Here is a 144179-nt window from a genome sequence, read left to right on the forward strand (position 1 = left end):
ATCCCCCTGCACCGTAATCCTCAGCCCCAGCCCTGAGCCGCCCCTGCAGCATGAACCTTTCATCCTCAGCCCCAACCCTCTGCACCCTGATCCTCTGCCCCAGCCCTGAGCCCCCCTGCAGCATGAACCCCTCATCCTCAGTCCCACAGCCCACACCCCCTCTGCCCTACCCCTGAGCCCCCTCCTGCATCATGAACCCCTCAGCATCAGCCAGAGCCCTCATCCCCCTGCACCCTAATCCTCAGCCCCAGCCCTGAGCCCCCTCCTGCATCATGAATCCCTCATCCTCAGCCCCATAGCCCTCACCCCTGCACTCCCTCCTATCCCCAAACTCCCTCCCAGAGGGTGCACCCCCTCCCCCTTCCCACACGCCCCTTCCCACCCCCAAACTCCCTCCCAGAGCCTGCACCTCTCACCCCTTCCTATGCCCCCACCCCTAGCCCAGAGCCTACAGCCAAACTCCATCCCAAAGCCTGCACCCCTCACCCCCTCCTGCACACCCACCCCTTGTCCCAGCCCAGAGCCTGCACCCAGCACTCAAACTCCGTCCCAAAGCCTGCACCCTGCACCCCTCCTGCACCCTAATTCCCAGCCCAGGATCTGCACCTCAGACCTCCCCCCCCAAACCCCATCCCAGAGCCTTAGGCAGGTGGGGGTGGAGTTTGCGGGGGCGGAGTTGGGCGGGCGGGTTCTGGGCACCACCAAAATTTCTACAAACTTGCCACCCATGGGCTGCAGGGATTGTTCCAGTGGATCCAAATTGCTCATGTGGCTTGCAGGGTCAGGCCCAGAATCTGGACTATCCAAGGGTATTTGTTCTGTTTCCTAAGGGTTAAAGCGAATTTGACAGTGGTTCTGCTACCGTACTATGCCTTCTTTGCACAGTAGTCTAAATGGCCAGAGGAAAGAACAAACGATAAATAATAGGCAACTACAGGATCATGTACTTCCACAATCAAAAATAATACAAAGTTCTATGAACCTCCTGCCAAATTAAAATTTCTACTTTTATAAAATAATGAGGTGGATAAAAAAAAATGTGTGGAGTCCCTAGTATATCTCTCCTATTTAATGTTTAGTATCTTATATCCAGAGCAAACATAATTGACTAAAAATAGTTGATGGATGTAGACACAGGAAAAGGAGGGCATTCATGAGGAGGATTCGAGCAGTTACAGGATGACATTCAGGAAAGGAATGGTTACGCTGAATAAAATGGAAAACATTCTGACATGGAGATCTCTTACTCATGAAATATTCTCCTAAGGGAAGTGGCAGAAGCTGCATTGCATTTGATTCCTTCACATACCGCACAGTCAACCTATGGAACGTATTATATTGCCTGGGCTTATACACAGGGCTTGCTAACTATAGAAACTTCGAACTATAGAATGTAAGAATGTTTAACTTATTTGTGTGTACGTTTACCTGCTTTAACCTTATAAATATCTCTCATTTCTCTTTCTCAGCCAATAAATGTTTAGCTAGTTTACTATAGGAATGGCTAGAAGCATTGTCTTTGGCTTGAGATCTACAGTGCAAGGGGGTAAGTGACTGGTCCTTTGGGACTGGGAGTAACCTGAATATTATTGTGGTTTTTGGTGTAACCTTAGGACCATCCACCACAAAGGCAACACAGGTCCGCGTACCCAAAGAGGGCTGTCTGTGACTGCATGCTGAGGCTGTCATGCTGCCTAAGGAGTTCACACTTGATGCTGGGTTGGTGAAACCAAAGCAGAGCTTGGCACAACCAATTTGGGGTTTGTGCCCTGCTGCTTCATGGTCTGCCCTGAGATTGGGACGCGTGCCGTGAGCCTCCCTGGACGGGCGGACAGGAGCCAGGCCAAGAACAGCCAAAGGTTCCCGCCAGCGACAAAGGATGCTAAGGGGGGATCGCCACCCGGAGCAGGGCATTGGGAAAGTCAAGGAAAGCGGGTCGGGAACCAGCCTAGGAGACACCTAGGGAAGAGGGAGACCCACCAGAACCCCATTACAGCTGGTGTCCAGGCCAGCCTCTGCCATGGCCCCACCCACCCCCCGCCTGGGGCAGGCCTGGGGCCGTCCAGGCTGTGGGGCCCCTGATGCTGCCCAGCCTCATGGCTGCCCTGGACAGCTGTCACTGAGGTGGGTTCCATTGCAGGCAGCACCTTAGCCACCCCCTGCCCGCCGCGCCATTGGAACAGGCACCGAAAGGGCCACCCCTCATTTGGGGCCCTCCCCCCACACTTCCGGAATCGGAGGCGGAACGTACCAAGCCTCCTCACTCGCCCGCCCCCGCGAGCTGAGTCGCTGTGGAACCGGCCGCGGCGGCGTTCGGGAAGGAGGGGCGTGGCCAGGCCGCCGGGCGGGGGGGGGCAGTCACGTGGGAAGATGGACCCGGTGCTGTACGTGTTGGCCGCAGCGCTGCTCGCCGCCCTCATCGTCTTTGCCAGCCGGTTCCGGGGCCAGGCGCAGGCAGGTAAGGGGGGGGGAGTTCTCCCCCCGGTCCGCCCCTCGGGGGGGCCTGTCCTCACCTCGGCCTGGCTCTCAGCGCGCGGGGGCGGGGCAAGCTTGTTACCTGGGGGGGCTGAGAGGAGCTGGGAGCCGCCCCGCCACATGCCTGGGGGCAGCCAGACCCCTGGGGGAACAGGGGCCCGTGGGGGGGCAGACAGGAGGGAGCAGCCAGACCCCTGGGGGAACAGGGGCCCGTGGGGGGGCAGACAGGAGGGAGCAGCCAGGCCCCTGAGGGGAACAGGTGCCTGTGGGGGAGGATGGGGGGCCTGCCCCCGCTGGGGGCAGTTAGACCCCTGGGGGGAACAGGGGCCCGTGGGGGGGCAGACAGGAGGGAGCAGCCAGACCCCTGAGAGGAACAGGTGCCTGTGGGGGAGGATGAGGTGCCTGCCCCACCTGGGGGCAGCCAGACCCGCTGGCTCACTGATTGGGGGTGGGGGAACCGGGGGTGGTAGAGACCTGGGGCATTAGAGGGGAAGTTGAGGCAGGCCAGCGGTCAGGTCTCCATGAGGACGATGTAGTGTGGTGTTTCCACAGCCTGCTGCGCTGTGACACTGTTGTGGGGGTGCGTTGCCTGGCACCTGCTTTATATCAACCACGGTGATCAGTGAAACGTGACTTTTTTTAATTTTGCGGGGACAGCATTAGTGCTTCACTTCTTCGCTCTCCATTTTATTAGCATCTTTGGTATTGCAATAGCAACTGCAGGCCGTGCTTGGGAATCAGGGCCCTGGTGCTGTACACATGCACAGAACGAAGCCGGTTCCTGCCTCGAAGAGGTTATAGTCATAGTAACTGCTGACTGTTTTCTGCAACAATATGCAAAGAAAAAAATCCTGGCTGGTCTTCTGCTATCAGGCTGAATGTATTGATTGAAATTGACTCTTGAGGGCATTTCTGCTGCCCCATCTGTTAGGAATATAACTTTTCCCATGGCAGACACATTTACTGATCAGTTTCCTCAAATACCCTGCTTTAGCTGTTGATCATACTGGATGCTCCAGATCCTGAAGAAAGCAGAATCTGTTTTCCCCCGGTGAAGCACTTGGGCCCCAATGGTGAAATGCTCTTTGAGGGGATTCCTCATGCCCTGGACTGTGAGATTTGGTTATATGTGGAGTAGGGCGATTCCTCAGACTGTGTTAGAAAGCAGTTCTCACCCCAGGTCCTCTCCTAGGAGATCTTGTGAACACAACTTAGAAAGTCTATAAAGAGGGCAGAGTTCAAAGCCTTAAGTCTGGTTTACATTAGAAAATTAGGGTTGGCCAAACTGACTCAATCAGGGATGTGAAAAATCCTCCTCTGAGTGGTGTAGTAGAGCCAACTAGTGTAGCAACATTAGGTGGACAGAATTCTTCCATCGTTCTAGCTACCACCTCTCAGGGATGGGGGTTACCTACTCCGATGGGAGAAATGCTCCCATCAGCATAGGCAGTGTCTACAGTGAAGGGTTGTAATGGCACAGCTGTGCCACTGTAGCACTGCAAACATAGACAGGCCCTTAAGGTTTAAACACACACACACAGAGCTTTTGGCCTTGTCTATAGCAGGAAGTTTTCACAAAAATTTCCCACTTTTGCTACCGCCAGGTCAACTTGATTGGTGATAGCATCAGGGAAGATGATATGCTGGTAGCTAGCAGTGTTTTAGGCACCGTGTTATGCAGCCCTGCTCTGAGAAGGGGTTTGGTGACACAGCGCCTTAAAATGGTGTTGGCTGCCTGTGGATGCAATAGTGTATAACTGCTGCTGCAGTTTCCTTGCAGCCCAAATGTCATTAGCAAAAGCCAAATGGAGCCATAAACTGTCCAGATCATAATTAAGAAACCTCTCCCTTCACTTTTAAAATGCACTGAAGACTCAAGTTGAGGTCTGTGCTAGAGACTTTTGCCGGGATAATAATGTTAGTTAAGGTGTGTAAGTGACATTTTTCTGTCAACAAAAGCACTAGTATAGAGGTAGTTACACCAGCATAAAAGTGCTTTGGCTGGTATAGCTTATGTCACTTGCCAAACTAGTATAAGCTATTCCAGCAAAAGCACTTTTTTGCTGGCATAAACTCTATCCACAACAGAAGGGTTTGCTGGTATGGCCGTACCTTTTCTAGTGTAGACCTGGCCTTAGCGTTTCTTCCACAGCAGCTCAGGACCTTGCTGATACCTAAGGCAGAGCAGGCAGCTGCCTTGTCCCTACCTTAGATGTTGACACATTGGTAACTTTTGTGGGAGAAATACCACTTCCTGAACTCAAGACTTACAAGCCAGGGTGAAGCAAGAACTGTGTTTTGTCTCAGTTTTTGGTGGGGGGAGAGGAAGAAGGAACAACTTCCTTACATTGAAGCCCAAGCATCTATTTATTAATGATCTGGGATCCCAAATAGCCTTTCTTTAAAATTCATTTTGTTTCAAATCAGTTTATATTCAGAATGTTTTAATTGTGTTGAAGCTTTTTTTAGTGATGTTTTGTGACACCACCTGACTTGTCTTTGTCCTCAAACAGAAATGTTTTATTATTTAACTATTTATATTGATTCTGTAGCCTCAAAGCACTTTACAGAATTGCAAACCTTGGGCTTGATCCTGGCGTCCTTGCACACCAAAAGGTGGTTTTCAAAACCACTGGGACTCCCATGCATTTGATGGCAGGATGCAGTCTTCCACAGGGGTCACTTCACTGCACTCTCTTCTCCGGTAGAAGGCAGCAGCTGTTACAATTATGTTAGTAATTCTACATCCTGCTCTGAAAGGTGCTTTAGGCCAGGCATCTTCAGCATGGGGGCTTGCAAATAGGTTTAGGGGGTTGTGATAACCTCACAAGGGGAGTTCTGTATGTCTGAATAGAGGTCCCCAAACTTCTCTGATGTGATGAGAGGTCACAGTAAGGAAGAGGTTGAGAACTGCTGTTTTAGACAAGTGTGTAGTGAGAACAGGTGCTCAGTGTCACAGTTTCAAGGTAACTGCATCGATATTTCTTACTCTGTGGGTGCCCTTTGTGCGCTTAAAGGTTTCCAGCACCCAGCCATCACCTCTCATGGATGGAGATCTGTCTCTCACTTCCTTGTGAGCAGGGGTTTTACTGCTGCACAGCTCCCTGATCTACACTGTACTAACCCCAGCAAGCCAATCTGCCATCACCTCTGCTTTGCTTTCTCTCCAGGGTATTGCCTGCATTCACAAGTTACCACACAGCTCTTTCTAAGCAAGCATGTTTATTCATAAGTAAGGCTAAGGCTTAGTCATGCGCATTTTTAGTAAAAGTCATGGACAGGTCACGGACAATAAACACAAATTCTTGGCCCTGTGACGTGTCTATGACTTGTACTATATACCCCTGACTAAATCTTTGGTGTTCTGGGGGGCTCTGGGGGTGCAGCTGCTACTCTGGAGGAGGGGCTCTGAGGCACCCACGGTGCTGGGGGTGGGTGGGGGTGGCTCCGGGCTGCCCACTGCTGCTCAGGGTGGGGACTCTGGGATGCCCACTGATTCTGGGGGGAGGCTCTGGAGCACGCGCTGGTGCTCGGGAGAGGGAGGATGGCACAGGACCACCGCTGCTGGCAGAGGACGGCCCCAGGATGGCTGCGCTGCTGCTGGTGAGAGGCGGCTCAGGACTGTCGTGTTACGAAAGGGGGGGGGCAGTGCGGCTGCCCGAGATGCTCAGGTGACCCCGGGGTCAACCACACCTGCCAGCTGCAGAAGTCACGGAATCCCAGAAAGTCATGGAATCAGTGACCTCTATGAGAGACTCTCGGCCTTATTCATAAGGGAAAAACGTTACAGTGACTGTATATAAAAACTATAAAAGAACCTACATACATGCTCGAAAGGTCACTCCCACCCCACACCCCTGCTCCAACATAGATGATGTCAAGTCCTTCAAATCCCACAAATGGGTTTTCCCTGTGGTTACAAGTTCTCATCAATCTTTAGATCAGGCACCAGATTGAAGGCCCTGTCAGTTTAAGATCAGGCTGTTTATCTAGATGTTCGGTTTGTTTTTTTCTTTTCAGTGGTCTCTGAAGAATCCAGTTTAAAGCAGACTATGCACTTTCCCAGGAGGTGGTACCTCTCGGGAGGTGTTATAACCTGAATGATTTGCCTACTCACCCCTTTCTGTTCACACTTCCCGCAAGAGCTGTGATAACCCTCCTCCCATGGAATGTGTACAGCCCCTAGCCCAGAACGATCCATGCACTTAATGCAATATGGTCTCCCAAAGACTTTGCAGAAAGCTGCCCATCTGTCACAGTCAGGACCTTGACTTTGTGTCTCCTTGAAAGAGCAGTGCCTGCAGCAGCACAGTTTTATCCTGCTGGGACACTAGTGCAGTCCCACTGAGAATAAAGAGTGCTGCCTATTTATGAAAACCAGAAATTACCCTATATCACTTTCTAATGTTTGGAAAATTGAAGCTTGGGAGTAGGGGACCAAAGATCTCTTCTGGACTATATCATTCTATCCATCAGAGATGACAGACCGCGAGAAGCATCCTGCGGATTTGCAGGATTTTTTTTTAAAAGGCATGAAAATTATGGGATATGGATGGCATTATAGGATGACGACAGTTTCATGATGGGAACTTGTCTCGTAGCTTCCAGAATTCCCTACGTGACTCATTTCTACCCCACAACACATTGGGCAAGTCTCCCAAAAGGCTTTGCACTGGAGAATGGCTTATGGCACGCTGGGATACCTATCTACCCATGATACACCACACCTGGCATTGACACACACACTCCTGGTGAGTACACACAGTGCCAGCACAAGGAGCCAAGTATGCGCATGAATGAGCAATTTACTATCTGCGGCGACTCTATGCTGACATAACTGGTGTTAGACGATGTGTAGTGCACACATGGCCTTGTTCTGTATGCCAAGACTGCTATGCAGTGTCGTACACGACATTGGTAAAACTGTGTGTGCAACGTATGTATGGCTTTTTTTAATGGTACGCCTTCGGCCATGCTCATTTGTGCTACTAGCTCCTTGGATGTCACAAGCTGAATAAGTTTGTGGATAGCGGAGAGAGGGTCTTGCAGGAAGTGGTGTGGGAATGGCTTATTTGAAACGTATTCGTAAGGCGGTTGCTACAGTAGTGCTTATCTCTATGCAAATATATAAATAAAAGCAGTTGATGGTGCTTTTTCGTCTGAGTCAGTACAAAGCTAGTGACCCAGGATACCAGTAGCGCAGTGTTGCAAAATTGTCACAAAAATCTGCCAGCCCAGGCACAATGTTGACATGCTGACTTACCATGCTATTAAAGATGATGATGTTATATGAGGAGAGACCATATTTTACATGCTGATCAAAAAAATAAAAATTCTTTGCTGTGGGCAAGTAACATTGTGTAAAGTTGTGTTAGGGAGCACTCTTGGAGGTATCTTATTTGAAATTAGATGTAAAACTGCCACTATAAGCGTTTTGGGACATGAAAGAACCGGTGGCACTCTGGGAATGGGCGCCAGGGAATGGATCACTTGATGATTCCGTTCTGTTCATTCCTTCTGTGGAACGGGCATTGGCCACTGTCAGAAGACAGGATACTGGGCTAGATGGACTTTAGTCCTACCCAGTATGGCCATTCTTATGTTGAATAACATTAGAACCCCAATGCCTTTGCTAAATTCCAGTTTGGAAAACTGTTCTGCTTTCACTGGGTGGTTTGTATTCTTCTTTCCGCGTTTAGCTTCGTATAGTGTTGCTTTGCATGTTATTTGCTGTGGAGCCAGGTGAAGTGAACACTTCTGGTTTTAAATGGCTTTAGGCTCTTTCCGGGTTTCTTGTCTTGCCCCATTCCGCTGGTGGGTTTCAAAATCCCAAATGAAGCTGATCTTGCCGCCCACACATAGGGAAATCCAGTTTCCTGCTGAACCGAGGTGTCTGCTGGATGTGGAAACACTGAGTCATAAAACTGGAAAAATTGGATAAAATTAAACATGCACAACCACGGTATCTCAGTTTTCCTGTTCTGCTTTTTCATTTCTTTGTTTGGTGTTGTCCTTTAATTGAGGCAGGTTGTAATGTATTATTATATTTTGCTCAGGGTTTATAGTGTGCTCTGTTCTGAACAAAGCTGGGATTGAGAAGTCCCCATCTAAATAGACAAGCAATACGGGTCAGTGATTCTGGGCATTAGTTTCCAGCTTTTGGGGGTTTTTTTAAATATACTAAATACTGCTTTTTTTGCTGGATTAACACTGATAGATTTGGGGACTAGCCATGTGATTTGAGTCAAAGTGATGCGGTCACTCGGTTCACACATTTGTCCTTGTGAGGGCTGAGAGACGGGTTTGAAATGAACACACACTTTATACATAGATTTATTTCTCATGAAATGTGTAACGGTCCCTGCTTCTCAGGAATTGTGTTCTGGGTATTTTTTTTTTTTTTATTACACAAAATAAATGAGCACTAGAATTTCCCAACTGATGCGCTATGTGGGGATGTCTTTAAAATTTGACAGGCATGTTGAATCCGTTTAGATTAAAGGATACCAAGCCTTGAAGGGTGAAATGTTTTTTAAGAGGCTAAGAAATACCATATATGTGTTTAGTATAGGGCCTCCATATGCACTGTATCCCAAAACACTTCTCGGAGTTTTTTATAATAGCTACAAAGTGCCATAATAAATATGTGTGGTATACCGTATCTCATTGAATTATTTTATAGCTCTCAGAAGCATGCTAGGCATGTCACAGAAGATAAGACACATTCCCTACCCTAATGAGCTTACTCTCAAAATTTTAGACATGATACAATAAACGAGGGTGCCAAACAGAAGGCGATGAATGGGTGAAAAGGAAGAGGGTTACTATCTGAACATATGGTAGTGACTTCCTCAAGGATTTTGTAGTGAATATTATTCTCCTATGGTGGCACCACAATAGAAGTGAGTTTTTAGTATGGGTTTTACAGAGGGGGGTGTAGTAACATGGCAGAGCAGTGTGTGGAGGGCACTCTGAGCTCAATCCTGCAAGCTGCTGGCCACACTGACCCCAAGCCAACCAAGAACTTATGCACATGCTTAATTTAAGCATGTGAGTGGTCCCCTCACGTGCTTAAAGTTAAGACTTCAGTGAGACCATTCTCATGCCAAAGTGAACCATGTTCTTAAGTGCTTTGCTGGCTCAGGTCCAGAGTGCTCCATGCCTTTCAGGATTGAGTCCGCCATACGTAGGTGGCAGCATGTAGAAAGACATGGAAACACTTAGGGACAAGTGGATGAAGCAGGTCATGAAGGGTGGCATTGCTGGAGCAGCAGAGGGGGTGGGATGGGATGAGATGTGTGTCTGGATGTGTAGGTGGGGTGAAATTATGTAGGTGACAGAAGTATAAATTTGATGCTGTGAATGCTTGACAAATCAGCCAACAGGCCAATAGTCAGGGGACAGGAAGGTTGTGGGGAGACTGGAGAAAGCTGCATCACTCTGTTACAGACTCTTCATCTGTGATTTGTAACCTTTATGAGTAGATAGGTGAACTCAAGCGTGGTTGTATGTATCCTTGAAATATGATATAGGTAGCTTGTACCTCTTGCTAATTTTGATCCACCAGCACCCACTTCCATACTTGTCTATTCTGAGGATCACAGAATCATAGAATATCAGGGTTGGAAGGGACCTCAGGAGGTCATCTAGTCCAACCCCCTGCTCAAAGCAGGACCAGTTCCCAACGAAATCATCCCAGCCAGGGCTTTGTCAAGCCTGACCTTAAAAACCTCTGAGGAAGGAGATTCCACCACCTCCCTAGGTAACACATTCACCGCCCTCCTAGTGAAAAAGTTTTTCCTAATATCCAACCTAAACCTCCCCTGCTGCAACTTGAAACCATTACTCCTTGTTCTGTCATCTGGTACCACTGAGAACAGTTTAGATCCATCCTCTTTGGAACCCCCTTTCAGGTAGTTGAAAGCAGCTATCAGATCCCCCCTCGTTCTTCTCTTCTGCAGACTAAACAGTGCCAGTTCCCTCAGCCTCTCTTCATAAGTCATGTGCTCCAGCCCCCTAATCATTTTTGTTGCCCTCCACTGGACTCTTTCCAATTTTTCCACATCCTTCTTGTAATGTGAGGCCCAGAACTGGCCACAGTACTCCAGATGAGGCCTCACCAATGCCAAATAGAGGGGAATGGTCATGTCCCTCGATCTGCTGGCCATGCCCCTGCTTATACAGCCACAAATGCCATTAGCCTCCTCGGCAATAAGGGCACACTGTCGACTCATATCCAGCTTCTTGTCCACTGTAACCCCTATGTCCTTTTCTGCAGAACTGCTTCCTAGCCATTCGGTCCCTAGTCTGTAACAGTGAATGAGATTCTTCCGTCCTAAGTGCAGGATTCTGCACTTGTCCTTGTTGAATTTCATCAGGTTTCTTTTGGCCCAAACCTCTGATTTGTCTAGGTCCCTCTGTATCCTGTCCCTACCCTCAAGCGTATCTACCACTCCTCTCAGGTTAGTGTCATCTGCAAACTTGTTGAGAGTGCAGTCCACACCTTCCTCCAGATCATTAATGAAGATATTGAACAAAAATGGTCCCAGGACCGACCTTTGGGGTGCTCCACTTGAAACCGGCTGCCAGCTAGGCATGGAGCCCTTGATCACTACCCGTTGAGCCCAACGATCTAGCCAACTTTCTCTCCACCTTACAGTCCATTCATCCAGCCCATACTACTTTAACTTACTAGCAAGAATATTGTGGGAGGCCGTATCTCAAGCTTTGCTAAAGTCAAGGAATAACAAATCCGCTGCTTTCCCGTCATCCACAGACCCAGTTATCTCCTCCTAGAAGGCACTTAGGTTAGTCAGGCGTGACTTGCCCTTGGTGAATCCATGCTGACTGTTCCTGATCACTTTCCTCTCCTCTAAGTGTTTCAGAATTGATTCCTTGAGGACCTGCTCCATGATTTTTCAAGGGACTGAGGTGAGGCTGACTGACCTGTAGTTCCCCAGATCCTCCTCCTTCCCTTTTTTTAAAGATGAGCACTGCATTAGCCTTTTCCCAGTCATCCGGGACCTCCCCCGATCACCATAAGTTTTCAGAGATAATGGCCAGTGGCTCCTCAATCACATCTGCCAATTCTTGTAGCACCCTCGGATGAAGTGAATCTGGCCCCATGGACTTATGCTCGTCCACTTTTTCTAAATAGTCCCGAACCACTTCTTTCTCCACAGAGGGCTGGTCACCTCCTCCCCATACTGTGCTGCCCAGTGCAGCAATCTGGGAGCTGACCTTCTCTGTGAAGACAGAGGCAAGAAGAGCATTGAGTACATTAGCTTTTTCCATATCCTCTGTCATAGGTTGCCTGCCTCGTTCAGTAAGGGGCCCACACTTTCCTTGGCTTTTTTCTTGTTGCTAACATACCTGAAGAAACCCTTCTTGTTGTTCTTAACATCTCTTGCTAGCTGCAACTCCAAGTGTGATTTGCCTTTCCTGATTTCACTCCTGTTCACCTGAGCAATATTTTTATACTCCTCCCTGGTCATTTGTCCAATCTTCCACTTTTGTAAGCTACTTTTTTGCATTTAAGATCAGCAAGGATTTCACTGTTAAGCCAAGCTGGTCGCCTGACATATTTACTATTCTGTCTATGCATCGGGATGGTTTTTTCCTGCAACCTCAATAAGATTCTTTAAAATACAGCCAGCTCTCCTGGACTCCTTTCCCCCTCATGTTATTCTCCCAGGGGATCCTGCCCATCAGTTCCCTGAGGGAGTCAAAGTCTGCTTTTCTGAAGTCCAGGGTCCGTATTCTGCTGCTCTCCTTTCTTCCTTGTGTCAGGATCCTGAACTCGACCATCTCATGGTCACTGCCTCCCAGGTTCCCATCCACTTTTGCTTCCCCTACTAATTCTTCCTGGTTTGTGAGCAGCAGGTCTAGTAATTTCTGCTAGTTGCCGGAAGAAAGCCTCGTCCAACTCATCCCCCTGGTCTGGTGGTCTATAGCAGACTCCCACCACAACATCACCCTTGTTGCTCACACTTCTAAACTTTAATTCAGAGATTCTCAGGTGTTTCTGCAGTTTCATACCAGAGCTCTGAGCAGTCATACTGCTCTTACATACAATGCAACTCCCCCACCTTTTCTGCCCTGTCTGTCCTTCCTGAACAGTTTATATCCATCCATGACTGTACTCCAGTCATGTGAGTTATCCCACCAAGTCTCTGTTGTTCAAATCACATCACAGTTCCTTGACTGTGCCAGGACTTCCAATTTTCCCTACTTATTTCCCAGGCTTCTTGCATTTGTGTATAGGTACTTCATATAACTTGCTGATTTTCCTGCTTTCTCAGTCTGAGACAGGATTCCTCCCCTCTTGCACTCTCCTGCTCGTGCTTCCTCCCAGTATCCCATTTCCTCTCTTACCTCAGGGCTTTGGTCTCCTTCCCCTGGTGAGTTTAAAGCTCTCCTCACTAGGTTAGCCAGCCTGCTTGCAAAGATGCTGTTCCCTCTCTTCGTTAGGTGGAACCCGTCTCTGCCTAGCACTCCTCTTTCTTGGAACACCATCCCATGGTCGAAGATTCCAAAGCCTTCTCTCCGACACCACCTGCGTAGCCATTCGTTGACTTCCACAATTCGACGGTCTCTACCCAGGTCTTTTCCCTGCACAGGGAGGATGAACGAGAACACCACTTGCACCTCAAACTCCTTTATTCTTCTTCCCAGAGCCACGTAGTCTGCAGTGATCCACTCAAGGGCATTCTTGGCAGTATCATTGGTGCCCACGTGGAGAAGCAGGAAGGGGTAGCGATCCAAGGGCTTGATGAGTCTTGGCAGTCTCTCCATCACATCGTGAATCCTAGCTCCTGGCAAGCAGCAGACCTCTCCGTTTTCTCAGTCGAGGTGGCAGATAGATGACTCAGTCCCCCTGAGGAAGGAGTTCCTGACCACCACCATCCACCTCCTTCTCTTGGGCGCGGTGGTTGTGGAACTCCCATCCTTAAGACAGTGCATCTCACATCTTCCAATCGGTGGAGTCTCCTTCTGCTCCCTTCCCGTAGATGCATCTAGTCCACTCTCTGCATTAGTACCTGCGGAGAGAACATGAAAATGGTTGCTCACCTGTATCTCCATTGCTGATACATGGACTCCCCTCTTTCTTCTTCTGGAGGTCACATGCTGCCAAATTTCTTCACCGTCCCTCTGTCCCCTCTGCTCAGCCTGCTCCGATTCTTCAAAGCGTTGTGCCCGTAGAAGCATATCCTGACGTCTCTCCAGGAAATCTTCATTTTCTCTTATGCAACGCAGGGTCGATACTTGTTTCTCCAGAACTCGAACCTTCTCTTCCAATATAGAGACCAGCTTGCACTTTGTACCAACAAATTCGCTTCTGTCCTGTGGAAGAAACACAAACATGGCACAACCTGTGCAGGTTACAACAGCTTAACGCTCACCTTCCATAATTTCTTCCTTCTAAGAGCTTCCCTAGCTGATGCAGCAACTCGCAGAAGCCCGCAAGATGAAACTGCACTGAAGTCAGCATGGGAAAATGAGGCAACACTGCATGCACAGATTGTGATCTGTAGTTCTTATTTGTCAACAAGAGTTTTCCAAGTGTATCAGAAGTGAAAAATACACACGTTTGCAGGTTTTAACAGGCCAGATGACGTCAGGTCTGAATAGCTGAAGTGCAAAAACAACCAAAAAGACCTGAATCATCTGAGAAGAAGAAAAACACTTTTGGGTCCCACATTCTGCTTATCAGATGCGAGGAGAAAATACTATATATTTTTTTAAAAATCATTTATAGGGCTGAAAAATGGAAATTCAGCACAAAGTGTCCTTTTTGGGGGGGTAAATTCCAAGAGCCATGGGCCCATGATAGAATGACAGAGCCACCTCATCTAGAGCTAGTTCATGGTCACAACAGTATTTGAAGTGCCTGTCCATAGACACTACTTATGCCATCTTCCACTCTATTAACAGTAGTGCCTAGAGACCACAATCAACATTGGAGGGGCATTGTGTTAGGCACCCCCTCACTCACAAGGAGACTGTCCCTGCCCCTAAGAGACTAGCGTCTAAATAAACAAGACAGATAAGAATCATCCCTGTTTTACTGTTGGGGTACTGAGACCCAGAAGGCCAGTTTTTTAAAGGCACTTAGGGCCCTGGTCCTCCAAGGTATTCTGACTCCTAACTTGCACTGATTTCATTTGATTTCAATGGACCTTAGGTGCCTAAATACCTAAAGGTGCAGAGAGGTGTTTGGTGGGAGCAATGGGAGCCTTAGGTGCTTTTGAAAATTCCGCTGGGCACCCAAGTGCCTTTAAAAATCAAACCCAGCAAGTTTAAGGGTGGGGTTTTCCAAATGCTCGGTGTTTGCCTACCTCCTGCATAGATTAATCATGTTGATTTAGATATAATTTGCCTATTGTTGTTTCTGATCCTTTTCTCCCTACCTCTGCCTGATTGTCAGATCCTTGGGCCACCCTTCTTGACTGTCGGGGAAGAGCCAGCATGTAGTAGGTGCTACCATACAGAAACATCATCATTATAAGGGGGCAGCGGGAAGGAATGGCATTCTCTCTGTGTGAAAGATACCTGATCTAAACATTGCAAACCATTCCACCTGCTAGTGTATCTCTAATTGCCGGCCAGCTAGCTCCTTTCACTCTTGCGATGGGATGACTGCAACAGATCAATATTAAACCTCTGATTTAAAATGTTCCCCTTTTTTCAGCTGACGAGGAACACCGGCGAAATGTGGCAGCCGTGGTGGCGAGGCCTCAGCCTCACACTGATGAGCGGGGAGAAGGGATGCCCAGACGCCGAAGGAACATGGGCAGCAGGATGCTGGCCCAGAGGAGAGCACAACAGGCAGAAGATGGGATGGAAGGTAACTTCTGATTCAGCTCCGCTTTTAAAAATGGATCGGGCTAGCAAATGATCTTGGTTTGGGTTAAGTATGAGGTAAGGGTCCCAGAATGTCCTGTCCAGCTGTACAGACTGGAGACCACATAGCCCGAAACTGACCTGACTTAGTGTCTTAATAATCTGAAGGTAAATTTACACACAGCTTCCTTCAGTGTGTTAGATCTAGGGTGACCAGACGTCCCAATATTTGGGTGGTCATCCTGCATCCCTACCGATCTTGGGTCGGGACGCAATTTGTCCTGATATTTCGCTCCACCGGCAGCACTGGGTTTTTTTGCTCTGCTGGCAGGCCCACCGCACCCCAATGTCCTGATATTTTCTTCTTCTCATCTGGTCACCTAATATCACTAGAGATCATTTGCCCATCACTGAAATGCAGCTGCTTGTGATGGATTGTGGCAGCCGTTCTGTGCCAGCAATGCAACGCTGTTTCTGGGAGGAGGATGAAGAATACTGGGTTTTTTTTCCCCCCTCAGTTTGAAACTACAAGGGGAAATCAACAGAAAGGCAGAACATAGGTAACCAGGTTAGAATGTGACCACTTTCACGGGGGCTAACAGCTCGACCCTATGAAAAGTGCAAAGAAATCTTAGGGTACAGACAGAATTGGTACCTTGCTGTTTATACCCTGCCTCAGCAGCAGAAAGCATTGGTTTAGTGCTGTCTTAGGGGAAAGAACACCACCTACTAAATCACCAATTCCACTTCCTGCAGCATCTGGGTTCTCCTTGGTGGGCTCAGATCCAAATACTGATCAGAGCAGACCCTGCTAACTTGAGATTGTGTCAGATTGGAACACTGTGAGGTGTGGTTGTAGGTCAGTGTGGACACAGAGTCCTGTAATTTTGTTTTGCATCTTGAGTTAGTAACCACGTTATCTTGGTGTGGTTATGGTCAGGAAAGTACCTATAAGTAACATCTTTTTATTCCCTGTAAATGCTGTTTGCTGACTTTTCTAGCCAAACTACCTTTTTGTCACTCATACCCATTAGCTCTGCAGAGCCAGTACAGCTGTGAGTGAACGAGTTGGATGCTTCTCCGGCTTGCAACATGAACAGCATTGTTTGCTGAGTTATGAACCAAAAGGACACTACTGGTGTCGAAGCAGCAAAGAATCCTGTGGCACCTTATAGACTAACAGACGTTTTGGAGCATGAGCTTTCGTGGGTGAATACCCACTTCCTCAGATGCATGTAATGGAAATATCCAGGGGCAGGTATATATATGTGTGCTAGCAAGCAAGCTAGAGATAACGAGGTCAGTTCAATCAGGGAGGATGAGGCCCTGTTCTAGCAGTTGAGGTGTGAAAACCAAGAGAGGAGAAACTGGTTCTGTAATTGGCAAGCCATTCACAGTCTTTGTTCAATCCTGAGCTGGTGGTGTCAAATTTGCAGATGAACTGAAGCTCAGCAGTTTCTCTTTGAAGTCTGGTCCTGAAGTTTTTTTGCTGCAGGATGGGCACCTTAAGGTCTGCTATAGTGTGGCCAGGGAGGTTGAAGTGCTCTCCTACAGGTTTTTGTATATTGCCATTCCTAATGTCTGATTTGTGTCCATTTATCCTTTTCCGTAAAGACTGTCCAGTTTGGCCAATGTACATAGCAGAGGGGCATTGCTGGCATATAATGGCGTATATTACATTGGTGGATGTGCAGGTGAATGAACCAGTGATGGTGTGGCTGATCTGGTTAGGTCCTGTGATGGTGTCGCTGGTGTAGATATGTGGGCAGAGTTGGCATCGAGGTTTGTTGCATGGATTGGTTCCTGAGCTAGAGTTATTATGGTGTGGTGTGCAGTTACTGGTGAGAATATGTTTCAGGTTGGCAGGTTGTCTGTGGGCAAGGATTGGCCTGCCACCCAAGGCCTGTGAAAGTGTGGGATCATTGTCCAGGATGGGTTGTAGATCCTTGATGATGCGTTGGAGGGGTTTTAGCTGGGGGCTGTATGTGATGGCCAGTGGAGTCCTGTTGGTTTCTCTCTTGGGTTTGTCTTGCAGTAGGAGGCTTCTGGGTACACGTCTGGCTCTGTTGATCTGTTTCCTTATTTCCTCATGCGGGTATTGTAGTTTTGAGAATGCTTGGTGGAGATTTTGTAGGTGTTGGTCTCTGTCTGAGGGGTTAGAGCAGATGCGGTTGTACCTCAGTGCTTGGCTGTAGACAATGGATCGTGTGATGTGCCCGGAATGGAAGCTGGAGGCATGAAGGTAGGCATAGCGGTCGGTGGGTTTTCGATATAGCGTGGTGTTAATGTGACCATCACTTATTTGCACCGTGGTGTCAAGAAAGTGGACCTCCCGTGTAGATTGGCCAGACTAACACGACTACCCTCTGATACTTGACACCATGCAAGGCACTGCATTTAGCCGTATGGAATGGAAATCCATCAACCTCATGAAGAAACTTGCACAAATACAGACAGATATCATCTTCCTTTCCAAATGCAAACGGATGGACATCATACCAAATGGACTAAAGGTAAAAAATCCACTGCTATCTACATACTACACAGACCACAGTGAGAGATTATGTCATACTCTATCAAAAAAAACTGAGGAACCACCTGATCAGCATCCTATACAGCAAACAGGAAAACATCAAAAAAGAGCTCTCCAACCTGGAGACTCTCATTAATAACCAAACTTCTATACAAACGGACTTCACTAGAATAAGACAGGAGATCTACATTACTCACTTCACCTCTCTTCAAAGGAAAAAGGACTGTAAGCTGTCTAAACTCCTACCTGCCACATGGGGCCACAACAGTGGTACCCCTAACCCACCCAGCAATATCGTCAATCTATCCAACTACACACTCAGCCCAGAAGAAAAGTCTGTCCTATCTCGGGGACTCTCTTTCTGCCCTGCCACACCCACCAACATGATACAGTTCTGTGGCGATCTGGAAGCCTACTTTCGCCGTCTCCGACTCAAAGAATACTTCCAGGACAACACTGAACAGTGCACTGATACACGGGTGCCCTCCCACCAACAGCACAAGAAAAAGAACTCCACATGGACTCCTCCTGAGGGTCGCAATGACAGCCTGGACCTATACATTGAATGCTTCCGCCGGCGTGCACAGGCAGAAATCGTGGAACAACAACATCGCTTGCCTCACAACCTAAGTCGTGCAGAACGCAATGCCATCCACAGCCTCAGAAACCACCCTGACATTATCATCAAAGAGGCTGATAAAGGAGGTGCCGTTGTCGTCATGAACAGGTCTGACTATCAAAAGGAGGCAGCCAGACAACTCTCCAATACCAAATTCTACAGGCCACTTCCCTCAGATCCCACTGAGGAATACACTAAGAAACTACAGCATCTACGCAGGACACTCCCTACACTAACACCAGAAGAAATCAACATACCCCTAGAGCCCCGACCAGGGTTATTCTATCTACTACCCAAGATCCACAAACCCGGAAATCCTGGACGCCCCATCATCTCGGGCATTGGCACTCTCACTGAAGGACTGTCTGGATATATGGACTCTCTACTCAGACCCTATGCCACCAGCACTCCCAGCTATCTCCGCGACACCACTGATTTCCTGAGGAAACTACAATGCATTGGTGACCTCCCAGAAAACACCATCCTAGCCACCATGGATGTAGAGGCTCTCTACACAAACATCCCACACACAGATGGAATACAAGCTGTCAGGAACACTATCCCTGATGATGCCACAGCACAACTGGCTGCTGAGCTCTGTGCCTTTATACTTACACACAACTATTTCAAATTTGATGACAATATATATCTCCAGATCAGTGGCACTGCTATGGGCACCCGCATGGCCCCACAATATGCCAATATCTTCATGGCCGACCTGGAACAACGCTTCCTCAGCTCTCGTCCACTCACGCCCCCTCTCTATCTACACTACATTGATGACATCTTCATCATCTGGACCCATGGGAAGGAGACTCTGGAAAAATTCCACCATGATTTCAACAGCTTCCACCCCACCATCAACCTCAGCCTGGACCAATCTACACGGGAGGTCCACTTTCTTGACACCACGGTGCAAATAAGTGATGGTCACATTAACACCACGCTATATCGAAAACCCACCGACCGCTATGCCTACCTTCATGCCTCCAGCTTCCATTCCGGGCACATCACACGATCCATTGTCTACAGCCAAGCACTGAGGTACAACCGCATCTGCTCTAACCCCTCAGACAGAGACCAACACCTACAAAATCTCCACCAAGCATTCTCAAAACTACAATACCCGCATGAGGAAATAAGGAAACAGATCAACAGAGCCAGACGTGTACCCAGAAGCCTCCTACTGCAAGACAAACCCAAGAGAGAAACCAACAGGACTCCACTGGCCATCACATACAGCCCCCAGCTAAAACCCCTCCAACGCATCATCAAGGATCTACAACCCATCCTGGACAATGATCCCACACTTTCACAGGCCTTGGGTGGCAGGCGAGTCCTTGCCCACAGACAGCCTGCCAACCTGAAACATATTCTCACCAGTAACTGCACACCACACCATAATAACTCTAGCCCAGGAACCAATCCATGCAACAAACCTCGATGCCAACTCTGCCCACATATCTACACCAGCGACACCATCACAGGACCTAACCAGATCAGCCACACCATCACTGGTTCATTCACCTGCACATCCACCAATGTAATATACGCCATCATATGCCAGCAATGCCCCTCTGCTATGTACATCGGCCAAACTGGACAGTCTCTATGGAAAAGGATAAATGGACACAAATCAGACATTAGGAATGGCAATATACAAAAACCTGTAGGAGAGCACTTCAACCTCCCTGGCCACACTATAGCAGACCTTAAGGTGGCCATCCTGCAGCAAAAAAACTTCAGGACCAGACTTCAAAGAGAAACTGCTGAGCTTCAGTTCATCTGCAAATTTGACACCACCAGCTCAGGATTGAACAAAGACTGTGAATGGCTTGCCAATTACAGAACCAGTTTCTCCTCTCTTGGTTTTCACACCTCAACTGCTAGAACAGGGCCTCATCCTCCCTGATTGAACTGACCTCGTTATCTCTAGCTTGCTTGCTAGCACACATATATATACCTGCCCCTGGATATTTCCATTACATGCATCTGAGGAAGTGGGTATTCACCCACGAAAGCTCATGCTCCAAAACGTCTGTTAGTCTATAAGGTGCCACAGGATTCTTTGCTGCTTTTACAGATCCAGACTCACACGGCTACCCTCTGATACTGGTGTCAAGGAAGCTTGACTCTCCAATCCTAGGTTGAGTTTGTAGGGCTCCCATCCAAGTGCTGGTCAGAGTAGACCCCACTTTGCTTGAGATTGCAGCACTGAATGATACAGTATCATACTGGGAGGAAAGGGAATCTTATCATTGATAAAGAGAGCATGTTTGATCAGCAGTCAGTGAGAGAGAACATGGCACGGTATGATGCATTGTCTTGGAGAGAATCACACTTTACCAGCTTTTATTTTCCTGCTGTTTTTAGTAGATGTTTGCATTTGCTTTGGCAGGTAAATGTGCCATCTAAGCGAATTATATTTAGCTGTGTCACACATGGGAGATTGACAGGGTCTAAACTTTGCTGTTTCTTTTGATGTGCTGGCACACTTGAAAGACAGTGAAATCTAAAAGTCTTTTGATGTCTGAAGCCTGGGCCACTCAGACTTCATCCTGAGGAACCAAATGTGAAGATATCAAAGCACAGCTGCTTATGTTAGTTTGTACTTTAGCAGTGGAAGAATACTTGTCATCAGCCCATATAAATTCGTTTGTCTCAGTGCACATCAAAGGCAAGTGACTTAGCCCTTATATAAAGTTCTCTTTGTATTGACATCTGTTTGCTTGTTTCTACCATCTATCATATTAAGAAAAGTCCTTTTTTTTTCTTCCCTGAGTGTCCCTTCTCTCATCTCTGTTTTGTGCTGCTGGTGCACTCTCTTGAGTACCTGAGCATTGCTAATGCCTCATAGGGTACGTCCACACTACCCGCCGGACTGGCGGGTAGCGATCAATCTATCGGGGATCGATTTATCACGTCTCATCTAGAAACGATAAATCGATCCCCGAACGCGCTTCCCCGTCTACTCCGGAACTGCACCAGAGCAAGAGGCAGAAGCAGAGTCAACAGGCGAACCGCGACCGTCGATCCCGCGCCGTGAGGATGGGAGGTAAGTCGATCCAAGATATGTCGACTTCAGCTACGCTATTCTCGTAGCTGAAGTTGCGTATCTTAGAGACACCCACCACCAACCAGTGTAGACCAGGCCATAGAGGGAGCACAGGCAACAGAAATCATATAGTGGCTGGACTTGCAACCGCTTTTTGTGGACTTGCCGCTGTCTTCTGCGGGCTGCCTTTAGATCAGTTGCAGGGCTGTAGGCATCTAGGATTTCAGTTGATGTGTGCTTAAAAATAAGCTGCTCCTCTGTTTCTTTTCTGGTTTAGGCTTGTATTATGGATCAGATGCTTTGGTCCGGCTGGGCTGAGCTTTGGGCACAGAGCACCTTTTCAGTTGACTGGTCCTGGGGCTGGTTCGGGGCCGGCCTGGTTCCTGACACAGGCTAAAGCAGACCTGAAACTAATTACACCAGCTGCCAAAGTTCCCTTTCTCCACAAGTACTCCCTTATATTGAGAGCTGAGAACACATTGACATAGGAATCTCTGCAGTCACCAGAGGATCCTCCTATGCAGGATGATACTTTTGGGGACGATATCTGGTTTGTCCTAGGAGACTGGTACGAAGTAACCCTAGGAGACCTGAGATTTGGGCCTTGTGTAATTTTTGTTCAGACACTGGATGTAGGTCGTGAAGATTTTTTCCATCTTACAATTAAATTTCCTTGCTAGAATAAGACCCCTTCAAGGGAAGAAGGGTGACCCTGTACTTTTGCTGACTCCACCGAGTTGCTATATCACTTCAAGACTGAAGTCTTCTCCTGTAGACTAAGGGAAAAGATTAATTCAGAAGATTAAATCATCTGGTCTGACCTCCTGTACAACACAGGCTATGGAACTTCCCTGAAACAGCTCTTGTTTGAACTACAGAATTCTATCTTTTTCTTTCTTTTTTCTTTTTTTCTGGAGAGATAATCTTAATTTAAAAATTGACAATGATGGAGAGTCCACCATGACCCTTGGTAAATGCTTCCAATGATTGATTACCTTCACTGTTAAAAATATGCACCTTATTTCTAGGGTAGCTTCACCAGCCATTGGATCTTGTTATATCTTTCTCTTCTAGATGGGAAGAGTTCATTATCTAATATCTGTTCCCCAGATTGGTACTTATAGACTGTAATTAAGTCACCCCGTAACCTTCTGTTTGTTAAGCAAAAGAGATTGGGCTCCCTGGAGTCTCACTATAAGGCATGTTTTCTAATAATTTAATTATTCTTGTGGCTCTTCTCTGAATGTTCTCCAATTTATCGTATAGTGCTAGGAACAGGATTCCTGGTGCTAGCTTCTAGTTGTCATTGCTTGATTCTTGTGTCCAGCCTGTTCAATTTGTATTTTAATCTCGATGGGTGCTTATAACAAGCTATTGAAATAAGTTAGATGAAGGCTTAATTTTATTTACCGGACCTGATATCTAGATTTTGAGGGTATGCGGGGGAGGAATAGTTAATAGAAAGAGAGATGGAAAATGATTATTTGGGGGGGGAGGGGGGTTTGTAAAATACCGACCCTTAGCAAGTAGAACTAAATCAAGTTGAAATCTCTTTTTGTGGCTGCTTCTTCCTGCAGTTGGGGTGGGGCAGGACGTCTGAATAACTAGCAGATTGGCACAGAAAATAGGGCTGAAACGCCTCACGCCAACGGTTTCCCCACATAGGTTTGGACCCCAGTGTGTAGGCAGGCTCCTTATACAAAGGTTCTGTGTGGGCTGTGGCCAGTCATGCAGGCAGGCCTGTTAGCCAAGTGTCCCACGCGGGCTCCACCTGCTGAGTAAAATTGTCAGTGGTTAGTTGACTGCTTAAAGAAGGTCATCTCTTCTGAGAGTAACCATGTCTATTAATAACCTGCTCGGATCAAAATGGTGGGACAGACTTTTGATAGAGTGATTCTCAAAATGAGTGAGCCCAGGGAGCTAATTGCTAACCTCCTTATTTCTAAACTGGCTTAGAAAATAGTCTTGGACTGGCAGGTGCTGACCCTCCAGACTACGGTGGTGGTGCTGCTGCTATTAATACTAGTTGCATAGATCTGCATGGTGCTGGACAAACAGATGACTAAGCTCGAGCTCTGGGGGGGCTTTCAGTCTAAGTTGGGCATAACACAGCAAGATGGGCAACTGCTGGGGACCTTCCTGGGGCTGGCATTACACCAGTGAAGATAATGAATAAACTTACGGTTAGGTACTGAATGCCCTGTTTCTGTTTGAAACACTAATAAGTTGGGGGCACGGTAGAGTAGAGACGAAAGATGGCCCAGTGGTTAGGGCACTAGCTTAGGGCTTGGGAGACCTGGATTCAATTCCATGCTCCACCACAGACCTCCTGTGTGAATTTGGGCCAGTCACTGAGCCTTTCTGTGCCTCAGAAAGAACAAAACAGGAATTTCAAGTAAGAATGTGAGTTTGCAAGGCTCAGGATTTGCATGTGAGAGTGAGTTTGCATGGCTCAGGAATGGCATTAGCTGAAACCAGCCTTGAAATCTCTTTTTAGTTGATTCAGGTGGAGGTGGCCTTTGCTGGTGCTGACTTTCACCGATTCACCAAAGCTCATATCTCTGGTGAAGTCTGATTGTTTTTAGAGTTTAATGGTTTTGCTGAAAGCTTTTATTCAGACATCAGATTGAGTGGCCGCCCTGTACTCAAGCTGGGTCTGCAAGCCCAGAGTTGTGGCTTGTTGCCGCTAAAATGCTCAGTAATGAAGTAGTTAACTTTCTGGGCACTTTAATTGTCTTTGGCAAGTTCAGAAAAGTATCTAACCTCCTATGGGTTTACTCAGACCTTCTAAAGCCTTGATTCCTAGTAAAATGACCAAAATCCCCCAAGAATGCACATAAAACCATATAGCACCTTGCACGATGGGGCTGGGCCCTCTGAGTGTTATGGCAAGATAATTCTTATTGTTTATGCCACAGGATCCTCTGCTTATCTGGTGAATAATCGCTGCTGTTTATTAATTGTAAGACAGTCACCTCAAATGAGATCAGAGCCCCATTGTGCTAGATGCTGTACGAACGTGTAGTGAAAGACGCTCCCTTCCTCAAAGAGGCGATAATCTAAACAGACAAGCCAGACAAGGGTGGGAGGGAAAACAGGCACAAAGAGGTGAAATGACTTTTCCAGGGTTCACAGCAGGCCAGTGGCAGAGGTCTCCTGACTCTCACTCCAGTGCCCTAGCCCAAAACCATGGAAAACATCAGCATTTGGGGAGATATAGGTTCACCTTTCTGTGCTACTGTTTCTTTGTCTGTCTGCAGACTCAGGAAGACAAAACTCAGTTTGCATTGGGTCACATCTGGAAAGTTATCCTTATGCCTCTCTACCTGTAATCAAATCTGCAGAAACCAGTAGAGCCCCCAGAGAAATGCTAGCACAGCAAAGTGTGCCACTGAGCACCAGGACAATGTAGCTTTTAAAATATAAGGAAATAAAAATCCCAATTTAAACATAGCAGATTAAAATGTAGTAGTTGACATGCAGTTCCTTTACTTACCTCCTGCGACCTAGAGCTCAGCATGGTATGCTTCCTCCAGAAAGTATCACATGCCTAATGCTTACTGGACGGTTTAGCTGCTTAGTTGTCAACTGCTGTGTGAAGAACACAGAAACTGCAATTTGGGCCCTTACAGGGTTTTGGTTTTTGTTTTAAAATCAATTTGCCTTTTAAAATGCACAGGACTGATTTGTGTAGCATTTAAATCTGCAGCTGTTAATAATTTTGACATGTGAAAAAGTGCCGACATAAAATTCATCTTAATAATGCTGTGCTTTGAATTTATTTTAAATCCTATTATTGTTTTGTAATGCTCCTTAAATAGTGGATCCTATGTACACCTTTATGGGATTACTGAATTTATTCTAAGGCAGTAAATTGGTAAATTGTGCACTATTTTAATTGGAAGGTCAACCTGCAGTGACTCGCTGATCATTTTAAAATCAAGATTGGATCTTTTTCTAAAAGATCTGCACTAGGAATTATTTTGGGGTGGTTCTCTGCCCTGTGTAATGCGGGAAGTCAGACTAGATGTCCACTGACAATGGTCCCTTCTGGCCTAGGAATCTATCAGTCTGCCTGACTACTAACTAATAAGTACTTCTCACAACAGTGCCATGCATCCATGGATACCTGCCTACATTGTGAGGCATCATTAAAATTTATAGAACAAATAAGGTGACCAGATAGCAAGTGTGAAAAATCGGAACAGGGGGTAGAGGGTAATAGGAGCCTATATAAGACAAAGCCCCAAATATCGGGACTGTCCCGATTTTTATAGGGACAGTCCCATCACCCTACTCACAAACTGCTGTGAGACAGGAACTGTTAGAGTTCTATTAATGGATGTCGTCATTGGACTGCGCTTCTAGTTTAAGCAAAATAAAACACTATAAAACCTCTTAGGTGCACAATTAAACTTTGTACTGTGCTTTCCATGACTACCATATTCTTCATTAGAAAAGCACTTGTAAATAGTACACGTTTTTGACCTGAATTTGTCATCAGGCTGCATTTTTATAGTAATTTAGATTTTCTTTACATCAGTAAATAAAGTGACGTGGTTTAGCACTGGCCATCTTTGCCCTTGAGACATTTCAAGCCCAGACATGAGCAAAGGAGGTATGATTTCTCAGTTATATCATATGTGCTTGTTCAGAAAAGAAATTTCAAGTGTTTCAACCCCCTTCTCAAAGGAGCCTATGGCCTTTACGTACTGCACTTGGCTTTCATTCAGCGTAGGCTGGTTTTGTGGCTGCAGATTAATAGGCCAGCATCTTGTTTGAGTCCTAAAATGACTCGCTGATAAATCTTTTCACTTAAAAAAAAGAAGTTGCTTGCATGACTGTCATGTTAGTCATCTTATTGCCCATTCTTTTCCATATGGTGGACTGAGTTGTTCCCGTCAGTGGCCATGTGTAACAAAGATTCCGATGTAATCAGGGTTGGATGGATTTCTGAAGGCAATATCTTAGTTGCTTCATGTGTTCGTTATCATTTGTATTGCAGTCATTTCTGGGAGCTCCAGTCGTGGATCAGGGTCCCATTGTGCTATCACTTTACAAATATATAACAAAAAGATGGCCCCCTACCTGAAGAGTTGATAGTCAAAGTAGTTAGAAATGAAGCTGTGAGGCTGGATTCTGCTTCAGGATTCACCAATATAAAACAGTTTACTCCAGTGAAATTACCATTTACATTAGTGAAACAGAGCAGAATTTGGTCCCTAGTCTACAAACCCAGAGCCTAACAGCAAAAAACAGTTGTTAGAGGAATACAAAGAAGTGCTGCTGATTCTCACTAAGTGCATCTGAATGCTGATGACTATATTACTAAAAGTTTTATTTGAAGAAGGGGCATATCTACAGTGTGTGTAGATTAAATGCACAAAAAAAAAATGCACAACCCCAAACCAAAAATGATCAAGAAACATTCTTAAAATTTTGCCTGTACATCTGGGGAAGTTCAAAAATGTGTGACTCCCACATCAGCAATAACCTCTGTCCCCGTTGCGCACAAACACCTTTGTCTGTTGCTGTTAGGGTGACCAGATGTCCCGATTTTATAGGGACAGTCCCAATATTTTGGGCTTTGTCTTATATTGGTGCCAATTACCCCCACCCCCACCCCTTGTCCCGATTTTTCACCCTTGCTGTCTGGTCCCCCTAGTTGCTGTACATGCCTGAATAGGTGCAGCGTGACTAGGCTATAATGTTGTGGTTGTAATAGCTGTGTGTGAAATCTCAAACGCGATGCTGCATTGAACATCTATTCTACCACTTTAATAATGAAAGCTGTAACTCAGCAAAGCACTTCAGCATGTACTTAAGTCCTGTTAAGCACAGACTGGGGGACGTTGTTAATTTGAAGCGCTTTGCTGAATCATGCACCCTATAAAAATGTCTAAAGAGAGACGTGGTGCATTTCTAGCAACTGCACATTCAAAGAAATATGCTGATGTCTTGAGGAAGTGGGTCTTGTGGGATTCCATCAGACACTTCATGCTGGGGGGAGGAAAATGCTAATGGTCAGAGGTCAGGGACTTATTTTTGTCTCAATCCCCGACAAGTGTTTAAACAGCATCTTCTCTGTCATACATCCCTAAACAACTAACATTAACAAAGAAAGCATACTCACAATTAACAATTTTTTGTATACTTTACCTCAATACTACTATCCCTCTAGACTCCAAATGAGCATTTCAATTAGACTTCTTAACCAGGATTAAAATTTACTCTCTTGCTAGCCTGAGAGCCAAACACGGGTACAAATATCCCATATGCAGGCAAGCCCTGAGGAGCCAGTAAGAAATTTAGATCTGATGACACTAGGCAAGCCTTTTAGAGCAGGGACTGTGTTTTCTTATTTGCTTTTGGAAAGCACCAGCCATGCATGTGGTGACTCGTAGAGAGTTGTGAATTAGAAGGGTGTAATTCCATCCAGGGCGTCTGGTGTTGCGTCGCTGACTTTGATATTGCCATGTGACCCAAAGCCAAATTATTTTCACACTTTGCAACAGCTTCTGAAATGTTACTATGTAAAATGTGAGTGGGCCTTGTGCTTTCTGTGCATGCGTGGGGGAAGGTGGGGGAACCCTTCTGAACATCTGGTTAATATGATTTCACTCTTACTGAAACCTGGGCTGAGAAGTCTGCCTCCCGTTTATTTCCTTCCAGAGCGAACAGGGGTATAGTTTGAGAACAATTTACAGATAACAAATGGAGTAGAAAGCAACAGAGTCCTGTGGCACCTTATAGACTAACAGATATATTGGAGCATGAGCTTTCGTGGCTGAATACCCGCTTCGTCAGACACACGTGATCTAGGAGAGAAGGCGTCTACTTTCAGTAGCCTATCTATAGTAGTATGTATTTCAGTTTGTGAAACTGGCTGTCTGATATGCCACGGGATACACATTCAAAACCAAATCCTATCAAAGGAGAAGGGTACCCTATCCCTCAGCCATCCAAACGTCCCCTCTGGCAAATGCCTGAGGAAATCTGGGCCTTGCCCCATGCCCTAAAGGCTAGCAGACTTCGGCTCTGTCAGACCAGGAAGTAAATTCCATGGGGGGAAAAGGGTCCATCATTGAGAACACACTGCAATCAAAACCTTTCACATTTCAGTGTAGGGACTGTCATAATATTGCCAATTCAAAGTATTCAAAAATCTTGAGTTGGACCCCAAAAGTTATGATTATATATAAAATTCCATTTTTTTTTTAAGATGGAAGTGTTCTGGTTTTTGAGCCATCAGGAAGCACTTGGGTCACATTTTGGGAAGCAGTTTTTCCCCTGCAACTATGTAGGCTAGAAACTTTCAAAAATGAAAACTGAGATGACTCTGGGAACTTGGGCTTTTGTTTAAAAAAAAAAATAAAACATTAAAGCAAATATTGCAAGACTGGAAGCAAAATTACAAGAGTTGACAGCACTCTAGCTCAAGCAGCCCAGCTGAACTCAGAGTTTTGTAGATCAGAGTCAACACCTTGAATGATCACACCATGGATGTGCATAATACTTCACATATAAGTAGGGTCATGAGGTCCCTCTCACAAGGATCTTGCCGTCCAGGACTCCAGTCCTGCAGTTGATTTGGGCATGTGGCCTTTTATGCCATGCAGAATCCCAGTGAATCTCTCTTTGAGCGTAGGGAGTTAGTCTGCTCTGCTAGTGTTACAGGATCGAGGCCAAAGTTAGGCAGGTGAGTGAGTAATAAGACCAAACATGTGGCATGTGAAGAAACAAGGGGACGCAATATATTTTGGGGAGGGAGTATGCTTTTCCGAAGACTGCTGCTCATTGGTCGCTTGATCAGCATATGTTTAGGTGTGCAAAAATGCGTATACATTTGCCCATCTATCTTGCACATTAAATTTTCGTGTTCCACAATTGCAGAAATTGGACTTGCAAATTGTCAGTTGTGTTTTAGTGGGCCATTTGCAGTTGCTGTGACTGTGCATGCAGGCTATTAAAGATCAAGCCGCGATAAGCATTGTACTTCTTGGAGGGGTTTATATTTTTTCTTTAAAGGGCAGATATGAGGGATGGTAGGCAGCATCACAGTGTAGATGACTGGTGGATAAAAAACCTCTAAATGCCATCTTTAAAATTTACATAATTGTTGCACTAGGCTTGAAGGTAACAGGAAACCAGAATCCCTGCAGCTGGGTGTTAAATTGTAAAAGTAATTTGTGTGTGAAACGTGACTTTGTTCATATGTAATGAAATTTAGTTTAACAGTGGAAAGCAGGAAATGTGGATGATAAACAGCCTTTCTTCACAGGATCCAGTAAAGTTTACCTCTGACTTCACCATACGTATGCCTGCCTTGTAAATCTATTGTGTGGTTTGGCAGGCTCTTGTGAATGTCTTTTCCTCCCCACTTTTTATGGGATCTCGTCAGACCTTTGGCTGTCTTCTCATCTGCAGCTCATCTCTCTCCAGAAGCAAGGAATCCAGCTTCCCAAGAGCTCTAAATGTTCTTTGTCCCTTTCTTATGCAATGTTGCAGAGGAAGATGATGGAGATGAGGCTGCAGAATTTCAATTGTCTGGAAAAATCGGAGCAAAGAAACAGAGGAAACTAGAAGAAAAACAAGCCAGAAAAGCCCAGAGAGAGGTGAGTGTTTTCTGCCATGTTTAGAGCACAAAGCAAAGGGCAGGTGATAGCTGACATAGAGGAGGCAGGAGTTGTTCTTTGGTCACAGAAGCTGAGAGTTTTATCAAAAAAAAATACCCGCTTTGTCTCAGAAGCCCAGCCTCCTCCCCTCCTTCCCACTCCCCTGTCATCTGGAGTTCTGACAGTTGTGATTGCACGTTTTGCATTGGCCCGTTGACAACAATGACCATTTTCACTCGTTTCAGTTGCACGTCCTCTTACGTGTGCACCCCGGCCCAAATTATATTAGTTTCGCTGTGCAGAATTTTCTGTGCCCCAAGCATACTGCAAAGTATATTGAAATGTATGAAGACCCTCTCCAGGGTGCCCGTCCCTGCAGCACCACACAAGGAACCTTGCGGGCTGGCACGCTGTTTCCAACCCCCCCACTCTCACAAAAGGGAGCATAGGGCTCTGTAGAGCAGTTATGGAATGTCTGTGCAGTGCTCCATGCTCACCCGTAGAGGGAGGGTTCCCCTTCCTCCACCAACCAGTGCGCTGGTTCTCCATGCACAGCCTTGTCCACTTGTTCCTTGGGGATTGGGTGAGAATTTGGTGACATAGGCAAGCTGTGTCCTTGCAAAGCCCATTGACGTGTATAGGAGCTGAGCATTCAGTCCTTAGGCCAGAATTCAGCAGAGAGCAAACAAAAAACCTAGAAACCAGACATCTCTTTGCTGTGATTATTCGTCTGTTTCCTAAATTCTAGCCGGGGTGGGTTGGGTCACAGAAACCCCCTTGGGATCTGCCACCTATGTGCTGGGACTACCTCGGAGCCCGTTTTCCCTGTCAGCTTAGGACTTTGGTACCTTGCCCTGTATGAGCCAGACACGCTTGCCTGCTGCAAACACAGATCCAAGTCTGAACCACATGCCCCACAAGCTGCAGGCTTAACTGAAAACTGCTTAAGAAATGCTTCTGTCTCCAGCACTCAGATACCCAGCTCCCAATGGGGTCCAAACCCCAAGGAAATCCGTTTTACCCTGTATAAAGCTTATACAGGGTAAACTCATAAATTGTTCACCCTCTAACAGTAATAGAGAGAGAGATGCACAGCTGTTTGCCCCACCCCTGGTATTAATACTTACTCTGGGTTAATTAGTAAAAAGTGGTTTTTATTTAATATAAAAAGTAGGATTTAGGTGGTTCCGAATAAACATCCCATGCACTGCTATAGACTAGGGACCAAGTGGCTTCAGAGAAGGACCTAGAGGTTACAGGGGAGAGAAACTGGATATGAGTCGACAGTGTGCCCTTGTTGCCAAGAAGGCTAATGGCATTTGGGGCTGTATAAGTAGGGGCATTGCCAGGAGATCGAGGGGCATGATCAGTCCCCTCTATTCGACATTGGTGAGGCCTCATCTGGAGTACTGTGTCCAGTTTTGGGCCCCACAGTACAAGAAGGATGTGGAAAAATTGGAAAGAGTCCAGCGGAGGGCAACAAAAATGATTAGGGGGCTGGAGCACATGACTTTTGAGGAGAGGCTGAAGTAACTGGCATTGTTTAGTCTGCAGAAGAGAAGAATGAGGGAGGGATTCGATAGCTGCTTGGAACTACCTGAAAGAGAGTTCCAAAGAGGATGAATGTAGACTGTTCTCAGTGGTACCAGATGACAGAACAAGGAGTAATGGTCTCAAGTTACAGTAGGGGATGTTATGTTGGATATTAGGAAAACCTTTTTCACTAGGAGGGTGATGAAGCACTGGAATGGGTTACTTAGGGAGGTGGTGGAATCTCCTTCCTTGGAGGTTTTAAAGGTCAGGCTTGACGAAGCCCTGGTTGGTTTGATTTAGTTGAGAATTGATCCTGCTTTGAGCAGGGGGTTGGACTAGATGAGGTCCTGAGGTCCCTTCCAATCTTGATATTCTATGATTCTAAACAGAACAAAGTAAATTACCAAGCGAAATAAAACAGAAACATGCAATCTAAGCCTAATACAGTAAGAAACTAAATGCAGGTAAATCTCACTCTCAGACATGTTCCAATAAGCTTCTTTTGCAGACTAGCCTTCCTCCTAGTCTGGGTCCAGCAATCACTCACACCTCCATAGTTACTGTCCTTTGTTCCAGTTTCTTTCAGGCATCTCTTTGGGGTAGAGAGGCTCTCTCCTGAGCCAGCTGAAGATCAGATGAAGGGGTTCCCCAGGGGCATATATAGTGTTTCTTGTGGGTGGAGACCCCTCTCTCCCACTATGTAGAATCACAGCTAAAAGATGGAGTTTTGGAGTCACATAGGCAAGTCACATGTCTATACATGACTCAGTTCTCTACAGGAAGTTCTCAGGAAAGCTCAGATGTGGATTGACGTCTGTCAAGGTCCATTGTTAGCCAAGTACTTCCATTTACTTGAATAACCTCTTCATGCTATCAGAGGGGTAGCCGTGTTAGTCTGGATCTGTAAAAGCAGCAAAGAGTCCTGTGGCACCTTATAGACTAACAGACGTTTTGGAGCATGAGCTTTCGTGGGTGAATACTCACTTCGTCAGATGAATCGGACCCACTTCACACTGTGTTGACCAAATCTGCCTTAGGTGCTTTCTACAGCAGACACTTCAAATACAAGCATAGAGCCAATGCTCATAACTTCAGATATAAAAACGATACATGCATGCGAATAGGATGAATACATGCAAAAGAACATAACCTTTGCAAAGAGATGTTACATGGCATCTCCAGCATAAAACATATTCCAGTTATGTCATGCTCAGTGGTTGAGCATTGGCCTGCTAAACCCAGGGTTGTGAGTTCAATCCTTGAAGGGACGACTTGGGGATCTGGGGTAAAAATCAGTACTTGGTCCTGCTAGTGAAGGCAGGGGGCTGGACTTGATGACCTTTCAAGGTCCCTTCCAGTTTTAGGAGATAGGCATATCTCCAATTATTTATTTTATTTATTTTTATAAGCATATTTCTGTAAAGCATTATGGGGTGCAACATCACACTAGTTCTGCATATTAAATTACCAGTTGAAACACTCTGGATTTTTCAGTTACACTTGTTTAACTGCTGTAAGTCCAGGGGTAACTAATCAGCAACAGCAAACCCTCCTAAAGCACATTAGTATATGACTCAAGTTTTTATACGTTAATTTCTTTTTCCTGTTCTACTTTACTGGCCTGCAATCTCTGTAACCTGGAGTATGGTTTGCAAAAACTTTATGTAACTGCAACAGACTTTTGCGTAACAGAAAAGGCGCTCGCCACAGTACAGAGTGAACAAAGTCATAATAAGAGAATTAAACAAGTCTGAGCTGAAATTGACCTCTGCACAGGATCAACACAAAGGCACTCAAATCCCGCATAAGCCCTTCTTTAAGAAATGAAGTGGTGCCCAGATTTTACACACAGGGATTAAATTTACCTCAGCTTGCTGTGGTGATATGTGCTATAGATAGTATTTGCTACGATATATGCTGTGTGATATATGTGTAGTCTTTCATTACAATCCTGTCTTCTCTTGTTCATAACTTTAACCATTTTTGGTTTTTATTTTCCAAGCTTAATCTTTTATGGAAAGTTTGAGCAAAATCAACTAAGTTACTTTGGAGTTAGATCAGTGGTTTTCAACCTGTGGTCCACAGACCCCAGGGGGCCCACAGACTAAGATTTCCAAAGGAGTCTGCACCTCCATTTGAATGTTTAGGGGTCCACAGAAAAGAAGTAGAAAACCACTGAGTTAAATAAAGGGTGCGTGAGGGCAGAGGAGAGATCCTTTGTTCCATTTTCAAACAAGCTGATTTTCTTTCTCTCTTTTTTCCATGCAGATAACTCAAAACACCTGACAGTTAAGTTGAAACATTCCAGGTGGCACATTGTCAGTGAGGATGAGTCTCCTAGCTATTTAATTTAAAAAACACAAATTAGATCAAGTATTTTCTGCAAAGGGGAGAAAGGGGAAAGAAGAAATCAGTATCAAGATATTTTAAGCAGTAGTCTAAATCATCCATTTTGAATTATTTTTTTCTCCTGGGAACAATTTGTGTGTATTAGATATAGTGGCTAGTTATTTTGAGGGGGTATGGCAGGGATTCTTGTGTTTTAACTTAAATTTAATCTTTCTAATAGTAAGATTTTCATTCTTTATCTAGGAGAGCAATTTTTCCATTTTTAACTGTAAAAATGTGCTTTCATTGTATGAATCCTTTAAAGGATGCCATTCAGATTAATAAGAACAAAATTCAAAGTACATTATAAAACATAAACATTTTACATTTGCAGTTTGGTTTTTTTAGATTTAAAGTGAAAAGTCAATGGTTTTATCACAGTATTCAATAGCAAAACTACAAAAACAAGCTAATACATGCATTCAGTGGAAGTGAAAACTTTGATAAGAAACTGATATTTTAAATTTCCATAGGGATCGTTTATAAACTGAGTGGAAATACTAACATTCGAAACAAATGGAAAACCCAGATGATGACAAACTAGAATAGCTTCTCTTTTTAAAAACATCAGTTGTGTATTTCTGGACACACGAGTCCAGGAAACTGATGAGAGATAAGTGATGCTCGTAAATTATGAAACCAAAGATTGAGAGAATAATTTATTGCCTTTTTTTTGTTTAGGCTGAAGAAGCAGAGCGTGAGGAGCGGAAAAAACTCGAGTCAAAGAGAGAGGAGGAAAGGCGGAAAGAAGAGGAGAGAATACGCCTTGAAGAAGAAAGACAAGTAGGACTTGACTGAGTTTGTAGATGGAAATTCTAAAGCAAATTTTGCCCTTTGTTATATCTTTAGTACAAAGAGGGCTGTATGCAACCTTCAATTGACCTGAAATCCCCGCTGGTGTTAGGCACTAACACACAAGCCTGTGACTTTTGTTGCATAACTATTTGTATTACGATAGTGCTGAGAGGTCCCAACCAAAATCAGGGCCCTGTTGTGTTAAATGCTTGACAGACACAGTCCTTACCGTCGAAGTAGGCAAGACAGACAAAGGGGAAGTGACTAAGCCCCAAAGTCACACAGCCGGTCAGTGGCTAGAACTCTCATCTTCTGATTCCCAGTCTAGTTGTCAGTCCACTACTCCACACCTGCTCCTTTTGTGATATAACTGTGCCATTAAAGAGTTGTCTGGTCGATTTGCTGTGACAGTGAATGCTGACTTAGACAGCCATCCAAGGGACCAACAGGAAAGTGCATGGCCATGAGGGAGTTTACTTAATGAAAGAGGTCCTATCAAAGTATAATGGGAACTTTGGTGAGGTACTCCAGATTGGTCTCTTAGGGGAGGAGGCTGGTTATCAGAAAGGCTTCTTAGCCCAGCGTTCACTGTAACTTTAAATCCATGTCATGTAGGGAGTGACAGACTCACCAGAGCTGGCAGGCTAGACTGCAGCAGCACCTCCTAGGGTATTGCAGTGTGAATACTTATTTCGGAAATCTTTAAAAATGAATATTAGTGAGTGAAGTAAAAGCGATTAGGAAAAGCAGATACTGGTCATACATCAAAGCCTCTGTTAAAGTATCCCTTCAGCTAAGGGGCTGGAAGGCAGGCAGTTCTTCCGAGTCTTCTCTGAGCAGCAGGGACCACTGTGGTGACAGCTAGTGGCTAAGAACAAGCTTCATATTCTCTCGGGCACTTGAGCAAGCCGTACAGAGGCTTTAGGACGTGCATCCAGGGATGAGTCTCTGTCAGATGGCATGCGGCATCATGCGTTGCATTCGCACCTACCAAAGGGGCCAGAATACCTTCTGAGTCAATCGACTGGCATACTTGGACGAGGATGCTGATTTGTGTCTGTCTGCTTGCAGTAAGCCAGTTTATTTTAGTTGCCCAAAATAGGGGTTGTGTATGTTGATATCAGAAAAGATGAGTCACTTTGCCTTTTAACATGCTGGGTTGAATGCAAAGAACATAGAGTGTAGGAAGTCTTTTAAAAGTGTGTTTGTTTTCCCAGACTTTACATAAGGAAACTAACAAAGGACTCCTAAAATGCTCTCATTTTTCTGCCTAAACAGAATGTTTCTGCTTTGGCTATCCATTGAAAAATTCCTTCCTCGCTACTGTGATGTGGAAAGCTTCTGGGCTGTTAGTTTTTTATGAATGATGAGAGTGTCATCCAGAGTTATTGTAGCAGAGATTAAGAGAGCAAAAAAACCAAGTGTTTTGGAGGGTTTATATATATATGCTTGTATTTCAGGGAATAAACAACCTCTAACTCATGGGGCTCAGGAAGAAACATTCTCAGTGAGCAGGTTATCCAGTAACAACCCACTCCACAGTTTCTTGGACCTTCCTTGGAAACGGGTGATACTGGTCACTGACAGAGATGTGACACTGGACTAGACAGAGCATTGATCCGATTCAAACAAAACCTTCTGATTTCAAAATCTGTCGTCAAATGCAACCACCGCAGCAGGTGGATTTCTTACCAGGAAGGCAGTTTGTTCAGTATGGCAAGCTATCTGAGAACAAGCTTCCTTAGCGAGGACAGAGGCGGTGGCAAAGGGTATATTGCTTTCCTATGGCTTCCTTTGCTCCCAGTGGCAATACCTTTAACTGGTATTAGCATGAAAGCTGCTTAATAGAGTCCAGTCAACCAGTGTTAAGGAGCTGAGTGGTAGGTATGTGTGGAACTTTACACAATGATCTCTTCATATAGACTTTGCCACATTAAAAGGAAAAGACCAAAGCAGTCTTTGCAAAATTCTACTCACCCAAAGTGAATCAAATACCATTTTTTTTTCTTCATTGTCATTGTTCATAGTTAAGTGGGAGGGAAAATATTTTTGGTGTCTGAGCTGGGGTGGTTTTTGTTTTTTTGTTTTTTTTGGCAGCTTTGCAAGGCTAGGGAAAAAGATAATGAATAAAGACTCTCAGGCTCCTGAAAATCCCAGCCTAAACAGAACTACTATGGTTTTAGTCATCTATTATTTAAACAGTATCTTAATGGATCCTTTCAGCACTTTCCTTCAATAGTCTTGTAACTTTAGTGGGGACAACAGGTCTACCCGCTAGGCTGGCACGTCAAGGGTATTCTACTGCCTTAAGCAAATGAATTCCATTTCGTCTGAGAGTACAGTAGGCAAATAACCACCAAATGCTCTGGACTCATCCACAGAGCAAGCTGCTCTGGCCACATGTAGCCCCTGAGTTGAGTTGGACATCTGTTATAATAGCTGCTCTTCCCGGTTTTGACTGTTCTCTGAATCTTTAGCAGGAAGTGGGACCCTTCTAGTGCCATGGCTTTTTACCCAAGACTTGTTAAGCAAAAGCTCCTGCTCCAGTCAGCGGACAGAGTAGTGTTTACAGGGAGGATCACCATAACAGGAATTTAACCTGTTAGTATAGGAGAATGTAAGACACTAGCTTCCTCACCAGCCTGAGGAATTATCACCCACACCATGCTAGACTTCGGCTCTTGGTTCTGGGCTCCACTTATTGTCCAAATGGCCACAGACCCTCAAAAGACAAACAAAACCCCCAGCTGGGTCTTTCTACCCAGCCGTGATGCCCAGGGCTTACCATCTGGGGTCTTCCTCCCTCAGGGACTGATGCGGGAGGCTGTTGCTTCCTGCATTCCCCCTCAAGAGAGCCAATTGCTAGCCACTCCCTTCACAGCTAAGTCTGATAATTGACCAGGCCAGGCTGGTCCTTAAAGAGGCAGGTCCACCCTCTTACAGCGAGAATAAAAGGAGTTAACAAATTTGGTAACTGTAGGCCCAAATGCACGTGTTGTGCTAACAGAGAGAGGTGTTCCCCACACAACACTGTAGCTTTCGGGTCCTTTTACAGACTTGGCCTATGACATCAAAGGTCAAAATATTAACCTGTTTGACCCCTTTATCTTTCACAAGAGCCAAGGAGAGATGATGCTGTTTGCAGACTGCCTAAGCTAGAATGTGCCATTCGTCCTTCCCTTTTATTTAAAAAAAAAAAAAAAAAAAAAGGGTGGGGGGGGGGCAAATTATTGCCTACCAGAAATTTAATGTCTGAAACCAAGTCTTGTGGGCAGCACACACACACTGTTCCTACCCACCTACATCAATTAGAAAATGGAAAGGCCAAATTACTAAAGGTTTATGCAACCAGAGACTGATTAGTCACGAGTTAAAAAAGGGAGAGGGGGCAGTTATGGAGCTTTGTATCTCCAGCTCTGCATTCAGTTTGAGGCAGGTGTTCTTGGTACGGACGCTTCTGTTGCAGAGTCATAATCCCAAAAAGCACAGTGAATTCAGAATTAAGAGTTTAGCTATGAAATTGTACTGAGTCTTCCTGATGTCCTGATCCTTGCCTGAGATCCATCCAGTTATTCCTGCAATTCAAGGTAGCTCAGCCATCTGTCCTTAGGGTTTTTGTGTTTTTTCTTCTCATCGATTTCAAGGAAGATGTTTAGGAGCAGGGATGAAGGCAAGTAGCAGTCATGGATGTGAAGGGGAACATATTTTGTACATAGTGTTAATAACTGTTCCATGTAATATAAATTCTAACATATGTACCCACTATTTTTTCACATGGACACTGTACATGTCAGAGGAACACCATGATTTATACATGCAAGAGAAGTTTTTTAAAGACTATTTTCCAAAGGAATTAACAAACGAGCAGTAAAACTCAGTGAGCTAGTTGAGTTACCCTTAGAATTTCTTCCTTTTGTGTGCATCTTAGAGAGAGTTACCAAAAGAGATTTCTCTTTCCATAAGAGTTGACATTCACTTCCTGTAGGAGATGCTGTTCTTTTGGCCTGCCTAGAGAAGTTAGCTACACCCAAAACATACCGATAGATTCTCTCCAGTGATCCAGACAGTTTGATTGCCTGGGAAAGTTGGTCAAAAGTTAGGGTGATTCCTGATTGGGTTACTGTACTTACGATTTACAAGATCCGGTCACTGAATTGACTTGATTATAGATGCCCTGCAAAGTATTCACTTATAATCTCATCTTATCTATTAACCCACTACTGTGAGTCGTTTGAGACAGGCAGTTTAATGAAAATTGAGAATCTTGAAGACAAGTGAAATCCCAGAATCGCTCTGATTTACCTCTAGTAGGCGGATGGATAAATACCGTCTATTCCTTCTGGGTAACTGTTTTCACAGCATTGCATAAAACTTAGCTGTAAACAGAAACTGTTCTTTAATAGGAGTCATGGGCACTAAAATCTCAAACTTTGTGAGAAAATAAACTCACTGGTGCTATTTTAAATGTAAGTATTTATATATATAAAAATAAAATGTGGTTGCCCCTTAGCTGCAATGTTGCAAACTAGAGAATATATTTTTAAATTTTCTAAGTTTCCTTTCCAGTGTTCTGGTGACCTGATTGGCTCCGTCTGTGAAAAAGCTCCCTTATGATTGGTATTGGCTTCAGCGGTGTCTTACCCTGGGGATTTCCCTTTTACTCTTGGAGTTTTTTGGTGGTGAAATGGTTTACCGACCGACACCTTATCAATGAGAACTAACTTCCTCTGATCTTGCAAAACAGCGCCCTTCGTGAGCAATCTGCAACGCTTTTGTGTAAAAAGCTTGCGTTTCTGTGCACAGGGATTTTGTATGTTTTGCTCCCTACAGCACCAGCAAATCTACAGTAGTTTGAAAAATTGCATACAGCATGTGTGACTGAGACAGACATGTAACTTCATGCCTGTCCTGTAATGAAATATTATATTGGAACAGGATGTGTTGCCTGAAAGCAAATTGCCTTTGAAACATGGCTTGCTGTAATAGAAAAAGAACCAAGGTTTGCCCCTCTTCCATTGAACTAGTTTTGTGTATTTAAAAAAATGCACCACTGCAGAATTGGGGTGTTCGAATCAGTGCTGCAAATAATAAACCATGTCCATATTGCACAGACAAGGCTTCGGTCAGAATTTCTGGATGCCTAACTTTAGGCTTCTAATGTCATATTTCAGCACCTAGATAAAAATGGCCTGGTTTTTTTTCCTCCCAAGTTGCAGCTGCTCCCACTGGGGTTTTGGGGCACTCAATGCTTCTGAAAATTAGGCCATTTAGATTTAGTCTCCTAATTTGATATTGAAGACTCTAATTTGAAGCCCCCAGCTTTGAAAATTTTGGCCTGTATTTTTAGCCTATGTAGGGCTGCTAGTGATATCTGCAAACCACTTAAATGTTGCCCTTATGCTTTATTTTGTCAGTATAAACTTTAATTTTAAAAAGTGCAGCCTTCTTGTATAGTTGTGATGGGAGGATGTGTTAAATTCACATGCATCTACAGAGTTAGCTTGGACACTCACAAGCTAAGACTGCAGTGTGGTTTCAGTTTGTGGCTATTTTCAAGCATTCATACATTTCTGAAAATTTCCCATGCATAATGTTGGCAGGAAGGTAAAGTTACTTAGAACATTTGAACAAAATTCCTTTTGAGCAGGTCCCTTTATTAGAGTTAGGAGTGAAAATGTGAAATACAGAGGAACTCGGTTTGGGTTTCAAAAATATTGCCTGACTCCTAACATGTGCTCCCTGCTGATCCCCTTCAATCTCCCTTCAAATCCTGTACCATCAGGATGATCGACTAGATGATGATTAGTAATACCTAGTCCTTTTTCATCCATAGATCTCAGTGCTTTCCAAGAGATCAGTACCATTATCCCTGTTTTGCAATTGGGGAAACTAAGGCAGAAAGCGAGCGGGAAATGACTTGTCTGAGATCTCTTAGCAGGCCAGTGGCAGAGCCAGGAATTGAATCTAGGTCTTCCAAGTCCCATCCAGTACTCTGCCCACTTGAGCATGTTGCCCTGTGGCTTCATTTCAATTTAAATGGTTTGCTGAAGAAGGGCCTAAGTTGAGAGCTCTTGTTTGAAGTCTACTTTACTGGATGATGTCCCTCTTGCTGCCTCACTACCCAGTTACCATCATCATCCAGCTAATCCTCTTGGGGCCGGGATCCTCCTGGCTTGTACAGCAAGGTGTGATGTATATAGCACCGCGGAACTGTGCAGCGCTTCACAGGCCTGTAAGAGGCCAGAGGTCAGATTCTGTTCTCCCTTGTTGGTTATAAATTCAGATGGACCCACTGACTTCAGGGGAGTTCCTCTGGTTTGATACAGGGTATAAGAGCAGGACCTGGCCCGACATCCCTTACCCCCCAATCAGACTTCTAAAACCATGGAAACCTGAGACCAAAATCAATTTGAAGAGGGGAGAAAGGAGTGTGGGTGAGGGGAGAGAGTAAACAATGGGAAGGGAATATACAGCAAAGTCGGCTTGTAGGCTGGCAGAGTTTGGGTGGAAGAAGAGCGTGCAGTGAGCAACAGGGAAGGGCTGTGGTGAGCAACGGCTGTGCAGAACAAATCAAGGTAGAAAACAGTGGGTGTTTGAGGAAAAAACATTGCAAACACTCCAGAGATTCAGTGGGAAGGCGCTACACCAGGCTGAGACCATGGAGACGCTGCAGAAAAATCCCTGATGCCATTAGCCCCATCCTAGTAAAGTGTTTAGTGGGTCCTGGCAGATGCACAGCATGTGACTCCACGTAGGACTGGTACGACAGCAGGAAATGTGGATTTTGCCAAGTGTTTAGAAGTGGGGTGGTTTACAGTCTCTGAGGGAGTGTGAATTTATACCAGGATCTTGGAGACTTCCTTCGAGGGCAAAAAGGATTGAAATACTTCATAAGACGGCTAGGAATTGATCAGAAGAAATACTTTACATTTTTAGAGAGCCCAAACATGGTGTCATATTGAGGCTGGAGAGGAGTAAGATGCGACTGCTTCACAGCAAAAAAAAAAAAAAAAAAACTACCAAGGTAAGCAGCGGCAGTTACCAAATTTCCTTAGTGCTGGGGTTTCCCCACTCCCCGCCCATCCTTTACAGGAGGCGGCCTGTCCGTTCTCTCTCTTGCATGCTCGCTACAGCCTCACTTGAGATCAGGCCGAAATAAATGACATAACCGTACTTTGCTTTTTTCCAGAGGTTTAATTTCGCTTTCCTCCCTGAAACATTTTCACTGGTTGCCCTCGTGTTTCTGAAATCCTTGGGAGTGAGGCAGGCAGCACCATAAACGACCACTAAACCAAGTAATTAAGGACTGATCTTAGCACTATTTCATAACGTGGACCACTTCTACAGTGGATAGATTCCCCTGTCGACACCTCCCCATCTAGTCCCAGGGCTGCCCAGAGGATTCAGGGGGCCTGGGGTCTTTGGCTGCAGGAGGCCCCTGCTGCCGAATTGCTGCTGAAGACCCAGAGTGGAAGAAGCTCCGGGGGCCCAAGCCCCGCAAGAGTTTTCCGGGGCCCCCAGAGCAAGTGAAAGACCCCACTCCAGGGGCCCCGAAAAACTCTCCTGGGGGCCCCTGCAGGGCCCGGAGCCTGGGGAAAATTGCCCCACTTGCCCCCCTCGGGTGGCCCTGTCTAGTCCCGAGTCCACGCTTTCCACACAGCAGTTGTAGTGCTTTTGATATGAAAGAAGGATATAAAAACAGTAGTAAGAAAGGCAGGTGAAAATAAATGTGTGTTAATGTAATAGACAAAGCGGCTTTACTATATTTTTTTTCCCCACATGTCCCATCTCAATTGTTTGTTGCCTTTGTTAGTGAATTTATTGGTATACAAGCTCCTCTCTTCTCTCTTTACAGTTTGGGTCTGTCCTCGGGTTTGATCATAGTTGAATTTACACCAAAGAAATGCATGAAGCAGCTGAGCAGGGAGATGTTGAGTTCTTGTTTTGTTCAGTTCGGTTGTTCAACAAAGCCTCTGGAAATCCTGAGTCTCCTGCACTAGGCTAAACTAACAAGCAATCCGGCTTGAAGCCTGGTGGCTGCTGCACTGTTGTTACCGAAGGCGCTGCCCAGACCCCGTGGAAATGCTCTGCTGATCACAGTATGTGAGCTGTAGGTCTGAGAAGTAAATGTAGGTCAGCTTGTAATGAGTGACCAAGGAAAAAAGACATGGGACCAAGAATGGTGCACATTGTCAATCTCCTCGCACTGAGGTGTTTTCTACAGTGTGCTGGATGTGGAAATACTGACACTAACATTGTGGCAGGTTTTAGTCCTACTGAAATCAAAGGCACAGCTCTTTAGACATGTGAGAGAGAGACTGGGTTGGTTGATTTGCTTGTCAGCCTCTTTTAGAAACAGGAAAATGATGTCTGACGGTTGTAAATGGGCCAGTTATCTTTTGATTTTTGCAGAACAACCACCTGGAAATTTTGAAGGACTCTTCAACTCTTATCACTTCCCTTCGAAAGTGATGTCAGGTTTTCTGTGCTTCAAAATTCTACATAGTGTTTGAGTTGCAGGGATGTAATAGGGACAGAGCTGTGAAGGACTTTGATGTGTCTCAGTGATCCTACATCAAATTGGCTCAGTTTTCTAGTGAAGAAGAGCTCTGAGAGCCAGGCTGGGGTTTTTTCAGGCTCATGCACTGCTAATAATAAAGATTCTGCAACAAGATCTTAGTTAATAACTTGTTTGGTGAGGCAGGACCGAGAAAATAATCCCACTCCCTCTCGAAAGCTGTGTTAAAATTGCAGGAATAAAAAGCAGCAAAATCTTTCCCATTTGACTCTGAATGCACAAAAGGATCAGATCTGGTAAGAAATTAGATGCTTCTTTTTTTATTCCCAGTCACTTTTTCACCATAATTACTCTTCAGGGCCACACTCCCATAAGTTTCAGAGGAGTAGCTATGTTGGTCTGTATCAGCAAAAGCAGCGAGGAGTCCTTGTGGCCACTTAGACACTAACGAATTTATTTGGGCATAAGCTTTCATAGGCTATAATCCACTTCATCAGATGCCTGGAGTGGAAAATACAGTAGGCAGGTATAAATACACAGCACATGAAAAGATGGAAGTTGCCTTACCAAGTGGGGGGTCGGTGCTAATGATGCCAATTCAGTTAGGGCGGATGTGTCCCACAAAGGACTCTGCTGGGAGTCTGATCGGGCAGTGCTGAGACCTCTAATAATTTTTTGGCTGTCTCTACTACAGCGCAGATTTTTTTCTGTGCCGTGTTCTAAGGGCCCGATCCTGTCTCTTGTAGGGTCTGGCTCTGAACTGTGTCCCTTAATACAGGTGCTAATGGATTATACCTCACGATAGGACCTCTTTTTCTGTGTACATTTTATTGATGCAATTGTTCAATTTCCCTCCATTTAAGGAAGCACCTGCTATATAATACAAGTGTCAAAAAAATGCTGCATCATTATTTCAGTGTGGAATGAAGAAAACTGGCCATTAGCAACAGGCATGCATCAAATGTTGCTTCAAAAATAGCCTAATATGGTGGTAGTATTTCCTCCTGAGAACATTAAGGAAAAATGCATGGAAAGCAGCAAAATGTTGTGCTCTGAGCATGAAACCCCTACAATCCCATCCTGGCTGTACCCCGGATTTTGCTAGGCAGCCTAGAGCGAGTCACTTAACATGCGTGCCTCTGTTTTCCTGTCTTGTTAAATGGTTGTGATGCCCCCAGCACAGGGCGGTTAGGAGATTTAATTACTGATTGTGCACCGCTTTGAAGATTTTAAAATGCTTTACAAGGTACAAGTAGTATTAGCAACTACAAATGACTGAAAGGCACCAGAATGTGTAGTTTTTAGCTAACTAGAGTGAACTGCTCACAAGGGAACTTTATTTTTCTCTCCTTATAGCCAACTCTTACGTTCTGTTCGTAAATCAGGCAGTTAATACAGCTCTTTGTATCTTTTACACATAACCAGTTGAGTAGTCTGCCATCAAAAAAAAAACACAAACATTTTTTTAAAACCTTGCAATAGGCCTGATTCTTCATTCTCATACTGGTGGCAAACAAGTAACTCCGCTGACTTCAGTCGTTACTCCTGTTTCACACTGGTGTAAGTGAGAGCAGGATCAGGGTCAGTAACTGAAAATGGATAAGTTGCATCAATGTATGGTTTGGGGGCAGGGACTTCCTGTAGCTTGCACTGCAGAAGAAATGTGCTCATGCAAATTGAGGAAGCAGTTCGCTATATAAAAGTGTCTCTCTCTCCTTCATCAGATCTTTTCCAAGCCAGCCCAGGAACGGCTGAATTGACTGAGACAATTACTGCATTAAAAGAAGGGCAGAGGCAGAACTGCTTTTGAAATTAATGATGCGATCGAGGGAGAGTTTCAGAGTTTCAGTTTTCAGAAAGTCCTTCTTTTCCTGGCCTGTCCCAGTGAATCTAGTTGGCACCCAAGTGATAAAGTAAGCAGGGTCTCCATTAAACTAAACCTGGTTTAGGGAGGAATGACTTGAGCACTTCATTTTTCTGCAGGAAGAGGAACAAAAGAAAGCAAAAGAAGAAAAGGAGCAGAGGGAGCATGAAGAGTACCTCAAGCTGAAGGAGAATTTTGTAGTTGAAGAGGAGGGTGTCGAAGAAGCAATGACCGAGGAAGAGGTATGTCATGCTGTCACCGCAGCCAGAATTCCTGGCTTCCCATCCAGCTTCCTGAGACTGAATAGATTCAGCTGTTTACATTGTCCTGATTGCATTTTATCCCCTTATCGTTTTAAAAGTCAAAACAGAAAAAACCCATCCAAGCCATTCTGAATTAAGTCCTGGGTGAGTTACTTCTAAAAATGATACTTGGATGGTGTGTGCTGAGTGCACGTAAGAAATTTTTTTGCCTTTAAATGACAGATCTTGTGTATAGTAAATGTGAACCTAGAGCATTGTAGGAGAACTTTAGAATTCTTTATAGCAACCTATAGATTTAGAGAGAAATGCGAAGGTGCAAATTGAGCTCACGTGGAAAGGAGTGCAAACCCCCAGTGGGGTTCCACTTGCTTACAGCATGGCTGAATTAGCCTAGGGGTTCTGTAATCCGAATGCCTTCCTAGAGTTAGAAACCCTGCAACACAAGCGCGGAAGGTACTGCTAGAAGGGCAGGTAACAGTGGAAGAGAGCAATTCGAAGTCAAGGTTTGATGCCAAAATAGCTGCCAAGTATGTTTTAAATCCAGCTTCAATATCTAAGGAGCTGAATTATCACTAAATCAGGGGAATGAAACTGAACTAAAGCTGATTTTAAACATAATTTATTAAGTGAAGCATTAAAGTGCCCCTCTCTCTGGCGTTTCTGGTTGTGTGGTGTTAGAACTGTACGTTCTGCAATGGAAGTGACTGTTGCTAATTCCTTACCCTCTGCATAGGACTGTAGCACTCTATTATGGTTGCATGCAAGCAAGTCTTTTGGATACTACTGATAAAATGTGGCACACGTGGTACCTGATTTTTTTTCTTAATGCTGCCGCTGTGGAAGGCAAGATTCTCATTCATAATCCATCAGAGACTAAATGGTTTGCTTTGTTTAATGTTAAGTGCTGTGAAATAATGACGGGAATAGAGATCTCGCACTCCAAATGTTTGCAGCTGAATGCATTTGATGTTAGCATGACATTTTTTTAAGTGTCAAAAATTCTTACGCTGCTGCGACTCCAGTTTGTTCAGTGGGGTGGCATTGGTGTAAATCAGATTGGTATTGGTGATTTTTTTTTCCACTCCCTCTGTCCAGCCACCCATTCCAAACCAAAGGAGCATTCTTCATCATGGCTCTAAATTTAGGACCAGTAGAAGTCATGGCACATTAGTGATGGTGGAATAGATTTTCAGAGATTCAAAGGGCAGTTTGGTGCCAAGCTCCTGCTGAAAGTTAGTTTAACTAGGGTGCCTAACTTCTTTCTGTTCCTTTGTAACTCTACCCTTACTGTGCCGTTGACATATCAGAACTTATGAGCAGTAGTGTCTTAAAGCAGAACAAAGTGGCTAAAACAGACTTTTTCCATCTGTTTGTAAGTTACATGCAGCGTTAAGCAGCTGTGCCAGTTATACCACGGATGCTCTTGGGAGATCAGTTAAGCTAAGACAAAATTGTCCCATGATCAGCTCCCTTTAAACAGTAGTATAACTTGGTCACATTACTTTGTTGGGGGGGGGGGGGGGCGGCAGCAAAGGAGTCTGCTGTATAAGATCCTTGACCAGGATGGCTATTGTATGTAAATAGGAGCAGAAAGGGGCTTTACTTGCTTAAGATGAAGGTTGGGGCCTTGTTCTCAACTTAATCTTTTTTTAATAAAGTACATATTTCAAATGCCTGTTAAAGAAAGATGTTCCAGGATACACATTCCAAGTGCTAACGTGGCTGGAAGGCTGTAGGCTTTCTGCCCTGCGCTTTACGAGGCATCCAGTATCCTGCTGCAGTCACATGCTCTGTCACTGGTTATTGGTTACTAGTCAGTTATTGGTTACCAGCATCCTCAAGCTTGAGTGTCTAGAATTAGGCACCTAAATTTGTAGTTAGGAGACTAATATAAATGACTTAATTTCCAGAGGTTCTAAGCACCAGCATCTTCCATTGACTTGAATGCAAATTTTGTTTGTGCAGCACCTTTGATGATCAGGCAACTTGTATTTAGATGCCTAACTGTTGATTTAGATGCCTAATTTTAGGCATCCAAGTTTAAAAGAAATTGGCTCCAGTTTCTCTTGTGTAATGAATGGTCCAGCCTAAATTCTGCCCCTGGATGCATCTGAGCGGCCTCCCATTGATATCACTCCACACCCTGCCCTTCACGCATCCAGAGGGCAAAGTCTGGTCCTCGGTGTTTGTTCCTTACTAGAAGATGCAGAAAGTAACTTGGTCTCAACGTGAATGTGACACACCACCTATGGCATAGACATAAAGAAGATAGAAATTGGATATTTCCACTCTAGTTGGACAGGTATAAAATATATATTTAATTTAAATACAGACCCCTTGAGCCTTGTTTTGATTTCGGATAAATCAGTGCAAATCCGTAGATGACGTTAACTCCAGTTTTACACTGGTGCAACAAATGAGAATCTGTCCCTCGTACAGTGCCTTGTATGATTGCCTATTTTACAATCCTTGTTTCTCCATCAATATGCAGAAACATTTGATTTGATTTCTGTTCATTTGAATTAATGTCTGTTTTTTCCTTGCTGTATCCAGTCCCATAGCTTTCTAACGGAATTTATCAACTACATTAAGGTAAGCTACCATTCCTCTTTCTTTATATCCGGTGTGTGTTCCTTTTAGTCATCATTTTATTTATTATGAAAACGTTTATTGGTGGAGAACTGTATAAAGAAGGAAACCCTTTTGTTAATGTCTAGGTGGATATTTAATAAAACAAGTATTCAGGCGATCCATGGACTTGAACTACAATGTGTGTTTGCTCTTGCAGCTCACAAGTGTGTGAATAGTTGCTGGAGTAGTTCCTCTTTCTCCTTTCATCTCATAGCCATGTTTTGGCACTTATATGCACATCTATGGCTGTTGTGGCCCAGTCACTGTAGTCAACACATGCACCCAGGAGTTGAAGTGGTACCTTGGATACTTAAAGTAAAACTTTGGAAATGTTTACATAGAATTTTACTCTCCTGTGCTTTGGGATAGTGTTCTAGATAGTCCAGTTTAAGCAGATCACTTTAGGAACGTGTAATTTCCTTTTAGAAGTTATCAATAACTGAGCATTTCAATCTGCCTTTAAAAGACCTACATAGTCTAATCTGGATTTGACAGCAATGACGTCTGTCTTTAGGATCTGTCTACCCTGCGGTTGGAGCAAAAGTACACGCACCATAGCAGCATTGATCTAGCTAGCTCAAGTACCAGTAGTCGTGAAGCCGCAGCAGCGGGGGCTAGCTGCTGAGTAAGTACCCAGCGCGGGCTCATACAGCCCACACTGTTGCTGCATCTTCACTGCTCTTTATACTCGTGCTCACTAGATCGGAGCTAGCTCGGGTGCTGAATTCCACCTCTGACTGCACTGTACACATACCCTGGTCCTTGTAGTAAAATTTCTGAGTCTTGAATAGAAAAGTTACTATTTTTTAAAAAAATATTACCTAGCCAGTTGCTCGGTGCCCGATCCTGGTGGTTGCCCTCAACTCTCATAGAGGTGACTGGTAGTTCAGGACACTCCATGCCATACAAGCTTCGGTCCTGAGTTTGCGAATGTTGAACACACAGTATTGATTTTATTTATTTATTTATTTATTTTAAAGTTTAATTCACTGGGTCCATTGCAGTTTAGTTTCCCTCCCCCCATCGCCAACTGAGAATGAGGATTGCTGAATTTATGTGATGTCTGTTGTACCACGTGCATTTTTTTGATCCTCTTGAAACACAAGCACCGTAAAGGTCACATAAAGCTCTCACTTGATTTCCTCTCTAACTTCTCTACCTTTGATGCGTGGCAGTGTCTTAACCTTTACTGAGATGTTGTAGAAAAGATCACTCGTCAGGGTGTCTTAGGCTTCCTTTTAATAGCATTGGGGAGCTTCATTTTTAAAGTTTGGGGTATTTGTGGTGATTCGTGCTTTCCAATTAAAATAGAAGTCTCAACTTACATTTTAACTGCCATTTACACTGTCTGTCTGAAACCAGAGAAACAATCACAGAGTGTGACTCTGAGACCTGAAAGCTAAGATGCTTGGTTCATGTGAAACCATAAACTCAGTAAGTGGGACATAAGCACATTCGAAAGGCCCTGATTCAGAAAAACATCCCAGTTGAGGAAGGCACTTAAGCATGTGCATTGCTGAATAGGAATGGACAGAAGGATTGGGAGCAATATTTTCTTTAACATTCTTAACTTTCTCTTTAGCTTGAAAATATACTTAGTTTAGAGAAGACACGGGCAGCATGCAATCCCTCCTACCTGGATATGTTGTTGCTTTTTCAGAAGGAATGACTTCTCTGCTGAAACAGTGCTAATCCGGCAGCATCAATCTGAAAGCGTCTGTCACGTGGTCTTAAAGAGCAGCCGATGCCTCAAAAAAAAAAATTGTAATTTAACCTTTCTGTTGAGGAAGCTGTTCTGCCAGTGTCAGTTTTTGAGTGGCGGCAGCTTGCTTCATATTTTATTCTTAGGGAAGTTTTACATGAAATGTAGACTCTCTTTGGTTTGTTTTTTGGGGTTGAGTTTTTGTGATTGGATTTACAATGGACCCAATCTTAAAGGGAGTGAGGCACCCAGATCCCATTGAAATTAGATGAAGTTTGAGTGGCTAATTCCCTCAGGCTCTTTTCAAAATCCCTTGGTTATTAAATTCATCTGCAGCTCCTAAAGTCTCGTGTGTGTGTGTGTGTGTGTGTGTGTGTGAGAGAGAGAGAGAGAGAGAGAGAGAGAGAGAGAGATCAGTGCCGAAAGCATTTCCATTCCCCAGGAGCCGACTGTGACGTTACAAACTGGGGTTCTGGCTTTTGAAAGGGACACAGTAGAGCAACAGAAAAGCTGCTGGATTTGAACCTGGTGCCAGAGCTATGCAGGCCACTTTACGAGAAAGAGGACTCTGTGGGCCCAACTGGTACCTTGCAAATTAATTGGCAGTTGTTTGAAAGCTGCAGGGAGGCTCGGATCATGGGCAGTATTCTCACTGGAGAAGGATGAGCGGGCAAAGTGCTGGTGAGGCAGCCTGAAATGCAAAGAGAAACGTACACATGCACCTCAGACTGTGCCTCAGCCCATTCAACCATTTCCACTTGGACTTCCCATTTCAAACCTCTGAGCCACTTCAGGTGGCTGCCAGTTTGTTTTTAAAAAGAACCTGTTGCAAAAATACCAAAAGAGGTTGCGGGATAAATCCTGAGTGCACGTAGACGCTCGCTCGCTCGCTCTCTCGGTCAAAATTCTGCTCCCTTTACTCGTGAATCCTCCCCTTGATTACAGTGGGATTCATTGCGTAAATAACCGGAGCAGGATTTGGCCCTGAATTACAGTTTCTGGCCCCAGTTCAGCAAAGTACTTAAGCATATGCCAGGCTATTGAAATGAATGGAACTTCAGCATGTGTTTTTGGAAGTTAAGCACATGCTTAAGTGCGCTGCCATGAATCAGGCCTCAAGCTTCAGTAACTGTATTTCTGCAAAAGAGAACCTCATTTCCTAGAATACCAGCCATGAAGCGATTTAACCTGGAAAGCTTCCAGTAAACCCTTTCAGTAGTTAGGAGATGACTGTTTTTAAGGGAAGATTTAAATCCTCTTTTTCTCAGTTAGTAAGAGGTTGGGGGTTGGTTTTTTGTGTGTTTTTTTTTTTTTTTTTTGCCCCCTATCCTTTAAAATGAAGATGTGATGATCCATAGCAGTTCCCAGCTCTGAGAACTGAATTCCATGAACTGGTTTCAGTTCTGTATCTTCAGTCCATGGTAGTCAGTTCTCTAGCTTGGCTGTATCTAACTTCACAACTAGTAAGTCTGTGGTTTTTTTGGTTTTTTTTTTTCAATGAGAGAGGGCATAACTGTATACAACCTGTTTATTTCCCAGATGTCCATTCAGATTAGAGTTGCTGTATCCTTAAATAAGTCAAAATATAAACGTTACCATTCGGAAACTGTTCTGTTCAATTGAAACGTAATACTTGCATCTGAAATGATAAAGCTCCCCAAGATTTTGCCGTCCCACCATACTGGAAGGAATAGTGGCCTGGAACTAAAAGAGAATGATACTTAGCACCTCTGTAGCCCTTTATATTTAGAGTTCCTTACAGGCATTAATGCATCTTTACAGTGCATTTAGATAAATGAGATATTAACCCCTTTCTACTGATAGGGAAACCATGGCATGGAATGGTTGAATTCCCGTTTCATCAGTGCGTTGTACGATTCCAGTCTTCTTCTGTGTAACTCCCTCTGGTTACGTCAGTGTAAGTCTAGAGTAAAGCAGCGGTGAATCATATACTAAATGACTTGGCTAAAGTCACACACAAAGTTCAGGCTAAAGCCAATTAGAAAATTCAAGAGTTCTTTGCTCTCAGTTCTGCCCTCAGTCCATATCGCACTGCCCCTCTGACCGAGCACTAAGAGTACATCTCTAACTATGAGAAACTAGATAAGAGATTAACTTGCTAAAGAAGGTCATTAAGGCAACAACACTAGTGTTGCAGAGGGCTGGCGGGGGGAGCAGACAAACCACCCAAGAGCTTAGTACACCAGGAGGTCTGGCCCAGTTCTCCTTTTTTTTTTTTTTAAACATAATTTGTGTGTGCAAACTGAAAGCTTACGTTAATACTGGTGGGGAAAGATACAGGTTGCAAGAAGAACAGTCAGGCTCCTTTTATGAATAGCTGCACGTCAATAGTCCAAAATGTTTCTGCTTATCTTGCCTTTCTAAGAGATTGGTCATAACAGATCTTTGGAAACACATGCAGTGTTTCATCCGCAGGTGGAAAAGAGCCTCGAATTTCTCCGTAAGCAAAACTGATTTAAATAAATGATTCAACTCAGCTGTTTCCCAAGTAGGAAAGTTTGCGAGGAATTGCGAACTTGAATTCTAGTTTCTCTCCCACTAGATGCATTCTGCATGTTTCTGTGGCCAAACAGATAAAAAGCGAGTCCCCATTCTCATCAGCGGCTTATAACTCTTCTTTGTTTCCATAGAATGCAAAGGTGGTTCTTCTGGAAGACCTGGCTTCCCATTTGGGGTTAAGAACCCAGGTAAGCATTACAAGTAATACACCAACACTAATAATGGGAGTGTGAGCAAATTGGGACATTTCCATATGAATCTTGGTGGTCCTACTGAAAATTCTTGGGTTTTGACTGAAGTTCAACAGAAGGAGCACCCTAGTGGAATTCACTGGAAGAGCCATCCAGCCAATAACTTCATTAGCCAATGAGTCCTTGCTGTGAAGGAGCATGCTCGGAATGTTTTGTACTCAGCCCTTCTTGTTGGCCTCTGGAGCTGTAATCCCAGGCTTTCTTTGTATCCGGCACATGCTTGTGTGCTCTCTCCTGGGATACTTTGGGCTACAGAGTCACATAAAATATAGCTGTGAGCATGGTCATTGTTGGATAGGGTGGAAGCTGCTCAGGTGAGTGGGGAAAATTACAACATTGGCCATACTGTTTCATGTACAGTAAAAACAGATATTAGTTATTTTTGTCCCGAGACTCATTTATTGCTGGCATTTCCCCCCACACACGCTGCCCTCTTCCCCAATTTATAGCCTGCTAAATTATTTTTAAATGGTTACATGTTCTTAGGTTGTGTTTTCTTATTAAAAACAAGCAACCTCAGCCCTGCAAAAACTATAAAGAACCTTCCAAGGGAAATCTTGACCTTACATTGTACCTTTTGGCCTCTGTCCTCCATTCCTCTGTCTTCTCTCCTCCCCCCACCCAACCTCCCCCGATCTACATTTGTGTCTCTTCCTGTTCTGCCTTGGCTCTGTCTGCAGTTTGGGGAGGGGCCATGTATTTGATTTGATTCTGACACGCCGAGGACACTTCAGCTGCTCTATAAATAATAAAAACCCTTGGAGTTACCCCACGGATAAATTTGGCATGTTACCTTTTGGGCCAGTGGAGAACACAGCAGACTTTAAGCAGAACAAATATACTTTCATTAATGTATTTGAGCCAGGTCCTCAGCTGGTGTACATAGGCATAGTTGCATAGTCTGGCCCTTTTATTTCTGTACACATACACCCTTCTTTGTTAATGCTCAAGAGGTCTCTCTGCAATCCCCTTCCATGAAATATCTGAATGCGAGAGATATGATTAACATAAGTTTGCAAGAACAGCCTCTCGTGGAGAGAGAGCTATTTGCATACACCGGGTTACAGAGGCTGACCGCATCCTGGCTAAGACAAAACCTTGTCCCGATAACAGGCTGGTGGGTTGCATTTGTGTAGAAATGCTGATATGCATGTTTCACCTAAATATTCAGCACTCAAGAATAAGACATGAAGCACAATCTCTCTTATATGCCTGGTAATGTGAGATCTCTCTTCTTTTAACTAGTTCTTTTTCCTACCCCTCCAACAGGATGCAATTAATAGAGTACAAGACCTGATGGCAGATGGCACTCTAACAGGTGACAGTGGAAACGTTATGGGTTTCTGTTGAGTTGTTTAGTGTGTTAATAGATGATGCTGAAAATGCATAGGACCCCTAAGCCAGATAGTAAGAAAATGCTTTCTATTTAATTGATCCTGTAATCACCAAGGTCTCCTACTTGGCTTGATCAATAGCGATGTTAATTACCCTAATTTCGGCTTTGAAACTTGGTGGTTTAAAATGGACTGCCATCCTGGAGAGGTGCTCTGGCATTTTTGTACCTGATTGTTGTTGTGGTATAGAATTAAAATAATACACCTTCACCCCCAAACAGAGTCTCCACATCAAGGCCTGTGTATCATTTCAGTTCTGCTGAAGCACTTGAGCTGCCTACAGGCATTGCTGGGATGCGCAGGTGTGAATTTCATTCTCGCTGAGAGCGCAATTATTTTTGCAAAGAGAAAAGTCTCAGCTGAATCATGTGTGGGTTTTCGGGTAGTCTGAGCCCAGAGAAGGAACTGTCACAGGGCACTGGCCCTCGAGGTGCATCCAGGCTATCCCAGTGCACTTGTTACAGTTCTGGGGGCTTTTAAAACTGGGAGTGGTAGTTGTGGATCACATGCCTGCCCTTAGTCATATGCCCTACAGGAAATTGCATATATCGCTTCCTGCCTCTTGGGCAGGAGAAGCAGGCAGGAGAGATGGGGTCAGGGAAAGAAGTGGGCAGTGGCTCTCCACACCTGTCAGTAGGAGGCTAAGAGGGAAACAGCAGCAGAAAGCAGGAGCTGGTTTGGGAAAAGTCTCTCCAGGGGTCTGGGAAGCAGTGGAGACAAGGACTAGACAAGACTGTTAGGGTTGCTTTAAATCTTATTTCTAAGTTAATAAAGAAAAACCCGAAGTTACCAAATAACCAAAACAAAACAAAAAAAAACCCCTTGAACTGTGCAGCTGTTTAGATTAGGATTTCCCTTTCCTCAGCTGGTGGAGTAGCCTACGAACTCGACTGAGACGCTGCAGCCTGAAATCTAATCCCTTTGTAAAAATTAAGTTCAAATAGTTTCTGCTTTTACGAGTGTCCATTAGAACTTCAGCCAGTGCTTGTCCTTGCATCCCTATTTTTAAGTTGGTGTCCCTTGAATAGATACAATTATGGTAATAGCAAGTGTCGTTCATTCCTGTCATCATTTGACAGCTAGGAAAAGGTATTGTCCGCGTTCAAGGGAGCTAAATTATCTGAAGGACTTGAAGAGGGTTTGCTACAGGGGGCTTTTAGTATTGGCAACTTGGGCTACAGTTGTTAATGTGTTACTGTCTTACTGCAATAAATACTAGCAGTACACTCCTTTGGTTTGATTATTTATGATGTGTGTTGTTCTGCTGCCTCTCAGCCCAACCGAGACTATTCTCCTGTGAGCTGCCCCAGTCATGGGCCAGGATTCCGATGTGCTAGGTGCTGTACAAACAGAACAAAATGACGATCCCTGCCGCAAAGAGTTACAATCGAAGTATAAAACAAGCGACAACAGGTGGATACAGGCAGATAAGGGGTGCAAGGAAAAAAGGAGACATTATGGATCAGATTGACAGACTGTGATCTTGGCACACCAGCAGCCTAAATGTTAAGTTCTTTGTAGGAATTTCAGCAAAGGAATTCTACCACCTAAGAAACACTCCCTGACCCCAAGCCCCAGCAATCAAAATAGACGAGACAGACCAAGTAGACGAAGGCACAAAAGTGTGTTTCCCAAGGTCACCAGCAGGCCAATGGCAGAGTTAGGAATAGAAGAACCCAAGTCTCCTTGTTCCAAGACCAGTGTCCCTGTCTGCTGGACCACAATGCCCTGCTATATCTGGAATTTAGTTTGTGTGCTGTAAATGTAGTCCCTGAATTAACCAAAGGTGTGGGGTCGTTAATGTCTATTGGGGAAATGTAGTTAGCTTTGAAGTGTTGACTCCAAGTCACGTTTTGTCTTCCAGGTGTGATTGATGACCGAGGAAAGTTCATCTATATCACTCCAGAGGAGATGACCGCCGTGGCTCAGTTTATCAAACAGAGAGGACGAGTCTCCATTGCAGAACTGGCCCAAGCAAGCAATTCCCTCATCAACCTCCAACCTGAGAGCAGAGCTGTCACTCAGAGCACGGCGTGATAATGCATTTCACAGTGTGGGAAGATACTGCAGTAGAGTACATTAATAACATGCAAGTCATTAAAAAAAATCTCTGTCTATTCATAACCGTGAAAAAAAAGATGTGGTGATTACTTTTAAACATGAACTGCAAGACATTATCCAATGTTGTGCTTCTCAATTGATTAGAGTAGATAATCAGAATAAAATGGAGCCACATCTTCCTTTTTTTCCCCCAGAGGACACTAAAAAAGAATCCAAGGCTAAACTACACACTCTGGTGCATCTGTGGCTCTGTGATTTCAGTGACTGTCCTGTGGACGCATTAGAGGGTGGAATTTAGCCCCAAGTGTACATAAAAGCACAGACAGACTTTTCAGTTTACTATGAAAACTCAGAGCCCTGTGTGGCTGTGAGCTGGATGAGCTTGCTGGGTAATTGTATGCTCCCTACCAATGAGACCATTTTGCTTCCAACTCCCGCGTTCGTGTCACATACAGTTGCTTTTGAAACTGCGGTTGGCATTATCCAGGCTAGCTATCCAGCTGTACTGTGTTATACGCCTAGTTTTAAGGTTTTCTTCTGGGGGTGCTGGATACAGGCTGAAACAATAGATCTATGCAGATAACATTTTCAGATTTTACTGTATTATCTAGAATTGATGTAGAAGATAAAAAGAAAACTGTATTAGAAGTTTCCCTCTGTTCTGGTTGTAATGATGACTCTTAATATAGCACTTCACAGGTTCAAAGAACTTCAAATGTTCTCTTGCTTAAAAGCCTTTGCCAAAGAAATTCCTCTGTTTGTTTTCTTGTTTATATAATGCCCAAAATGTGGCAGGCAGCCAAAATGCACTCTTGTTATGTCTGCAGCCAGAAAGAGACAAACACACAGAGCCAAATGAACATCTCCAGCTTACTGTACAGATCAGTCCTAATTATGGTCAACCTCGTGTACCCTGTTATATCCTGACCTGCCTTCCATGCAGATGCCAAGTCAGTGGGACTGCACATTCCAGACATGTATCTACTAAAAGGTTTGGTGGTTCTGGATTGTTTTGAAAAAAATAACACAAGGGGGGAGACTAACTTCCAGGACTTTCAAAGTGCAATTGTTGCACTCAAGAGAATATTTCTAAGAGACTGTTGCATCTGTTGTAGCTTTAAATTGTTTTATTAGGAATTGGGGAGATTTATTCCCTATATGAGAATAATTTGCTGTATAGTCAGGTGCTTTGCTTATTATCTTTCTTCTGCTATAAACACATTGTACTAGTGAATCTGACATACAGTAATTAGGCCCTGGGTTTTTTCCTTGCAAAACTTCTTTTTAGGTCAAGGTAGAACTGAGCTGAATGGAAATCTTGCTGTTCTGATTCGCTGTAAATGCGATAATGTAGCAATAACAACACGCAGATGAAATGTTTCTGTTAACAACGTCATTCCTGCCAAACCTACCAGCTGTGGAAGGCAGCGTTCAGCTGTAATGCTGCCTCGTGTACCTGATACGAATGCTGACGCGTTTCACCACCGCGCAGAGGCAGACAGTCACCAGCAGATACATAGGATGATTTAAGGCTTTTCAAAGTGTCAGAGTTATTCAGACTTGGGTTGGGGTTTATGCTGCCGCTATCTCTTTGTTTTGTCCTGTCCTGATATGGACTGTTTTCCTAGTAAAATAAATACAGTGGGGAGAAGTGCAGAATTTTGAGCGCGTGTGTGTTTCTTTTAAACAGTTTGTGAGTTCATTTTAAAGTTGAGAGTAACAGAAATCAGGTTAGATTTTAATACAGCAAAGTAACTCCATTGAATCCAGTAGTTACTCGAAATGTACGTGCAGTTACTCAAGATGTAACAAATCAAAATCACGTCCATATTTCAGTGCAAGCTTCCTTCTGCAGCTCTGCCTGCGTAACGTGTCTAATGGAAAGAGACCTATCTTTCTTGTCGGGAATGTCTTCCAGTCAGAGTGGTTTTGTGAAGTGCACCATCTTCAAAGCCTTCACAAATATTACCTAATTAATCTCTTAGATCCCTCATATGTTTGGTATTGTAGTTTCCTTGCACATCTTTACCCAGAGGGAAGTGCTCTAATGGAGTGTTCGGGGGCTGTGGAAGCCATGGCAGTTGTAGCACAGCACGGGCAGGAGCAAACATCTATGATCATGTCTATTCAAATGCTAAAATTTCTTCCAAGAAGAGCAGATCTAAGCAGGGCTTTGGAGCTGTGCTCCGGCTCTGCTCCAGCTCCGGGCGAAAACCTGCAGCTCCACTGCTCTGTGCTCCAGCTCCAAGCCCTGGATCTAAGAGCCGAGAGGTTTATTTTTTTAGGATTAAATGCATTCCACGACAGAGTGTCCTGACAGGGTTCTCTGTACCAGCTAACCCTCTCTTTAACCTCTTACTGTGGGGCTTACTTGGTGCCCAGGCTTGCTGCGTGAACTTTGCTCTTCACTGTTGTTTCCTAACACGTTGAACAAGCGTGTGGTTGGTCTGAGTGCTGTGTACTCGACTGTGATGCATGCCACAGGGCCAGGTGCTTCGAACTCCTCCTGAAAAGCCATTTTTTCAGAGCCACTTAATTCATTGCTCTTGACTTTTTTCCACTACATCCCTGCTAGTAGTATGGCACGTGCATGACCAGTGGACATCCTTGTCTGCATTCAGTGGCACAGAGCATAAACATGTTTGGCCCTGAAGTAATTTGAAGGTCTATCTGTTATAAATGATACATATTTGATCTAACACCACCCCATTAGATCAAAGGCTGAGCAAGGCTGTAGATTGCCTTTACAAATGGATTTAGTTGTGGATTGCAGCACAGTCAGCTTTGTCAGCTGAAAGAGGTGTGCTGATGACCTACTGACCTAGTTTGCAGAGCTGCTAACCTTCACCAAGACCTACGAGTGAGTCTGTGCAGTCTCCCAACCGAGGCCGTGCCTGAAGTCCAATTTCTGTCCTGTGCTCCACAGACTACTTACAGAAGGAGAGCAAAATAACATAAATGGAGATAGGCACCCTTCTGAGTTCTGTACCCCAGAACACTTAGCTCCCAGACTTTGAGTGCCTCTTTAATCTGTGTCCTCACTACCCATAGGCTATTTTGGCTCTTCAAGGGCTTGTTTAGAGATTGGGACGCAATCCTGGCTGGTTTGGTACTAAGGAGCTCTAGAGGAAAATCTCATTCATAATTTCCCTTCTCCAGGGAGAAGGGGAGCCCTTCTGTCAGGGATTCTGGCGGCTATATCCAGAGGAGACAAAGGAAGGGGTGTCGGGGGATGGTGCCAGCCTGCGGTTGCTGAGAGGCTGTGAGGGGTGCCCAGGAACCCTGCTACAGCTGCACTCCCATTACCCTCCATTTAAATAAAACCCTGATGGAAATTCACAAGGCAGCAGCTTTGTTGCCATGGAGTTGAGGCTGAAGGCTGCCAGCAGTGGCCTGTGTGCCTTGTGCCCTTTAAACTCTTGTATACAAAATTAGCAACCCTGGAAATCCAGGCAGCAAGTCTCAGAGCCTGGGTCAACTGACTTCAGCTCACACTGCGTGGCTTAAAATAGTATTTGGGATGTTCCTGCTTGATCTGAGTCCAGACCCCGATCCCCACCGGCTTTCAGAGCCCAGGCTCCAGCCTGAGCGGGAACATCTATAGTGCCACTCTTAGCCCATAGCTAGGGTTAGCACTTGGCCATATTTGACCAGCCTGGTTGAGGTTTTTTTTTGTTTGTTTGTTTGTTTTAATGGATTTGCCAGAAAAATAATTTAATCTGCCAGGTTTGGGGGCTATCGAATGTTAAAAAGTTTGTGTCCGGCTAAAGAAGCTGCAATGTTCCTACTTCCGCAGCGTCAGCAAGAACCAATCAAAACTGGTGAAAATACAGCAGTTGTCTGCCCACCAACACACTGTGTGTATGAGCGAGAGAGTTTGAGCTGCTATAAGTGGCTGTTGAAGGGGGGTGTTGTAGTTACCTTTGGGTTGAGGGTGTGGTAGGGGTTGCGGGACGTGGTGGTTTTTTTGCATTTCAAAGGTGCTAACCCTACGCATAGCCGGAATCAATTGACCCAGGCTCTGAAGCTGTAAATATGCCCAATGGCCTGTGATGGGATGTTAGATGGGGTGGGATCTGAGTTACTACAGAGAATTATTTCCTGGGTGTCTGGCTGGTGAGTCTTGCCCACATGCTCAGGGTTTAGCTGATCACCATATTTGGGGTCGGGAAGGAATTTTCCTCCAGGGCAGATTGGCAGAGGACCTGGGGGCGTTTTGCCTTCTTCTGCAGCGTGGGGCACGGGACACTTGCTGGAGGATTCTCTGCACCTTGAAGTCTTTAAACCACAATTTGAGGACTTCAATAGCTCAGACCTAGGTCAGGGGTTTGTTACAGGAGTGGGTGGGTGAGATTCTGTGGCCTGCATTGTGCAGGAGGTCAGACTAGACAATCATAATAGTCCCTTCTGACCTTAAAGTCTATGAAACACACTTCTGGGGATGGTATTTGGTACAGTGTAGACATACCCCAGGTGCCTGGCCAGCTGGCTGTGCACATAGCTAGTCCACACTCCAAGCCCTGTTACCTTCATCTGCCCTATTGGTTTGTGACGCCCACATGTGGCATCTCAACTCAAGACAGTAAGCTCCTGGGGGCTGGGACTGTCTGTTGCCATGTGTCTGTACAGCACCTAGCTGACCTGCTGTGTAGGGTGACTAGATGGCCCGATTTTATAGGGACAGTCCCAATATTTGGGGTTTTTTTTTAATATGGGCTTCTATTGCCCCCCACCTCATCCCAATTTTTCACACTTGCTGTCTGATCACCCTACTGCTGTGGGATAATTAATAAGGAGCGGGCAGGGGCCAGACCCGCGGGACTGGCTGGTAACGGTCGCTATAAGGACTGGGACAGGGGGCTGCCTGTGATTGGTGTTAACAGGCCCAGTGGGCAGAGCGAGGGGCGGTGCTAAAGCCACAGCAGCCTCTGCCATTGGTGGGCAGAAGGGGCGGGGCTTGCTGCGGAAGGGACTGACGCAGATGGTTGGGGGCAGAATGTAGCCAGCCTCGCTTTGTAAACCAGCCGGGGACCAGCTCCCCTTGGCGGTGGGTGGCGATGGAGGGGGATTCGTCGGCCGCCAGCGACAACTCGGGACTGTTGTCGCTCATCACCACGGGCCACCTGCCAGCCCGCTCTGTCCATGAGCAGATGTGGCAACTGTCGATGGCCACGCAGCAGAGCCTGGCCGCAGCCACGTGCCAGTGTCTGGGCGTGGCAGCCCTGTGCATCGCCCTCTCCAACCTGGCCTGGATCACGCTGGAGACCAACGTGCCCCTTCATCTGCTGAAAAGGTCAGAGTACTGGGCCGTTATCTACCTCTTCGGGGTGCCCACCCGCCTGCAGTCCCAGCTGTGGCTGAACGAAACGCAGAGCACAGGTGAGACAGCCCTAGGGAGACGGGATCCAGGGAGTACAGGACCCACCTTCAGGTGGGAAGAGGGATGGGCGGGGGGCTGGATTTCACAGTTGGGAGAGGGAGGGGCAGTGAAGGAGCCTGGCTGTCTCCAGTGAGTTGTTCGGGAGTGCAGAGAGGTGAACCATATTCTTGGGGGGGGGGTAGGAGCGTAGGGTGGTCTGGGGAGGGGTTAACCTGGCTTTCTTGGGTGAGTTTGTTCAGAGATGGTCTCTGTCCTTTCAGCTGGTCCTTTCCTGGAGTTTCCAGAAGGGGCAGGTGCTTAAACTCTTTTGAGATGGCTGCCCTTTTATGGGGTAGAGTATTTGCCAGGCTGGATCTATCTCATGGGGTGCTCAATGCATCAGAAGAATAAGTAACAGCCAATATGGATTTGCCAAGAACAAATCATGCCAAACCAATCTCATTTCCTTCTTTGACAGGGAACCTGGCCTGCAGGGGAGAGGGAAATCAATAGAGATGATACATCTGGACTGTAATAAGGCTTTTGCTACAGCCCAACATTTTCATAAGAAAAGTAGGGAAATATGGTCAAGACAAAATTACTATAACTTGAGTGCGCAACTGGTTAAAAGACCATATTCAGAATATGAATGGTTTTCCGTGAAACTGAGAGGGCATATCACGTAGGGGTCCTACGGGGGCCTGTCCAGGGTCCAGTACTAGTCAATATTTTCACAAACAACTTGGATGATGGAGTGGAGAATACGTTTATAAAAACTGCAGATTACCCTACTCTGTCAAGCATGATCTTAATAAATTAGATAATTGGTCTGAACTCAGCGAGATGAAATTCAGTAAAAACAAGTGCAAAATACTACACATAGGAAGGAAAAAGCAAATGCACAAATACACAGTGGGGAATAACTATCTTTGAAGCAGTATTGCAGAAAAGTACCTGAGTGGTTATAGTGGATCACAAATTGAATATGAGCCAACAGTATAATGATGTTGTGAAGAAGGCAAATGTCATTCTAGGATATATTAACAGGACTGTGTATGTAAGACAAGGGAGGTAATTGTTCTGCTCTTTCCTGCACTGGAGAGCCTCAGCTGGAAGACTGAACAAATTGGTGAGATTTCAGAGGAGAGCAACAAAAATAAGAGACTTAGAAACCTATGAGGAAGGATTGAAAGAATTGGGCATGTTTAGTTTAGTGTACAGAGGAGAAGGAGCCGCGGAAGATGAAAACAGTCTGCAAATATGGGAAAGGTTGTTTAAAATAAGAGGACAATGATCAGCTGTTCTCTGTGTCCTCTGAGGGGAGGGGAGGGCAAGAAGCAATCGACTTAGTTTGCAGAAAGGGGTATTTAGATTAGATATTAGGAAAAACTTTCAACTATTAGGATCAGTAAGCACTGGAACAGGCTGCTGCTGACTGTGGATCTGAAATCCTGGTGATTGGAGGTTTTTAAGAACAGGTTAGACAAGCACTTGTCAGGGATGGTCTAGATACATTTAATCTTGTCTCAGCAGAATTAAATACTCAGATGTTCCATTCTGATAAGGCCTCAAATGGCCATTACCTTTGAAAACTCATGGCCATTGGGGGAGGTCCTAGACAACTGGAAAAAGGCAAATATAGTGCCCATCTTTAAAAAAGAGAAAAAGAATCCGGGGAACTACAGACCGGTCAGCGTCACTTCTGGCCCCGGAAAAATCATGGATCAGGTTCTCAAGGAATTCAGTTTGAAGCACTTGGAGGAGTACAAGGTGGTGAGGAATGGTCAACATGGATTCACCAAGGGCAAGTCATGCCTGACCAACCTGACTGCCTTCTATGATGAGATAACCGGCTCTATGGATAGCGGTGGACGTGATATACCTTGATTTTGGCAAAGCTTTTTGTAATACTGACAGACCCTGGTCGTCATTGGGAGGGATCAAACCTGGGACCTCTGGACCTTAGTGCATAAGCCTCAAGCCATTTAGCTGTTAGCTAAAGCTGCAGAGCAGACTCACTAATCGATCTTTCTAAGTGGTCTCAGTGCCACTAGATGGAACAGAACACCACATTCAGGAGGTGTTTGGGTTACATTTTGATACGGTCTCCCACCGTATTCTTGCCAGCAAGTTAAAGAAGTATGGATTGGATGAACGGACTATAAGGTGGCTAGGAAGATTGACGGGCTCAACGGGTAGTGATCAACAGCTCGATGTCTAGTTGGCAACAGGTATCAAGCGGAGTGCTCCAGAGGTCGGTCCTGGGCCAGTTTTATTCAACATCTTCATTAATGATCTGGATGATGGGGGAGAGGTAGATACACTGGAGGGTAGGGATAGGGTCCAGAGTGACCTAGACAAATTGGAGGATTGAGCCAAAAGAGATCTGATGAGGTTCAACAAAGACAAATGCGGAGTCCTGCACTTAGGATGGAAGAATCCCATGCACGATTACAGGCTGGGGACCGACTGGCTAAGCGGCAGTTCTGCAGAAAAGAACCTGGAGATTACAGTGGATGAGAAGCTGGATATGAGTGAGCAGTGTGCCCATGTTGTCAAGAAGGCATATTGGGCTGCATTTGTAGGAGCATTGCCAGCAGATCGAGGGAAATGATTATTCCCCTCCATTCGGCACTGGTGAGACCAGAGGCCATCTGGAGTATTGCATCCAGTTTTGGGCCCCCCACTACAGACAGGGTGTGGACAGAGTCCAGCGAAGGCCAACTAAAATGATTAGGGGGCTGGGGAACATGACTTATGAGGAGAGGGAACTGGGTTTATTTAGTCTGCAGAAGAAAAGAGTGAGGGGGGATTTGATAGCAGCCTTCAACTACCTGAAGAGGGGTTCCAAAGAGGATGGAGCTAGGCTGCTCTCAGTGGTGGCAGATGACAGAACAAGGAGCAAGTTGCAGTGGGGGAGGTCTTGGTTGGATATTAGGAAACACTATTTCACCAGGAGGGTGGTGAAGCACTGGAATGGGTTACCTAGGGAGCTTGGTGGAATCTGCATCTCTTACAGGTTTTTAAGGTCAGGCTCGACAAAGCCCTGGCTGGGATGATTTAGTTGAGGTTGGTCCTGCTTTGAGCAGGGGGTTGGACTAGATGACCTCCTGAAGTCCCTTCCAACCCTGATATTCTATGATTCTATGAATGGAGAAGAGTTCTGCACGCCACATTTCAGGAAAGATGTGGAAAAATTGGAGAAAGTCCCGAGGAGGAAAACAAAAATGATTAAAGGTCTAGAAAACATGACCTCTGAGGAAAGATTGAAAAAAATTGGGTTTGTTTATTCTGGAGAAGAGAAGGCTGAGGGGAGACATACCAGTTTTCCAGTGCATTAAGGAGGAAGGTGTTAGAAGGAGGAAGGTGAAAAAATATTCTTTGTAGATAGGACAAGAAGCAATGGACTTATATTGCAGCAAGGGAGGTTTAGGTTCGACATTAGGGAAAACTTCCTAACTGTCAGGGTGGTTAAGCACTGGAATAAATTACCTCGGGAGGTTGTGGAATCTCAGTCATTAGAGGATTTTAAGAACAGGTTAGACAAACATGTCAGGGATGGTCTGATAATTATTATGTAGTCCTGCCTTGAGTGCAGAGGACTGTGCTGGATGACCTTCCAGCCCTGCATTTCAATTATTTCTGTGATTTATGCACCTGTCTAGTGGTGTGGTACTGTGCTTCTGTGACTGCCTGTGGTGGTGAACTCTGCACACAATATGGGCAGAAATATTTCCTTGTGTTTTTTCCCCTAATATACTTACCATGAATCTACGAGTTCTCGTGTTGTGGGACACTGTCAAAAAGAGAGAACCGATCAGTTATCTCACTGTGCTCTTCAATCTTTAATTTCTGGTCTTCCATCAAGTCTCTCAAACAACTCTCTTCTCCAGGCTAAATCATTCTAGTTTTCTGATCTATTCGGTGGCACTAGCAGCAGTGAATTTGATTAATGCTGCTACCTGTGAGTAGCTTTATTTTAGTGGATTTTTAATATATAAATAGGACTTGGATGCTACAAGTTGCTGCTAATAAGGCCTATACATAAATGACTTGTCTTATGTAAGTCTCAATCATCACTCTCACTCACAGATCTTGGGAGACAGACCTCTCCTCGCTTACAGACAAACCCCCAACCTGAAGCAAATACTCATCAGCAACCACACATCACTGAACAAAAACACTAACCCAGGAACCTATCCTTGCAACAAAGTCCGATGCCAACTCTGTCAACATATCTATTCAAGTGACATCATCATAGGACCTAATCACATCAGCCACACCATCAGGGGCTCATTCACCTGCACATCTACCAATGTGATATATGCCATCATGAGCCAGTAATCCCCCCCTGCCATGTACATTGGCCAAACTGGTCAGTCTCTAAGCAAAAGAGTAAATGGACACAAATCTGACATCAGGAATCATAATACCCAAAAACCAGTAGAACACTTTAACCTGTCTGGTCATTCAATGACAGACCTGTGGGTGGCAATTTTGCAGCAGAAAAGCTTCAAAAACAGACTCCAGTGAGAAACTGCTGAGCTGGAATTGATATGCAAACAAGATACAATCAATTTAGGCTTGAATAGGGACTGGGAATGGCTGAGCCATTACAAACGTTGAATCTATCTCCCCATGTAAGAATTCTCACACTTCTTATCAAACTGTCTGTACTGGGCTATCTTGATTATCACTTCAAAAGTTTTTTTTTCCTTACTTTATTGGCCTCTCAGAGTTGGTAAGACAACTCCCACCTTTTCATGTTCTCTGCATGTGTATATATATCTCCTCAATATATGTTCCATTCTTTGCATCTGAAGAAGTGGGCTGTAGCCCACGAAAGCTCATGCTCAAATAACTTTGTTAGTCTCTAAGGTGCCACAAGTACTCCTGTTCTTCAATCATCAAAATTAATTTTCTGCTAGGTCCCCTACACCGGGCATTCCCCTTTGCTAGAGTGGTGGATTCTTCCTGGTATTATGTTTTCTAGTGCTTTATCCAGTGTTTAATTGTTCCAAGTGATGAGACTTTCCTTTCCTCATTGTTACCTTTCTCTGGGCATTTTCACTCTCTGCTATAATTTGATATCATATACTTAGACTACATATGGCTGGGCCGAATTTGAGTGCGTGGCATTGTGACCTGATATGCAGCGTTGCAGCACCACTCCAATTTGGCTTGGCTGCCCCTCCATCCTGACAGAGGGACGGCCTAGCTAATCTGCCACCTTAGGCCTACCAGGATGGAGAGTGGCACACTGAAGTTTTGACATCCAGGAAGGTGTCCTTGGGATTCTGTGCAGTCTGGAACTTAATCCTGATGGTGAGCCAAAGAAAATCAGATCAAATCAAACAGCAGGGAAGGGCACAGTTCTGCCTCCAACCCAGAGGAGGAAAGGGTCTGCATCTAAAGTCTCAGTGGCAAACTGTCAGGTCCAAAGGAAAAATCAGCCTCTCAGACACACGGTTAGATTCAGTCCCCTCAAGTCTTCAGAAGACAAACAATTCCTGTCTCTGGTGTGCTATGGTAAAGTCCCTGCTTATTTTTAAGGAACCTGTTAGATCTGAGAAGTTCAGATGCACAGGAGTTTTCCTGTACGGTAAAGCAGTGGTTCTCAACCTGTGGCTCGATCAGCACAGAGTTGCAGCCCATGTGACATCCTCAGGGCCATACAGGTAGTACTGGATCCACCCACATAATACATTGATGATAAATGATAAATGGGTTGAGAACCACTGCTGTAGAGGTACATGTGGGGGAACCACTTGAAGAGACAAAGTGGCTACTTGTGAGTCTAGGAATCACGGTGTGATTAGTATGTGGTTCCTGTTCTTGCTACAAAGCACAAACAAGGAACCTTTCTACAAGGCTGTAGTGGGACAGCAGCCCTCCCCTCCCTTAGATTTCTACTTCTGAGGAAGGTGTTCCAAAAGCCAACTGCCATGTAACCTCCTCCTCCCACCTGTCTGTTTCTATGACAGTAGCCCTTCTCTGCCTGAGTTCTAACATACACTACCATATCACGTTTCACCCTGGGAAAGGCTTTTCTTGGAAGAATAATCTGATTCAAGAGTGAGATAGGGAGAATGCTGGATTTGACAATTGTATAAGTAGGGACATTGCCAGCAGATCGAGGGACATGATCATTCCCCTCTATTTGACATTGGTGAGGCCTCATCTGGAGTACTGTGGAAAAATTGGAATGAGTCCAGCAGAGATCAACAAAAATTATTAGGGGGCTGGAGCACATGACTTGTGAGGAGAGGCTGAGGAAACTGGGATTGTTTAGTCTGCAGAAGAGAAGAATGAGGGGGGATTTAATAGCTGCTTTCAACTACTTGAAAGGGGGTTCCAAAGAGGATGGACCTAGACTGTTCTCACTGGTGGCAGATGACAGAATAAGGAGTAATGGTCTCAAGTTGCAGTAGAGGAGGTTTGGGTTGGATATTAGGAAAAATATTTTCACTAGGAGGGTGGTGAAGCACTGGAATGGGTTCCCTAGGGAGGTGGTGGAATCTCCTTCCTTAGAGGTTTTTAAGGTCAGGCTTGACAAAGCCCTGGCTGGGATGATTTAGTTGGGGATTGGTCCTGCTTTGAGCAGGGGGTTGGACTAGATGACCTTCTGAGGTCCCTTCCAACCCTGATACTCTATGATATGATTCTATGAATTATTACTTTTTAAAAGAGCCAAATGTCTCCAAAACAACCGAAAGAAAAGTGATTCCCATCATCCTGGAAAGGAAAGAGAATTGTGTTCCCATTTCCCTGTGTTAGAGGAGGCTGACCAATCAGAATGAGAGTTTCCCAGTAAGGTCAGGAAGCTGAATGTGTAATTTATGAAATGGGACTTTTAAAAAAAAAATCTTCCTGGTGACAAACTAAACAAAGTACCCACTCATGTTGTTAATGACTCCACCAGTAGGCTATGAGGCCTCTGCTGATACACTGAAGGCCTCTATCACATTGGCATGCTTTTCTAGACTGATCCTAGACAAGATCCTACAGACAACCAAACTGTAGACTGGTTAAAAATCATTTCTATATAAAGTCTCCACAGCAACATTATTTGTAGCTGATGTACCTATTGAGACCCAAGAATTCCTTCCAATGTCTATTGTGTCTAATCCCTTGTAGAGAAACATACCTGGAAAGTAGCCATAATATTAAATATCTGCTGGCCACACTAAACGACTATATTCAGGGTTCTGAGGGTTGTTTCTCTAGGAGGAGAAATTGATCAAAGATAATTTATTTGATGCAGACCTGTTCATTTACAAATAATGTGCCAAGTTGTGTTTCAATGAATGCAGCAGGAATCAAACACAGGAGACAGTGTCTTTGCTCACAATTCCAAGTTCCTCTCAAGCCAGCACTTATCCCAAAAGCTATCTCAGCTGTTTGTCAGGGTCATGCTGGACAATGATCTGGACAAACTGGAAAAATGGTCTGAAGTAATTAAGATGGTGGGGGGATAGCTCAGTGGCTTAAGCATCAGCCTGCTAAACCCAGAGTTGAGAGTTCAATCCTTGAGGGGTCTACTTAAGGATCTAGGACAAAATCAGTCCTTGGTCCTGCTAGTGAAGGCAGGAGGCTGGACTTGATGACCTTTCAAGGTCCCTTCCAGCTCTATGAGATAGGTATATCTCCATATAATAAGGACAAATGCAAAGTACTCTACCTAGAAAGGAACAATCTGCTGTGCACTTACAAAATGGGAAATGACTGCCTAGGAAGAAGTACTGTGGAAAGGGATCTGGGGGTCATAGTGGATCACAAGCTAAATGAGTCAACAGTGTAACGCTGTTGTAAAAAAAGCAAATATCATTCTAGGATGTATTAGCAGGAGTATTGTAAGCAAGACACAAGAAGCAGCAGAGTCCTGTGGCACCTTATAGACTAACAGACGTATTGGAGCATAAGCTTTAGTGGGTGACACGAGTTTTCGTGGATTCGTCCAACAAAGTGGGTATTCACCCACAAAAGCTCATGCTCCAATACATCTGTTAGTCTATAAGGTGCCACAGGACTCTCTGCTGCTTTTACAGATCCAGGCTAACACAGCTACCCCTCTGATACAAGACACAAGAAGTAATTCTTCCTCTCCACTCCATGCTGATTAGGCCTCAGCTGGAGTGTTGTGCTACATTTCAGGAAAAATGTGGGCAAATTGGAGAAAGTGCAGAGAAGAGCAACAAAAATGATGAAAGGTCTAGAAAACATGGCGCGTGCAGGAAAATGGTAAAAATTTGGTTTGTTTAGTCTGGAGAAGAGAAGACTGAGAGGGGACATGTCAAGGCTGATTCCCTACTCTGGCACTCTGAGTGCAGAAGGTAGGGGCCTGCAAGTCCTCTAAAAATTAATACTGGCCACTCCAGGCTGGAATTAAACTCCCATAGTTACAGCTTCTCTCTGACCTTGGATGGGTAGATGTTGTCACCACCCAAGTGCAAAAAAACCCTTTTTTAGAAACCAAGAAGGCGCACTTGGGAATTCCTTCCTGTGGGGTACCCTCAAGCCCTTTCATCCCCCCTCCAGGGGAGAGCTTAGAAAGAAAAACAAAGGAAATGAGCTGTTGCCACCAGCTAATTAAACAACATATGCACAAACCTCTTAGGACAGCAAAAATCCAATCCTGTTCTTAAAAAAAGTAAGTTTTATTAAAAACAAAAAGAAAGGAAATGCATCTAAAAACTCAGACTACTGCTAGATTTTAAAAAGAACCCCTTATAAGGATTAAGCATCAAAATAACTTTCTTGAGATCCAGCTTAAAGGTTACGTGCAAAACAAAAGCACCTGGGGCTGGCACAGAGGAGTCTACAAGCCATAAAGAAATAAAAGAGAAACATAATCACGTCTTTCTAGACATTTCCTGATCTACTTGCATATCTGGGGTTTCAAATGAGTAGTTTCTAGGTATGATCTGATGATTTTTCATTCCTGGCTCAAAGCTTCTTACAGCATTGCAGCTTTGTCTCTCCTCTCCAGAGAACAACAGACAGACAAAAGAGGAGTCTTGTTTCAATTTTAAAAAGTTCTAGCCTTCCCATTGGCTGTTTTGGCCAGGGTGCCCACTCAATTCCTTTTACCTATGCATGCAGTCAGACTTTTTAACCCTTTACAGGTAAATCAAGTAGAGAACAGCTACTAAAAGGGATTTTGTAGCAAACTGGCTGGCTGGGTGTCCATAAAAGGTAAATACTTCCAGCCCCTTCATTTATCATAGAACATAACAGTTTTCAAGTACATAAAAGATTGTTAAAAGGAGGAGGGAGAAAAAATGTCTCCTTAACCTCTGAGGCTAGAACAAGAAACAATGGGCTTAAATTGGACACTTTGGCCACGTCCAGACTAGATATTAAAATTGATTTTAGATACGCAACTTCAGCTACGGGAATAACGTAGCTGAAGTCGAATTTCTAAAATCGAGGTACTCACCCGTCTGGACGGCGCTGCATCGATGTCCGTGGGTCTCCGTGTCGATTCCGGAACTCCGTTCGGGTTGATGGAGTTCCGGAATCGATGTAAGCGCGCTCGGGGATCGATACATCGCGTCCAGACTAGACGCGATATATCGATCCCCGAGCAATCGATTTTAACCCGCCGATGCCGCAGGTTAGTCTGGACGAGGGCTAAGGCCAGGTCCAGACTACACAGTTAAATCGATTTAATTCTGTACCCGTCCACACTACAAGGCACTTTAAATCGATTTTAAGGGTTCTTAAAATCGATTTCTGTACTCCTCTCCAACGAGAGGAGTAACCCTAAAATCGATATTACTATATCGATTTAGGGTTAGTGTGGACGGAAATTGAAGTTATTGGTCTCATTCCTTTAATGTAGCTACCCAGAGTGCACCGCTCCGGAAGTCGATGGTAGCCTAGGACCATGGACGCACACCACCGAATTAATGTGCCCTAGTGTGGACGGATAAAATCGATTTTATAAAACCTGTTTTATAAAACTGGTTTTAATAATTTCATTTTTATTCTGTAGTGTAGACGTGGCCTAAGAAAAACTTCCTGTCAGGGTGGTTAAGCACTGGACTAAATGGCCCAGAGAGACTGTGGAATCTTCATCATTGGAGATTTTTTAAGAGCAGGTTAGATCAACATCTGTCATGGATGGTCTAGATGATACTTAGTCCTGCCTTGCATTCAGGGCACTGAACTAGATGACCTCTAGAGTCCCTCCCAGTCCTATGGTTCTAGGGGGGGGGAGTGCGCGTATGTGCCTTGTCCTTTCTGTGCCTCTGTCTCTGTGGTGAATATCTCATACTCACACAGCTCCGCCAATCAATGCCCAAGCCCCTGTGTATTATATCAGCCTCTGTGTGTCTAAAATTACCAAGTACATTTTCATTTGTGTTTTCATAAAACAGGATCTGAATGCAAGCTTTCAGAGCTGAAATCAGGACCCACCATCTTGTCACAGTGGCTCTGACAACATTTTATCCCCTCTATATGGAGCACAGGCCAAGCTCATGTTAATATCTAGCAAAGTGTGTTGATTCACTTAAGAATGAAACCTAGGGCAGTTGTTTCAAATGTGCTAGCAGCCCAATAGGTGTGTCCTCTTTGATATGACACTCGCTCACTTGTTGTTCTAACAGAACAACTCCTTTATATCTTTTCTTGCATTCATATTGACTGTCTCTGAGTGCTGCTCTCAAATTTACAAAATCTGGTGGCCTTTTGGCTGGTCTCTACCGATACAAGTTGCAATGGATCATCTCCCATTCTCCCCCAGAGAGTCCAGGGTTTTGTAACTTTATATTTCTATCCTTTTTTTAAAGGTCTGTTAAGCCCCCTTTGAAGTCTTTCCATTGGCTTTAGATCAATGGAAATCTGGAATGCCTATCCCAGGCTCTACGGAGCCCAGCCATAAATCATAAACACAAACACAACTGAACTATTCACAGAGCACCAAATTCGCATCGCCACCACAAATCTGATTTCCCATTGATTTCTTGGCATTGCCACTGGCCAGCTGGGTGACCTTAGGCAAATAACATTGTTGCTCCCTGCCTCAGTTTCCCCATTTGTAAAATGGGATGATAGTTATCTCCTTTGTAAAGTACTTTAAGGTCTGTTGCCAAGAACCGCTATAAAAGAGCTAGGCATTATTTATTATTATTCAATGGGACTTAAGCATGGACTTAAGTGTTTTGCTAAAGAGGGATGGACTTGAGAACATGCTGAATCAGGGCCTTGGTGAGTTGTTCTCTTTAACCATGTAGCCTTAGTGGGCTGGAGAGTTTAAAATGCCAGAGCCAGTTTGAATAACATGGGTTACCAGGCTTTCCACTGTGGCTTTCTTATTCACTCTGCTCACCAGGCTGAACAGTTTTAGCACCCATGCTTATGACAGTTGCTCAGATGGGATGCAACTTTCTTTCTTCTCTGGATTGGGGAAGGATATTCTTTCTAGCCTGGAGGGATTCTGAATATAGAAGTTCCAGGACTCAACTCTCTCTCTTATTCATGTTGTTGTTTGCATCACGATAGTGCAGAGAGGCCAGAACCCCATTGTACCGTACATATACAAAAAGAGATGGCCCTTGCCCTGAGAAGCTTACAGTCTAAATACAAGGCAAGAGATGGATACAACAAAGAGATAATGAGTTCGTCACTGAATGTTCTAGGTGCATCCTGCCGCAGATCTACATGCTCAATGTATGGTGTCGTCAGCCTGAATCTACAGGCTATAGAAGTCCATTTGTTTCAACAAAATGTTGATGGCCAATGGCAGCAGAACATGTGGAAAGGGCCCGGGATACAGGGAAAGAGTTAAGAGAATTCTTCAGGCACTGTTGTCTTGTACTTATTCATTCAATTTAATTTCATGTTGTTCTGTATTCATTCTGCTTTTTTCGTTTTGATTCAAGAAATTGTTCTCCTGTCTTCGGATCAATGGGTCTTCGTAGATTTGATGATGGGAATTTGTTTCCTGAGTGTGTTGGCAGGATTCATTGCTTTCCTCCTTGACTTCATAGAGATAAAGAAGCTAGGAGTGGCACGTCTGATCATTGCAACAGTCCTACATATTTTGTCAGGTAACTTTGTTAGCTGAAAGTACCTCTTTAATATAGATTACAAAAAGCTGTTCAACTTAATTTAAACCACCAAATGTTCTGTGTTAAAGTATATTGGGTTTTTGTAAAACTTAATATGAATAGAAAAGTTTTCCTGTTTGATTTTAAAAAAAATGTTCATTCATTCTGAGTACATGTAAGTTTTCCTCAGCAGGCTTGAAATCCTAAACAGCAGCAGCATTGGGTTAGTGCAGGAGAACCAGAAGGTGAATGCAACTAGATTCAAAAGTGAAATTTACCAGCCTGGTAACATGGACACATTACTCACTCCTGGGCCAGTTGAGTTGTGCTCGTTCTGCTATTGTTTTGGAATGCTGCTTCTAATGGATTTCTATAAAAACATTCATATTAAAAAATCATTGTCCCAGGGTAATCAAATGCATTAAGTAAACAGCCAGCCTGAAAAGCAATTAGCTGATCACAAGGGTCCCTGTTGGTCTTAAAATCTATGCATCTATAAATCAGCCGTTGTACATTTTCAGTTTTAACAGCTTATGATGTGGGCAACCCAGAGCCCTTTGAATCCTGGCCGCGGCTCCAGCGGCCGGGCAGGGGCTGGGGATTTAAAGGGCTCAAAGCTCCCCACGGCTGCGGGCAGCCCAGAGCCCTTTAAATCCTGGCCGCTGCTGGGATTTAAAGGGCTCAGAGCGCCGCGCAGCTGCAGGCAGCTCAGAGCCCTTTGAATCCCGGCCACGGCTCCAGCAGCCGGGCCACTGTGGGCTGCCCAGAGCCTTTTAAATCCTGGCCACAGCTGGGATTTAAAGGGCTCAGAGCTCCCTGCGGCTGCGGGCAGCCCAGAGCCCTTTAAATCCTGGCCATGGCTCTGGCGACCGGGCTGGGGCCAAGATTTAAAGGGCTCCGGGCTTCCCTCAGCAGCAGGAGCTCTGGGCCCTTTAAATCCCTGCCCCCAGCCCCACAAAGCTTGGGGTTCCTCCTGCTGGCTAGAGTCCCGGGCCCTTTAATTTGCCTCTGAGCCCCAAGGGGCTCCCAGCCACCTCTGCAGCTGGGAGCCCCTGGTTGATTTAAAGGCTCTGGGTCTATCAGCCACAGCTGGTTCCTCAGGGCCTTTAAATCTTGAGAGGCCACGCCTCTTCTGGATGAGGCCACACCCCCTCAGGACTCGGGCAGTACCGGTAAGTCCTGTAAGTTACTTTCACCCCAGCCTTCACCACAACACACAGGGTCTAGTTCTGCCTGTTCCTTTGAATTGTTGCCTGTTAATAGCTATGAGGGCACAGGTCAGGGTTTGTTCTTTGTCTCTCCCACCTGTCTGTCGGGAGACTCCATGGTGCATAACATTCTTTTCCTAAAAAAGTATACAGTAACTCCTCGCTTAATGTTGTACTTATGCTCCTGTAAAATGCAACTTTAAGTGAAACCATGTTAAGCTAATCCAATGTCCCCATAAGAATTAATGTAAAGAGGGGGTTAGGTTCCAGGGAAATTTTTTTCACCAGACAAAAATCTATATTGGATAAATAGATATACACACACGGTATAAGTTTTAAACAATTTAATGCTGTACACAGCAATGATGATTGTGAAGCTTGGTTGAGGTGGGAAAGTTAGAGGGTGGAAGCGGGTGGGATATTTCCCAGGCAATGCCTTGCTGCTAAATGATGAACTAGCACTAGGCTGAACCCTCAGGGGTTAACATATTGTTGTTAATGTAGCCTCACAATCTACAGGGCAACAGGAATGGAGGGAGGGGAGACAGCATGGCAGACAGAGGGATAGCTCAGTGGTTTGAGCATTGGCCTGCCAAACCCTGGGCTGTGAGTTTAATCCTTTAGGGATCTTGGGCAAAAACCTGAGCAGGGAGCTGGACTAGATGATCTCCTGAGGTCCCTTCCAACCCTGATATTCTGTGATTTCAGAGAGACACACCCTGTGTGTGGGAGAGAGAGATGCGCATTTCCCCTTTAAGTACACTGACCCCACCGTAAGTACATTGCCTTTAAAAAAAATCAGGAAGTTAAGACAGCAGCTGCAGCCACCAAGCTCTCTCTCCATCCTGAGCCCTGTTCTGTCCCCACCTTGCTCTATCTGGAGAAGGGGTAAGTGGGGGCAGGAGTAGGGGGGAGGGAGACAGCCTGACATTAGCACCCCTCTTCCCTCCCCTCCCCCTAGCAAGCAGGAGGCTCCTGAGAGCAGCTCCAAGGCAGAGGGCAGGAGCAGCACACGGCAGTGGAGGAAGTGACACCTGAACTGCCCAGCAATTGCTAGCCTGCTGGGCGGCTGCTATACAGGGAACTTAGGGAAGCATGGAGCTAATGGGGGGTGGTCGGTCGACCCTAGTTCCAAGCCCCCACCAGCTAGCCCAACTGGCTGCTCTTTCTGCAAGCAGTGGACAAAGCAGGCAGCTGCCAAACAACGTTAGAAGGGAGCATTGCACAACTTTAAAAGAGCCTGTTCCCTATTTGATCAGCAATGTAACAACGTTAACTGTGATGACTTTAAGTGAGGAGTTACTGTAGGTGCCTAACTGCTGTTTTAGGGTCATAAATACCTTTGAAAATCCCCCCCCACCCCCACCCCCAGGTCTCATAGTCCAGATCTCTTTGTGCTGGTATTGCTTATACATTATAGCCCCTTTATGTGAGAAAGGAGCTGTGCTCATCTTGTCATCTAGCATGTTTGTGCCTAATGGCTTCAGAGTGAAATCCTGCCAGGCATTATAAAATGTGTTAGCAGCGTGACAAGGCTCATCATGCTCTTATCCTAACCTGAAGCTGGGGTAATGGGATGGAGGCTCATGTCTACAAACAGAAACAAACTGATCATACGCTTCCAACTCTCAAATCCTGTCAGTCCTGCAGGTCCCTCGCCCCCTACAAGGCCCACCCCCACTTAAGCCTCTCCCAAAAAGGAAGAAAGCTCTGTCCTCTTCAAATGGAGGATTATGACAATCCTAGCCCAACCCCGCATTGCGCTGAGTCGGGGAATGGAGAGGCTACTGTCATAAACAGATAGCTAAGGGTTAATGTCTCTTTCACCTGAAGCACCTGACCAGAGGACCAATCAGGAAACCGGATTTTTTCAACTTTGGGTGGAGGGAATTTTGTGTCTGAGGTCTTTGTTTTCTGTCTGCCTGCTTTCTCTGAGCTTTGGAGAAGTAGTTCTGTTTTCTAATCTTCTGTTTCTAAGTGTAAGGACAAAGAGATCAGATAGTAAGTTATATGGTTTCTTTTCTTTGGTATTTGCATGAATATAAGTGCTGGAGTGCTTTGATTTGTATTCTTTTTGAATAAGGCTGTTTATTCAATATTCTTTTAAGCAATCGACCCTGTGTTGTGTCACCTTAATACAGAGAGACCATTTGTATGTATTTTTTCTTTCTTTTTATATAAAGCTTTCTTTTAAGACCTGTTGGAGTTTTTCTTTACTTCAGGGAAATTGAGTCTGTACTCACCAGGGAATTGGTGGGAGGAAGAAATCAGGGGAAATCTGTGTGCGTTGGATTTGCTAGCCTGATTTTGCATTCCCTCTGGGTGAATAGGAAAGTCCTTTTTGTTTCCAGGACTGGGAACGGAGAGGGGGAGTCACTCTGTTTGGATTCACAGAGCTTGTGTCTGTGTATCTCTCCAGGAGCACCTGGAGGGGGGAAGGGAAAAAGGATTATTTCCCTTTGTTGTGAGACTCAAGGGATTTGGGTCTTGGGGTCCCCAGGGAAGGGTTTTCAGGGGGACCAGAGTGCCCCAAAACACTCTAATTTTTTGGGTGGTGGCAGCAAGTACCAGGTCCAAGCTGGTAACTAAGCTTGGAGGTTTTCATGCTAACCCCCATATTTTGGACGCTAAGGTCCAAATCTGGGACTAAGGTTATAACAGCTACATAACCAAACAATCCTTAACCATCCGTGCACTCCCTGATCTGCATTGTAGCTTGGGCTACTCCACATGTGCTGCTTTGGAGAATAGAACTGAAAGAGAAGCAGGCAGTGTAATGGTGCTTTGGGAGTTGGCACACGGGGCCTTCAACTACCTGAAGGGGGGGTCCAAAGAGGATGGAGCTGGACTGTTCTCACTGTTGGCAGATGACAGAACAAGGAGCAATGGTCTCAAGTTGCAGTGGAGGAGGTCTAGGTTGGATACTAGGAAACACTATTTCACTAGGAGGATGGTGAAGCACTGGAATAGGTTACCTAGGGAGGTGGTGGAATCTCCATCCTTAGAGGTTTTTAAGGCCCAGCTTTACAAAGCCTTGCCAGGGATGATTTAGTTGGGGATTGGTCCTGCTTTGAGCAGGGGATTGGACTAGATGACCTCCTGAGGTCTCTTCCAACCCTAATCTTCTATGATTCTAAGTCATTAGGAAGGGAGGGAGGCTGGTGAACTAGCAGCACGGCTACAGGTATCAGCAGTTGCGAATCACTGCCATAAAGTCATTGTTTTCTTTTCTTTACTCTCTTTTCACAGCCATTCTTTGTGCATTAGTTCTGGTGTTTTGTTCTTGGATCTTAACAGTAATCCAGAAGCCTAGCATCAAAAATTTGTTAAATAAGCACTACTATGTAACATCACTGGGAGAAAGTTTCTACTTAACCATCGCAGCATTTATTTTCGCAAGCCTCGCGTCCATATTTAGCATCTGGTCAATGAAGGTCTATGGAAAAGATTTACTTCCTTCTGAGAGAGTTGGGGACAGCGAAACCAAAGAAACCAACGGTTCTGGTCCAGGTGCTCAGCAGGCAGTGTTGCTCTCTTGATGTCAATGAACGGCACCAATTTATAGCGCCCGAGGAACTTGCCCCATGTTTCTGGAATTCTTTTGCAATGTTCTTAGCAACATACGTAACTTTGTCATTGGATAAGCTGCATAGTTAAATATATACAGTCATTTCCATAAACTGTTTTCAAAATATAGAGAAGAAGAATTGAAACCAGTGACCCGGCCAACGTTTTCAATGTGTTACTGCTTAGAAACACCTTGGACGTTTTGTACCTTCGGGGATTCATTGTTTGGAAAGAAGAATTTCCATAGATCTGACCACTGTGGCACCATGTTTTAATAATGCTGAATCTGTTGTCTCCCACTAGGTTTATTTGGTACAGTGTTATGGGGCTTAAAAGTGTGTTTGTAGAGAAAAATGGTATGTATTCTTTGAGTCAGGGTGATGAATAACTGACATGAACCTTAATATTCAATGTACAAACATGGGATTCCCTTGCATAAACCTATTAAAAGTTAGTCATTTTATCTATTACCGTTGGTTGTTCTGCGTTTCATAGTCCTTCACTCATTGTTCCTGTAACAGGCTGGTGTATCGAACCATGCTGTTTTCTCCATACTTTGCAGGGTGGGTTGTACAAGGTGGGCCGTGTCTGCTCTCATTTTTAATATGGAAGTACAAGTCTGAGCAGGAGGTGCTCCAGCTTGATTCAAGCAGCCAGGCCATGCTGCATGTGGACCTGTGACCTCTAGGCTGCATGTTGCGATCTGTAGAGAAGATGAAGTTCTTGGCTGCAGTGCTGAGGAATAATAATCGCTCTCCATTCTCTATAAAACCACCAACATTTACGTTGGCTTTTACTTCTCCCCTGCCCCGATGAACTTGTCTGTGTTACCTCTGTCCACTCTGATCTGCCAGTGATACCAGCCCCAGGTGTGACCCGTGGAGGGAAAGAGGAAGTCAAAGCCCTCCACTACCCAACCAGGAGTAGCAGCTGGAACCTGGCACATGGTTAGAGCCCCAGCTGGGGTGCTCCCAGCCCTGCCTCTCCCCAGCGCTGGGCCCAGAGCTTGGAGGCTAACGGGGCCGTGGGCTTGTTGGGTGTATGGGGTGGAGGATTGGCCATGGTACCCTGGGCAGTCAGCCACTCATAAGGCTGGCCCTGTTACTACATTATCCCTCGTATTAAACCTCTCTGACCTGGGCATCTGCAGAATCTTGCTGATAATGCATCATATCTCCCTTCCCTTCCAGCTGCTTACATCATGTCTAATTAATGGCCCGCTCCTGCAGATGCTTGCATATTGAGTAACTATTCTCCTGTAAGTAGTTCCACTGAAGTCAACAATGGGTAAAGAATATTTTTCACATGCCTAAGTGCTTGCAGGATCAGGCTCTTAGATTGTAAGTTCCTCAGAGCAGGGGTTGTGTCTCTTTATTTACCTTAGGAGGTGCCGTTAGACATAATCACACATGATAATAGCACTGGTATGACTCTTAGCTTGGAACACAACATTATTGTTCTATGGCATTTATACTGTGGTAGCTAGAGGCCAACAGGATTGGGACCTTATTGTGTTAGGCGCTGTACAAAGATATAGTCCCTGCCCCAAAGAGTTTTTAATCTAAATAGATGAGGCCTAGCAGGGGGAGAAGACAAAGAAATAGACCAGAGTGGGGAGTGGGGGAGGCACTTAACAAAGGTGGTTTTTAAGGGTGCTTCTGGGATAATGTCTATTTGAATTAATAATATTCAAGAGTACACTTTGTTTAGTTTGGAAGCAGGGGCTATGGATAGAGTAAGTGGATCAAATTCTATAGTCTGTGTTAATTCAGGAGGTCAAAGTAGATGATCTAATGGTCCCTTCTGGCAAAGCTGAAATGGGCCTGTGATGTGTGTGTTAAACAGCTCCAGGTGGCAGTAGGGTGACCAGACAGCAAGTGTGAAAAATCGGGATGGGAGTGGGAGGTAATAGGTGCCTATATAAGAAAAAGCTCCAAATATTTGGACTGTCCCTATAAAATCGGGACATCTGGTCACCCTAGGTGACAGACATTTGGACTTTTCCAAAATACCAGGCAATCCACCACTTGCCCAGAAGATGGCAGCGATATATCTCCTATTCTTGCCTAGTATCTCTATGGCAACAGGGGACAAGCACAAGGGAGAAATCTTCTAGAGGGTAAATGCAAGGTTACAGAAAGATCCATTGCTTCCCAGCAAACCACTGATTTCACAACACGTTTCTGCTGATGGTCAAACAAACAAACAAACTTCCATTTCACTTTTTTTTTTTTTTTAGGCAGTAGCCTGCCTCTGGGTATTTTGATGACTCTAATCATCCAAAGTTACTAATTCACTATTTTGGGGTGGGAGGTGGGATCAGGTTGAGGAAAGGATCCTCACGAATAGAGCTACCATAAGCGATGACACCATACGCAATCCTATGTGTGTGCAGCAATGAAAATGGGAGTGTGCATTCAACAATTCCAGCCAATCTAATAACCATCTGCAGGCAGTGTCTAAGGCTGCTCAGCATCCACTAGCTTAAGCCATTCGCGCCGCTCATAACGGTCTGAGGCATTTAGGAACTTGGCTTTTTTATTCTGCTTTCCAACACACTGCAACCCAAAATAAGCTGCTTAATACGTGTTGCATAAGCCTTCCTCAAGCTTATGGAAGGAGCAGTAGAGGGGGCTAATTCGTATGCGCTAATATGCACGTTAACAAAATCTAGTTTCTATATGCAAAAAATCATTATGGCTGTTTCCATATATTTGCATGCAGAATTTTTGCAATTAGAAGCCAATGTAACATCGAGTTGTCATTGTGGGGGGTCTAGTCCTTTGATACACTTTCATCCAAACTATTAACATCAATGGGGAATTATGCACACACGTGCTGAAGAGGGTAGCCCTTTGGGGACCACATTCCAATCTGGTGTAAGTGGTTGCAACGCCATTGAAGTTTACCTGATGTGAACATGCCACTGTTTCCAACTGTCGGCTTGAGCATAAGTCAAACCGTTGTCCAATGAGGGTAGAAGTAATGTTCAGAAATAGATTTTTAGTATTAATATGTTTTCCAACCACTCTGCTATATTCATATTTTACTTTTAGCGCCTTTTACCTGAAGTTCTCATAGCACTTTACAAAGCCTGACTCCTCACAACAGTCTGATGAGGTGAGCAAGCAGTGTTAGCCTCCTATATAAAACATGATTGGTATTATTAACAGGTGCCAAAAGCTGACCCAAATAGCCATTAAGTGTCTTGCCCAAGGTCAGAGAGTGGGAATTAAACCCTACAGTTCTGCCTTCCTGGCCTGTTCACTAATCACTGGATCACACGTTCTTCTTTGTGATCGTGACTGCTGCAAGACATACGCGTCATGATGGCGATTGGCACAGAAACATGGACGTCTCTCACACTGTACTAGTTCCAATGCCAGCTGATGAATTGTTAGGGTTTGAAATCTCACCTTGTGAACAGCTCCAGCAAACCCATGTCCACAGAAAATGGACGTTACTTCAATGCTTCAGATGAGATACTGTTTCTGTTCTTTTACTCTGTCAGATTACAATTTCCTTATTGACTGGCAACAAGCTGGGTTTTCTTTAGAAGTCCCCTGCTAAACTTTAGAGGGGGGTTCCACCCTGTTAGGCTTGACTTTAACAGCTCCGATCTTGATCCTCAGATTTCACAAGCTAAACAGGGTGTGACTGGTGACCTTAGATGGCATCCTTCTTTTGCATGGCCCTTTGGGCATTGTGCCACCAGAGATGCTGTCTTTTGGATCAAATGTAAAGGCAAGGTCCTGACCGGATGTGCTCATTAAAGGATCCTATAGCAAGACAATGTCCTGGCCAGCTTGGATAGTGGCAGAGCAGGGAACAGAACCAAGTCTCCTGATTTCCAGCCCCATGCGCTGATCTCCCAAGAGCGTTTCCTCCTTGAGTAGGCCTCATTGAGCTGAGGGCCCTTGTCTGTAGAACTAGACCCTTCAAGCAAGTCTGCCAGAGCTCATCCAATAACTTTGCAGAGATGCCACAAGGCATTTTTAGTTTTCACAGTCCCTTAATTAATATTTCCTTGATTCGTCATCAAGGCCGCAGTTTCCAGGCACATCAGGGACAAGAGGTTGTACGGAGTTAGCAGAAGCTCATTTATAATTCAGTTGTCTTCTAAAACCCTTAGCCTGCATACCAAGATCTTGAGGCCTAACATAAACCTATAGTAAAAAATAAATAGCACAGTGCGGTCATTGGAGGGGAAGGTGCTGTAGGAAGGGAAAGTACTGGGCCTTTTCTACACGGGGTGAGCAGTTGGAGGCAGGCTTCTTCATTGATGTAGCTGCCTCAGTGCAAACCCATAGGGTGAAATCCTGGTCCCATTGAAGTCAATGGCAAAACTTCTATTGTCTGCAATTGGACCAAGATTTCACCCTTAGTGTAGACATGCTGCACCGGTGTTATACATGACTTGCACTGGTACTGCTCCCCCGGTTTCTAACATTGTGATGGGGTTATGCGAGTGACCCACACACACACCCTGGGCACACTGTTCCCAGAGCATCAGGGTTCCATTCTTGGGCACCAGTCCACACCATGAGAGATCCAGAGGCAGGCCCTGCCGCAGGAAGTGAGGCAATAAACCCAGCCTCTGTTAGTCACCAGCATGGCTTTTGGAGCAATCCCTGCGCCTGATTTCACACCACCTGCTGGAGCAGGAGTGAAGGGCCAAACACCCAAAGGGGAAGACATACCTAAAAGACCTCTGAGGCTGCCACATAAGGAGCTTGGTCAACAGCTCTGCTCCTCAGGCACAGTGGGACTGTCTGTGGAGAGGGTGACACTCTTCTGAAGGAGACAGAGCTTTCTCGGGGGTCAGTGCAAGGCCCGCTTCGACCTGCCGTCAGTGACAGACACACACAGCACCACAGCCATGACATCGGGCAAGTCTCTGCCAATTCTAGTACCAGGCAAGCTTACTGGGAGCAGGGCACTGCATAACTGGTGGACCAAGAACAAGTCGACTTTAGTCACACAAAGTCCTCCTGGCTTCAGGCCCGACATCTGCAGCTATACATAGTAAAAATGAGGGTCATCAAATCTCAGACTCCAAGGCATCAATATGGAGGTCAGGAGGGAATTTCCCCCATGATGCTCAAAGGGCATTGTGGAACTACAAAGGGTGTGTCTTCTCTGCAGCATCTAGTCTTGTCCAGTGCCGGAAGCAGGATACTGGATTTGCAGTTGTGACGTTACGCCCCCAATTCTTCATAGCAATATGCTGATATGAATATAGCATAACTAAGATGTATTTTATGCAAGATGGGTCATGTGAGGTATCATTGGAAAGGTTATGATTTTCTGAATATGATTATCCAATTTGAATGCAGGTATCATTTCTGCATCTGAAGTTAGAAATATTGACTATGTAACAATTACAGCTGTGTTTTCACCTGAGGAATGCCCACCAGACAGTATGCAAACAACCTGGATGGGCCATTAGGAAAGGCAGTAGGACTTTAAAGATACTAATCTCCCTCCTTCCTGGGAAGTTTCCTGGGATGCTGCTTTAACACCGTAGGGTCAGGTGATCACGTCACCTGGTACTGCACATCATTTTGGACTTCTAGTATTTTTCCACTGGAAGGGGGTGGGTTCAAACTGGGAAACAAAGGATTCCCACCATATGCAAATCCTATTTAAGGCTGGGGAGTGAGTTAATGTTGGCTCTTCTCCGCTGCCTCTATGTCCAAGAAGAAAGACTGCTGAAAACACCTGAAGAATCAAAGGAACTAAGATGAGAGGGCAGGGGCTGAGCCCAGGCGAGAAAGATCAGCCTGTGAAGGGTATACCTGGAGATTTAAGGTGCAAGCAGTGCAGTTTACCTTCAAGAAACTCTGCAACCTGCATAAAACAACATTTAGGGTGAAAAATTATCTGTAGCCAATTTCTTTAATGTAATAAGCCTAGTTTGCATGTTTTATTTTCTTTGCTCAGTGATCTGCTTTGTTCTGTTTGCTAGCTCTTATAATCACTTAATGTTTACCTTTTGTAGTTGTTAAACTTTTTGGTTCAGTTTAAAATCCAGTTTGTGCAATTCATAACTGGAGGGAAAAAAGCTGTGCATATCTTCCTCCACATTTAGAGAGGGAGTGAATTTCATGAGTTCACCCTGTATCGATCTCTGTACAGCTCAAGACAATACAATTTTGGGTTTATACTCCAGAGTGGGTGTGCACCAGAGTGCTGGGCTATCTCCATGCTGAGTCTTCCCACAAAGAGCTGATTGCAGACACTGTGTGATTCTACAGCTGTGTGTGTGTGTGTGTGTGTGTGTGCGCGTGTGTGCGTGTGTGCGCGCGTGCGCAGCAGGACAGAGTGAGGGAGCCCAGGGTGGTGGAGCAGGTGGGCTCAGTGGGACCCTGTAGGGAGGCGGTGGGATACCCCACAGCCCCACTCAGGGATGAGCCTCCCCTAGCACCAACGTGGGTGGAGCCAGTGGGTCCTGCGCCCATCTCCCAGAGGTCACGGCGCAGGACAGGAAGTAGAAAAGCCCCACTGCAAAGCTCAGTTGAAAGCCAGCTGCCGAAGAGGCCAGATGCCTGTGGCCTAGCTCCGGGTTGGGGAACGCTGGCAGGTCACGGCCGACCTGACGACTGGCCGGGCCAGCCGATCCTACCCCTCGCCAGCTACCCCGAGGAGGAGCCGCGCCTACCCCTCGCCAGCTACCCCGAGGATGAGACACTTCTACCCCTCACCAGCTACCCCGAGGAGGAGCCCAGCCTACCCCTCGCCAGCTACCCCGAGGAGGAGCCACTTCTACCCCTCGCCAGCTACCCCGAGGACGAGCCACTTCTACCCCTCACCAGCTACCCCGAGGACGAGCCACTCCTACCCCTCACCAGCTACCCCGAGGAGGAGCCACTCCTACCCCTCACCAGCTACCCCGAGGACGAGCCACTTCTACCCTTCGCCAGCTACCCCGAGGAGGAGCCGCGCCTACCCTTCGCCAGCTACCCCGAGGAGGAGCCGCACCTACCCCTCGCCAGCTACCCCGAGGAGGAGCCGTGCCTACCCCTCGTCAGCTACCCCGAGGAGGAGCCGCGCCTACCCCTCGCCAGCTACCCCGAGGAGGAGCCGCGCCTACCCCTCGCCAGCTACCCCGAGGAGGAGCCGCGCCTACCCCTCGCCAGCTACCCCGAGGAGGAGCCGCGCCTACCCCTCGCCAGCTACCCCGAGGAGGAGCCCAGCCTACCCCTCGCCAGCTACCCCGAGGAGGAGCCCAGCCTACCCCTCGCCAGCTACCCCGAGGAGGAGCCACTTCTACCCCTCGCCAGCTACCCCGAGGACGAGCCACTTCTACCCCTCGCCAGCTACCCCGAGGACGAGCCACTTCTACCCCTCACCAGCTACCCCGAGGAGGAGCCACTCCTACCCCTCACCAGCTACCCCGAGGACGAGCCACTTCTACCCCTCGCCAGCTACCCCGAGGACGAGCCGCGCCTACCCCTCGCCAGCTACCCCGAGGAGGAGCTGCGCCTACCCCTCGCCAGCTACCCCGAGGAGGAGCCGCGCCTACCCCTCGCCAGCTACCCCGAGGAGGAGCCGCGCCTACCCCTCGCCAGCTACCCCGAGGACGAGCCGCGCCTGCCCCTCACCAGCTACCCCGAGGAGGAGCCCAGCCTACCCCTCGCCAACTACCCCGAGGAGGAGCCACTCCTACCCCTCGCCAGCTACCCCGAGGACGAGCCACTTCTACCCCCGCCAGCTACCCCGAGGAGGAGCCGTGCCTACCCCTCGCCAGCTACCCCGAGGAGGAGCCGTGCCTACCCCTCGCCAGCTACCCCGAGGACGAGCCACTTCTACCCCTCACCAGCTACCCCGAGGAGGAGCCACTCCTACCCCTCGCCAGCTACCCCGAGGAGGAGCCGCACCTACCCCTCGCCAGCTACCCCGAGGAGGAGCCGCACCTACCCCTCGCCAGCTACCCCGAGGACGAGCCACTTCTACCCCTCGTCAGCTACCCCGAGGACGAGCCACTTCTACCCCTCGCCAGCTACCCCGAGGAGGAGCCGTGCCTACCCCTCGCCAGCTACCCCGAGGACGAGCCACTTCTACCCCTCGCCAGCTACCCCAAGGAGGAGCTGCACCTACCCCTCGCCAGCTACCCCGAGGACGAGCCACTCCTACCCCTCACCAGCTACCTCGAGGAGGAGCCACTTCTACCCCTCACCAGCTACCCCGAGGAGGAGCCGTGCCTACCCCTCGCCAGCTACCCCGAGGACGAGCCACTTCTACCCCTCGCCAGCTATCCCGAGGATGAGCCACTTCTACCCCTCGCCAGCTACCCCGAGGAGGAGCCCAGCCTACCCCTCACCAGCTATCCCGAGGATGAGCCACTTCTACCCCTCGCCAGCTACCCCAAGGATGAGCCACTCTTACCCCTGGCCAGCTACCCCGAGGAGGAGCCCAGCCTACCCCTCGCCAGCTACCCCGAGGAGGAGCCCAGCCTACCCCTCACCAGCTATCCCGAGGACGAGCCACTTCTACCCCTCGCCAGCTACCCCAAGGATGAGCCACTCCTACCCCTGGCCAGCTACCCCGAGGAGGAGCCCAGCCTACCCCTCGCCAGCTACCCCGAGGAGGAGCCCAGCCTACCCCTCACCAGCTATCCCGAGGACGAGCCACTTCTACCCCTCGCCAGCTACCCCAAGGATGAGCCACTCCTACCCCTCGCCAGCTACCCCGAGGAGGAGCCCAGCCTACCCCTCACCAGCTATCCCGAGGACGAGCCACTTCTACCCCTCGCCAGCTACCCCAAGGATGAGCCACTCCTACCCCTGGCCAGCTACCCCGAGGAGGAGCCCAGCCTACCCCTCGCCAGCTACCCTGAGGAGCAGCCCAGCCTACTCTGTGCTAGTTACCCGGAGGAACCGATAGTGCTGGGAACCACCAAGGACACCGGCCAAACCCAGGTACCTTGCAAGGGGGAATCCGGAACTAGCCCAGGGGCAGCCGACCCTGGCCTGGCCGCAGCAGGGCCGGAACCAATTTGTTGTGGTCAGGATCCCCATTGACACAGCAGTGAGTCGCTGGTAGGGCCTGGGCTGGGACGCAGTGGAGCGGGTGGACCTGCGTCCCCCCTGCCATCCCTGAACCCTGAGCTCCTGACTGTGTGTTTGCTGCCCCGCCCTGATCTAGGGCCAGGGCTCCTGTTGGACTATTGGCTCAGCCCCGCCTAAGGGCCCTGAGCTCCTGACTGTTTGTTTACCAGCCAGCCCTGACCCAGGGCTTGGGCCCAGAGTGAACTAGTGCGAGGCGGTGGGATACCCCACAGCCCCGCTGAGAGATGAGCATTGGCTGAGCCCTTCTACAGACCCCCAATACATCAGGTGGTTCCCCGGAAGGGGGGTCCAACCCCTCACAGCAGTATCTGTGGTTTGCTCTGGTGTGGCGAATCCAACATTCCACGTTCCACTTTGAGATGCACGTACACACTAAATGGGGAACAAAGGTACGTGAAATAGGATGACCCCAGCTGGGCTCCTGGGCCTTTTCTCCCAGGCAATAGTTCTCCTCTTTAAATAGGACCCCTATGCCTTTGGTGAGTAATCAAGGGCTAAGATGCTTGGCTTAGCATGTACCACCCAGGACTGGGAGCCTAGAGACCTGCGTTCTCCTCCTGGCAATGTCCCTTAGTGATGGGCTTGTGATTAAATCACTTGAGCCAACATTTTCTAAAAGTGGTCTCAATTTGTGGAGGCCTCGGCTGCTGGTTGCCCATCTTTCAAAGCCCAGGGCTTAATTTTCAGAGGTACCGAGTGTCACGGTTCAGGCAATTGCACCTGCATTCACACTCTGTGGTCCTTAAAATGCACCCACTCTAGGTTTCCAGCCACCACCTCTCGTGATTGGAGACCTGCATCTCTCTCCATCCTGAAGTGGGGGGGTTCCAGGCTTCACAGCTCCCTGCCTATGCCAGGATATTCCCAGCAAGCCAGCTTGCCTAAACAGGCCCGTGTCTATGCACCAAAGGCTCTGACCAGCTGTAATTGCCAACATTTACCAGTTACCACAGAGCTCTCTGTAAGCAAGCACATTTATTCTTAAGGTAAAAGTATTATAGAGAAAATAAAAAACAATAAAAGAATCTACATGCATGCTGGCAAGCTCACCCCCCCCCCCACACACACACACACACCCCAGTGCCAATAAGGGCTCCAGTGAGTGTCAGTCCTTCAAACTCTTCCCTGGGGATTGGGGTCCCCCTTTTAGACAGAAGGTCCTGTTTTCTGGATCAGAAATAAGGCCCTGAGTCCGTTTAAACTCAATCTATTTATATTAAAGTCCTGTCTTTGTCTGTTGGACTCTGGAGAACCCAATCTGAACTAGTATATGTGAGCCTCCCAGGAGGTGGTACCTCTCAGAGGGGTAGGAGGAGGAGCAGGATTTACAACCTGGATGATTTGCCCTAATCACCACCTTCTGGTTTCAGTTCCTGGAGGAGCTGTGGTAGGTCCCCGTTCCCCACCCCTCATGGAGTAGAACACAATCATACATAGACTATTCATTTTTAAAAATGGACCCCAAAGATGCTACAAAGGGTTACAATATCTGTCACAGCTCCACCATAAAAAGTTCTATACATGAACTTACTCGCCTAAGATCTTTCCAGGGTAGTGCAGGAAATGATCATCTCTGTCACACTGAGCATAAATCAATGGGAGCTAAGGGTGTGCAGTCCCTCTGAAAATCAAGGCCTACATAGCTAAAGCTGGGCCCTGAAAAATGGAAGCATCCAAAATCAGGCCACATTGGAAAAATGTGCCCTTAGAGGCCCTGTACCTCACTTGCCCACTCTGTGAAATGGATCTAGCTCCTCCCATTCTCAGGGCTGGTTCCAGGGTTTTTGCTGCCCCACACGGCGGGTGGGGAGTGGTGGGGGAAGCCGTGATCACGATTGGCAGCTGCTCCACTGCACCACTTTCTTCTTCGGTGGCAATTCAGCAGACAGTCCTTCCCTCTGAGAGGAACTGAGGGACCCACTGCCAAAGAGCCCAGCGTGCCACCCCTTCCCTTTGGCCACCCCAAGCACCTGCTTGCTGAGCTAGTGCCTGGAGCCGACCCTGCCCGCTCTGGAGCATGAGGCTGCAGGGTTAGCGCTGGGCAAAGCCTTTGAGCTGGTGGGCTGGGCTGGAAAGTGCTATAGAGAGGCAGCACGTTACCGTATGATCCCAGGGAGCAGTGGGATTTTCCCAGTAAGGCTCAGCCCAGATGCTGTTTGTTCTTCTCTCCAGTAACCGAACAGGGACTGTGTTTGGGTGGAGGAAGAGGAGGGTGCTCGCATTGCACCATCTGCCCAGCTGCACTGGCTCCTGTCACATAATCTCCTTAGACTTCCAGGAGACGTGAGCTCACTTGCTTAGATTAGCCAAACAAAACAAGCTGTTTAAGACTGTTCCCGGCTTAGCTTTGACATTTGCCAGAGGAGATTTCAGGCTCTCTGGCTGCCTTCTCCCCAGCGTGGCAGGAGAAGCAAATAAGCCAAAGCTGTGGCAGCCCTGTTCCTTCCCATCTCCTGCCCAAGCAATTTGGGGTTTGGGAAGAAGTCGACTCTGTTCTGTCCCCCGCCCCCCTCGCCCCTTTGTGACACCTGAACCGGCTGCTGGTTGTCATAGTAACATTTTTGCCTGCCTGTCTGCCAGGCTCATGGACTCTGGAATGCCATTGCTGCTGATGCTCCTGCAGCTCCTGGCAACTTTGCTCCTTGCAGTTCTAAGCACTGGAGGCTGCTGTGTTTTTCCAGAGAATCCAGATCACAGGCGCCACCTGCAGTTTGGTGCCAATTGCTGAGGATTATAATTAACAGAAGGGCAAATCAGAACAGAGTGTGAGTGAAAAGCATCTCAACCATGGGAGCAATACCAGGACTATTCCAGTCAAGGGTCAGCCCCAGCCCTTCCGAACCAAAACCAACTGCAGAGCTGGAAGGGGTAGAATAAATACTGTCAAATTTCCCTTATTCATGTAAACCAAGGGAGACCCTAGGCGGCAGGTTGTATGTGTTTGTGGTGCTCGGGCACCAGCAATATTCAGGGCTCAGGGCCCTGCTCCAGCAATATTTGGAGCTGAATCTCTCCCCCGGCCCCTCCCGCCGCGTCCCTGCCTGGAGCAGGTCCCAGCCCCCGCCTGCCACCCCTCCCCCTGCGTGACTCCCCCACTGCGCAGCGTCCCTGCCAGACAGAAAGCAGCGCGTGCCTGCCCCTGCCTGCTTCTGCTGCCAGGGTAGAACAGCTCCCGGCACAACTGCTGTCTGCTGACCAAGGGTCCTAGTGCCTGCCATCCACTAATGGCAAGGCAGGCTGCCCTTCCCCTGCCTTTCTGCCCTAGCCCTGAGCCTCTCCAATGCCCCAAAACCTCAGCCCCAGCCAGAGCCCTCATCCCCCTGCACCCTGATCCTCTGCCCCAGCTCTGGGCCCCCCCCTCGCAGCATGAACCCCTCATCCTCAGCCCTCATCCCTCCACACCCTGATCCTCTGCCCCAGCTCTGAGCCCCCCCCGCAGCATGAACCCCTCATCCTCAGCCCTCATCCCCCTGCACCCTGATCCTCTGCCCCAGCTCTGAGCCCCCCCTCGCAGCATGAACCCCTCATCCTCAGCCCCAACCCTCATTCCCCTGCACCCTGATCCTCCGCCCCAGCTCTGAGCCCCCCCTCGCAGCATGAGCACCTCATCCTCAGCCCCAACTCTCATCCCCCTGCACCCTGATCCTCTGCCCCAGCTCTGAGCCCCCCCCGCAGCATGAACCCCTCATCCTCAGCCCCAACCCTCATTCCCCTGCACCCTGATCCTCTGCCCCAGCCAGAGCCCTCATTCCCCCACACCCTGATCATCTGCCCCAGCTCTGAGACCCCCGCCCGCAGCATGAACCTCTCATCCTCAGCCCCAACCCTCATTCCCCTGCACCCTGATCCTCTGCCCCAGCCCTGACCCCCCCCCGCAGCATGAACCCCTCATCCTCAGCCCCAACCCTCATTCCCCTGCACCCTGATCCTCTGCCCCAGCCCTGACCCCCCCCGCAGCATGAACCCCTCATCCTCAGCCCCAACCCTCATTCCCCTGCACCCTGATCCTCTGCCCCAGCCCTGACCCCCCCCTCGCAGCATGAACCCCTCATCCTCAGCCCCAACCCTCATTCCTCTCCACCCTGATCCTCTGCCCCAGCTCTGAGCCCCCCCTCGCAGCATGAACCCCTCATCCTCAGCCCCAACCCTCATTCCCCCGCACCCTGATCCTCTGCCCCAGCTCTGAGCCCCCCCTCGCAGCATGAATCCCTCATCCTCAGCCAGAGCCCTCATTCCCCTGCACCCTGATCCTCTGCCCCAGCTCTGAGTCCCCCCCCCCAGGAGCGGCGCCAGGGTTTTTGGCACCCTAGGAGGGGGCCTTCTGCGCTCCCAGGTGGCGGCAGCAATTCTGTGGAGGGGGGGTCCTTCCACACTCCCGGTCTTCGGGGCACTTCAGCTCTGGGTCCTGGAGTGAGTGAAGGACCCGCCACAGAATTGCTGCCGAAGACCAGGAGCGCAGAAGGACCCCCTGCCACTGAATTGCCGCCGAGAACCGCAAAATGCCGCCCTCTCAAATCCTGGCGCCCTAGGCGACCGCCTAGGTCACCTAAATGGAAGCGCCGGCCCTGCCCCTCCCCCGCAGCATGAACCCCTCATCCTCAGCCCCACAGCTGTCACCCCTGCACTCCCTCCTATCCCCAAACTCCCTCCCAGAGCATGCACCCCCTCCCAGATCTTGCACCACCTCCCCTTTCCCACACACCCCTTCCCACCCCCAAACTCCCTCCCAGAACCTGCACCCAAACTCCATCACAAAACCTGCACCCCTCACCCCCTCCTGCACACCCACCCCCTGTCCCAGCCCGGAGCCTGCACCCAGCACCCAAACTCTATCTCAAAGCCTGCACGCTTCCTGCACCCTAAACCCCAGCCCAGGACCTGCACCCCAGACCTCCCCCCTCAAACCCCTCCCAGAGCCTTAGGAAGGTGGGGGTGGAGTTGGGGGGGCAGGTTCTGGGCACCACCAAAATTTCTACAAATTTGCCACCCATGCCTGTGAGCATTTGGGCTTGCGGAGAGACAGTAGGAAAGTAACGAGACTAGTTACTTTTTTTTGTGTGTACATTTTTCACCGGGTCAGAGAAACATTTCCTGACCAGACCTAGAATAAATATAATTTCAAAAGCAGAGATAAACAAGAAGTACCCATAACAATGCTGCAATCATGTGCCACTCTAATGCTCACCCTTCCTCCCCATCATTGGCTGCTATATTCACCTTATGCCACATCAGAATCTCTGCTGTAAATTCTTCAGGGCAAGGAACTCAGGCCAGACCCTGGCCAGTTGCTGAGAAATATTTGACACAGCACATGGGGTGGCGTGTGCAAAGGTGGTTTTAAGTCATTTTGTCCTCTGCTGTTGCTGGAGCTGGCCAGAGCCTGGTTTGCATTTGAGCCACTGGCCTGAAGGTTGTTCTAATTTACACCCAAGGCTAGATTTTTAAAGGGAGTCAGGCACCTAAATCCACCACACAGGCCCTGCTGATCTCTTCCAAGCCGCAGCTAAGGCACTGCATAAGCCTGTAGGTGACTGACTAACCTGGGCACCTAAGTTTCCGCCAGCTGGCATTTTCAAAGCAGGCTGAATTCTGCGGCCACCCCACAGCTAATGAACTGCTCTGAGCCCTCGCTCAAACTGAAGCCCCTGAGGGAAATGTCTGTCTCCTCAGTGGAGCCCAGCCCCATACGCCTGCTCCAAACAGGCCTAAACCTGATAACTGCAGAGCCTGCAGCAGGAGGGCCAATACAGGCCACCCATAGGGTGGAAAGGAGACATGGCACCTGTTAAAAGACAACCATGGGTCCAGGGAAATGTACGGTGAGCGTGACAGAAGTAGTGTGTGTGAGAGCAGCAGATGGAGAGAGTTTCAGCCAATACAGCTGACCTGGCTTAGGGGTCTATCTCCAGGAGTCGGTCTGTAGCTGAGGATCCTGAGCAGAGGGAGATGCCTATCTCCAGTCCCTCAGCCAAGCACACCTAGTCAGTTCCTTCTCCCCACTCCTCTCCTTGGCATTGCACCCCAGTTCCCTGCTCAGCTGTCTGGCTTCTGAAAGTCCCTTTCTTAGGTGCTTAACTGGCCCCACACTTGATAGGGAACCGAGGAATCACAGAGTTCCCTAACTCAGGCCTGAACAGGACATTTGTGCCAGGCCTTCTAGCACGTAGGTGTTGTTCCACTCAGATCAGCTATGCCTAAATCCATGGAAAAATCTGGGCCCCACTGCCTGGGATTTTCAGTGGGGCATAGAAGAATTAGGTGCCCAAAGACGATTGAGTTTCAGTGGGATTTGGGAGCCTTTGAAAAGCCCAGCCACTGACAGTGGCTCCAAGGGGGTGTTATAGCAGCTGGGCATGAGGGAGCCCTGGTCATGCCCCCTTCCCACATCCACGGAGCAGCTGCAGCAGCTCTATGCTACCATGGATTCCCTCAACACAGAAGGACCCATTCAAGGGCTGCCTCTGCAGGTTTTAGGACAGGTTGATTTCAAGGCCAGAAGAGACCATTGTGATCATCTAAACAAGCCGCTTTTAGACCACCTTAGTGGAGCAAAGCTACCTCAAGGCCTGTGATGGGACTTAACCCCACCTCTTGTAAGGCAAGAGAAGGAACCTAATTAGTAATGCTCTGCACCTGGGAGGTGATTAATTGCCTTCTGATCAGAGGAAGCAGAGCTAGGCTGTATAGGGAGCCAAGGGAGCTCAGGTAGGAGGCAAGACCTAGGATAGAAGAGTTGGGAGAGTTCCCTCTTCCTGGGATGGGCCTGGAGGAGGTCTGGTGGTTTTGAATTGGCTGTGGCCAGACAACAAGGCTAACTTCTGTGGCAAGGCCTCAGGGCGGAGAGGACCCCTGAGCCAGGGCCTGAGAGGACCAGGGAATGAGATAGAAGCTCATGCGTAGTGGAAAAATAGTGCTTGGGCTCCCATCAGGGAACATCCTCTGGGGTTAGTACCCTGAGGAGGGGGAGCAATTGAACTCAAGCCCAGGAGGGGTGGAGGGCCTTTTGTGTGTGAAGTCAAGCCCAGGATGGGGTGATGGACCTTTGGTTTAGAGCTGAACCCCAAAAGGTGTGGGTGACTTTGCTACAGAAATCCCAGTGAGAGTATCCAGGGAAGAGACCAGCAGGGACTGGCCAGTGTGGCTAAGGAAGTGGCCACTGGGGCTATGTGAGAGGCTGCAGTGTTGTGCCCAGGCAGAAGGGGATGCCCTAGAGTTAAGGATGCATCTTCAGGGGGCCCTTTGTCTTTTCACTCGTACTATAAAGGCCCAGATTCTCCAAAGTATTAAGCTTCCACAGGCTGCAGTAGAAGTTAGGAGCTTAAATATCTGTGAGCCTCTGGGCATAGAGCCTTGCAGATGGCTGGGAGCTATGAAAAATAATCACAATGGAAACAAGTATTTGAGAACAAAGGCCACAACCAATCCCTGTGCAGTGCAGCTATTTATTATTAAGGGGACCAATCAGGGCCCCATTGTGCTAGGGGCTCCACATGTATCTAGCGGAAAGACAATCCCTGACTAAGTGTGAAATGAAAGACAACATGTGGGCACAACGAGCCAGGTGTACAAGGGGAGACGGATTGCGTTCTGTCTAGTGTAATAACAGCATCACGTATTTATGCTCACATTCGAGAGCGTGGTAGCAAATATGCTGGCAGTGTTGAGTTAATGATGTCATTAATCCCCGTCTGAAGAGAGAGGTGCTCAGTCTCGTTCAGAGGAGTTTTAGAGCATCTAGCGAGTGTGTGGAACCATGTTCCTGGGCAACTCCGCATTGTGCCTTTGTGGAGTATTAAACATTCTAGTGTTTTTATACCAATAAAAATACCAATCATCGGCATGTTGGGTCTAATTAGGACTTGTGACAAAATGAATCAGCTTCTTCCCCCCCACCCTTTGGGATGATGATTTCATCCCAGGCCAGGTGCTAGTGGATAGATGCCAAGAGCGCACAGATAAAAACAACCCACTGCGAATAGCGTTCGTTAACCCCCTTGTCGACGGGCTCAGCTGAGAGGCAAAGGAGCGAGTGGGCCCTGGAGACGGAGCTCCAGGTCAGTGCTGGCACCAGTTGAAAGGCTGATGTGTCATAAGCTGGCATGGCTGGTGCCCTGTGCTATACCCATCCTGTGAGTAAGCAGATGGCTGCTGTCTCCTGGCACTCTTCAGGAGCCCTACACTGGAAACACAAGCAATCACCGAGTCCCTTTCCTCCATTCCTCCTGCTAATGGATGTGAGGTGACACCCCCCCCCCCCGCCCGTTGGAGACACGGGGTAAGATCATGTAACAGCACTTCCAGGAGGCCAGCCTGTAACAGACCATCCCAAGACAGAGGAATCTGGGAGCAGTGTGAGGGGAGTAGGACAGCCTTGAGCCCACAGGCCTGGTCACCCCATTAAGACTCTTGTGAGCTTTTAGGGCGAGAGATTCTAAAGCAGCTAGCAATCTGGGTGCTCGCCCTGACACACCTTAAAAGGGCCTGGTGTTCAGAAGGTGGGTGCTCACTGAAAATCAGGCCTGTCCACAGGTCTTAAATTGGGCCCCCCCCCCAACTAGTGACGTTTCACAATCTGGCATGTGTTGCTTCTAGCAGAACACGAGTGGCTGGGAGGGAGGTTTTGTTGCTCTGGGGGGAAGCTGAGAAGTTTTTGCTGATTTTTACACACTTTTACAAGGAAAATTTATTCTTAAAGCCCAACCCCTCCCCAGGCCAAACTGGGTAGAGGTGCAATTATTAAAACTGATTTAAAAATAGAAATCAGTCAAGGGAAGAAGGGAGGCCATGGCAGCACTAATAAAAAACAAAGCCATCACAACCAGCAAGTGGTGCTGTTAGAGCAACCGGTGTTACAGTAGCAGGGGGCAGCTGTCAGCTGAAAAGGAACCAACCACCAAGGGAGAATTACCTATGGGCCAGGTTCTCCAAGGAGCCAGGCACCTAACTCACATTGATTTCAAAGGGAGTTAAATGTATTGCTTTGAGGAGCTGGCCCTAAGCCACATACCTACCACCTCCATGTCTGCAGGGTTGTTGTAGGCATGTTGGTTCCAGGATAGTGGAGAGACAAGGTGGGTGAGGTAACACGTTCTACTGGACCAGCTTCTGTGGGTGAGAGACACGAGCTTCCCCAGGCTTGAGGAAGAGCTCTGTGGGGCTCAAAATCCTATCCCTCCAGTCTCAGCTAGAGAAGCTGATCCTGTAAAAGATGCTACCTCACCCACCAGGTCTCTTTACCATCTCTTTGCTCACTCACCTCATATGCTGCATCCACTCCCCCTACCCTGGGTCTGCCTCTGCAGTTTGATTCCTGTGTGTGGACTGCTGCACTTTCCCCAGGCCTATTGTAGCCTATGATCATGCAGGATCAATGTCTTAAATTGTAAGCCCTTGGGGCATAGACAGTGCCATGGGGCCCTGATTTGGCTTAGACCAGTGGTATCCAACCTTTTTGACAGGCAGGCGCCAGCCGAAGTAACATGGCGCCCGCCAGCGGCATTCAGCGGCATTTCGTGGCAAAGCCTCTTGATGATGCCGCTTGCCATCAACAAGCGACGTCAGCAAGAGGCATCCCCACCAAAATTCGGGAGCGACACCTCTCGATGACGTCACTTGTCAACAGCAAGCAGCGTTAGCGAGAGGCATCCCCATCGAAATGCCGCTGAAATTCGGCAGCATTTTGGCAGGTACTCTCCTGGGGGCCAGGACGCGGGAGCATTAAGATGCCCCCACAGGTGCCATGGAGCCTGTGGGCACCACATTGAGGGCCACTGGCTTAGATTAATATAAATAACATCAGTACTGCTCCCATCCAAGTCTAGCATTTTCCCACAGCCTCGCTCTGCCTCCTTTTTATAGCTGACAGCTGGGGCCTGTACCTTAAAGGATGCCCAGCTGCAGCAGCTCCCTGGCTGCTGTATTCCTAATGGTCTGGTTTCCTGCCCTAGGAGAACTGGTGAGAAAATGGCATTGTGTACTGCTCGGTTTCCTATGAGTCAGAAAAGTAGAACGTCCCGTCACAGCTGGTGCGCCTCTGGGGGCTGGATCTGCCAGTTTTTCCTTTATTGTCTCGTGATGATATCTGAGTTCAGCATTTCTGGATGTCCTGTCTACCTCTCATAGAAACAGTGAGTAATAACCCTTAATATTTAAAGGTCCCCTTCCTTTGAGATGCTCAAAGCTTCCCACACACTAATAGGTAACATGTCACAATGCACCCAGGGGGCAGGACTTAATAGAACTGGTGGGGAAAGAGGCTTCCCGCTGTGGAAAACTTCAAGGATCGTGAGAAAATTATTTCATTTCTATCAACGTTTTGCTTGAAAAATTTAAACTTCAGGTTGGAAAATCTGAACATTTTCTGGTTTTGTCCAGAAAACTGTGCTCAACTTTTGACCAGCCTTATTTATTCTAGTCTTATTTTACATTTGGGGAAACTGAGGCACAGAGCAGTGACATGCCTTACCTCAAGGTCACACAGACCAAGGTCAGAGCCAGGATGAGAACCCACAAGTACTAATTCCCAGTGCCATACTCTCACCACTAGACCATGTTACCTCCTTGTATGCTGACACTAAATATCTACATTTATATTGACTCTTCCTGAAAGACCTGCAAGCGTTTTACAGCTTGGGGAGGAATTTTTCTGCAACCCATTATCTTGATGGTAATGTCTGCTGAGTCCATTCTTGTGAGCTTTAAAAATCCCAGGGCAAACTTACTTCAAGACTAGGAATATTGACCTCTCCCTAGCATGGACTCTGTGGGATTGTGCAGGTATAAATGAGGGTGAAATGGGACTCAGCAGATATACTGATCACTTAGGCTATGTCTACACTACTGCCAGATCGGCGGATAGCGGTCGGTTCATCGGGGATCAATATATCGTGTCTCATCTAGACACGATATATAGAGCCCCGAACGCGCTCCCGTCAACTCTGGAACTTCACCAGAGAGAGCGGCGGTAGCAGTCGACAGAGGGAGCTGCGGCCGTCGATCCTGCACCGTAAGGACGGGAGGTAAGTCGAAATAAGTTCCTTCGACTTCAGCTACGCTACTCACATAGCTGAAGTTGCGTATCTTACATCGACTCCCGCCCCCTAGTGTAGACCAGGCCTTAGCAACCCACTGAAATGCAGCTACACTTGCAGCTTGGTATTAAGACAATTACTATAATCAAATTTTAAGCTTCAAGCTTCAGCCTGCAGGGGTCAGGAAGGAATATGTCTGTACAGGCACAAGTTCCAGGAAGCAGCAGCACACACTGGTCTGTGTAACAAACCTCCCAATGGCTCGCTCTAACTCAGTAATTTTGGCATGTGTTGGCTATGATTGGCTTGTTGCATTTCTCAAGTGCTCTGTTTTCTTAGTTTGGCTGGGTGGCTCAGGGCACTGAGCCAGTACTCAGGTGACCAAGTTCTGTTCCCAGCTGTGTGACATTTGGCAATCACTTCTTCTCTATTGTTTCCTCGTCCACCCATTACATGTCTTCTCTATGGATATGGTAAGCTCTTTGGGGCGGGGGCTGTCCACACTGCTTACTACAAATAGAGACTCATCTCACTTAGAGACAAGTGCAAAATACTACACTTGGGAAGGAAAATCAAATGCACAACTACAAAATGAGGAATAACTGGCTAGGGAGTAGCACTGCTGAAAAGAATCTTGGGGTTATACTGGTCAAACATTGAATGAATCAACAATGTGATGCAGCTTTTAAAAAAAAAAAAGGTTAATATCATCCTGAGGTGTAGTAATAGGAATGGTGTATGTAAGACACAAGAGGTAATTGTCCCACTCTACGTGGCATTTTTGAGGTCTCAGCTGGATACTGTGTCCAATTCTGGGCCCTGCACTTTAAGAAAGATGTGAACAAACTGGAGCAAGTCCAGAGTCAAGCAACAAGTATGACAAGAGGTTTGGAAAACACGACCCACGAGGAAAGGTTGAAAGAATTGGGTATGTGTCTTCTAGAGAGGAGAAGGCTGAGTAGGGTCATAGCCATCTTCAAATATAAATGTATATATATAAAAGGCTGTTATAAAGAGGATGGTGGTCAATTGTTCTCCATTCCTTTGAGGGTAGGACCAGATGCAATTGTCTTATTTTGCAGCAAGGGAGATTTAGGTTAGATATTAGGTAAAAATTTTGGAACTTTGGCTACCTAGGAGGGTTGTGGAATCCCCATCATTGGAGGTTTGTAAGAACAGGTTGGATAAACACCTGGCAGGGATGATCTAGGTTTATTTGGTCCTGCCTCAGCTCAGGGGGCTGGACTGGATGTCCTCTTGAGGTCCCTTCCAGCCCTAGATAGCTATGATTCCTTGGCTTTTGGGGACATACTCAGTGGTTCTTTGTGTTGGAGTAAGCTACGCTGCTCTATGATACTCTCCCAGTGAATTGTGAGAGAATTTGTTTGGCCTTCTGGGCACAGGAGAGCAGTGCTTAATTTGCCAGGGCTGAGCCCCGTCTCCTCTTTCATTACAAATGAAACACAGCCTGGTAGGGACTGTGGGGAGCCATCACAGGACTCAGCACTTGAGTGGTTTTAGCCTGTGCCCTCACTGCAAAGTTGGCGGGTTACCAGCTTGAGTGAAAGCAGCAGCCAAGCTTTAGCCTATACCCCCAGCCCACTAGCTAGCCTTCAAAGCGAAACTCACTAAACTCAGGTGAGAGGGTTTCATGTGTGGACAGGATGGTGGTTAGGGCAACACCAGACTGAGGGTACGTCTACACTTAAAAATGAACACACGCCCCAGAGCAGCAAGTCTCAGAGACTGAGCCAACTGGTTTGGGCTCATGCTACAGGGCTAAAAATAGCAGTGTAGATGTTCCAGGAAACCAAGCTGGGGGTGTCTCAGAGCCTACCCTCCATCCTAAGCAGGAATGTCTACACGGCTATATTTAGTCCCGTAGTGTGAACCGGAGACAATTAACCTGGGCTCTGAGATGCGTGGCAGTAGATGTGTTTGGGGTTTTTTTAGTGTAGATGTACCCTATGGGAGCTCTGTAGGACAATCCTCAACTGGCGTGAATCCTCGTAGTTCCCAGAGTTCTTAGCTGCTTTTCTGTCCCTCCATAAACCTGGTGTGTCTCATTGGGAGTCACTAGAGTTGCTCTGGGCTGACCCTGCTGGAACTGAGATCAGAAATTGTCCCACTGGGTATAACAAACAGAGGGGATAATATATATATAAAGCTAGCTTTGCTGCTAGGTTCATGAGTCTGACTTGGTTGTGTGGGGCTCTCTTGTTAAAGTGGGTTGGCAGAAGGGCGGGGAGTGGTCCACCCATCTCCCCCATTGGTAAAAACAATTCTGGGCTGTGTATGGGCAAGGGAGGTTACACTGCCAGGTGTTTGATGTCAGGTGCACTGAGTGGGGTAGAAGCTGAGGCCAGCGATGAACAGAACTAGAAAACATTTGGCTCTCACTCAAATGCTGTCTCCCACACACAATTGCTGCTCTCCTGTCAGCATTCAATCCTCAGGGCATGAGGAGAACACCACTTCCCCTGAGATGAAGCTGGGTCAAGGTTCCCCTTCTGCTTCCAGCTCCCACTCCGGCTGCTGCCAAGAGGCAGAGCTTCCTTCTGCTGAGCAGTGGCTCTGTCGCCTTCTCTGCTCCTCACCCAACCCCATTCCAGGCCTGGTTCTCCTTTATAGCTCGGACACGCAGGACTAGATTCTTGACTCCTATATGGCCTATTTGCACTGCTCTGGCTTAACCGGCTACCTGAGGATTCTGTGCCAGCTCCCCACCACACTTCTTCCAGTCCCCAGGGGAGAGTTAGCATCCCTGTGTCCCAAGTATCCTCCTTCAGAGATGTGTGCAGCCAGCACAAGTTAGAGCAGTCTTTAGGCTATTCCAAGTGGCATATTGAGGCCAGATTGGTACCCCAAGATCAGGAACTGCTTAGCACCGGATGTGAAACTGTTCACAGACTGTGCAAGGTGGTTTAAACCATCCTCACCTTGTAGTGTAGACCAGCCCCAAAGAACTTGGAAGACTGTGTAATAGCACCACCTGGTGAAGCACACCATAACAACAACGCTGCTAGGGCTGAATGGGATCCGAGCTCTGAGATGAGCTAGAGGCAGTTCCATGGAGGGTCATATGGAACTGGGTCCTCAGCTGCAGTAGAAGAGGCCAGTGAGGATGGCGGTTTCCTGGTGCTGATGTTGTGATCTTATTGTAGCTCTTAAGGGCCCCAGTCATGGCCCAGGACCCTGTTTGCTTGGTGCTGTACAAACACAAGCCAAAAAGATGATCCCTACCCCCAAAGACCTTACTATCTATAACCTGTGTCCATAAACTTGTTCTTACAAATCACTGGAATGGGAGCTAGCTGGGAGAATCAGTTTGGTATCAAAGTTATAACTCACTCCAGTAATACGGGCTCACCGCTCTAGTCTGTCTGAAGGATCCACATCTGGTCACGCAGTGGTAGCTACAAGCCATCGGTGTTAGTGCCTCGTCATTCCTCTTGTTATGCTTAATGTCTAGGAAGGGATAATTGAATTATGCCTGCATGACTGCATGAATTATTGCATAAAGACATCCTGTGGCAACCCTGTCATTCACGGCTTTGCACCCTCCCTGTGTTCTTTCGTACTTTATTTACCCTTCAGATTGCCATTGCTGTGTAAATTAAAGGGTTGTTAGAACTTCAGGCTCTCCAAATGTCTAAGCAAATGGGGGAACGGGCAATTTATTTAAATTGGGTTTCTGCCCTGATGTCACTAGCATCCACTGCAGAAGATGAAAGGGTCTCTTTTAACAGCAAGCCAATGGTTTGTTTATCTCGGATTATTACGCTGGAATACGTACTGCTCAGAGTTAGGCTTGGTTAATGTCGCTCCTAGCAAGAGTGACTGTAGTGGTGGTTAGAGGTGCCAAAATGACCGGCTGATGGCCTCTGTTTGAGTCTGATCAAAGACTCATTGATTTCACACTGGGTCATTTGTCTATAATACATGTGTAGCTGCGTCCAGCAGCTGAATAAGTCTTCTGACACTTCTGCTTCTGGTGATTCCCTACTATCAGGGGGAGGCCTGGTTCAGTCCATCCTGGCCCCTGGTTCAGTCCATCCCAGGCCCTTCTGCTGACCCTGCCAATGAGAGAATCTGTTCAGAAGGTGGCTTTTCAGATATCAATTCCCATCCCTGAGGTGGTTGTCAGCCTGTTTCCTACAGCACTTTGCAAGGGCTACCACACAGCACAGGCCTCCAGCGGGGGGGGGGGGGGGGTCTAATCAAGCACACCTGTCCCAAACCCCCTCGCACCTGCAGGAGTTCAGATCACAGTCCAGACTTCTCCACTTAGGCCCATCTTGACTTAGTGGCAGGATTAGAGTCTGTGTCCTATGGGTGAAAGACTCTGCTGAGCTACAAGGGAGTGGCACCAGTTTGACTGCAGTGCCTGCATTAGGCACTCTTATTTCCTGGGATGGTTTATTTCAGTCTAGCTTAAATGGGTGAAGCATTCTGTTTAAGCTCACTCAGGCCAGGTCTACACTACTTGCTTATTTCGGTAGAACTGCAGCGCTTAGGGCTGTGAACCCCCCCATCCCCTCATGTAGCCAGTGCTGTGCTGGCAGGAGCTCATCTCCCATCAGCTGCATTGCTGCTACTGTGCCCATGTTGTTGTGTAGACCTGCCCTTGGGGAAGCCGCTCTGATGTGTATTTGTTTGTTTTATGGGTCCTCCTGTGAGCCAATCCACGGAGCACAGGAGTTACTACAACTCCTGCCCCCACCCTTCAAGGCTTGGGGCTTTAATTCACGTTGGAGCAGCTCCTAGCTTTAGCCACTGAGCCCTTGGTTCAATTCCTGCTGTATCAGCCCCCAGGCAGCCATCGCATGTAACCAGGATTTTTCCACTAGTTTAGTTAAATCAGTTTAAAATCACTCCTTTAGTTTATACCAGTATAAGTTTGTGTAGACCAGGCCTCAATACCTCACTACAGATACCCTGGGCCACCTAGTCCCTGTAAAGAGCAGGTTTATTGTCCTAGCCAGACTCTTAATGAGGCTATGTGCCCCGCTCCCTTCTAATTGTGCTCCTGTGACTAATTGTGGCTGTGACTTCATAGGCAGGGGCCATGCCTCCCCTTGCTCTCTGCACAGCGCTAAGATGCGCTGGTGCCTAGCGTATTAAACCAGAGCGATAGAATGATATCGGACTTGCAGGCTGTGTATTGTGACAGACCCAGGCCAGCTGGGAACAGCAGAGTAGTAGAAGGGAGATATATTGGCCACTGGATAAGCAGTTTTCTGTTCCCTGAGTGACCAGAGCAGGGCTGCTCCAGACTAATGAGAACACCTGACTCCAATTAACCTGCTAAGACTCAGGTGTTAAGCATCTGATTCTAAGGCCCCTCTGATGCTATAAAAGCACTCACTACAGTCCAGCCAGGGAAGGGAGAGGGTGTGGGGGAGGGGGGAAGGAGAGGACATACTATGCTGCTGGAGGACTGAGGAGTACAAGCATTAACAGACATCCGAGGAAGGTCCTGTGGTGAGGATAACGAAGGTGTTGGGAGGAGGCCACGGGGGAAGTAGCCCAGGGAGTTGTAGCTGTTCCAGAAGGCACTCTAGGCAATTGCAATCCACAGGGCCCTGGGCTAGAACCCAGGGTAGAGGGCGGGCCTAAGTTCCCCCCAAACGTCTCAACTCCTGATCAGACACAGGAAGATCTCTGAGGCTTGCAAAATCTGCCAATAAGCACAGGATCCACCAAGGTAGAGGAGGAACTTTGTCACAGTATATATATTGTTACTCAGTATAGGATTTACTCCTTTTCAAGTCATTTCAGGCTGTCTTCTTTTTAACAACAGCATTTCCCCTTAATCTGTAAACTGTTCCTTTGCGATTATTCTAGCATCGAGGTTATGGGACTGCAGTTTTATTCCAGAGTGGTTGTTCCTGGAGCGCCTAAAACCTGTTAAAACGTTGCATAATGAAAAGCAGCAGATTGTAAAATCCTGCTTCCGGACTTCTCCAAAGTTTGTCAGTGAGATTTTGTATGACCCACTTTTATTCTAAAGGGAACAGTGTTTGTTAGTTACAATAATTCTTCATAGGGACCCAGGAATTGTCAGAGTGAGGCTGACCCAAAGTCCATCTAGTCTAGTAGCTTATCTCCCATGGTGGCCAGCTGCAGAACCCAGATGCCTTAGAGGCGGGTGCAAGGAAACTCTGCAGCGGGCAGTTCTGGGATAGCTTGCCCCTATGGAAAGCTTTGTTAGTTAGAGACTGTCAGGATCCCAGTCATGGGATGTGGGGTAAGGCCAGAAGCCGCGGTCTGTGCTGGTGTCATGCCGAAGGGGCAAGTCGGAGCTGTAGCCGATGGGCCATGGCGAGTCAGAAACCAAATGGGCCAGCGGAGGTTGGGGTAGTGGAGCAAAGGTAGGGGCAGGGCAAGAGGACCTGGATCCCAGGCAATGTATCAGGAATGCAACAGGGTCTGTTTACAGCAGCGAGTCAGGGATCCACCTAGTTGCACAGACGGCCTCCAGGTGTTCACTCCCAGGCCTTAAAGGTCATGCTCGAGCCAACTGGGAACTCGGTGGGAACTGCCAATCGGGGCTTCTGTGACGGGGCGTCCAGGGAATCTTGAGTCCATAGGACTCCTAAGGCCATTGTTTCCTGTGCCAATGAAACTGTCACATGGCAGTGTGGACACAGTAGCTGTCCAAGAACCAGCGGGCTCCAGACCAGAGTGGATCCTCATACTGTGGATCTTGTGTGCTGAAGTGTGGAAGTTTAGATCCCTTCCAAAACGCTTGGTTTTGTGTCTTAATCCTTACTGCTGTAACTGTGCAAGTTCTTATTATCCATATAAATGTCCGGTCCTGTTTAGAATCCTGTGTAATTCAATGATATCTTGTGGCAATGAGTTCCCCAGGCTATTTGTGCATGATGTGGAAAATATTTCCTCTTCTATTTTTAAATTTACTCTCTTTCAAATCCATCAAATGTCCTTGTGTAATGAGAGGCTAGATGGAAGTGCCTTCTCTACCCTCGCTATAGATCACTTTATCCCATAGCCTGTGTATAGGTACAACATACTGAAGCACATCTAAGAACTGTATTCATCTCCAGACTTCATTTAAAAAAATCAGCTGTTCCTTTAATTCAGCCCTGTTAGTCTGTAGCCATCAGCATGCCAGGGATGGTGGCCATTTGCCCTTGAAATGCTTTGCTGTTCTTTGGGCTTTCCTTAGCCTTTTCCTCCTGATCACCTGTTGAAGTAGTGTGATGCTTTACCTCCCATTTTAGTTCCCTGCCTGTGCTGCGTCCTCTGACAAAGGCAGGGTTGAAAGATCAGATGGCAAGTGCAGCAGTAAGCAGGAAACATATGCTTCCTGTGCGACTCGCGCTGGGTAACCGACCTAAAAATGCCTGTGTGTGTGTGTGTATTGTTTAGTGGGGTTATGCAATTGAAATTCACAGATGGACTGGGGACACCTCCAGGAGGCTGGGGAGAATCCGAGTAATGTTTCCCCTACCCCTGTGCCAACAATGGCATAAATAAACCTATGTCTGTGGGGAATCCTGTCATACATTCCAGCTTCTGTCAGCCACCTGGATTGGGAGCAAGATGGGCATTGAATTGGCTTGGACTGGAAGAGGAATTTTCAATACCTTGATCCGAACCCAGGTAACTTTCCTTGCCCTGTGTTAAATAAAGCCGTTGGATCATCAGCACTGGTCTGCGTTCTGTTGCTTCTGTTTAGGCTCTTTCCCTGAGCTTGACTTAAAAGATAAACCGTGCTTGGTGGTTATCTCGTGAGACGGGAGTACAGGATTCTCATTATTACGTATAATACACTAGCGCTTCCAGGCTTCCGCCAAGACTGAGGCCCCATGATGCTGGGTGTTACAATTGCATAGTGAGAGCCAGCCCCTGCCCTGAAGCATTCACAGCCTGAACAGGTAAAGGGCAGCCACGAGCAGGAAGCACCGGAGAAATTATGTTTGAACCTGGAAAATCCCCAGGCTATCAGGTTCCAGCTCTTCCTCCACGTGCCCAGGGTCTAATCTGCTGATATGGGTGGCTCTGCCTATTTCTCTTTAGCAGCTTTGCCAACACAACGAGATCTCTGCCTTCCTTGCCCCAGCCCTCGGCTGTGCTACATATGCGTGAATATTAGGGGGTGTATTCTCTGAAACCAGACTGTTGTCCTTCTGCATAACAATTGGCCCTAACTCTGAATGGATCAGCAACAAGGAGACTGGGTGGGAGACAGCAACCCGTCTGTGCCCCGATCAGCTGTCAAAAGGGACGCTCACAAGCGCTGTCACTTTAGGTCCCAAATTCAATCCAAAAGAAAGAAAAGCTAGCACAAGTTCTAAAAAGGTTCTCCTAATTGGAACCCCCAACCAGGGCTTTATAGGGGGCGGTTTAAACACCCCCCAATAGTGGCAACCCCAAGCATTACAAAATCCAGAGTCAATAGTCAGAAATCATGAGATTGGCTTTTAAAACCGTGAGGGCCAATAAATGTGGGGCTTGTGTTTTCAAGCCATTTTTCCATGACCACAAGGACTACACCCGTGCTGTTTTTTAAAACCAAAGCTAAGGCCTGGTCTACACTGGAAAATTAAGTCAACCCAGTGAATTCGCTTGGAGGCATGAAAAATCCACACCCCTGAGCGACACAGTGAACCAACCTAGGTTCTCGTGCAGACAGTGCTAGATGGGTGGAAGGATTCTTTGTTGACCTCGCTACTGCCTCTCAGGGAGGTGGATTAACTACAGCGCCAGGAGAACCCCTCCCATTGCTGTAGTGTGTTTCTCTGGGTGAAGCGCTACAGCAGTGTAACTACAAAGCTGCACTTGTGCCAATGTCGCATTTTAAGTGTAGACTTCGCAAAGGTCAACACCAATAAAACCTTTACCTCTTCTTTCCCCATCAGAGCGTGTTTCAGTCTCCCGCCCCTTCATCAGCTGCAGTTAGCTTCCAGCGTGGCAGGGCGCTGTCCCACCTGGAGAACGAAGCCAGCTCCAGCCGCTCGCCTTGTCTTGGTGCCGTTGCTCCCGGATGGCGTGCCCATCCGATAACCAAGCGATGGGCTGTTCAGAGGTTTGAAGAAAGCCGCTCTCTCTCCTGGAAGAGTATGAGGCCTTTGCTATCTGGGAGGCATTATAATGCCATTTCTCTGGAGGGGATCTCGCTGTGGAATGAAATGAACATCTTGAGACAAACCGATCAAATAGGCGCTGAGTCCTAAATAAGCCTGTGAGCTAAGAGCATCCGTATGTTTCTTACTGACTAGCTCAAAGATCGCACCTCACAAATTGCATGTGCTGCTTAATCCCTCTTACCGTCACCCCCCCCCGTGCAGACCCTTTCCCATACCACCTCCTCAACACCAATGACCTCCTACCATTGTTCCCTTGAATGATTATCCTGAGTCTTGTCTTGGACTGTGGGGGCCAGGAGCAGGTCTTAGCTATGTTCTATGAAGTGTCGTGGACACGTATAGCATTGTATAAACTACTGGCGAATACAATATGGTGCCACTAGGAGGAAAAACTCCTTTGTTAGCAACCCGCCTCCAGCCATAGGAGGGAAATCGTATAGTTAAAAAGCCTCAGGGAGAGCTGGAGCAACTGGCTATTCCCCACGGTTGGTTATGGAGAGACATATTGTACGACGACCCCTCATGTGGTTATTGAGGGGCTGGTATTGTGACCTACAAACCACATGTATTGGTCTGTGACCTGCCCCCACTTCACAGTGGAGGGAGACCCTTTGGGTGCTCAAATCTTGCACCACTGGAGACCACGCGGACGGCCAGTTAAACGACCAGCCTTAGTTAGCACAGACAGTTACACATTTGAACTCCCAGCCCAGCCTACTTCCTTGCACATGTACCTTTGAGCAAGGACTAGAAACTGCTCCTTGGCAGTTCATTAGCAGTGCAGACCTGCAGCTGATCATGTCAGTTACAGCGAAAGGGCAGCAGCTGATTAACGCGAGGTGAGCAGCAGTTTGGATTTAGCGCCCAGAAAGGCAGCGTTACCCTAGTGCATATTTCCACTGAAGGATCCAATCCTGCCTCCCATCCGTGAGTGGTCTCATTGAAGTCAATGGGACCACTTGTATGGAGGCCCTTTAACAGATCAAGGTCCGGCGACAGTATGCCTCGGGGGTCGCAGGAGGACAGTTTCATCTGAAATCTGGTTTTCTTTTGGTGGCTCTTCTCGCTGCCCAAAGCTGAACTGGCTGCTCTGCTCAGGAGCCAGATTCCAGGGTCGCTCAGAGGATTCAGGGGGCATGGGGTCTTCGGCGGCGGGGGTCCTTCCACTCCAGGTCTTCGGGGCACTTCAGCAGTGGGTCCTTCACTCGCTCCGGGTGTGTTCAGCAGCACTGAAGGACCTGCCACCAAAGGCCCGCCGAAAACTCTCATGGGGGCCCCTGAAAACTCTCATGGGGGTCCCTGAGGGGCCCGGGGCCTGGGGCAAATAGCCCCAATTCCCCCCCCCCCGAGCGGCCCTAGGGCCAATTTAAACTCTATGAAACCACTCTTCCTACCCCACCCCCTCAAGGGAATCAGCTGGGGCTGAGGGAGGTTGCACTGAATGTAGGGAACAGCAGGATGTGCCCCATTCTATGCTCCAGGTTTGGGGAAAAAAGGGGGTGGGTCTTTTTCTGATCTGAACCATGTGCCCATCCCTGCCTGCTCAGAACTTCTAACACCTTCCCTCTGAAGCTATCAAAGCCCTTGGTAGTGGAGCTGTGCAGAGACGGACGTTCTGTTTCATGAAAGATTTGTAGATTTTTAAATTCTGGCTTCATTCAGAATCAGCGTGAAAACAGGAAATTTCAGAATTCATCACAAAGGAGAATTCAGAGAGAATCAGATGATCAGAATGTTGTTTTTTGTTTGCTTGTTTTTCACCTTTTCAAAATGTCGACATGAACCGCCTTTTCAAAATGAGAACCCAGCCCCTTTCATTCTGAAAATGTCAAAACAGGACATCTTGGCGCTGTCAGAAATGTGTTTCCTGCTTTTCTTTCCAAATGAAATCTTGGCAAAATCCACCTGATTTTGTGAAGCATCGATGTCAATGGAGCCACATCTTCCAATGGCATATGGTTCCAGCTAGATATCCCTCAGCAGCTCCACTTCAGATACAACTATATCCTGACTTGTGCCCCTTGATTTCAGGAGGGGGAGTCCATGGAGAGAAAATCAGGGTCGAATTTGTCTTTGATTTATGCACACAGCACCCCTGTGTGTCCAGGGCAAGACTTGGGGCTCCCCCGTGTGGTGTCATTGGTTGCCCAAGGCTGTGTTAAACAGTCCAGAGCCTGGGAGAACCATAGGGTCTATCTGTGTCCGGCAGCCTCCAAAAAGAATCCCCTTTATTCACTATAGTAGGGAGGAGCTTTCCTTAAAGGTTGCAATCTGTAAGCACGTCTGAACCCTACTGCCTTGTAGATTCTGCGAAGCCAAGATCCATGAATGCAGGGTGCTAGTTACCTGTACCCTATTACACTGTTCAGAGCAAAAAGAACAGGAGTACTTGTGGCACCTTAGAGACTAATAAATTTATTTCAGCATACGCTTTCGTGGGCTACAGCTCACTTCTTTGGATGCACAGAATGGAACACACAGACAGGAGATATTTATACATACAGAGAACATGAAAAGGTGGAAGTATGCATACCAACAGGAAGAGTCCAATCAATTGAGATGAGCTAGGAGGAAAAAAAGCCTTTTGAAGTAATAATTAAGATGACTCACAGAAGGTGTGAGGAGAACTCAACACAGGGAAATAGATTCAATTAGTGTAATGACCTAACCATTCCCAGTCTCTGTTTTAAGCCTGAGTCAATTGTATCCAATTTGCATATTAATTCGAGTTCAGCAATCTCTCATTGGAGTCTGTTTTTGAAGTTTTTTTGTTACAAAATTGCCACCTTCAGGTCTGATACTGAGTGGCCAGAGAGATTGAAGTGTTCTCCCACTGGTTTTTGAATGTTATGATTCCTGATGTCAGATTTGTGTCCATTTATTCTTTTGCATAGAGACTGTCCGGTTTGGCCAATGTACGTGGCAGAGGGGCATTGCTGGCACATGATGGCATATATCACGTTGGTAGATGTGCAGGCGAACGAGCCCCTGATGGCGTGGCTGATGTGATTAGGTCCTATGATGGTGTCACTTGTTCAGAGCGCCTTCCTAGGACCATTCCACCCTGGCTACGTTTGTGCTTGCATGGAGGAAGCGATCTAACATGCAGGTTCTCTTAACTGGAGAACTGTGTGAGAGACCAGCATGAAACCTGTAACATTCAGCAGCTGGCTGTCAGCTGGCAGGGATTCTATACACTCACTGCTCTCCTAGCATGATCCACTACTCTAGGGACTAGGAACCTCCTGAACAGATCCTGCCACAAGTCCGACATTCCTGCCCGTGACTTACCAAGCACACTGCCTCAGCCTCATTAAACCCCACTAGTCGCATCAGTACTATTTTGGAGGACAAAACTGGACTGAAACAGCTGAACCTCTGCTTTGGGAATGAAAGCATATGTCATCCAACCCTAAATCTAATGTATCTTATTCTGCACTGGTTTCAGTCTTTTGCCATTTCTTACAGGTGGTGTTTTAAAGGTCTTGACAGAGCAGTGGGTTAGAGCTAAGGTTGGGGAATCTCAGAGTTTACCACTTCCGTGTGGAGAAGTCCCCAAAGCCTGGATGATTCATTCCCAAACTAGAGAGACAAGCCAAATTCAACCCCCCATTTCACTATCAAAGGTGGAGGGGAATGAATCGGAACTCTGATCCAAACAGTCCCCATTGTTTCGGTTCCAGGTCACATCTGGGCTGCAGCTTAGGAGTCCTGTTCTGAAGTGTATGGACTCACAGGACCACTAAAGATCTTTGAGGGATGGAAAACCAATCACCTGTTCTACCTTTCCTATGATGAATCTACCACCATGTGATTCCCCAGTGCACCATGCCACCCAGTTAGGAAAGAGTGCCTGGTATCATGGCAGATGTACTCTGGCCAAGGAGCCCACCCCATAGGGGAGAATGAACTACAACTCCCAGGACACAATGTGCCTCAATAGGGAAATACAGTTTAATGTTGAACTGATCCAAAATATTTTGATTTGGGTCAAACCAACCTGAAGCAAAACATTTTTTTTAGGTTTTTCCAACAAAAAATAAAAATTAAAAAACTTCAGCAAAAGCAAATTTTTCCTGGTGAAAATTTCAGTTCTGTGGAAATTGCGTTTTCTGTCGGGAAAATCAACGAGACAGAAAATTCCTGCCCAGGTCATGTAGCAATGAGTTCCAGAGATTGATTAAGTGCTGAAGGGAGAAAGTGTTTGCTTTTATCAGTTTTAAATTTGTTGCCATTTGGTTTCATTGATTATCCCTGTGCTCTTGCATTGTGAGAAAGGAACAGAGATACTATGATCTCAGCATTGTTCCATGCACTCTAATAGAACAACCTCTTCCAGGGACACACGGTGCCAAATACTACGTTAATTTACCCACAGCAATACCAGTGAAGGACAGTGTGAATCCCAGATATGCCAAAACAGAAGCTGGCAGTTGGAGCATTGCCACATTTTATTGCCAGTTCAGTTTTGGCCCTGGTGCATATTTAGCTATAGAACTATTTTGCTTTTTCATTGTCTGCACATCACATGTTTAAATTCCTAAGGACTGTGCTGGAGGCTTTGTGTTGAATTCAGGGAAGATGCCCAGAATGCTGTGCTCATGGAGACTCGACTTTTCTTCCTTATTTCAGTCTTCTTTTGAGGGTCGTTCCAGCTGCAAGCATCAGTGTGCTTGTGTGGAAGGCTATCTGGTCTCCTTCGTACAGCCCATGCTAACCCAGATTGACATTCTGTCTTCCTGTGGTAACAAGCCCACATATGGACACTAGTGAGTCTGCTATTGCCTGTGGTAAGGCCAGGTCTACACTAGTGAACCGATGCAGCTGCACCACTGTGAGATTACTTGTGTGCACACAAGCGTTTATGCCAGTGAAACATATGTTGCTTAGGGGGGTGGGTTTTTTCACAACCCTGAGTGACGCAAGTTTTGCAAACATAAGTGGCAGTGTAGACATGGCCTTAAGGAGCTGGTCCTTTAGCTCAGGCAGTTGTGGCTGCTCCTTTCAGTAAGTCACAGGTCCAGTCCCATTGGTGAGACATTTTGCCTTTTCAGTGCAAAAATGCAGTGGGAAATCTTTGCCGTTCAGTTTAAAACACGTTGCCTTTCTGGCCCATTTTTGAGCAAAATAGTTGCGCAGTAAGAAAACGTAAGAAATTTCATGGGGTTTTTTGCTACTGCATTTAACAAATGCAATGGTAATTTTTGGCTGGGGGAAAATAATTTCACTGGGAGATTTTGCACGGCATGCATACAGTCAGTGCTGCTGCTCGTTGCAGTGGTGCAGGGAAGCATCTGGCCTAGACTCAATGGGCTTTGCCTGTTTTCTGTTCTATTCTCTCCCCCTTCACATGGCACCAGCCGAGCTCCCGACGACTATCTCTGGGCATCTTAAAAAGCTGCAGATCTTGACATTTAATGAAGCTTCTCCAAGTAGCTCATTTGGAATGCAGAGCCGGCTACTGATTCCACTGGGCCACCAGAGCTGTTCGTCAGGTGCCCTTGACAGCACCTGAGAGAGTCGGCATGCAGGAGGGAGGGAAACACATTTCAACTACGAAATCAATGCATGAGAAGTATTTACCAGCCAGAACCTTGTTGCTCTTTATACTAATAAAGCTGTCCCCTCTCCAGGAATGTTTCAGTGCTGGTTACCCAGAGAAGCGGCATCATCAAGGAGTATGAAGAGCATCTTTGTAAGTTCAGGAGGATCGCAGGTGGTAACAGCCAAGTGACGCTGGAACAAATCAGAGCTGCAGGGGTCAGCCATGTTCTGTCATACCCCAATCGGGTGCATTAATTTTCTCTTTTCATCAAGCTCCTTTGGAAGAGAAAGGAAGCAGCATGGGCTAGTGGTTAGAGCAGGAGGTTGGGACGCTCTGCTTTTGGAGTTTCTTGCTCAGGTAGATATCATTTCCCCTTTGGCCTGAGTGGCTGTCCAATATTCAGGGCTCTGCGGGTTGCATCTGTTAGGAAGGGAAATGGATTATACAAGTCGGGGATATTCTTGTTCATTTTTACTAAGTTCTGTTTTCTTGGACACAGTAGAAACTGCCAGCTGCTGCTTGTGTCCTTGCACCGAAATCCTCAAGTCTGCCACTCCAGCAAGCACTGTGCCCAAGAAGCTCTGTCTCTCTGCTTCTCTCAAGGTGATGCAACTCCCGATGGCTCTCTGCCTCCAACACAAAGCCTGCAAACCAATATCCTAGCCCCTGAGTTTGCAATTGGGAAAATCCCTCAGCCCGTGCAATTAGATTTCATGTGGCCTATTGCCTCTACTGTTTGCAGCTGTTTTCACTACGTAAACAGGCTTAATTGCTTCTTTCATTGAGCCTGAAAGAGAGTGTTTGGCATACCCTTTGGCTTTAATGAAATCCATGATTGTCTCTGGAACAAACCCCCCCCCCCGTTGATGGCACCTGTTTGCACCACTCGGAATAAGCAGGGCCCATGATGCAGGGTACCAGGGACATATGATGGGGGATAGAGAAGTGGATGTGGGTGGGATTTAGCATCTTTGCCTCCCTCTTCCATTCCTTTTAGAGTGGAGCGAGGCCAGCAGGAAAATCTGAATCAGGTTTAAAATTAGGCTTGGAAGGATTCGATTTTTATTGGCAAATGTCCATTTCATCTCTCTCTCTCTCTCTCTCTCTCTCACACACACACACACACACACACACACACACACACACACACACACACACACACAGAAATCCAATGAAAAAAATATTTACATTGATAATAATGGAAATTTACAAGTAGGCAAAGTAAGAAAAATGCTGCTTATGCATTTATGAGAGTCAAAATCCAGTGATTTAGTCTCTTGAATGAGGCTTGTTACAAATGGCTAGTGACTGCATAGCGCAAACAGGGCTGATCTGTGGATTTAAGGGCATTTACTTGGTATATTTTGACATGTGATATTGACATGCTGTGGTTTAACAGTTTATAACACTTTCACTTTTTCAGTCTCAATGCCTCCTGCCATCAAATATTGACCTGCCCTTCCCATGATTTCCTGTGACTATGAACATTTGACTAGAGAGAGAAAAATGCATAAAACTCATAATTTCCCACAACTGTGAACGCTTAATTTTTTTAAAGATTTTTTTATCAATTATTTTTTAAAAAATCGATATCTGACAAAATTATAAAAAATACAACCCAGATTCTGCCAAGCTTATTAATAAACAACCAGGATAGGGGAGAATGACTTCTGTGACGACCCTGGCTGGGAGCTTGGGATGATTGCCAGCTTTCTGGGCCAATCAGAACATGTTTCTTCCAGCTGATATCTAATGTGCTTTCTCCCATTCACTTAAAGCTCGTCGCTTCCCTGCATTCCCTGCTGGCATGACGGGCAGAGTATATCATCCTCATGACTGACTGCTGCTTTAGGTAAATGGCACACACATACCTGGTGATGGGCTGTAGGAGACAGCATTTGAAGAAAGCATGAAACAAATCTAAATTAGCATCCAACACCTTTTTAACCCAAGTTAAACACAGACCCTTTGCTGGTACCTTTTTCTCCTGCACAGCCAAGGCCCTGCTCAGCGTCTTTCATGCCGAAGGATCCCAAACCACCTCAACAGTTTAAAAACAAAAAAAAAAAATGCTGGTATATGAAGTGGACACTGAGATCATTCCATTGGCTGCAGAAGTGAAGCCAGTTATGCGGGGGATGGTGGAGGAAGTACAGCAACTGTTTAACACAGCAGAGTACCCACAGGTACCAGTTTAAGACAGAAAGTGAAGACTGAAATGTGCCACATATAAGGGAAATGAATGTAAGGAGCAGAGCTAGACCAGGGTCATTGTGATTGCTGTGATCACTGCTCATTGTGCCAATCATAATTGGTTCACGCTACCTCGTGCACCCTCTGTCTGCCTGTATCCACCTATTGTCACTTGTAGGCTTTATACAGTATTTACCTTGTAAGCTCTTTGTGCCAGGGCCTGTCTTTTAGTTTTGTGTGCATCCAGTGCCTACCACCATGGGTCCCTGATCCCTGAAAGAGGCCTTCAGACACTACGTCAGTATTTAAGATAATCCTTAGTCTCTGCTAGGAAAGTATCATGGAATATTTAATGACCACAGGTGGGAAGGACCTTGGTTTCACATCTCTCCTAAAAGACTGCCCCTCTGCAGCAGGTTGTTAATCTCCTGCAACCATGATGAATTACCAAGGATCATTACCCAAACGGCTGGAATAATTAATTCTGCATATTGCCAAGGCCTGATTGCAATAAACACAACTGGTCCCTGGCTGCTCGGTGGCTCAGTAGCAGAGCAATTGCTGCACTTGGCAGATGAAACCCAGCTCTGGACTTTCCCACAGGCAAGAGGTAAATACATTTTGCCTTTTCCAGCGTGCACACTGGGCTCACTAATAAAATCTGCTGCACATTTAGCTCTTATGGTGATCCTAGCAAAAGAAGACCCTCTGACAAGAGTCTGTTCTCTCAAACCCAGTGGCTGGGGAGGGGCTGGAGAACAATGACCAAATAAAACATGACTATCTTGAAGAGCTACTGTAAGCTAGTGGCAAGTCAGTGTCTGAGGCCTCGAGTGGTTTGTGAGCAATGGGCAATCACAGAGGAAAATGATCTATTGCATGAGCATTCAGTCTTGGGACTGGGAGGTGATCTGGGGTTGTGGACAGGTTTCAGGGGTCTCTGACCAGCTTCCATTTCTTTCATGACTAGATTAGGAAGCAGGGTGGTATTTGGAAACATATGGGTGGGTCATGAAACTCTTTTCTGTTGTAACATGGAGTGAGGGTGTGGAAAGATTGGGAGTCCACTGATCTAGTGGACCCGCCAGTCTCGCTCTTGGGCAATTTTGTCCTTGTTCCCTGTTGGACTGTTCTCTAGGCCACAGAACTCTCCAGACTAGTAGTAACCACAGAAACGTAGGACTGGAAGGGACATCAAAAGGTCATGTTCCCCTGCACTGACACAGGGCTAAGTATTATCTAGACCAGGGGTCGGCAACCTTTCAGAAGTGGAGTGCCAAGTCTTCATTTATTCACTCTACTTTAAGGTTTTGCGTGCGAATCATACATTTTAACATTCTTAGATCTCTCTCTATAATATATAATTAAGCTATTTTTGTATGTAAAACAAATAAGGTTTTTAAAATGTTTAAGACGCTTCCTTTAAAAATTAAATTAAAATGCAGATCTTATCAGTTTAGTGTGAGCCTTGCCCTTGCTTTTCCTTGCTGAGTTTTCCAACGTCTGGCACGTATTTGGATACTTTAAGCTGAACTGGCTTCTGAGTGATCACTTGTTAACCGGCTCCGAGAGGGACAGCGGACAGATTTCATGTGTGAAAATACCTGTTTGCACAGGTCTGTGGATCCAAATGCTGAAAGCATTGCAAATGCAATTTTCTTCACACAGTTAAATTTCCCTGGCAAGGATGTCCAACAGGTCAGAATACAGGCCCCATGATCTCTCTCGGTAGCTTTAAGTCACTCCGCAGATCTCAAAACTTTGATGCCCACAGTTCTGAGCTTTTTAACTGAATGAGCTGCATTTCAAAATCTTCAACACCAATCAACTGAAATATAGACAAATCCAAGTCACTTTCGTTGCACTTTTCAGGTTTAATTAGAAAAGAAAGCACTGGGCCAAAGCGCTGGAAACCTTGAAATCTGTCTGAAAATTCTGATTCCAGTTCTTGCATGTATATTCCAATCTCACTGACAGTCAGGAGTGGCGCCAGGATTTTTGGCGCCCTAGGCAGGGGTTCTTCTATGCTCCCGGTCAGCGGCAGCAATTCTGCGGCGGGTAGGGTCCATCCACGCTCCCGGTCTTCGGGGCACTTCAGCAGCGGGTCCTGGAGCAAGTGAAGGACCCGCCAAAGAATTGCCGCCGAAGACCTGGAGTGCAGAAGGACCCCCCACCGCCGAATTGCCACCAAGAGCCGCAAAATGCCTCCCTCCTAAATCCTGGTGCCCTAGGCGACTGCCTAGGTCGCCTAAATGGAAGCGCTGGCCCTGCTGAGAGTGCAACATGTCGATAGCTCTTTTATGTATTGGAAACAGCAGAAAGTCAAAGTACAAATATCCCAAGAAAAACTGCTAGTTTTACAACAAATGCCTTCCAGGCTTCATAAAAGATCCAGAACCATTTGCCCTGCACCCTGGAGACACAGGTTGAGTTTGTTTAGGTGAACGTGATGTCAGTTAGAAACATGAGCTTACACAGACATTTGTCATCATCCAGTTTGGGGTAGTTTTGTCCTTTTTCTGACAAAAAGGCCTTGACTGCATCAAAATAGTTTACAAAGCGCACCACAACTTTGCCACGACTTAGCCACCGAATGATGCTGTGAAGTGGAATGTCATTTCAAGTACTATCCAGCTCTTCTAGCAGTGCTTGAAACTGTCTGTGAGTCTGTCATAAACAGATAGCTAAGGGTTAATGTCTCTTTCACCTGAAGCACCTGACCAGGGGACCAATCAGGAAACCAGATTTTTTTCAACTCTGGGTGGAGGGAAGTTTGTGTCTGAGTCTTTTGTCTGTCTGCCTGCTTTCTCTGAGCTTTGGAGAAGTAGTTTCTGCTTTCTAATCTTCTGTTTCTAAGTGTAAGGACAAAGAGATCAGATAGTAAGTTATATGGTTTCTTTTCTTTGGTATTTGCATGAATATAAGTGCTGGAGTGCTTTGATTTGTATTCTTTTTGAAATAGGCTGTTTATTCATATTTCTTTTAAGCAATTAACCCTGTATTTGTCACCTTAATACAGAGAGACCATTTGTATGTATTTTTCTTTCTTTTTTATATAAAGCTTTCTTTTTAAAACCTGTTAAAGTTTTCTTTACTGGGAAATTTCAGGGAAATTGAGTCTGTACTCACCAGGGAATTGGTGGGAGGAAGAAATCAGGGGGAGATCTGTGTGTGTTGGATTTGCTAGCCTGATTTTGCATTCCCTCTGGGTGAAGAGGAAAGTGCTTTTGTTTCCAGGACTGGGAACGGAGAGGGGGAGTCACTCTGTTTGGATTCACAGAGCTTGTGTCTGTGTATCTCTCCAGGAGCACCTGGAGGGGGGAAGGGAAAAAGGATTATTTCCCTTTGTTGTGAGACTCAAGGGATTTGGGTCTTGGTGTCCCCAGGGAAGGTTTTTCAGGGGGACCAGAGTGCCCCAAAACACTCTAATTTTTTGGGTGGTGGCAGCAAGTACCAGGTCCAAGCTGGTAACTAAGCTTGGAGGTTTTCATGCTAACCCCCATATTTTGGACACTAAGGTCCAAATCTGGGACTAGAGTTATGATAGAGTCAAAGCAGATCAAGCAACAAGGACATTCACAATTTGCACCACTGTATTCATCACATTATTAAGCTCTGAATTAGAAATTTTAGCACACAGGTTTTCTTGATGGTTGATACAGTGAAATCTGACTGTCGAGCAACCAATTTAATCTTCAAGTAACTTTACAAATCCGTTCTTTTTTCTGACCATGGCAAGAGCACCCATCTATTGTCACACACAATATTTTTCTAATGTCAACTCCTCGTTCTTCAAAATAGTTAACAAAACTTTCCGCTATATCTTCCCCCTTTGTTGTGCCATGCAGGGGTTTTCGACAACAAAGTTTGTCTTGGATTTCATCGGAAGCATAATATCTTGCAACAGCTGCCAAATGTGGAACGTCGTTTATTGCCACGCTCTCCTCAACTGCAACGCTAAACACTGCTTTGTCTTTTAATGCAGTTGTCTGCTTTTCATTAATGTTTTCTGCCATTGTGCTTCTCAACTGTTCTGGCAGAGACAGGCAGTTCTTTCATTCTAGATAAAGATATGATCCTATTTGGCAAATCATTGAACAAAACCGCCGAAGTGCTGAGAAAAACTTCTTTTATATATTCCCTATCTGTAAACGGCTTTCCGTTTTTTGCAATGCACTATGCAGTCTTGTAACTTCCTTCTGTGGCTTGATTTTTACTTACACTTAAGCATTTAAAAACGCAGCTTTGCGTCTCATATCCTGCTACTGCCTTTTTGATTGATTCAGTCTTGTCTGCTTCATCAAGACAGGTTTTCACATGCTTCATTTGAAAATGTCATCGAAGACTTAATGTGCAACAAACAACACTTTCACAACAGAAAACACAAATAGCAAGGTCCTTCTTTTAAATAAATCCAGATGTGTCTGTCAAAAGAGGCTGAAATGAATGGACATCTAGCTTTGCTTCCATAGGAGCTGCCATTTTGTCAAATGTTCCCCTCAACTTACAGCGAGGAAAAGAATCGCGACAGATGGCCTGCACAATGACAAACGCAGTGCGCTGTTCCACATGGCGGGATACTGATGCAAGCAGCAAATCAGGTCTTAAAAATATCCCAGTACAGTGGCACTGGAACAATTTTAAAGGTGGGGGTGCTGAGCGGTGCCCCCTTTTGCCCCTGTCTGTGCCCCTCACTGCCCCAGGCTGGGGCCAGTGGGCCACAGCTGGGGGCGGCTGCAGAGCCCATGGCCGAGGCCAAGAGCAGAGCCCCGGGCCAGCAGCCAGGACCCCAGGATGGCAACAGAGCTCCCAGGACCGGTGGCCAGGACTGGCGGACGGGACCCCAGGTGCCAGGGGGCCAGCATCTAGGACCCCAAGATGGCAGCTGAGCCCCAGGGACCCGTGGTTGGGATCCAAGCAGTGTGAGTGCCACTCAAAATCATCTCACATGCCACCTTTGGCACCTGTGCCATAGGTTGCTGACCCCTGATCTAGACCATCCATGTCAGGTGTTTGTCTAACCCGCTCTTACAAACCTCCAATGATGGAGATTTCATAACCTCCCTAGGAAATTTATTCCAGTTCTTAACCATGCTGACAGGAAGTTTTTCCTAATGTCCAACCTAAATCTGCCTTGCTGCAATTTAAGCCCATTGCTTCTTGTCCTGTCCTCAGTGGCTAAGGAGAACAATTTTTCACCCTCCTGTTTATAACAACCTTTTACATACTTGAAGACTGTTATTATGTCCCCACCCCCCTCAGACTTCTCTTCTCCAGACTAAACAAACCCAGGTATTTTTGAGTTCTTCCTTGTAGACCAACTTTGCTAGACCTTTCATCATTTTTGTTGCTCTTTTCTGGACTTTCTTCAGTTTGTCCACATCTTTCTTGAAGTGTGCCCAAAACTGGACACAACACTCCAACAGAGGCCTTATCAGTGCTGTGTTGAGTGGAAAAATTATTTCTCATGCTGGCTTACAACACTCTTTCTAAGACATCCCAGAAAGACGTTTGTTTTTTTGCAACAGCATTACATTGTTGACTCATATTTAGTTTGTGATCCCCAGTTTGTAAGCCCCAGATCCCTTTTTGTGGTACTCCTTCCTAGGCAGTCATTTGTTATTTTGTATTTGTACAATTGATTATTCCTTCCTAAGTGGAGTACTTTGCATTTATCCTTTTGAATTTCATCCTATTTACTTCAGACCATTTCTCCAGTTTGTCCAGATCATTTTGAATTTTAATCCTATCCTCCAAAGCACTGGCAACCCCTCCCAGCTTAGTATCATCCACAAACTTTATAAATGTATTCTCTGTGCCACTATCCAAATCATATATGAAGATATTGAATAGAACCAGACCCCGGACAGATTCCTGTACCCTTCCTGCTAGATTGTGAGCCACTGATAACTACTCTCTGAGTATGCTTTTCCAACCAGTTGCGCACCCATCTTATAGTAGGTTCATCTAGACTATATTGATCTAGTTTGTTTGAGGTAATGTGAGATAGTATCAAAAGCCTTACTAAAGTCAAGATATAGCACATCTACCACTTCCCCGCTACCCACAAGGCTTGTTACCCTGTCAAAGAAAGCTATTAGGTTGGTTTGCCATGATTTGTTCTTGACAAATCCACGTTGACTTTTACTTGTCACCTTATATTCTTCTAGGTACTTACAGACGATTATTTGACTATTTGCTCCAATATCTTTCTGCGTACCAATATTAAACTGGCTGATCTATAATTCCCTGGGTTGTCCTTGTTAACCTTTTTATAGATTGGTATTCTATTTGCCCTTTTCCAGTCCTCTGGGGTCTTTCCAGTCCTCCATGAGTTCTCAGAGTTAATCACTAATAGCTCAGGCCTGGTCTACACTAGAAAATTAGGTCAGTTTCACTATGTCAATCAAGGGTGTGAAAAATCCACAGCGGTGAGCAGCACAGTTAAGCTGACCTAAATCCCCATGTAGACAATGCTAGGTCAATGGAAGAATTCTTCACTCAACCTAGCTACTACTTTCAGTAGACAACAACTCTCCTCAGCATAATTGCTATCTACACTGAAGCAGATGGGTTCAGGTAGTCTTAACAGATGTTCTTCACTCAGTTCTTCACAAGAAATCCCAAATACCCTGCGTTATCCCCAGGTTTTCCAGCCAGTTCCTGAGCTGCTCTGGCATCAGCATCACAGTAGTACTGGTTCTCTTGTCCTACGCTGAATCCAGTATAAGAAAAGGAATAACCTATTTGCACCACAAAGATAGGGTATAGCAGGCCCTGTAGAAGGAAAAACCTGTCCTCTGGGGCTTTCCCAGCTGTGGTCCCTTTAAGGATGGGTGGGCCCCTCTACCTACTCTACCTTACCAGCACCTCCTCCCATTTCTCATCACCCGAGACCCCCAAGGAGCTACCACAATGCTACTGCCCTTTAATTGTCTTTAAATTCACACTCCCCGGCTCTAAATCCAGCCCCTGGTTCCACTCTCTGCCCAGCCATCTGGGGCTACTTTGGTACCAGTTCAGCCTATTGGCTTCTGGGTCGCTTTCCCCTAGCACCAGCTCTGTTGGTCACAGCAGCTGCTTCCATGGGTCTTTCTCAGCTGCCTTTCTATTGGGCTATTTCCCCCCTCTCAGCCCTGCCCCAGGTCAGCTGCTTCCCCCTTGCCTGGAGGGGCTGCTGTTGCTAGATGCAGCTCTCCCCGGGATGATTTACCAAGGCCAGCTGCCTGGCCTTCCCTCTTCCCTACTAGACTGCTGCTTCCAGCTGGCTGCTCACATACTCTATCCTCTCTCCTGCTCCTGGTCACTCTGGGTTACATGGTGGCTTCTCTTGCATGGGTTCTTACCTAGCACCCTGTCCCCTGTTATTAACCCAACCCAGATGACCTCTGGCTCTTTAGGTTCCAGCTCATCCCAAGGCGGTGGTGCTGCAGGCACCCAGGATCCAAAAGGATCCACAACTGCTTTAGACCCAACTTTCAGAGAGACTTTCGAATTTACGAGCCACTCAGAGGGTCGGTGTGGCCCCAATCTGCTGGCTTTGTCTATCAAGTCACCATTTCTGTGTAGAAATCCAGTTCTCTGATTGGTGAGAAGGGCCCAGATCCACAAAGGTATTTCAGCTCCTAATTCTCATTCAGATCAATGGGAGTTGGGAGGTTCAGTACCTTGGTGGATCTGGGCCAAGGCGTGATTGTTCTTTTGGCTGAGTGGCTAAAATCTGGGAGGTGGGGCTATAGATTGTTACAAACTCATGGCAGTCTAGGAACCTGGTGATTATCATCATGTCCACTTCATGGCGACAGCAGGGACAGAACTCATTTCATCCTGCTTCCCAACCTGCAGTAAAGGAAAATCTCCATTAGCTAGCAGTACAGGGCCAAACAAGACACAGTAGAACAGTTCTGATTCCATCCAGTAGAGGGCAGCAGCTTGCACACACACTGACCAGCTCATTGACAGGGTATTTTAAAATCGACAAGCCACAAGCCAGCACAATGCAATGGCGATTTAAGGCAATATTTTCACTTCTAATGAAAGAAAGGGGAATTTGTAACCAAGGAGGTGTGGTAATAAAAGATTATTATAATAATAACCCGTAGACTGCAGCGAATTAAAACTGTTCTCCAGAATTAGAAGCTGTCAGTAATTATAGCTTAGCTCAGCAATGATGCTATTTAAATGTAATGTGTTTAAAGTGCAGTTGATAGAAATAACTCGATTGTGCAATTACAGGACCCAGGGAGCTGTTCTCTCTATCTAGGTATCTAGACCACGCTCAGCACAGTGGTATCTGTGGGTCTTTCTTAGGGAAATGGCATAGCATAATTATTAATTGTGTTCATTTGTTTAGCATTGGCAGTATGCTCGGGCATTGTTCACAACACCAGAACAAAGGAACAGAGACAGTCCAGGCCCTGAAAAGATTTTGCTCTGGAAGACACAGAGAAGAGGATGTATCCTTTTTTACCATGCTTCATATAATTATTACTGTAGGTTTCCATCTCATGAACATTGCAGTGGTGCTGGCTAGAGAGGCAATATGGTCCAGTGGTTAAAGTGCTAGCCTGGATTATGAGAGAACTGGGTTCAATTCTGTGCTGTGATAGATTCCCTTGGGTGTCAATGGGAGTTAGGCATCTAAATACCTTTTTAAAAATCTGTGCCTTGGTCCCCCACCTATAAAATGGGGGTAATGGAACTGCCCTGGATGTTGGAAGGATATAGACATTAAAGATTGTGTTTGGATCAGATGCTGTGATATCGGGGGCTGCCACAGGGTGACCGGCCCCTTTAAGGGGAGATGGGGCCAGCCACAACTATGACATAATTAATTTGCAGCTTCCCAGCCTGAAAGCATGAGGCTAAAGCAGGTCCGGTGACAGCTTAATGGGCACCAGGATATTATGAAAGGAGTGAGAGTGAGTGCTCTGTAGGAGGCTTGGGTACCTCAGGGGCCAGGTGCTCTCTACCGAATAGAGGAATAGAGCCCAGAAGGGGCTGGGAATGGGATACTCCTGGAGGAGCAGCCTGGGGGCTGACAGCTCTACCCCAGAGCCAGAAAGACTTCAGGGTAGTCCAGAAGGAGCTGGGAACAGGGCCTAGAGGGCGGGCTGAAGAAAAGCCACTGAAGGGGAGAAGGACCTTTTTGTTTGTAGAGACTCTTCGAGTTGGACTTTTGTTACTCCAGAAGGCGTTATGTTTGTTTGTGACTTGCCACATCTCCAGCACAGGCTGGGGTGTGGAGAGCTGAGGAGCCCCACCTCAGGGAAGGAAACTGAGACAGGAAGTTCTGGCAGCATCTTGCTTGGCCAGGAGAGAGTGTGGCTGTGACGGGGGCTACGTAAATACCTCAGATAACTATGGTCTTGTGACTTGAATGGGTGTTGAGTGCACATGGCATTGAGGCCACATGCATCCACAGCTGGTCGAGGGACCTTTGCTAGTAGCCTCCTCTTCTGCAGAGAAACGGAGGTCTTCAGTTTCCAGGGCTGCCTGTGGCGCCTTTCACACTGCTGAATTATCCTCTTCCTAGTTCGAATCCATGTGGTTCATCCCCGTTAGCTGGAGAGGGGCCTGAATGCAGCCCACAGCTCAGCACCCCCCTGGGAACAGCAGGATCTCACCTGCCCTGGGAGAGCATGGATCATCTTGGAGCCGGGCTTCCCGGGGCTCCCCTAAAGGCAGATGCAGTGTGAATGTGAGAGGTCATCGAGTCCAGTCCCCTGCCCTCATGGCAGGACCAAATACTGTCTAGACCATCCCTGATAGACATTTATCTAATCTACTCTTAAAATATTTCCAGATGCCACTGTACACTGAACAGGTATAATTCACAAACTCAGAATAGCTGAGAATTTAAAAATTGGCCAGTGAAACCCAATGCTGTTCTGAACGAACAGAACTCTCTACCACGCCTGTAGCTGCTTCCATGGATTTGCATTGTCTCTACAGACAATCTAGGCTTCAGAGCAGTACCCAGTGGCAGTTCTAGGCATTTTGCCTCCCCAAGCGCGGCAGGCAGGCTGCCTTCGGCGTGCCTGTGGGAGGCCCGCCGAAGCCGCAGGACCAGCAGACCCTCCACAGGCAAGACGCCGAAGGCAGCCTGCCTGCCACCCTCGCAGCAACCGGCGGAGTGCCCCCCGTGGCTTGCTGCCCCAAGCACACGCTTGGCATGCTGGTGCCTGGAGCCGCCCTTGGCAGTACAGAGACCATGACAATCCTGGAACCATCTCCTGTAGATGAGAACCACCAAAGTTATGATAGCAAAGATCTTAGAAACACACAAACAAAATCCCACGTTTTGGGAAGGATATTTTCATGCTGTAATTAACGAGTCCAGAAGAGACTTTCTCAGGTGGCAATTGGTTCTGTAAGTGCCTATTGTACAGTTTCTTGCTCCTTCCTCTGACACATCTGGTACTGGCCACAGCCAGGAGACAGGATTCTGGATGAGTTGGACCTCCGATCTGATCTGGTGAGTTGCCAAACTGCTAATGTGCTTCTTACTCTGCAAGGAACAAATACAAACAGTCCTTGCCTCAAAAAGTTCACTGCCTAGAAGACACCATCAGATGGCAGGACACCGCGAGAGAGCTAGAGAGTGGGATCATGTTAGAGTGTTTGAGATCAGATTCCTCTAGTCTTTGGGCAATTGGACAGACCTGGGTTACTGCTTGTGGGCTCACAAGAGAGAGGTCTTAAGGGTGAGAATGAATGAGAAGAGACCCAAGGAACTATGATGTTCCACAGGGAGACTGAGAGGAGAAATCCACATGCAGTTTAATATTAGACCAATTTTGAAAATTTCCCAAATTCAGTTTTTCAACTACATTTTTCATCAACATTTTGAATTTTGCACTTTGACAAATTTCATCCAAATTTTGCCCCAAAACAAATTTTTATGGAACTTTCAGAATCTTTTTTTCTCCCAACCAGCTCCACTTTTATACCTTTTTTCTCCAGGCTGGCAATTCGGGATGACGGCTGGAGAGAATCCGTTCACAGCAGGAGGCTGGGTGCCTCCCGGGAGAATAAAGATTTCACAGCGGATGAAAATCAAAGGCATCAACATGATGGATCCCAAATCCCTTCTAACGGTGGGGTAGTTTGCATCCAAACATCATGGCTCAGGCTCAGATTCACCACTCAACTAAGCTGTGGTCCAGCCACCGGTCCAGCATCTGTCAGCACAGTCAGACATCTGCCGGCCACGTTACAGTTCATTCTCAGACTCCCAGTTTGACATGTCTATACTGGGACCTTGGACTCAAACACTAGCACGAGAAGAATCCAGGTCATATGGAATCAGACTTCTTTTTTAGCAATGCAAGAACGTGCAATAGTCTAGAATGGGGGTGGCCAACCTGTAGCTCCAGAGCCACATGCGGCTCTTCAGAAGTTAATATGCGGCTCCCTGTATAGGCACCAACGCCGGGGCTGGAGCTACAGTGCCAACTTTCCAGTGTGCCAGGGGGTGCTCACTGCTTACCCTCTGGCTCTGCCACAGGCCCTGCCCCTCTCCCCTGAGCCTGCCGTGTCCTCGGTCCCCTCCCCCTGAGCCTCCTGCATACTACAAAACAGCTGATTGGGAGTGTGGGGAGATGCTGATCGGTGGGCGGGAGGTGGGATTGCTGACTTACTACAGTGGCTCTTTGGCAATGTACATTAGTAAATTCTGGCTCCTTCTCAGGCTCAGGCTGGCCACCTCTGGTCTAGAAAGCAATCTGGGTTTCCAGGGGGCCTGTGCTGAGTGATTGTCAGGACAGCACAAAACTCAATGGCTTTTCCTGAATACCAGGCACAATTTGGTGATCTGGGGGGGAAGATTTGCAAGCATTGTTATCCAGAACTTTGCCCAGCTATTTTGGATGCTCCTCTGAACTAGACTTTTCATCAAGCCTATGCCTGAGCCCAAACCCCAGATCCAAACATCCTCAGCAAACCTTAGAAGGTCAGGGTTGGAAGGGACCTCAGGAGATCATCTAGTCCAACCCCCTGCTCAAAGCAGGATCAATCCCCAGACAGATTTTTATCCCAGTTCCCTAAATGGCCCCTTCAAGGATTGAACTTGCAACCCTGGATTTAGCAGGCCAATGTTCAAACCACCAAGCTATCCCTCTCCCTCTTGGCTGCAAGGGTTGCATTCTGAACACCAATCTGGATCTGGCCACCACCTCCACAACGGGTTGAATTAGAGTCCAGCCTAGGGCTGTCCTGAAAGTGTGGGGTGTTGAAAACTCGGGTCCCAGTTCCACAGCGTGAATCCATTTCTATTGCTGAGGTTCAGTAGTTAATACCTGAAAATTCTGGATCTTTGCAGGGAGCGACTGACTGAGAAATAAGCACTTTCTGCATGATACTGACTCACACAAGCTGTCAGCAGCTTGTCTCTGTCTTCGGCTGCTGTGTGCAGTGCCTAGCACATCACAGCAGGTTGCTGCCTTTCACGGAAACCCCAGAAGAGTATCTGACACAATTTCAAATGAACACTCCTCACCATGGAGGCAGCAACGTGTTTCAAACTACTCCATTAACTGGGGTCACGCTCCCTCCTAGGCACTAACGAGTCAGGCAGAGCACTGGGCTACTAAAAAAATGCTTGTGCAAATGAGAAGGTTAATTACCTTGCATGGATTCTTCAGCCCCGCCCCCATCCCACCACCTTTCTCCCAGCTGGAGATTCTCAAGTGACGCAGAAAACTTTTGGGGGAAGAGGACACATCAGGAATTTGGGCAATAAGTGTCTCCAACTGGGAAGGTCATGGTGGATGGGAAGAGGCTAATTAATGATCACACCAATAAACTAGAGGCAGAGTTAGGAATCAGACCTAGGTTTATTCCCTGCCTTGGTGCTATAGAGACATGGGATGGGTGAACCTGCTCCTTTACATGATTGAAAACTGAGTTAACGTTTTAAAATGGTGGTCCCTTGCAGTGCTCATCTGTCCAGGTACCAGTCCAGGCACTTGGAATTTGCTGTCCGCGCCAGGGAGCTTGGGCCTTGGAATTCCCAGGATTCACCCTTGAAGTGGACGTGGCAAAATGCCATGAGCCCATCTGTTCCCCCGGGGTCTGAATTGACCAGGTGTCCCCATCCAGCCAAGTCTTAGCACCCACTTAACTCTAAGCACAAGTCGTGCCCTGGAAGTCAAACTTTTGTAAGTGCCTTCCTGGATCGGGGCCTTTACTCCCACTGAAGTCAATGGGAACTGAAGGGATTCAGGACTTTGCAAAATAATAATATAATATAATATTACCACCTCCGCTCCTCAGCATGGCATTTACAGCCTCTCCGCAAGTTTCTAGCATATCCAGTGGGCCAACTTACTGACCAGTGCATCTTCAGGGGAGGAATTTTAGTCCCTTGCTGCAGTGATGGGCTTATGTCCCAAAACAGGTAAACCCGTTCCCTTTCCCCGCACCCACGGAGCTCCCGGGCATCTCTCTGTCCTCACTGAGCTTCAGGAGACCTGCACCTCTGCCGTGATTACTGGCCTCACACACATCACTTGTGGTGGCAGCTGACTAGTCACAAGTGGGGCTGTACAAGCCTGCCAGGGACCCTGGACATATACTCAAGTGGCTTGCCCACGCTGTCACCAATGCTGCTGTGGTTTCACTGCTATTGTGATTCAAGCCTGCTTGATCAAAGCTAGCCCAGGTATGTCTACATGTCTCCAGTTACGCCTCTGACTGCAGCGCAGACATGGTTCCTGGTCCCAGAGAGCTTCTAGTGCAAGAGATACACCCTGAGCACCCAGACCCTGATCCAACAAAGCACTTAAGTGTGGACATCTCTGGATGCATGTGAGTGGCCTCATTGACATCAGTGGGACCAGCATGCAAAGTGCTTTGCTGGCCCTGTTTGAGGCTTGTGGACTGCGGTGGGAGAGATGGATGCTCAGCATCTGTCAAGCTAAAGTCCTCATTTAAACTCGGTGTGAACACATGATCGGGCATGCAAAGATCGCTCAGGAAGAGGAGGGCTGTGGAGAGATTCGCTGGGGAGGAGGAGAAGGTAGGAAATGTTCCCTGAAGAACTAAGTTTCCAAGAGGGGTCCGTCGGCGCAGAAAGCGTGTACTTGGGAGACAAGAAGTGGGAGACTGTTCTGGGCAGGATGGAAGGACAGAAGCCAGGAGTGCATAAGAGAGGGGTAAAGCTTCAAACATCCCTGGTTTCCAGGACCTTTACAGAGATCTCGTCTCTTCCTGCTACAGACGGGGCCAGGCTGCAGGACTGAGATCTGGGTGTGAACTTTCCCAAAGTTTGGATGTGGAGTCCAGGATGGTGTTGCAGGGTGTGTGACAGCCAAAGCCTCGGAGCATTGGGATCTCCAAGTCAGCAATGTTAAAGCAATTTACCGCCTGCCGCTGCATGAAAAGGAAATCTGTCACGCTTGGCTTGACCTGTTGGCTGAATCATCATTATGTGAAGAACATTTGTTTGCACTGTGTAAAAACAAGGGGTGGGGGTGAAGCTATTGCATGTGAAACATGTTACAAGATCAGCTGGCTGAAAGTTGAAGCTAAGCACATTCAGGCTGAAAATAAGGGGTACATTTTTAACGCTGAGAGTAATTAACCATTGGAACAATTTACCAAAGGCCGTGTTGGATTCTCCATCGCAGACAATTTTCAGATCAAGGTGGGGTGTGTTTCTAAATGCTCTGCTCTAGGAATTATAGTGGGGCCGGTCTCTGGCCTGTGCTATCCAGGAGGCCAGACTGGATGATCACAATGGTGTCTTCTGGCTTGGAATCTATAAATCTATGTGGCTGCCTGGACGTCTCCTTTCTCACAATCTGTTCAGCGAGGTTAAACAAAACTGAACAGGCTCCCAAAGGCAACAGGGCAGGGGAAAGAAACATACTGTGTTGTCTGTGAGCTCAGTGGCACAACCTGCAAGCGTCTCCTGGCACCGAGTCCTGGGAAATCTATTCCAGTCAGCACATAGGTCCGTGCTGCTGGAAAAGGAGCATTTCTCCACCAGTCAGCACTAATGGGAAGCTGGGTCATCTCACTGAAAATGGCCCCCAGAAGTGTGTGTCACACAGTGGGCTTGGTGATGGGGGGTGGGAATGGGGCTGGAGTGAAGACAGTTCAGGTGATTGGGATCTTGTCTGTCCCTAGGTTACTAATTCAAAGACGGTCCGGATTAGTCTCATTAGCTTTTCTGCCTTACACTACTGCTGGCTCTCTGTCTACCTTTTGACACTTACCTATAGCACTGGTCACCACAGTACGTGAGGCCTGGAAAGCCTTCTAATTAGTTGACCGTGGTAGGTAGTTCCAGCAACTGAATAGGTTGCTTCAGGCATAGGCGCTGACTCTGCGGGTGCTCCAGAACTCAAGCACTCACAGAAAAAAAAATAGGGGGTGCTCATCACCCATCAGCCACAGCTGTTGGGCAAGGCCACCGATCAGCTCTTGGGCAGCTGGTGGGAGACACTCGAGGGAGGACAGAGAGCAGTGAGCAGCGGGAGGAAGGCGACCTCGGGGGAGGGGGCAGAGCAGAGGTGGGGCATCTGGGGAGGGGGCAGAGTGGGGTAGGGTTTTGAGACGAAGAAGGGATGGAACACCCATCTGGGGAAAAATACCTGTGGCTTCAGGTACTCTCCAAAGTATTCGTTTTTGTTTCTGCATTTCTCACATCCTCTGGGCTCTTTATTTTATTGTGTAGTACAGTTCCCATAGAAGCATATTCCATTGTTCACCAGGATATTCGAACTTGGAGTGTACTGACTCCTTCGGTTCATCTTTCCAATTCCTTCACCCATTAGACAGTTGCACTGCTTAGGATCGAGGGGTGGGATTCACGCAGATATTCAGGCACCTGACTCCTGGGAATAAGGTGCTTAAATACCTGTGTGAACTCCACCCTTGGAGTATTTATTTTGGGCACCTGCTCTAGCAATGGTCATTGGCTTCCAGCTGCACCAGTCTTCCAGGAAAAGGGGGGCTTTGTGCTCCTGTTTTTCCATATCTGTTTCTGAGTTCTCAGCTGCGGCGTGAGCCCATCTGCTGTGACTTTATTAAAGAATTAGTTGCGAGTAGCCATTTTGTTTTAGACACCTAAGGAGTGGATGTCAATGGAATTACTCCACATCGACTCTTGTCTAATAGAGCAGAATTTTGGCTCTTTCTTTGCACCTCCTCCTAAATAGTCATGAAGGTGTTTCCAGATTGGTCTTGTGGGCTTGTATTTCTTTATAGCCAAATGGGGACCCTGCTTACCCTCTTTTGCTTTGCGGATTGTGTTTTTGATAGTTCATTCTGCTGGCTTGTTCCACGTTGGGAATGTGGAGTCAGCAGGCCCGATGCCGTCCTCGACCACAAAATGCTCAGCAGAGGAGAGGGGTAGGGGCATGGGTTGTGCCTCCTTGACTCATTGGTTGCCCCATCTCCAGCCCAGGTGTAAGTTACAGCAGGCTAGGGAATGAAGCCAACTACTGGACCAGTGCTACAGCGAGGTGGGTTCTGTTCCAGGGTGTATTTGCATATGGAAGGGGAGGCAGCTTGGGCTCATATGAAAACGTTTTTCTACAAAAATTCATGTGTCATTTCAATCATCTAAACTAACGAGGGCATTGGCATCTGCTCACAAAAGAAGGAGAAAGTGCAGTGCAACAACTAAAGGATTTGCTCTGAGCTATTTGCTCAGCAGCATTTCTGGCCCTGCTGAGGATGTCATGATTTTTTAGCCCATTGTGATCAAAACACATCACACGCTGCACAATTCAGTACCGGCTCAGCAATCTGAGTGTTCACACCAGGCCAGTAAAGATTTTCCTCTCTCTGCATAATTCTACACTCTTAGATATCCTTCACGAGTGAGACAGACATTAATTTTCTCCAGGCTGGATGGAATCACTGATAATTTTTTCTAGGTTAAGAACAACATTATCAACAACCACTAATTAATCACAAACAGTCCAGTAACCATAAGCTAGTTAGATTTCTCTCTTAGCCTCTGGTCCCAGAATGTGCAATTCTGCAGTTACACTTGCTTTTAGTTCCAGCTGCTGTATTTCATTCATATAAATTCAAATAAAAGTTACAAATGCCCATGCAAAAAGCTCAAGGCCCTAACAGGTAACTAGACTTACAAACACACCGAGGACCACCCAGCTTCTAAAAATCATTTACAAATCCTGAATTAACTCAGCTGGCCAGTACATCAAAACAGCAAAAAATCCCTTCAAGCATCTCAGGAACATACATATCTGTTTATCCACAGAGATGTGTAAGTTTGCAGTAAGTATAGGCACTCCTGTTTTTAACCTCACCTTTCATGTTGCACTGAACTCCTGGTAAATGTGCCTTAGCTATTGCATCTGACCCAGCTAAAGTGGCAATGTCCTGATTAAGCAGCTACCTTCTGAATCTCCACAGCAGTCTTTCCATTCTAGGTAATGGTGTAGTCTAGAGGTTCTTAACTGAAGGGTACCAGTTAACCTGCAATAGGAGGGGATATCCTGGTGAGGAGGCAGGGGGGCCCTGGAGTGTGAAAGAAGGTCCTGGCATAGGAAAGGTTGAGAACCCCTCTCCAATCCAAAGGCTTTTTAACAATGGAGTCAGAGGATTTGATGGTTCGCTTCTGTCCCAGATATTTTACCATAACAGTGTCGGTTTAAGTCTCTGCCAGACAACCACAACGGTACCGTATATGTCTCGTCTTCTCTTTGGGTGCAGTTTCAGTCACTGTTCTAGAGGCAGAAGCAATCATGGCCCTGTACTGCCAGAACGCAGCCCCACGTCTGCTTTGCGAGACATCCGCCGGCAGCTCGGCCTATTTGTTTAGATCAAAATAATACAACACAGCAGACTGTGTTACCGTCACATTTCATTCCTCGGCTGCTCGTCAAGCTTCTCAGGATTCCCTAACCGATGCCTCCCAGATGTTCTGTTATTTCAGGACACACACTATTATTATTTGTGTTACTGTTGTACCTAGTGCACACACACAAGATTAGGGCTGCGTGGTGCTGGGCAAACACACAGAAATAGAGAGGACAGACACGAGGTAGGGTGAAGGAAGTATTACAGTCACCAGCTGGTAGGTGGGAGACCGAGGCACCGAGATATTCCATAGTGTCCACTAGGGACCTCGCTTCTGCTATTGATTTTACATAGAAGGTGCTCAGATACCATGGTGATGGGCAGCGGTATAAAAGCCACAGAATGATAGCTACTGAGGCCAGGTTCACACTATGGACTTTACCAGCATAGCTATGTCGGCCAGGGTGGGAAGAGGTGTGATGCCTCACCAACATGGCTGTGCTGGCAGATGCCCCTTGCGTAGGCACAGTTATACTGGGGAAAATGTGGCTTGTTTTACTGGGGTTGGAAGGAAGGGAGGTTACCATATGAGTATAAAGCACAGCTTGGCCAGTACAGCTGCGTCCACATGAGCACCTTGTCGGTACCATGTCCTGGTGTTCCTATAGTCGTAGCGAGCTCTTAGTGTAAGTGTCGCTAAAGGTCACACTGAGCTAGGAGCTGAACGCAGATCTTCTGAAGCCTATTCAAGTGCTCCGGCCACAAGACCACTTCCTACCTTCTCTCAAAGGCGAGTGAATTATTAACCTCCAGTGCTGCTCCTTCCACCACATGTAGGGAACATGGGCCTCTTTATCTTCAGTGGTTTTCCTCTGACTCTCTAGCTACTAAAGAAATGAGCAACCACTGTCTGCAATTCTTGCACTGTTCTACAATGCTTCCTATGTGGTTTAGCTTCTAGAGACACTCCATTTGGTTTGTGTTTTCAGCCTCGGCTGATACCATGTTGTATTCAGGAGATAGCTTGGTTGTGTCTGACCTTTACAGACACCCCCCAACTTACGCAATCGTTCCGTTCCAGAAAGCCTTGCATAACTCGAATGTTGCATAAGTCGGAAACGCATACCCATACGTTACGCCAAAATTTCTTCAACTCAGAAATCCTATTTCTGGTTTATGGAACTTTTTCCGTAAGTGCGAATTTGCGTAAGTCGGGTCTTGCGTAACCTGGGGAGTTTCTGTATTGTGCTTTGTTTGAGTTACACAGTAAGCAAAACAAGATTGTCACCACTAGAGGGTGCCCAGGAAAACCAAGTAGAACATCATTAGATTAGATTTACAAGGCACTCCATTTTTGTTTACATATAGGAGTAAAACTGGTTCCGCAAGTGGCATATCCAAGGACATTTAGCTGTGTATACGGACACTGTCAGATAATCATATTATTTAGACTGCGCTAGTGCTTAGACGCCCCAGTTACTGACCAGGACACCATTGTGCTAAGCACTGCACAAATACATATTTTAAAGTGTCCTGCCGCATGTTGCTAAGAAACCTGTAGATTCATAGATTTTAAGGTCAGACGGGACCATTAAAAGCATCTAGTCTGACCTGCAATATAATACAGGCCATAGACCCTTACCTAGTAATTTCTGCAGCAAATCTGTAACATCTGGTTGAGCTAGAGCAGCGGTTCTCAACCAGGGGTCTGCAGGGCCATGAGCAAGTTTCAGGGAATCCAATGAAATAAACTGAGCCCTTGGGGAGGGAGTGCCAACCCCACCCTGTGACTCACCCAGCCTGTGGGTCAGCACCCAGCAACAAGTTTCACACTGAGTAAGTAAAACAAAAATAACATTCAGGTTTTTTATTTTGGTACCTATAGTCTCCTTTTCTTTTGTATATGATAGATGTGTGTGTGTTTCACTGTATAACTAGCAATTTCACACAGCTCTTCATCGCCTCACTATGCAGAAAAACAGTTGTGACACAGGCGGGCGGTGGAGTTTTTATAGCATGTGGGGGTTGGAGGGGTTCAGAAGGGGCAAGGCTGAGACCCCCTGAGCAACAGCATATCACTTAACAAATAACCAGGCCTGATTTAAAGATTTCAAGTGATGGAGAATCCACCTCACCTCTAGGTATTTGGTTCCAATGGTTAATTACCCTCACTGTTCAAAATTTGAAATGTGTTGCTACTGTGAAGTTGTCTCGCTTATCTTCTAGCCATTGGATGTGATTATGCCTTTTTCTACTAGGTTACAGAACCATCTGCTGTCAGAAATCTCTTCCCCACATAGTTATAGAGAGATTATCATTAGACTCTTACCCTGTGCTTGAGCTTTTTAAGTTTCTTGCTCTAAGGCAGGTTTTCCAGACCTCAGATCACTCTTGGGGTTCTTCTGAACCCTTTTTGATTTTTCAGCCTTCTCTTTCAAGTGTGGACACCAGAACTAGATGCAATATTCCAGTAATGGTCTCATTAATTCTGTATACAGAGGTAATAAAACCTTCCTACTCCAGCTAGAGAGTCCCTTGCTTTTACATCTAAGAATTGTATTCACCCTTTTGGCTACAGCATCACCTTGGAGTTCATGTTCGGTTGGTTATTCACCAGGACCTTTCAGTTCTTTTTAGTGTTGTTGCATTTCAGGATATTTCTCCCAGCTTGGAATTGTGACCTGCCTTCTTTGTTCTTACATATATGACCTTGCATGTGGCTCTGTTTAAAATGGTTCTTCCAATGATCCCATCTCGCCAAGGAATCAGATCACTTAGAGCAAAACTAATGAGTGTCAAACAGCTCCAAGCTGAGAAGTTGGCCCAGGTCCATCTGGAGGTATATGATGGGTGACTGTGTGATTAGTACTTTGCACCTGGGTTTGACTGGGAATTCTGGTGTCTCCTTCACCTGGCATCAAGCAGAATTTGTGTGCTCAGCCCTTAGAGGAAGAGAGCATGTGACACTGCTCTGCAGTGAATATGAACTGCATGAATGGCTATGAAGGGGACTCCCATCCAGCTCTCCTCAGGGCTAAGAAGATGGCCAGAAGCCCAGGCTGGGGTGGGATGTGGGGAAGGATTGACACAGGGTGAGCCAAGTCTCTAAGAAGGGATTCGAGTCCCAGTTTGGACCTGTGCTTTTCCCACCCAGCTCCAGAGAATTCTGGGACTTGTAGTTCAGGCACCATTAGAGTTGTAGACCTGAGAGCAAGGCCTGCTGGGAGAGGAAATGGTATAAAAGCAAGCCATTTTGCTCATTATGGGCCTCTCCAATGAGGACATTGGCTGAGTGAGACCCAGGAAAGAAACCTGCCAATGGGCCAGGTAAACTGCGGGGGAAGTAACTGGTCTGGAGGAAGAGTGCAATGGACTATCGGAGGCTGGAGCAGAAGGCTGCTATGCTTTTTAGGGCCTTGTAGCTGAATGCTGTGGTAGAAGGAGGTGCATGGGCACCTCTATGTCTCAGCTGAGCCGCTGTGAGGTGGTGAGCAGGCACCTTGCAGCCGAGGGCTGGTTCTGTTGTTTCTGGACATTCCTCCCCCTGGAAGGAAAAGACTTCGGGTTTGGCTGGAGGGCTAAATGATCCTATCACCCGGGGGAAACTGAGGCATGACTGGGATAAGCAACCCTCCATTGAACGCCCCTCCTGGGAAAAGATTCATAGGCTTAATAGGCTTATAAGGTTGCCCACACCTGAACTCTGGCCGTGCCACCAAGCCCATTTGTCTGAGGAGGTGGAAAAACGGGTCTGATCCTTTAAGGACGTTTGAATTCAAAGGTTTTGTTCAGAGATAATTGTTGCTTTCGGTAATGTAAGATCCCTTAAATAAAAAAAAAATCAGTTTTCCCAGGGTTAAGTCTCAGCCCCAGTGACTTGAATGGGAGTTTTGCCATTGACTACAGTGGGACCATTGTTCACCCTGTAGAAGTGGATGTGGCCTGGGAAGCTGTTTCCATCACTGGGAGCTCTCGGTTTGAGTCACTTCACAGGAATTTCATTCATGCTCTTTATGCAGCCTGAATTTCCTCCTCATATCGCTGCCTGCCCAGCACGCAGCAGGGGGCCTGTGCTCGGCGGGCCTGGAGGCATTTTTGGGTGTGGCGTGGCCCCAGCACTGACAGGTGAACAGAAAACACGAGTCTCAGATGAAGGGTATGTCTACACTACAAACCTAAATCGACTTGTATTAGCTCGACTCACAGCCACTGCAGTAATTCCTGTGGCGGTGCATTATCCACACGGCCCTCCTTGGGTCGGCGGTACGCGTCCTCACCAGGAGCACGTCCACCACCCTGTGAGGGGCAATGTGAAGAGCTGAGAGCCCAGCCTCTCAGCACCGTTGGGAGCCTGGTTGCCCCACAGGATCCTGCACTCCTGGGGACTTTCTCCCCCTCATGGAATGGGTGGAGTGAGCCACCCAAGGAGTGGAGTCTAGCTGCCCTGGCTTCATGGCCCCACCCGCTCCCCACCCGGATCCAGGCAGTCTTGTCAGTATCACAGACAAAACAGCCAACATTCCCAGCCGGGAGCAGGTGGGGGAGGCAGCCAGGCTTCTCGCTCCGGCCCCTAGTTAGGAGTGGGGTCCAACTGCGCTCTCTCCATGGGAGTGGGAGGCAGCAGGTCTCTGGCTGCCTGGCTTTTTGTCAATTTCATGACTCCTGCCATGAAATTGACAAGACCACCAACAGCCAATGTAAGTAACGCAGTGTCTACGTCAGTGCTGGGCAAGCTGCAGCCTGTGGGCCGCACGCGACCCATCAGGGCAATCCACTGGCGGGACACAAGACAGTTTGTTTACATTGACCATCTGCAGATCCCAGTGGCCGCGGTTCACCATTTCCAGATATGGGAGCTGCGGGAAGCAGCAGCCAGCACATCCTGGCAGCCCGTGCTGCTTCCTGCAGCTCCCATTGGCGTCACCTTAACTACATCGACATAAGCCCTATGCCTCTCGTGGAGATGGAGTTATGATGTCGGTGTAGTAGGGCACTTACACTGGCGGGAGCATGGCTGTCGTGCAGACATTGACGTAATTAGGTTGACGTAAGACAGCACAGACCTAACTGTGTAGAATAGAGCAGGCATGAGTTAATGGAGATCCACCTTAAGATCCCAAATCTGTGACTGATCCTGCTCCCGTCGAACTCCGTGAGAGTTTTGCAGTTGACCTAGTGGGTGCAAGGATGGGCCCAAAATATGCAGGGACTAGAAAATTGCAGCTGTCTTGCAACCAAATAGCTGGGAAACTCAAACCTGCCTTCACACACCTGCTAAGATCAGCTCAGGATTCAGGCTTCTGTCTCATGTTTGTTGCATGTGATTACATAACTACCGCCCCAACCACTGGTAGCGTGCAGGGGGGGTGGATGGGTGCACTCACCTACACACTCTTAGATGACAGTGATATGAAACCTCAGATGGGGGCCTGACAAGTAAAAGCCTCTCAATTCATCCCTCAGTAAGCAATCGAACCATCTGAATGGGTGCTCCAAGGGGCTTGTGGAAATGCTGAGCCGAGGGTAGGCTGCTGCAGTCAAGGACAAATCTATTTCATTGATTTGTCATCCTCCCCTTGGGGAAAGAGTCTGGAACAGCCCCTCCACCCCACTGGTTCTATCCATGCCAGCATCAGGGTCTTACATTGCTGGTCTGCTCCACTGTGCACTCTGATTTCGGAGTGGGGGAGGAGGGTTAACACCATTTCCTGTGCCTCACACTGCCCCTTGCTAACATGTGGCATCGGACTCTCCCAGCCCCGTCAGTAAAGCATGGGCATCAGTACTTGGCTGAGCAGGGGTGGACTTGAACGTGTGCTTGAAGGCCTTTCTGAAACGGGGCACCCTGCACATAAACGTCTATATCCATCAGCTGTGACTTGCCTGCATGTATTTGTCCTTTGCTGGTGGCCGGGGATAGAAAGAAACACTCACGCTGGCTGCACTGCCTTTCACACCTTCTTCCCATCCCACGCTCCTGTCCCGCTGGACGAGAAATCACAGAACAGTAACATCCCTTCAGGTGGGCTGGGGAGAAAAGGCCTTTTCTGGAGCCAGACCGCCATGTCACTAGGAGTAACCCGGGTAAGCTGAGCAAAGGATACGCTAATCTTGGAGGAAAAGCCATCGACTAGTGTGGCGTTTTTGGCTGCAGAGGCGTCTCGCAAGGAAGTGGTGCAAACCCTTTAGGCTGGGATTGCTAAAGCTGAACCAGGCAAAGCCCTGGACAGACCCCCTGGGATGGATCCCACTAACTTCCCTTCTGTAGTAGCTAGAGACTCTTCTACCCACTACCGTCAATGAGAGCATTGCCAATGCCTTCCATGGTGCAGGACATGAGGGCACCTAGACCTAATAGGAATTACAGTGGGGCTGAGTCTGCAAGGGGCTCCTGTCAGTTTCAATGGGGAGTTGCCTACCCAAGGCAGAGGTTGGCCCCCTGGTATCCTGGCCAGTCCTCACCGTACTTCACATTACATAAAAGGCTCCAGTTCACTCCCACTAAATGTGACACCAAAGGGCCATGAAAAGCTGCGGACATGAGACTCTGACTTGAGGCTGGCGCTGGTGACTGTTGGGGGAGGCAAGCTGAGCTGAAAGCTGTGTGATTTGAGTGAAAGACGCTGTGTGGGAAGCATATCTCTCTCCTTCAGAGGCTCAGTGTGTAGGAGACCGTTTCACTGCATGTGATTCTTTCAGATTCATGCAGCCTTGGCAGCGAGAAAACAAAATGCCTGGAGCAGCCAAATGGGATGGAAATAAATGACAAAACTTCAGTGCATGCAGAATTAAAGCAAGATTTCAGTGAAACCCTTAAAACTTCTGCCTGTGGCCATCATCCCCATACCCAGCAGCTGCAGTCAATCCTCAGTCCCGAGTTCTAAGGGTGAGACTCCTGAAAGCATTCAGCATTACTTGCTGTTCCCTTTGACATCTGTTGACTCCAACAAGAATAGTTGGGCTCTGCGCTTTGAATATCTCACCCAAGATCTCTGGTCTCTGCTGTTTCTCCCCAGTGCCTCACCAGTCACTGATAAAACAATCTACATCACCCAAAACGATTGGAGGTCACCCCAGGTCTGCTGTTGCACCAGTCTTCACGGCTGGAGCATGTTTGGCAGGATGATCATCCCTCCATGTTCCATGGGAGTCCCTTATGGGTTAGCAAGGGATGAGGCAGCCCCTGGCATAAATTTCTGAGCACCCTCAAGCCATCTGCTTGTGTTTCTTTCTTTGGTTGGGTCCCTGTGAGGAGGAGGTTCCTGCTGAGAAAGTGCAAGATCGCCCACTTGTGCGGGATACCTATTGCTGAATTGGATCCCAGCACACGCAGCCGGCAAGAGAGATTTCCACTGAGGTTGCTATGAACTATGGTCTCTTGTTTGCTACTTTAAACAAATGTGCATTTGAGAAGCTCCCAAGGAAAGCACAGGATCAAGTGTCAATGCTCCAACTGACAAGCTTATTATTGTATTTTATTATTAATCAACAACTCTGTGTGACCCCATAAACTCACATGACACTTCACAAGTGCCCAGCAAGATGTGGTCCCTGCCCCAAAGAGTCTGCATTCCAAGGCAGACAATACAGACACCAAGGCCACCGGAGAGCGGTTTCCTAATGAAAGCGGTTGAAATGTCAGCTCCTGCCGTTGCTTTGCCAGGGAGGCCAGCCTTCATTGCCCACTTGCGAAAGTTTCCAACACTTTTGTACTTTCCCCAAGGCTGCCCTTCACAATTGAGAGGGGCTCCCCCTAAATCTCCACAAAGCCACATCATTATCCTCCAAACATCTCCTTAAAATTCCCTTTTGCTGTGACACCTACAAAAAACTGGAAAATGGATGGGCAGTGGTATTAGCACACCAAGTACCTATCATGCTACTCTACATGGTCTCTTTTTTCCTTGTACTCCCCCATCTGTCTGGCTCCAGCTGTTGTCTTTTGTTAGGCTGTAAGCTCTTTGGGAAAGAAACCGTCTTGATCCATGACTTGGGCTCCTAGCTGGTTCCAGAATCCAAACGGTTATCAATTCTCTTTTTGTTATTGTCCTCACCCTTTATGGTTATTATCTGCATATTCTGGTGCTGTCAAGGGACCCAAACCAGGGATCAGGGCCCCCTTGTATCCGTGTAACAGAATGATAGTTCCTTCCCCCCCAAAAGAATGTAAAGGGGGACTATAAAATGAGACTTCGGGTGGATGGGTCAAACAGGAAGGGTGAGCACAATGTGGCAGTCGTGATTTGTGGAAGTCCCAGCTCATCATGCATCATGACGAACATTTTCAAGTGACTTCGGCTCCAGTCTCCCATTTTCAAAAACAACTGTGGAGTCCTGCTGAATGTTCAGCCTCTTGTAGGCTCCTGCAACATTTATCCCATGGCAAAAATGGGCGTGAAGGAGGGATTCAGCGGAGGCAAGCGGAGCATCTTGCTTAATGTGCAGTGGGAGATGTGGCCAAGTGTCAAAGGGAGCATGATGAAAGGTGCCAGGCGGAGAGTGTGAAATGGAGACTAGTGAGGCAGGAGGGTTGCAAGGGGGCCATGATGGGGGATGCAGCTGGGAGCTGATTGTAGTGTGACTGCCAAGAATGGCGTGATGAACGCATGAGACGAATGCTTTCTGTTCTTCCTAGGCTGAGATGAAGGGAATACAGGATCTCACGCTATGAAAAGTCTGGGGACTCCTAAACATCTGCGGATGTCTGATAGTGGGCTCCTCTGTCTGAGCCAGGTTTAGCTCTAATAATGTCCAGGAAGAGCAGAACTGATACAGTTTACTTACATACTGTACAGAGTCCTTGCTTCCAGCAGGGCTTGAGCGCAGGACAACTGCCCTGAGATCAACAGCTCACAGATGGAAATGCCAGGGTGTATGTATCAGTGTGATGGGCTTTAACTGGGATTGGAGTCCTCTATGGCTGATTCTTAACTGAGGCTGCTGGATGCTGGCAAACCCTGCAGTTTTCTTTACCTTCCACAATGACTAACAGGTAACGTGCAGGCATTCCTGAAATCCAGGAGGAAGAGATGCCATGAGGAGAAGAGTTTGCTGTATGTTGTGGATCCCAAGCGGAAGTGAGAGCAGAGACGGGCAAAACAGGTTCCTTCCCCACTCTGAATTCTGGGGTACAGATTTGGGGAGCCACATGAAAGACCCCCTAAGTTTATTTTTACCAGGTTAGGTTAAAACTTTCCCAAGGCACGAGTTCCACCTTGTTCTTGAACAGTATGCTGCCACCGCCAAGTGATTTAGACAAAGAATCAGGGAAAGGACCACTTGGAGTCCTATTCCCCCAAGTCCTGCACCCACTTTCCTGGGGAAGGCTTGAGAATAATATCCTAACCAATTGGTACAGGTGAACACAGACCCAAACCGTTGGATCTGAAGAACAATGAAAAATCAATCAGGTTCTTAAAAGAAGAATTTTAATTAAAGAAAAGGTAAAAGAATCACCTCTGTAAAATGAGGATGATAAGTACTTTACAGAATAACAAAAGATTTTAAAACACAGAGGATTTCCCCTCTAGGCAAAACTTTAAAGTTACAAAAACAGGGATAAACCTCCCTCTCAGCATAGGGAAAATTCACAAGCTAAAACAAAAGATAATCTAACGCACTTCTTTGCTATTACTTATGATTTTGCAATACTAGATGCTTAGTCCAGATATGCTTAAGGAGATGTATTTTTCCTTCCCTGGTTCCTTGCTGACTTGAAGAGAACAAAACAAAGACACAAACGAAAACCTTTCCCCACAGATTTGAAAGTATCTTCTCCCCTTATTGGTCCTTTTGATCAGGTGCCAACCAAGTTATCTGAACCTTTTACAGGTAAAAGAGGAATTAACCCTTTACAGGGTAAAGAGGGATTTTATGCTACACTTAGCTGTATGTTTATGACAACCCTCACTAAACATGTGCTTAAATGCTTTGCTATGCAAGTCCCATGGAGCTCAGTCGAACTTATCCATGCACTTAAATGTTTTGCTGAACTGGGGCCCAAACCTCTCGAGAATCACCTGGACACTCAACAGCAATCTGGAGTCTTCTCTAACCTACCTAGAAAGAAGCACAGCTGCTGCATGTTTCCTGGGAGTGGGATTAGCAAAACATGGCCTTTCACTTGAGTTCTCGTCTTTTATTGTGGAGCACATGGGAGAAGGCCCAAAGATGACCCTGAGCAAAGGCGATACAAGAAGAAGTGAGGAGGCAGAACCAACTGGCAAGTGAGCGAGAGCTGAGAAATGAGAGCTGAGATGGAGGTGAGGGCAGAATTGGGCAGAGCCGTGAAGGTGTAGCTTGAAATTGGAAGGTAAAAAATTTGTCCTGTGGTAGATGTGGCAGAGAGAGAACCGGAGCAAACTTTTCTTGTGGTTTTCTAATGTCCTGGTTCCAGTGGTAGGCACAGCCGCCAAGCCCAGAGAGGCATGAAAAAAAAAGGATCTGGATGTTTTAGGATGTTGAAAGTGATTTGGTTTGAGCTCAGTTCTAAATGTGGATGAAGGATCCCTTATATTTTCAGTGCTGGTTCCTCAGTGCTTGGGAAGGCCCGTCACAGCCTGTTGAACCCTGGGCAGCCAAGATTTCTGCCCCATCTACAAATAACTGGTGTTTGCTAAAAAGATCAACAAGCATATTCTCAGCCAGGCATTGTTCCAGTTTGTATATGTTTGAGAACTGTTGGGGCATATGTTAAAGCTGGCATCTTCCCTGGGACTTGCTAAGATCTGACGGCTAGAGCATGATAACCATATCTCGATGCACAAAACATTAAACAAATCAAAGAAAACAAAGTCCACTAGAGATTCTAGTGAAGCTGGTAAGACGAGCCTTTACTTACATATTGTGCAGAGCCGAACAACATACCAGACAGTGCTGCAGTCCTCGGTGCTTCATCTTTCTGAAGCAAAATGGCTAGAGACTGTTCATCATAGGGTAGCTAACTGTGCAAGTGCCTGGCTCTGGTTTCTGATCCCAGCTACACCAGTGCAAATCCAGATTCACTCCACTGGGGACGATGCAACATTCACGAGAACCTGATTCCCGTTTACAACTTGGACAGCAAAGGGGCCTCAGAGTGGCTGCAACATTTACACCCACCACCTTGTCCCTTCCCACAGGCAAAGCAGTGCAATGGGGCCATAAGTGTCTGAAAATCCAGCCCATGAAACTTCTAGCACTTGTGAATGTTTC

At 46.8% G+C, this 144179-nt stretch overlaps 2 protein-coding genes across 2 annotated transcripts; both read left to right on the forward strand.

Moving 5' to 3' along the window:
• Positions 1 to 2315: 2315 nt before the first annotated feature.
• DDRGK1 (DDRGK domain containing 1) lies at positions 2316 to 57719 on the forward strand. The gene is made up of 9 exons (XM_030563269.1): positions 2316 to 2458; positions 15167 to 15322; positions 30034 to 30140; positions 34743 to 34844; positions 45358 to 45480; positions 48055 to 48093; positions 52486 to 52542; positions 53875 to 53923; positions 55864 to 57719. The coding sequence occupies exons 1-9, from the start codon at positions 2371 to 2373 to the stop codon at positions 56034 to 56036; spliced, it is 894 nt and encodes a 297-aa protein (XP_030419129.1). The 5' UTR covers positions 2316 to 2370; the 3' UTR covers positions 56037 to 57719.
• A 2782-nt stretch (positions 57720 to 60501) lies between these two features.
• On the forward strand, positions 60502 to 78222 carry LOC115651986 (transmembrane protein 127-like). Its single transcript, XM_030563393.1, is given in 5 exon segments — positions 60502 to 60511; positions 61006 to 61103; positions 61106 to 61439; positions 73308 to 73475; positions 77933 to 78222. Coding segments are annotated over 5 exon segments (900 nt in total).
• The last annotated feature ends 65957 nt before the right edge of the window (positions 78223 to 144179 follow it).

This window comes from Gopherus evgoodei, chromosome 5, assembly GCF_007399415.2.
Source record: "Gopherus evgoodei ecotype Sinaloan lineage chromosome 5, rGopEvg1_v1.p, whole genome shotgun sequence".
Taxonomy (NCBI): domain Eukaryota; kingdom Metazoa; phylum Chordata; order Testudines; family Testudinidae; genus Gopherus; species Gopherus evgoodei.

Bases quoted from the DNA above. Each gene is read 5' to 3' on its own strand.
- DDRGK1 (XM_030563269.1), top strand. From the start codon at position 2,371: ATGGACCCGGTGCTGTACGTGTTGGCCGCAGCGCTGCTCGCCGCCCTC. The intron at 30,141-34,742 runs GTGAGTGTTTTC...TTTTTTGTTTAG, and splicing joins CCAGAAAAGCCCAGAGAGAG to GCTGAAGAAGCAGAGCGTGA. The intron at 53,924-55,863 runs GTGACAGTGGAA...TTTGTCTTCCAG, and splicing joins GGCAGATGGCACTCTAACAG to GTGTGATTGATGACCGAGGA.